Source organism: Cherax quadricarinatus, chromosome 95, assembly GCF_038502225.1.
Source record: "Cherax quadricarinatus isolate ZL_2023a chromosome 95, ASM3850222v1, whole genome shotgun sequence".
Lineage (NCBI taxonomy): Eukaryota > Metazoa > Arthropoda > Malacostraca > Decapoda > Parastacidae > Cherax > Cherax quadricarinatus.
In genome coordinates this window covers 3,229,560-3,373,738 of record NC_091386.1, presented here as the reverse complement: position 1 = coordinate 3,373,738, position 144,179 = coordinate 3,229,560, and the positions used below count along the sequence as shown (strand labels likewise).

Here is a 144,179-nt window from a genome sequence, read left to right as displayed (position 1 = left end):
AGTCCCTCAGCCTGGAGGCCATGTTATCAGTCCCTCAGTCTTGAAAACACTGAGGGACTGATTACCTCAAACATTGAGGGACTGATTACCTTATTGAGGGACTGATTACCTCAAACATTGAGGGACTGATTACCTCAAACACTGAGGGACTGATTACCTCAAACACTGAGAGACTGATTACCTCAAACACTGAGGGACTGATTACCTCAAACACTGAGGGACTGATTACCTCAAACACTGAGGGACTGATTACCTCAAACATTGAGGGACTGATTACCTCAAACATTGAGGGACTGATTACCTCAAACATTGAGGGACTGATTACCTCAAACATTGAGGGACTGATTACCTCAAACATTGAGGGACTGATTACCTCAAACACTGAGGGACTGATTACCTCAAACATTGAGGGACTGATTACCTCAAACATTGAGGGACTGATTACCTCAAACATTGAGGGACTGATTACCTCAAACACTGAGGGACTGATTACCTCAAACACTGAGAGACTGATTACCTCAAACACTGAGGGACTGATTACCTCAAACACTGAGGGACTGATTACCTCAAACACTGAGGGACTGATTACCTCAAACATTGAGGGACTGATTACCTCAAACATTGAGGGACTGATTACCTCAAACATTGAGGGACTGATTACCTCAAACATTGAGGGACTGATTACCTCAAACATTGAGGGACTGATTACCTCAAACACTGAGGGACTGATTACCTCAAACATTGAGGGACTGATTACCTCAAACATTGAGGGACTGATTACCTCAAACACTGAGGGACTGATTACCTCAAACATTGAGGGACTGATTACCTCAAACACTGAGGGACTGATTACCTCAAACACTGAGGGACTGATTACCTCAAACATTGAGGGACTGATTACCTCATACACTAAGGGACTGATTACCTCAAACATTGAGGGACTGATTACCTCAAACTGTGGGACTGATTACCTCAAACACTGAGGGACTGATTACCTCAAACACCTTCCAATGTCCAGCACTCTACATATGACTGACGAATCCAGTACGTGACAAAACACCCCCCTCCCCCCCCCAAACTCACACACACAGGTGACTGACGAAGGTAACCAGAGGCGAGACAAGACAGTCACACTTACTCTTCAGATGGACGGGAAATTTCTGCTTCCTGCGCGACATTCCGGGAGAGAGGGAGAGAGAGAGGAGGGTGGGAGGAGCTATGGCACAACACACCCGCACGTCACCACATCCTGGCACCAAGTGTACTGATGGTGCACTTGTCCGCCTCCAGACCCACGCACCTCCACCTCGTGCCATTGTTGCTACATCTAACATCCTTACTTCATTATCTTGTTTCCTCTCTACTTCCCCTCTTTACCCGACCTCATTTTCTCTATGCTTATATATTTACCCCTTAAAACTGAATATTTCCCATAATATTATGATGATTTACTAAATTTAAGGATGTTATTTTTGTACATGTGGCACATGCTCTTGCACGTGTTTGTGAAGGCTGAGAGGTTCCAATAATATTATCCCATGCGGAGGAAACTACGCTCTAAATATCCTCTACGTAAATGACACGCAAATACTCTTTAAAATGAAAAATATCATTCAAATATTATCTACCATCTATAATTTGCATCGTTCATAAATATCACGATATAGTACTTAAAAGACTAATACAAATCACACACGCGATAATGCGCGTGAATTTAATTTTTTTTTTCACCCTAAACTCAATAATATTTACCCTGACACGGATAATATCCGCCATATTACTATATTATACCACTTTAAATTAATTAAATAAATATTATCCACCTTTTACACACTAGTTCGTTAGTTATCCGCAAACAAAATAAATTGGCGCAGTTTACCCTGTCTGGGACAGAAACTATTAGGTTCGTGGAAGCTCTTTTAAGAGCACCGTGAAAGCTCTTTTAAGAGCACCGTGAAAGCTCTTTTAAGAGCACCGTGAAAGCTCTTTTAAGAGCACCTTGAAAGCTCTTTTAAGAGCACCGTGAAAGCTCTTTTAAGAGCACCGTGAAAGCTCTTTTAAGAGCACCGTGAAAGCTCTTTTAAGAGCACCTTGAAAGCTCTTTTAAGAGCACCTTGAAAGCTCTTTTAAGAGCACCTTGAAAGCTCTTTTAAGAGCACCGTGAAAGCTCTTTTAAGAGCACCTTGAAAGCTCTTTTAAGAGCACCGTGAAAGCTCTTTTAAGAGCACCTTGAAAGCTCTTTTAAGAGCACCGTGAAAGCTCTTTTAAGAGCACCGTGAAAGCTCTTTTAAGAGCACCTTGAAAGCTCTTTTAAGAGCACCTTGAAAGCTCTTTTAAGAGCACCGTGAAAGCTCTTTTAAGAGCACCTTGAAAGCTCTTTTAAGAGCACCGTGAAAGCTCTTTTAAAAGCACCGTGAAATCTCTTTTAAGAGCACCGTGAAAGCTCTTTTAAGAGCACCTTGAAAGCTCTTTTAAGAGCACCGTGAAAGCTCCTTTAAGAGCACCTTGAAAGCTCTTTTAAGAGCACCTTGCAAGCTCTTTTAAGAGCACATTGAAAGCTCTTTTAAGAGCACCGTGAAAGCTCTTTTAAGAGCACAGTGAAAGCTCTTTTAAGAGCACAGTGAAAGCTTTTTTAAGAGTACCGTGAAAGCTCTTTTAAGAGCACCGTGAAAGCTATTTTAAGAGCACCCTGAAAGCTCTTTTAAGAGCACCGTGAAAGCTCTTTTAAGAGCACCGTGAAAGCTCTTTTAAGAGCACCGTGAAAGCTCTTTTAAGAGCACCTTGAAAGCTCTTTTAAGAGCACCGTGAAAGCTCTTTTAAGAGCACCGTGAAAGCTCTTTTAAGAGCACCGTGAAAGCTCTTTTAAGAGCACCGTGAAAGCTCTTTTAAGAGCACCTTGAAAGCTCTTTTAAGAGCACCTTGAAAGCTCTTTTAAGAGCACCGTGAAAGCTCTTTTAAGAGCACCTTGAAAGCTCTTTTAAGAGCACCTCGAAAGCTCTTTTAAGAGCACCATGAAAGCTCTTTTAAGAGCACCGTGAAAGCTCTCTTAAGAGCACCGTGAAAGCTCTTTTAAGAGCACCTAGAAAGCTCTTTTAAGAGCACCGTGAAAGCTCTTTTAAGAGCACCATCAAAGCTCTTTTACGAGCACCTTGAAAGCTCTTTTAAGAGCACCATGAAAGCTCTTGAGCACCGTGAAAGCTCTTTAAAGAGCACTGTGAAAGCTCTTTTAAGAGCACCGTGAAAGCTCTTTTAAGAGCACCTTGAAAGCTCTTTTAAGAGCACCGTGAAAGCTCTCTTAAGAGCACCGTGAAAGCTCTTTTAAGAGCACCTTGAAAGCTCTTTTAAGAGCACCGTGAAAGCTCTTTTAAGAGCACCTTGAAAGCTCTTTTAAGAGCACCATGAAAGCTCTTGAGCACCCTGAAAGCTCTTTTAAGAGCACAGTGAAAGCTCTCTTAAGAGCACCGTGAAAGCCTCTTTTAAGAGAACCATGAAAGCTCTTTTAAGAGCACCGTGAAAGCTCTTTTAAGAGCACCGTGAAAGCTCTCTTATGAGCACCGTGAAAGCTCTTTTAAGAGCACCATCAAAGCTCTTTTAAGAGCACCGTGAAAGCTCTCTTAAGAGCACCGTGAAAGCTGTTTTAAGAGCACCGTGAAAGCTCTTTTAAGAGGACCTTGAAAGCTCTTTTAAAAGCACCGTGAAAGCTCTTTTAAGAGCACCTTGAAAGCTCTTTTAAGAGCACCATGAAAGCTCTTTTAAGAGCACCATGAAAGCTCTTGAGCACCCTGAAAGCTCTTTTAAAAGCACCGTGAAAGCTCTCTTAAGAGCACCGTGAAAGCTCTTTTAAGAGCACCGTGAAAGCTCTTTTAAGAGCACCGTGAAAGCTCTTTTAAGAGCACCTTGAAAGCTCTTTTAAGAGCACCGTGAAAGCTTTCTTAAGAGCACCGTGAAAGCTCTTTCAAGAGCACCATGAAAGCTCTTTTAAGAGCACATTGAAAGCTCTTTTAAGAGCACCATGAAAGCTCTTTTAAGAGCACCTTGAAAGCTCTTTTAAGAGCACCATGAAAGCTATTTTAAGAGCACCTTGAAAGCTCTTTTAAGAGCACCGTGAAAGCTCTTTTAAGAGCACCTTGAAAGCTCTTTTAAGAGCACCGTGAAAGCTCTTTTAAGAGCACCTTGAAAGCTCTTTTAAGAGCACCATGAAAGCTATTTTAAGAGCACCGTGAAAGCTCTCTTAAGAGCACCGTGAAAGCTCTTTTAAGAGCACCTTGAAAGCTCTTTTAAGAGCACCGTGAAAGCTCTTTTAAGAGCACCTTGAAAGCTCTTTTAAGAACACCATGAAAGCTCTTGAACACCCTGAAAGCTCTTTTAAGAGCACCGTGAAAGCTCTTTTAAGAGCACCGTGAAAGCTCTTTTAAGAGCACCGTGAAAGCTCTTTTAAGAGCACCTTGAAAGCTCTTTTAAGAGCACCGTGAAAGCTCTTTTAAGAGCACCTTGAAAGCTCTTTTAAGAGGACCATGAAAGCTCTCTTAAGATCACCGTGAAAGCTCTTTTAAGAGCACCGTGAAAGCTCTTTTAAGAGCACCTTGAAAGCTCTTTTAAGAGCACCGTGAAAGCTCTTTTAAGAGCACCCTGAAAGCTATTTTAAGAGCACCATGAAAGCTCTCTTAAGAGCACCGTGAAAGCTCTTTTAAGAGCACCGTGAAAGCTCTTTTAAGAGCACCGTGAAAGCTCTTTTAAGAGCATTTTGAAAGCTCTTTTAAGAGCACCTTGAAAGCTCTTTTAAGAGCACCTTGAAAGCTCTTTTTAAGAGCACCGTGAAAGCTCTTTTAAGAGCACCATGAAAGCTCTTGAGCACCCTGAAAGCTCTTTTAAAAGCACCGTGAAAGCTCTCTTAAGAGCACCGTGAAAGCTCTTTTAAGAGCACCGTGAAAGCTCTTTTAAGAGCATCGTGAAAGCTCTTTTAAGAGCACCGTGAAAGCTCTTTTATGAGCACCTTGAAAGCTCTTTTAAGAGCACCGTGAAAGCTCTCTTAAGAGCACCGTGAAAGCTCTTTTAAGAGCACCGTGAAAGCTCTTTTAAGAGTACCGTGAAAGCTCTTTTAAGAGCACCTTGAAAGCTCTTTTTAGAGCACCGTGAAAGCTCTTTTAAGAGCACCTTGAAAGCTCTTTGAAGAACACCACGAAAGCTCTTTTAAGAGCACCGTGAAAGCTCTTTTAAGAGCACCTTGAAAGCTCTTTTAAGAGCACCTTGAAAGCTCTTTTAAGAGCACCGTGAAAGCTCTTTTAAGAGCACCTTGAAAGCTCTTTTAAGAGCACCGTGAAAGCTCTTTTAAAAGCACCGTGAAATCTCTTTTAAGAGCACCGTGAAAGCTCTTTTAAGAGCACCTTGAAAGCTCTTTTAAGAGCACCGTGAAAGCTCCTTTAAGAGCACCTTGAAAGCTCTTTTAAGAGCACCTTGCAAGCTCTTTTAAGAGCACATTGAAAGCTCTTTTAAGAGCACCGTGAAAGCTCTTTTAAGAGCACAGTGAAAGCTCTTTTAAGAGCACAGTGAAAGCTTTTTTAAGAGTACCGTGAAAGCTCTTTTAAGAGCACCGTGAAAGCTATTTTAAGAGCACCCTGAAAGCTCTTTTAAGAGCACCGTGAAAGCTCTTTTAAGAGCACCGTGAAAGCTCTTTTAAGAGCACCGTGAAAGCTCTTTTAAGAGCACCTTGAAAGCTCTTTTAAGAGCACGGTGAAAGCTCTTTTAAGAGCACCGTGAAAGCTCTTTTAAGAGCACCGTGAAAGCTCTTTTAAGAGCACCGTGAAAGCTCTTTTAAGAGCACCTTGAAAGCTCTTTTAAGAGCACCTTGAAAGCTCTTTTAAGAGCACCGTGAAAGCTCTTTTAAGAGCACCTTGAAAGCTCTTTTAAGAGCACCTCGAAAGCTCTTTTAAGAGCACCATGAAAGCTCTTTTAAGAGCACCGTGAAAGCTCTCTTAAGAGCACCGTGAAAGCTCTTTTAAGAGCACCTAGAAAGCTCTTTTAAGAGCACCGTGAAAGCTCTTTTAAGAGCACCATCAAAGCTCTTTTACGAGCACCTTGAAAGCTCTTTTAAGAGCACCATGAAAGCTCTTGAGCACCGTGAAAGCTCTTTAAAGAGCACTGTGAAAGCTCTTTTAAGAGCACCGTGAAAGCTCTTTTAAGAGCACCTTGAAAGCTCTTTTAAGAGCACCGTGAAAGCTCTCTTAAGAGCACCGTGAAAGCTCTTTTAAGAGCACCTTGAAAGCTCTTTTAAGAGCACCGTGAAAGCTCTTTTAAGAGCACCTTGAAAGCTCTTTTAAGAGCACCATGAAAGCTCTTGAGCACCCTGAAAGCTCTTTTAAGAGCACAGTGAAAGCTCTCTTAAGAGCACCGTGAAAGCCTCTTTTAAGAGAACCATGAAAGCTCTTTTAAGAGCACCGTGAAAGCTCTTTTAAGAGCACCGTGAAAGCTCTCTTATGAGCACCGTGAAAGCTCTTTTAAGAGCACCATCAAAGCTCTTTTAAGAGCACCGTGAAAGCTCTCTTAAGAGCACCGTGAAAGCTGTTTTAAGAGCACCGTGAAAGCTCTTTTAAGAGGACCTTGAAAGCTCTTTTAAAAGCACCGTGAAAGCTCTTTTAAGAGCACCTTGAAAGCTCTTTTAAGAGCACCATGAAAGCTCTTTTAAGAGCACCATGAAAGCTCTTGAGCACCCTGAAAGCTCTTTTAAAAGCACCGTGAAAGCTCTCTTAAGAGCACCGTGAAAGCTCTTTTAAGAGCACCGTGAAAGCTCTTTTAAGAGCACCGTGAAAGCTCTTTTAAGAGCACCTTGAAAGCTCTTTTAAGAGCACCGTGAAAGCTTTCTTAAGAGCACCGTGAAAGCTCTTTCAAGAGCACCATGAAAGCTCTTTTAAGAGCACATTGAAAGCTCTTTTAAGAGCACCATGAAAGCTCTTTTAAGAGCACCTTGAAAGCTCTTTTAAGAGCACCATGAAAGCTATTTTAAGAGCACCTTGAAAGCTCTTTTAAGAGCACCGTGAAAGCTCTTTTAAGAGCACCTTGAAAGCTCTTTTAAGAGCACCGTGAAAGCTCTTTTAAGAGCACCTTGAAAGCTCTTTTAAGAGCACCATGAAAGCTATTTTAAGAGCACCGTGAAAGCTCTCTTAAGAGCACCGTGAAAGCTCTTTTAAGAGCACCTTGAAAGCTCTTTTAAGAGCACCGTGAAAGCTCTTTTAAGAGCACCTTGAAAGCTCTTTTAAGAACACCATGAAAGCTCTTGAACACCCTGAAAGCTCTTTTAAGAGCACCGTGAAAGCTCTTTTAAGAGCACCGTGAAAGCTCTTTTAAGAGCACCTTGAAAGCTCTTTTAAGAGCACCGTGAAAGCTCTTTTAAGAGCACCTTGAAAGCTCTTTTAAGAGGACCATGAAAGCTCTCTTAAGAGCACCGTGAAAGCTCTTTTAAGAGCACCGTGAAAGCTCTTTTAAGAGCACCTTGAAAGCTCTTTTAAGAGCACCGTGAAAGCTCTTTTAAGAGCACCCTGAAAGCTATTTTAAGAGCACCATGAAAGCTCTCTTAAGAGCACCGTGAAAGCTCTTTTAAGAGCACCGTGAAAGCTCTTTTAAGAGCACCGTGAAAGCTCTTTTAAGAGCATTTTGAAAGCTCTTTTAAGAGCACCTTGAAAGCTCTTTTAAGAGCACCTTGAAAGCTCTTTTTAAGAGCACCGTGAAAGCTCTTTTAAGAGCACCATGAAAGCTCTTGAGCACCCTGAAAGCTCTTTTAAAAGCACCGTGAAAGCTCTCTTAAGAGCACCGTGAAAGCTCTTTTAAGAGCACGGTGAAAGCTCTTTTAAGAGCATCGTGAAAGCTCTTTTAAGAGCACCGTGAAAGCTCTTTTATGAGCACCTTGAAAGCTCTTTTAAGAGCACCGTGAAAGCTCTCTTAAGAGCACCGTGAAAGCTCTTTTAAGAGCACCGTGAAAGCTCTTTTAAGAGTACCGTGAAAGCTCTTTTAAGAGCACCTTGAAAGCTCTTTTTAGAGCACCGTGAAAGCTCTTTTAAGAGCACCTTGAAAGCTCTTTGAAGAACACCACGAAAGCTCTTTTAAGAGCACCGTGAAAGCTCTCTTAAGAGCACCGTGAAAGCTCTTTTAAGAGCACCTTGAAAGCTCTTTTAAGAGCACCGTGAAAGCTCTTTTAAGAGCACCTTGAAAGCTCTTTTAAAAGCACCATGAAAGCTCTTGAGCACCCTGAAAGCTCTTTTAAGAGCACCGTGAAAGCTCTCTTAAGAGCACCGTGAAAGCTCTTTTAAGAGAACCATGAAAGCTCTTTTAAGAGCACCGTGAAAGCTCTTTTAAGAGCACCGTGAAAGCTCTCTTATGAGCACCGTGAAAGCTCTTTTAAGAGCACCATCAAAGCTCTTTTAAGAGCACCGTGAAAGCTCTCTTAAGAGCACCGTGAAAGCTGTTTTAAGAGCACCGTGAAAGCTCTTTTAAGAGGACCTTGAAAGCTCTTTTAAAAGCACCGTGAAAGCTCTTTTAAGAGCACCTTGAAAGCTCTTTTAAGAGCACCGTGAAAGCTCTTTTAAGAGCACCATGAAAGCTCTTGAGCACCCTGAAAGCTCTTTTAAAAGCACCGTGAAAGCTCTCTTAAGAGCACCGTGAAAGCTCTTTTAAGAGCATCGTGAAAGCTCTTTTAAGAGCACCGTGAAAGCTCTTTTAAGAGCACCTTGAAAGCTCTTTTAAGAGCACCGTGAAAGCTTTCTTAAGAGCACCGTGAAAGCTCTTTCAAGAGCACCGTGAAAGCTCTTTTAAGAGCACCGTGAAAGCTCTTTTAAGAGCACCGTGAAAGCTCTCTTAAGAGCACCGTGAAAGCTCTTTTAAGAGCACCGTGAAAGCTCTTCTAAGAGCACCGTGAAAGCTTTTTGAAGAGCACCTTGAAAGCTCTTTTAAGAGCACCGTGAAAGCTCTTTTAAGAGCACCTTGAAAGCTCTTTTAAGAGCACCATGAAAGCTCTTTTAAGAGCACCCTGAAAGCTATTTTAAGAGCACCATGAAAGCTATTTTAAGAGCACCGTGAAAGCTCTCTTAAGAGCACCGTGAAAGCTCTTTTAAGAGCACCTTGAAAGCTCTTTTAAGAGCACCGTGAAAGCTCTTTTAAGAGAACCTTGAAAGCTCTTTTAAGAACACCATGAAAGCTCTTGAACACCCTGAAAGCTCTTTTAAGAGCATCTTAAAGCTCTTTTAAGAGCACCGTGAAAGTTCTTTTAAGAGCACCTTGAAAGCTCTTTTAAGAGGACCATGAAAGCTCTCTTAAGAGCACCGTGAAAGCTCTTTTAAGAGCACCGTGAAAGCTCTTTTAAGAGCACCTTGAAAGCTCTTTTAAGAGCACCGTGAAAGCTCTTTTAAGAGCACCCTGAAAGCTATTTTAAGAGCACCATGAAAGCTCTCTTAAGAGCACCGTGAAAGCTCTTTTAAGAGCACCGTGAAAGCTCTTTTAAGAGCACCGTGAAAGCTCTTTTAAGAGCATTTTGAAAGCTCTTTTAAGAGCACCGTGAAAGCTCTTTTAAGAGCACCTTGAAAGCTCTTTTTAAGAGCACCGTGAAAGCTCTTTTAAGAGCACCATGAAAGCTCTTGAGCACCCTGAAAGCTCTTTTAAAAGCACCGTGAAAGCTCTCTTAAGAGCACCGTGAAAGCTATTTTAAGAGCACCCTGAAAGCTCTTTTAAGAGCACCGTGAAAGCTCTTTTAAGAGCACCGTGAAAGCTCTTTTATGAACACCTTGAAAGCTCTTTTAAGAGCACCGTGAAAGCTCTCTTAAGAGCACCTTGAAAGCTCTTTTAAGAGCACCGTGAAAGCTCTTTTAAGAGTACCGTGAAAGCTCTTTTAAGAGCACCTTGAAAGCTCTTTTTAGAGCACCGTGAAAGCTCTTTTAAGAGCACCTTGAAAGCTCTTTTAAGAACACCATGAAAGCTCTTTTAAGAGCACCGTGAAAGCTCTCTTAAGAGCACCGTGAAAGCTCTTTTAAGAGCACCTTGAAAGCTCTTTTAAAAGCACCATGAAAGCTCTTGAGCACCCTGAAAGCTCTTTTAAGAGCACCATGAAAGCCCATTTAAGAGCACCGTGAAAGCTCTTTTAAGAGCACCTTGAAAGCTCTTTTAAAAGCACCATGAAAGCTCTTGAGCACCCTGAAAGCTCTTTTAAGAGCACCGTGAAAGCTCTCTTAAGAGCACCGTGAAAGCTCTTTTAAGAGAACCATGAAAGCTCTTTTAAGAGCACCGTGAAAGCTCTTTTAAGAGCACCGTGAAAGCTCTCTTATGAGCACCGTGAAAGCTCTTTTAAGAGCACCATCAAAGCTCTTTTAAGAGCACCGTGAAAGCTCTCTTAAGAGCACCGTGAAAGCTGTTTTAAGAGCACCGTGAAAGCTCTTTTAAGAGGACCTTGAAAGCTCTTTTAAAAGCACCGTGAAAGCTCTTTTAAGAGCACCTTGAAAGCTCTTTTAAGAGCACCGTGAAAGCTCTTTTAAGAGCACCATGAAAGCTCTTGAGCACCCTGAAAGCTCTTTTAAAAGCACCGTGAAAGCTCTCTTAAGAGCACCGTGAAAGCTCTTTTAAGAGCACCGTGAAAGCTCTTTTAAGAGCACCGTGAAAGCTCTTTTAAGAGCACCTTGAAAGCTCTTTTAAGAGCACCGTGAAAGCTTTCTTAAGAGCACCGTGAAAGCTCTTTCAAGAGCACCGTGAAAGCTCTTTTAAGAGCACCGTGAAAGCTCTTTTAAGAGCACCGTGAAAGCTCTCTTAAGAGCACCGTGAAAGCTCTTTTAAGAGCACCGTGAAAGCTCTTCTAAGAGCACCGTGAAAGCTTTTTGAAGAGCACCTTGAAAGCTCTTTTAAGAGCACCGTGAAAGCTCTTTTAAGAGCACCTTGAAAGCTCTTTTAAGAGCACCATGAAAGCTCTTTTAAGAGCACCCTGAAAGCTATTTTAAGAGCACCATGAAAGCTATTTTAAGAGCACCGTGAAAGCTCTCTTAAGAGCACCGTGAAAGCTCTTTTAAGAGCACCTTGAAAGCTCTTTTAAGAGCACCGTGAAAGCTCTTTTAAGAGAACCTTGAAAGCTCTTTTAAGAACACCATGAAAGCTCTTGAACACCCTGAAAGCTCTTTTAAGAGCATCTTAAAGCTCTTTTAAGAGCACCGTGAAAGTTCTTTTAAGAGCACCTTGAAAGCTCTTTTAAGAGGACCATGAAAGCTCTCTTAAGAGCACCGTGAAAGCTCTTTTAAGAGCACCGTGAAAGCTCTTTTAAGAGCACCTTGAAAGCTCTTTTAAGAGCACCGTGAAAGCTCTTTTAAGAGCACCCTGAAAGCTATTTTAAGAGCACCATGAAAGCTCTCTTAAGAGCACCGTGAAAGCTCTTTTAAGAGCACCGTGAAAGCTCTTTTAAGAGCACCGTGAAAGCTCTTTTAAGAGCACCGTGAAAGCTCTTTTAAGAGCATTTTGAAAGCTCTTTTAAGAGCACCGTGAAAGCTCTTTTAAGAGCACCTTGAAAGCTCTTTTTAAGAGCACCGTGAAAGCTCTTTTAAGAGCACCATGAAAGCTCTTGAGCACCCTGAAAGCTCTTTTAAAAGCACCGTGAAAGCTCTCTTAAGAGCACCGTGAAAGCTATTTTAAGAGCACCCTGAAAGCTCTTTTAAGAGCACCGTGAAAGCTCTTTTAAGAGCACCGTGAAAGCTCTTTTATGAGCACCTTGAAAGCTCTTTTAAGAGCACCGTGAAAGCTCTCTTAAGAGCACCTTGAAAGCTCTTTTAAGAGCACCGTGAAAGCTCTTTTAAGAGTACCGTGAAAGCTCTTTTAAGAGCACCTTGAAAGCTCTTTTTAGAGCACCGTGAAAGCTCTTTTAAGAGCACCTTGAAAGCTCTTTTAAGAACACCATGAAAGCTCTTTTAAGAGCACCGTGAAAGCTCTCTTAAGAGCACCGTGAAAGCTCTTTTAAGAGCACCTTGAAAGCTCTTTTAAGAGCACCGTGAAAGCTCTTTTAAGAGCACCTTGAAAGCTCTTTTAAAAGCACCATGAAAGCTCTTGAGCACCCTGAAAGCTCTTTTAAGAGCACCATGAAAGCCCATTTAAGAGCACCGTGAAAGCTCTTTTAAGAGCACCTTGAAAGCTCTTTTAAGAGCACCGTGAAAGCTCTCTTAAGAGCACCGTGAAAGCTCTTTTAAGAGCACCTTGAAAGCTCTTTTTAGAGCACCGTGAAAGCTCTTTTAAGAGCACCTTGAAAGCTCTTTTAAGAGCACCATGAAAGCTCTTGAGCACCCTGAAAGCTCTTTTAAGAGCACCGTGAAAGCTCTCTTAAGAGCACTGTGAAAGCTCTTTTAAGAGCACCGTGAAAGCTCTTTTAAGAGCACCTTGAAAGCTCTTTTAAGAGCACTATGAAAGCTCTTGAGCACCCTGAAAGCTCTTTTAAGAGCACCGTGAAAGCTCTCTTAAGAGCACCGTGAAAGCTCTTTTTAGAGCACCTTGAAAGCTCTTTTAAGAGCACCGTGAAAGCTCTCTTAAGAGCACCGTGAAAGCTCTTTTAAGAGCACCGTGAAACCTCTTTTAAGAGCACCGTGAAAGCTCTCTTAAGAGCACCGTGAAAGCTCTTTTAAGAGCACCATGAAAGCTCTTTTAAGAGCACCATGAAAGCTCCTGAGCACTCTGAAAGCTCTTTTAAGAGCACCGTGAAAGCTCTCTTAAGAGCACCGTGAAAGCTCTTTTAAGAGCACCGTGAAAGCTCTTTTAAGAGCACCTTGAAAGATCTTTTAAGAGCAGCTTGAAAGCTCTTTTAAGAGCACCTTGAAAGCTCTCTTAAGAGCACCGTGAAAGCTCTTTTAAGAGCACAATGAAAGCTCTTGAGCACCCTGAAAGCTCTTTTAAGAGCATCGTGAAAGCTCTTTTAAGAGCACCGTGAAAGCTCTCTTAAGAGCACAGTAAAAGCTCTTTTAAGAGCACCGTGAAAGCTCTTTTAAGAGCACAGTGAAAGCTCACTTAAGAGCACCTTGAAAGCTCTTTTAAGAGCACCGTGAAAGCTCTTTTAAGAGCACCTTGAAAGCTCTTTTAAGAGCACCGTGAAAGCTCTCTTAAGAGCACCGTGAAAGCTCTCTTAAGAGCACCGTGAAAGCTCTTTTAAGAGCACCATGAAAGCTCTTTTAAGAGCACCGTGAAAGCTCTCTTAAGAGCACCGTGAAAGCTCTTTTAAGAGCACCTTGAAAGCTCTTTTAAGAGCAGCTTGAAAGCTCTCTTAAGAGCACCGTGAAAGCTCTTTTAAGAGCACCGTGAAAGTTCTTTTAAGAGCACCGTGAAAGTTCTTTTAAGAGCACCGTGAAAGCTCTCTTAAGAGCACCGTGAAAGCTCTTTTAAGAGCACCGTGAAAGCTCTTTTAAGAGCACCATGAAAGCTCTTTTAAGAGCACCATGAAAGCTCCTGAGCACTCTGAAAGCTCTTTTAAGAGCACCGTGAAAGCTCTCTTAAGAGCACCGTGAAAGCTCTTTTAAGAGCACCTTGAAAGCTCTTTTAAGAGCACCTTGAAAGCTCTTTTAAGAGCACCGTGAAAGTTCTTTTAAGAGCACCTTGAAAGCTCTTTTAAGAGCACCATGAAAGCTCTTGAACACCCTGAAAGCTCTTTTAAGAGCACCGTGAAAGCTCTTTTAAGAGCACCTTGAAAGCTCTTTTAAGAGCACCGTGAAAGCTCTTTTAAGAGCACCGTGAAAGCTCTTTTAAGAGCACCGTGAAAGCTCTTTTAAGAGCACCGTGAAAGCTCTTTTAAGAGCACCTTGAAAGCTCTTTTAAGAGCACCGTGAAAGCTCTTTTAAGAGCACCTTGAAAGCTCTTTTAAGAGCACCGTGAAAGCTCTTTTAAGAGCACCGTGAAAGCTCTTTTAAGAGCACCGCAAAAGCTCTTTTAAGAGTACCGTGAAAGCTCTTTTAAGAGCACCGTGAAAGCTCTTTTAAGAGCACCGCAAAAGCTCTTTTAAGAGCACTGTGAAAGCTCTTTTAAGAGCACCGTGAAAGCTCTTTTAAGAGCACCGCAAAAGCTCTTTTAAGAGCACTGTGAAAGCTCTTTTAAGAGCACCGTGAAAGCTCTTTTAAGAGCACCGCAAAAGCTCTTTTAAGAGCACTGTGAAAGCTCTTTTAAGAGCACCGTGAAAGCTCTTTTAAGAGCACCGTGAAAGCTCTTTTAAGAGCACCGTGAAAGCTCTTTTAAGAGCACCGTGAAAGCTCCTTCAAGAGCTAGATGAAAGCTCTTTAAAGTTCGGTGAAAACTAAGTTCTATAAAAATACTTTTATAGAGCTCTGTGAAAGCTCTTTTAGTTCATTGAAAGCTTTTAGAGCTCTGGGCCAGCTCATTTAGAGCTATTTTTATAATCATAACCAAGCGACAAACCCAAAAGGCTCATACATTTAGAGCTATGTGAAAACTATTTGAAGCTCTTTGAAAGCTCATTTAGAACTCTAAAAGAGTTTCTCAAACTCTTTTAGAGCTCCACGAAGTCACTAACAAATCTACATTTTCGTTAAGTTTACCTATAAAAAATATTTTATTATCTATAGAAAACGTTTTGAATTTTTAGAGGTAAACTATTTTAAAGTTTGCAGTTTTTTGCAAACGCAGTTTGCAGATGATGTTATCCATGTCGTCTCATCAATTCCGGTAACAGGAAAATACAAGTATGAGAGAGTCATAGAAAAAAAATGAATATTGAACTTCGTCGAACATCTAATTGGGAAAAGAAATGGAGAATTAAGACTAATCCTGACAAGGTCCTTGTTAGCACGATGGGATGTTTTGCATCAACCATCGAAGATAAAGGGGGTATCTCCATCAGAGGTACACCTGTAGCCATTAGAAACCCTAACAAGATCTTGGGATATGAAATAGACAGGTTGCTCCACTCAACATCTCATGTAACTAAAAAGATCAACATAGCCAAAGCCGGTCTTAGCAGTCTCTTTCGATTCAATCAAGCCCCTCCACATGTCAAAAACATCTATATAAAATGATAATAAGACCTATACTCGAATACCCTTGTGTCCCAATGTCATTAACAACAAAGACCAACATGCTACGGTTACAAAGGGTCCAGAATAGAGCTCTCCGCTTCATTATGGGCACCAGGAGGAGAGACGTGCAACAAGATATTACTGCCTTAAATGTACGCCTTGACACCCTGAAGAAGAAGCAACTCATGCAATGCAAGAACTCTACATGCCAGATAAAGAAAATCCTCTACAAGTTGAAAATACCACTGATTATATCATCAATACTCTTCCTCACAGGACTCAAAGAATGACTCTCCCACAGAGGGTCCGTCGTTTTATCCATAAAGATGATTACCATCGACGCATGATATTGAGCAACCTCCCTGATGAAGAAGATTGGGTAACAGTGTCTTCCATTGCAGACACTGCAAGGCTCCAGGCAGACACTGCAAGGCTCCAGGCGGACATTGCAGACACTGCAAGGTTCCAGGCAGACACTGCAAGGCTCCAGGCGGACATTGCAGACACTGCAAGGCTCCAGGCGGACATTGCAGACACTGCAAAGCTCCAGGCGGACATCAACCAAATCTTTCAGTGGGCTGCAGAAAACAATATGAAGTTCAACGATGAGAAATTTCAATTACTCAGATATGGTAAACACGAGGAAATTAAATCTTCATCAGATTACAAAACAAATTCTGGCCACAAAATAGATCGAAACACCAACGTCAAAGACCTGGGAGTGATCATGTCGGAGGATCTCACCTTCAAGGACCATAACATTGTATCAATCGCATCTGCTAGAAAAATGACAGGATGGATAATGAGAACCTTCAAAACTAGGGAGGCCAAGCCCATGATGACACTCTTCAGGTCACTTGTTCTATCTAGGCTGGAATATTGCTGCACACTAACAGCACCTTTCAAGGCAGGTGAAATTGCCGACCTAGAAAATGTACAGAGAACTTTCACGGCACGCATAACGGAGATAAAACACCTCAATTACTGGGAGCGCTTGAGGTTCCTAAACCTGTATTCCCTGGAACGCAGGCGGGAGAGATACATGATTATATACACCTGGAAAATCCTAGAGGGACTAGTACCGAACTTGCACACGAAAATCACTCACTACGAAAGCAAAAGACTTGGCAGACGATACAACATCCCCCCAATGAAAAGCAGGGGTGTCACTAGCACGTTAAGAGACCATACAATAAGTGTCAGGGGCCCGAGACTGTTCAACTGCCTCCCAGCACACAAGGGGGATTACCAACAGACCCCTGGCAGTCTTCAAGCACCTAAAGTCGATTCCAGACCAGCCGGGCTGTGGCTCGTATGTTGGTTTGCGTGCAGCCAGCAGCAACAGCCTGGTTGATCAGGCTCTGATCCACCAGGAGGCCTGGTCACACACCGGGCCGCGGGGGCGTTGACCCCCGGAACTCTCTCCAGGTAAACTCCAGGTAAACTCACCAGCATCAAGGAACCTTCCTTGAGGGGCGAGAGGAATTGAGAGAGGTCGGGGCCCAGTCCCTGTACTTGTGAATGGGTCATTACCTTTGTAACTTACTCAACTATCAAAACTTTGGGGCCCAGTCTCTGGACGTGTGAATGGTTCATTACCTTTGTAACTTACTCAACTATCAAAACTTTGGGGCCCAGTCCCTGGACGTGTGAATGGTTCATTACCTTCGTAACTTACTCAACTATCAAAACTTTGGGGCCCAGTCTCTGGACGTGTGAATGGTTCATTACCTTTGTAACTTACTCAACTATCAAAACTTTGGGGCCCAGTCTCTGGACGTGTGAATGGTTCATTACCTTTGTAACTTACTCAACTATCAAAACTTTGGGGCCCAGTCTCTGGACGTGTGAATGGTTCATTACCTTTGTAACTTACTCAACTATCAAAACTTTGGGGCCCAGTCTCTGGACGTGTGAATGGGTCATTACCTTTGTAACTTACTCAACTATCAAAACTTTGGGGCCCAGTCTCTGGACGTGTGAATGGGTCATTACCTTTGTAACTTACTCAACTATCAAAACTTTGGGGCCCAGTCTCTGGACTTGTGAATGGTTCATTACCTTTGTAACTTACTCAACTATCAAAACTTTGGGGCCCAGTCTCTGGACTTGTGAATGGTTCATTACCTTTGTAACTTACTCAACTATCAAAACTTTGGGGCCCAGTCTCTGGACTTGTGAATGGTTCATTACCTTTGTAACTTACTCAACTATCAAAACTTTGGGGCCCAGTCTCTGGACGTGTGAATGGTTCATTACCTTTGTAACTTACTCAACTATCAAAACTTTGGGGCCCAGTCTCTGGACGTGTGAATGGTTCATTACCTTTGTAACTTACTCAACTATCAAAACTTTGGGGCCCAGTCTCTGGACGTGTGAATGGTTCATTACCTTTGTAACTTACTCAACTATCAAAACTTTGGGGCCCAGTCTCTGGACGTGTGAATGGTTCATTACCTTTGTAACTTACTCAACTATCAAAACTTTGGGGCCCAGTCTCTGGACGTGTGAATGGTTCATTACCTTTGTAACTTACTCAACTATCAAAACTTTGGGGCCCAGTCTCTGGACGTGTGAATGGTTCATTACCTTTGTAACTTACTCAACTATCAAAACTTTGGGGCCCAGTCCCTGGACGTGTGAATGGGTCATTACCTTTGTAACTTACTCAACTATCAAAACTTTGGGGCCCAGTCCCTGGACGTGTGAATGGGTCATTACCTTTGTAACTTACTCAACTATCAAAACTTTGGGGCCCAGTCCCTGGACGTGTGAATGGGTCATTACCTTTGTAACTTACTCAACTATCAAAACTTTGGGGCCCAGTCCCTGGACGTGTGAATGGGTCATTACCTTCGTAACTTACTCAACTATCAAAACTTTGGGGCCCAGTCCCTGGACGTGTGAATGGGTCATTACCTTCGTAACTTACTCAACTATCAAAACTTTGGGGCCCAGTCCCTGGACGTGTGAATGGGTCATTACCTTCGTAACTTACTCAACTATCAAAACTTTGGGGCCCAGTCCCTGGACGTGTGAATGGGTCATTACCTTCGTAACTTACTCAACTATCAAAACTTTGGGGCCCAGTCCCTGGACGTGTGAATGGGTCATTACCTTTGTAACTTACTCAACTATCAAAACTTTGGGGCCCAGTCTCTGGACGTGTGAATGGGTCATTACCTTTGTAACTTACTCAACTATCAAAACTTTGGGGCCCAGTCCCTGGACGTGTGAATGGGTCATTACCTTCGTAACTTACTCAACTATCAAAACTTTGGGGCCCAGTCCCTGGACGTGTGAATGGGTCATTACCTTCGTAACTTACTCAACTATCAAAACTTTGGGGCCCAGTCCCTGGACGTGTGAATGGGTCATTACCTTCGTAACTTACTCAACTATCAAAACTTTGGGGCCCAGTCCCTGGACGTGTGAATGGGTCATTACCTTCGTAACTTACTCAACTATCAAAACTTTGGGGCCCAGTCCCTGGACGTGTGAATGGTTCATTACCTTTGTAACTTACTCAACTATCAAAACTGTAATTCTTCTCTACCGAACTTATTAAAGCCGTATAGCGTGAACTAGTTTAATGTTCACTTTTCTTATATTCATTTTAACTCACCTAATGACCATATGCACATTATTATTATTATTATAATCAAGGGGGAAGCGCTAAACCCGGTGGACTATACAGCGCCTGGGGGGGATGTGGAAGGCATTCAGGCTTAATTCGGGGAACTGGAGCACAGATCCAATTCCCTAAATCAAGAGCCCCTCACCAACATCAAGGAACCTTCCCTGAGGGGACCATATGCACAATTACATGTACTGTATTGTTTTTTGCCTTATTAATCTTAAGTTATCTCAAGTTTGCCTGAAATGTTCAGTTTATAAAGGGACTTTTGGCATGTTCACCCAACTATTACACTCCTCTGTACAAACATGTATCATGCTAAAATTATTATTGATGAAATTAAGACACATGTGCAACATCTGGGTAGCTTTATTGTAGACGTTTCGCCCTCCAGTGGCTTTATCTATACAAATTCCAGGACATAACTTGAAGACAGTAGAACTATGTACAGATGAGGTAATCAGTCCCTCAACCTTGGAGTTTGTGAGAAGATCACCATAGTCATGGAGGTTCTGGAACCTCCATGACTATGGTGCTTGTTGGTATTACCTGGAGTTTACCTGGAGGGAGTTCCGGGGGTCAACGCCCCCGCGGCCCGGTCTGTGACCAGGCCTCCTGGTGGATCAGAGCCTGATCAACCAGGCTGTTGCTGCTGGCTGCACGCAAACCAACGTACGAGACACAGCCCGGCTGGTCAAGAACCGACTTTAGGTGCTTGTCCAGTGTACCATTCTTGTACAAATTTATTATTGTTGTACCTCTGTAATATTTTTTTGACTACCGCCCACAGGATGGGTACGGGGTACATAATGAAGAAACAGTGGACCCCCGCATAACGATTACCTCCGAATGCAACCAATTGTGTAAGTGTAATTATGTAAGTGCGTTTGTACGTGTTATTAAACTAACTTAGGGGAGTCCCAGATTCACAAGATCACAGCTAGAAGCTAAAAGCAGAGATGAATCATATGGATGTTAGGAAATACTTCTTCAGCCTTAGAGTGGTCAAGAAGTGGAACAAGTCAGACAGTGAGGTGGTAGAGGAAGAACTAACACTGCTTTAAGAATAGGTATGGTATGAGGGGGCTAAAGTAGTTAGGAGTGAAACCTGTAGCAGCCAGCAGAGGCAGAGCCATGAGCTGAGACTCGACCCTTGCAACAACAATTAGGTCAGTACACTTTAAGATTATTATTATTATTATTATTATAATCAAGGGGGAAGCGCTAAACCCGGAGGATTATACAGCGCCTGGGGGGGGGGATGTGGAAGGCATTCAGGCTTAATGCGGGGAACTGGAGCACAGATCCAATTCCCTAAATCAAGAGCCCCTCACCAACATCAAGGAACCTTCCCTGAGGGGAGTACACTTTAAGAATGTGTATGTAATTGTACCTGAATAAGCGTACTGTCTGTCTTTGGTCGTTTCAGTGTAAAAATGTATATAGTACCTCTGATCCACCAGGAAGCCTGGTCACAGACCGGGCCGCGGGGGCGTTGACCCCCGGAACTCTCTCCAGGTAAACTCCAGTATATGTTCAAATATGGTACAGGTGGGTACATTAGGGTGCATTTCCTTAACCCTTTGAGGGTCGACAGGCCCTATCCGAGACTCGTTCTCAGGGTCGGCCAAATTTAAAAAAAAAAAAATTCTTATGAAAAGATTGAGAATCTTTTCCCGATCATAATGACACCAAAAATATGAAATTTGATGGAAAACTTACGGAATTATGCTCTCGCGAAGTTAGCGGTCTCGGCGATGTGTACGGATCGGCGATTTTGCCCACTTTGAGCCCCATTTTCAGCCAGTTCCACTGTACTGGTCGACAAAAAATATGAATATTTCGCTAGAACTCCATTTTTTCTATTGAATGAGTGCAAGAAACCACCCATTTACCAATTTCAACTATCCAGTACAGTGGTCAGAATTTAGCAATTTTTCCAATTTCACACAAATTTCAAAAGTTGCCAATTTCCGAATAGGGTCCAGAATAAACAAGAAATACATTCCTGGCACTAAAATGACATTTCCTCTGTTCATTAGTCACGTCTCAAGGCCCCTCTTACATTCTTTTGCTTTCCACTTTGAAATTTTATTCTCACAAAAAATAGAAGATTTACTGTTATGCAGACTACTGTATTAGTGTAAAAAATGGTATAAATAATATCAGCGCACTTGTGAAAGAATATTAGACTCACCAGTTGACATGTATTGGACACTTGGCATGATTTATTTACTTTTGAACTTTGGTAAAAATCGAACATTTCTGCTATTTTGAGCTCAATTTCAAGGTACTTTTCATTGTAAAACCAGTCAAAATCATCTCAATTTCTGTAATATGTCTTCCATTCTATAAAATGAGACCAAGAAAACTAGAATACAACAATAAATACCATACGAAAATACAGTGCAAAGTCGCTGTTTTATTCCAAAAAAACAGTCGAAGTTTTTTTTTCTCATTATGCACTTTGTGCTGCAGGATTTTTTTTATACCATGCACACTGACCACATAGACCCATTCTTTCATATGGAGGCCTACCAGCTTTCTCCCACTAGATTTGAGGGCGCTAGATGTTACAAAAAACGCGATTATAAAAGCTTAGAGATCTCCAGGTAATACTAGAAAGGACTGCCCTTCTAGCATCCAGCCTGTTACTGGGTTTTCGTAACAAGTAGTCAGTATCCTTGTCCAATTATCCATTAGAATTCAGTATGATTCAACAGTGCTTCAGGATTACAACTGGTAGGCTACTAACTAGAGAAATTAACATTTAATAAATTTATTAAGTCTAGAGGTATATTATCAAATTAAATTAAATTAATCACAGTAATCAAAATAATATCACTTCTCTCGAGTACAATATTATTGTGCTGAAAGCACATATCACATTTATAATTCTTAAGTACCGTCTGGTACATTAACATTTAATAAGATATTACAAATATGTACAAGTAAGTTTGTGTGTATGTGTGTAAGTGCTCTAAGTAGTTCGCTATGTCTCACGACTCGACTAGACTTAAACAAGTGACTGACAAAGTCTTCAAATAAATTAACTTCTTGACCAACTGGCAATCAGAACAGTCTGCTTGTACAATAAAAAGAATGCTAGGTCCAATAGCAATATAACAAGCAACTGTGACACAGAATCAGGAACAAGGAGATAATATAACGACACTAAATAGGGACCATCTGCAGATCCTCCACAAAAGTCACAAAACTCCCATACTACTGAATCTAAGTTCAGCATAAGAAAATCCCCGACTGTGATAATACACAGATACCAGTACAAGTTAGGTCAGAAGCTACAGCTCAGGACCTGAGTTGTTTAGAGTGTCTATGCGACACACAACCTCAGTACAACGTCGAAAATCACTAAGTCTATACAATGTTCTGTGAACTGAGTTCTACAGAACTAACAAGAATAATGAGACAGACAATCTGTCTAACCACCAAGAGAGTCTAGACCAGATTGAATACTTCAAGCGAGGTGAGGACAACCCCCCCTCGATCACGTGATAGCTCCGTGGACAGCTGCAGCTCAGAAACAGAAGCCGGCAGAGTAACGAGCAAAGAGCGATAATTACAGTAGTTAGACAATCAAGACTTGAACTGAGCACATAATATGTAACATCCTACCTAACAACAGGTAACTAAGTCAAATAATATTATAAAGCAATATATTCATGATTTAGCTATTATCGCAAATATAAGCAGTATAAAATTACAGTGGACCCCCGGTTAACGATATTTTTTCACTCCAGAAGTATGTTCAGGTGCCAGTACTGACCGAATTTGTTCCCATAAGGAATATTGTGAAGTAGATTAGTCCATTTCAGACCCCCAAACATACACGTACAAACGCACTTACATAAATACACTTACCTAATTGGTCGCATTCGGAGGTGATCGTTATGCGGGGGTCCACTGTATATGAAAAGGTATTTTTTTATTATTATTATCACACTGGCCGATTCCCACCAAGGCAGGGTGGCCCGAAAAAGAAAAACTTTCACCATCATTCACTCTATCACTGTCTTGCCAGAAGGGTGCTTTACACTACAGTTTTTAAACTGCAACATTAACACCCCTCCTTCAGAGTGCAGGCACTGTACTTCCCATCTCCAGGACTCAAGTCCGGCCTGCCGGTTTCCCTGAATCCCTTCATAAATGTTACTTTGCTCACACTCCAACAGCACGTCAAGTATTAAAAACCATTTGTCTACATTCACTCCTATCAAACACGCTCACGCATGCCTGCTGGAAGTCCAAGCCCCTCGCACACAAAACCTCCTTTACCCCCTCCCTCCAACCTTTCCTAGGCCGACCCCTACCCCGCCTTCCTTCCACTACAGACTGATACACTCTTGAAGTCATTCTGTTTCGCTCCATTCTCTCTACATGTCCGAACCACCTCAACAACCCTTCCTCAGCCCTCTGGACAACAGTTTTGGTAATCCCGCACCTCCTCCTAACTTCCAAACTATGAATTCTCTGCATTATATTCACACCACACATTGCCCTCAGACATGACATCTCCACTGCCTCCAGCCTTCTCCTCGCTGCAACATTCATCACCCACGCTTCACACCCATATAAGAGCGTTGGTAAAACTATACTCTCATACATTCCCCTCTTTGCCTCCAAGGACAAAGTTCTTTGTCTCCACAGACTCCTAAGTGCACCACTCACTCTTTTTCCCTCATCAATTCTATGATTCACCTCATCTTTCATAGACCCATCCGCTGACACGTCCACTCCCAAATATCTGAATACGTTCACCTCCTCCATACTCTCTCCCTCCAATCTGATATCCAATCTTTCATCACCTAATCTTTTTGTTATCCTCATAACCTTACTCTTTCCTGTATTCACCTTTAATTTTCTTCTTTTGCACACCCTACCAAATTCATCCACCAATCTCTGCAACTTCTCTTCAGAATCTCCCAAGAGCACAGTGTCATCAGCAAAGAGCAGCTGTGACAACTCCCACTTTGTGTGTGATTCTTTATCTTTTAACTCCACGCCTCTTGCCAAGACCCTCGCATTTACTTCTCTTACAACCCCATCTATAAATATATTAAACAACCACGGTGACATCACACATCCTTGTCTAAGGCCTACTTTTACTGGGAAAAAATTTCCCTCTTTCCTACATACTCTAACTTGAGCCTCACTATCCTCGTAAAAACTCTTCACTGCTTTCAGTAACCTACCTCCTACACCATACACTTGCAACATCTGCCACATTGCCCCCCTATCCACCCTGTCATACGCCTTTTCCAAATCCATAAATGCCACAAAGACCTCTTTAGCCTTATCTAAATACTGTTCACTTATATGTTTCACTGTAAACACCTGGTCCACACACCCCCTACCTTTCCTAAAGCCTCCTTGTTCATCTGCTATCCTATTCTCCATCTTACTCTTAATTCTTTCAATTATAACTCTACCATACACTTTACCAGGTATACTCAACAGACTTATCCCCCTATAATTTTTGCACTCTCTTTTATCCCCTTTGCCTTTATACAAAGGAACTATGCATGCTCTCTGCCAAACCCTAGGTACCTTACCCTCTTCCATACATTTATTAAATAATTGCACCAACCACTCCAAAACTATATCCCCACCTGCTTTTAACATTTCTATCTTTACACAAATAACCCGCACATAAAAGAGAGAAGCTTACGACGACTTTGTCAATGGTCCAAGTCGGACCGAAACGTCGTCGTAAGCTTCTCTCTTTTATGTGCGGGTTATTTGTGTATCGTTCCAGTCACGGTATTGTGCCTTTTTTTGTTATTTCTATCTTTATCCCATCAATCCCGGCTGCCTTACCCCCTTTCATTTTACCTACTGCCTCACGAACTTCCCCCACACTCACAACTGGCTCTTCCTCACTCCTACAAGATGTTATTCCTCCTTGCCCTATACACGAAATCACAGTTTCCCTATCTTCATCAACATTTAACAATTCCTCAAAATATTCCCTCCATCTTCCCAATACCTCTAACTCTCCATTTAATAACTCTCCTCTCCTATTTTTAACTGACAAATCCATTTGTTCTCTAGGCTTTCTTAACTTGTTAATCTCACTCCAAATCTTTTTCTTATTTTCAACAAAATTTGTTGATAACATCTCACCCACTCTCTCATTTGCTCTCTTTTTACATTGCTTCACCACTCTCTTAACCTCTCTCTTTTTCTCCATATACTCTTCCCTCCTTGCATCACTTCTTTGTAAAAACTTCTCATATGCTAACTTTTTCTCCCTTACTACTCTCTTTACATCATCATTCCACCAATCGCTCCTCTTCCCTCCTGCACCCACTTTCCTGTAACCACAAACTTCTGCTGAACACTCTAACACTACATTTTTAAACCTACCCCATACCTCTTCGACCCCATTGCCTATGCTCTCATTAGCCCATCTATCCTCCAATAGCTGTTTATATCTTACCCTAACTGCCTCCTCTTTTATTTTATAAACCTTCACCTCTCTCTTCCCTGATGCTTCTGTTCTCCTTGTATCCCATCTACCTTTTACTCTCAGTGTAGCTACAACTAGAAAGTGATCTGATATATCTGTGGCCCCTCTATAAACATGTACATCCTGAAGTCTACTCAACAGTCTTTTATCTACCAATACATAATCCAACAAACTACTGTCATTTTGCCCTACATCATATCTTGTATACTTATTTATCCTCTTTTTCTTAAAATATGTATTACCTATAACTAAACCCCTTTCTATACAAAGTTCAATCAAAGGGCTCCCATTATCATTTACACCTGGCACCCCAAACTTACCCACCACACCCTCTCTAAAAGTTTCTCCTACTTTAGCATTCAGGTCCCCTACCACAATTACTCTCTCACTTGGTTCAAAGGCTCCTATACATTCACTTAACATCTCCCAAAATCTCTCTCTCTCCTCTGCATTCCTCTCTTCTCCAGGTGCATACACGCTTATTATGACCCACTTCTCGCATCCAACCTTTACTTTAATCCACATAATTCTTGAATTTACACATTCATATTCTCTTTTCTCCTTCCATAACTGATCATTTAACATTACATTAAATAATATACATTATATTCATAATCATAATATACATTATATATATTGCAACCCATTCAGGCGTACTAGTACGTCAAAAACCCAGGGTCGTAAGCCGTACTAGTACGTCCGAAACCCTCAAAGGGTTAAGACACCTACTGTCTATGTTCAGATACCTAGCAGTAAAATAGGTACCTGGGTGTTAGTTGACTGGTGTGGGTCACATCCTGGGGACAAGACTGACCTAATTTGCCTCAAATGCTCTGTATAACCAGCGACTTTCTACGAAGTAGTATGTCATTGATGTCAGCTATGGTCTGTATACCTTGTACATGTACTTGTAGACATAAAGATTACAGTGTACCCCCGCATAACGATTACCTCCGAACGTGACCAATTATGTAAGTGTATTTATGCAAGTGCGTTTGTACGTGTATGTTTGGGGGTCTGAAATGGACTAATCTACTTCACAATATTCCTTATGGGAACAAATTCGGTCAGTACTGGCACCTGAACATACTTCTGGAGTGAAAAAATATCGTTAACCGGGGGTCCACTGTATTATTAGTATTATTATTAAAAATCCAATTCATCATTAAAAAACATTTATTAAAAATTTACTACAGATATTTACATTGTTTATTAGCAAAAGATGACCGAAAACTGCAGTGGGAGATCATCATATAACTAAGACCAGCTTCTGGAAAAACTTGTCCTGTTTCTTAGTGAATATTACCTAACCTACTGTTGGTCACTGTGTTATTACATTCAAGGGAGGGGAGGGGGTGTGCAAAACCCATCTGGTTCACACAGTGCCTGGAAGGAGGGCAATAGGAGGCACTCAGGCTTGATAGAAGGAAGCACAGGTTCAATTCCTTAGATCAAGTGCCCTTCACCAGCATCAAGGAACTCCCTTTGAGGGAAACATACAACACCATACACTATATGTATAGTGTTCACATTCTTATACTAAACATCAAGAACAGATATAATAATAATTTTAATAAGTACATTAAAATTTTTTTTATATTACTGTAGGAATATGAGAGTTTGGGGATACTCATCCAAACTTGATTATCATTATTATTAATTATTATTATTATTATTATTATTATTATTATTATTATTTTCTCAATGCACCAGCCGTATCCCACTGAGGTGGGGTTTACCTGGAGTTTACCTGGAGAGAGTTCCGGGGGTCAACGCCCCCGTGGCCCGGTCTGTGACCAGGCCTCCTGGTGGATCAGAGCCTGATCAACCAGGCTGTTGCTGCTGGCTGCACGCAAACCAACGTACGAGCCACAGCCCGGCTGGTCAGGAACTGACTTTAGGTGCTTGTCCAGTGCCAGCTTGAAGACTGCCAGGGGTCTGTTGGTAATCCCCCTTATGTGTGCTGGGAGGCAGTTGAACAGTCTCGGGCCCCTGACACTTATTGTATGGTCTCTTAACGTGCTAGTGACACCCCTGCTTTTCATTGGGGGGATGGTGCATCGTCTGCCAAGTCTTTTGCTTTCGTAGTGAGTGATTTTCGTGTGCAAGTTCGGTACTAGTCCCTCTAGGATTTTCCAGGTGTATATAATCATGTATCTCTCCCTCCTGCATTCCAGGGAATACAGGTTTAGGAACCTCAAGCGCTCCCAAAAGGAAAAACCAAAGTTTCGCCTTTTAAATTTAGTAATATGTACAGGAGAAGGGGTTACTAGCCCCTTGCTCCCGGTATTTTAGTCGCCTCTTACAACAAGCATGGCTTACGGAGGAAGAATTCTGTTCCACTTCCCCATGGAGGTAAGAGGAAATAGATAAGAACAAGAACTAGAAAGAAAATAGAAGAAAACCCAGAGGTGTGTGTGTATATATAGGCTTGTACATGTATGTGTAGTGTGACCTAAGTGTAAGTAGAAGTAGCAAGACGTACCTGAAATCTTGCATGTTTATGAAACAGAAAAAAGGACACTAGCAATCCTACCATCATGTAAAACAATTACAGGCTTTCATTTTACACTCACTTGGCAGGACAGTAGTACCTCCCTGGGTGGCTGCTGTCTACCAACCTACTACCACAGGATGGCAGTACCTCCCTGGGTGGCTGCTGTCTACCAACCTACTACCACAGGACGGCAGTACCTCCCTGGGCGGCTGCTGTCTACCAACCTACTACCACAGGACGGCAGTACCTCCCTGGGCGGCTGCTGTCTACCAACCTACTACCACTGGACGGCAGTACCTCCCTGGGCGGCTGCTGTCTACCAACCTACTACCACAGGATGGCAGTACCTCCCTGGGAGGCTGCTGTCTACCAACCTACTACCACAGGACGGCAGTACCTCCCTGGGTGGCTGCTGTCTACCAACCTACCACCACAGGACGGCAGTACCTCCCTGGGCGGCTGCTGTCTACCAACCTACTACCACAGGACGGCAATACCTCCCTGGGCGGCTGCTGTCTACCAACCTACTACCACAGGACGGCAGTACCTCCCTGGGCGGCTGCTGTCTACCAACCTACTACCACAGGATGGCAGTACCTCCCTGGGCAGCTGCTGTCTACCAACCTACTACCACAGGACGGCAGTACCTCCCTGGGCGGCTGCTGTCTACCAACCTACTACCACTGGACGGCAGTACCTCCCTGGGCGGCTGCTGTCTACCAACCTACTACCACAGGATGGCAGTACCTCCCTGGGAGGCTGCTGTCTACCAACCTACTACCACAGGACGGCAGTACCTCCCTGGGCGGCTGCTGTCTACCAACCTACTACCACAGGACGGCAGTACCTCCCTGGGTGGCTGCTGTCTACCAACCTACCACCACAGGACGGCAGTACCTCCCTGGGCGGCTGCTGTCTACCAACCTACTACCACAGGACGGCAATACCTCCCTGGGCGGCTGCTGTCTACCAACCTACTACCACAGGACGGCAGTACCTCCCTGGGCGGCTGCTGTCTACCAACCTACTACCACAGGATGGCAGTACCTCCCTGGGCGGCTGCTGTCTACCAACCTACTACCACAGGACGGCAGTACCTCCCTGGGCGGCTGATGTCTACCAACCTACTACCACAGGACGGCAGTACCTCCCTGGACGGCTGCTGTCTACCAACCTACTACCACAGGACGGCAGTACCTCCCTGGGCGGCTGCTGTCTACCAACCTACTACCTATACTATTATTATTATTATATTTACGGAGAAACACTACACTCATAGGTGTCACATAGCATCTGGGAATGAGAAGCAATCAGTTTTGATCCAAGGAATGAGAGGACATGTCCAATTCCTTGAATCAAGAGCCACTCTCCAGCATCAACAAACCTTCCTAGAGGAGCCACAAATACCTGAGGTGCCTGTAGAGTTAGTCAAGCCTAACTAGACAGGCATCAAGTTACACATCAAATTCTGTTACCTGCTTATTCTTAACCCAGACTCACACATAATTAATAAATACAATAAATACTCTTACAAATTGCACACACACACACACACACACACACACACACACACACACACACACACACACACACACACATGCACACACACACACACACATGCACACACACACACACACATGCACACACACACACGAAGATGCAATAGTTCACTTGTTGGCTTTGTGACATTTATCTTCACCTGGTGTAGGGCTCTTTATCCAGAAAATCAAAGCTACTCGTACCCTCCCATTACTCAGATCAAACCCGATTACATCCCATTCCCTGGGCATTGTATAAACAATATGGGTTCATCGCTATCAATATTTATTATTAAAACATCAGCCATTTCCCACCACGGTAGGGTGGCCCAAAAATATAATAATAATAATAATAATAATAATAATAATACAGCCTCTCCTCATTTAGCAAAGTACTTGTTTACCGATGCCTCGGACTTACGATGGGCTCTCTGACCAGTATTTATACCTAAATAATGTATGTTAGAGCTGATTTCCTCTATTTTGTTTATTTCAATATACAGTACACTACTGTAAAAACATTTAAAAATATCCAGAAATGTTATAAATGGTGCAAAGGTGACATGAAAACAATATCAAAGACTGGCTGGCATAAACCCACCACCATTATAGTATGCTCCTCACTTAGCAACGAATTCGTTTACTGACGTGGTCTTAGGAGCAGAACTTCGTCATTAAGTAAGGAGAGGCTGTATAGACATTATGGGATCAATGCTTTCTTATATACTATATAAATTAATAGTGTACATTAGCATTGTACATTTAAGTGATTGGTATAAAATACACAGCTGCATAAGATGTCTGGGTATCCCTGAGGAACAAAATCAATGTTTAAATTGGATACTATTTTTAAAGGTAAAAAAAAAAAATGAAAATTTTTTAATTTTCACAATAAATTAAGTAATACGGTATTATAAAAATTCCTGAGCTACACAATCATCAAACTCCTTAATTTTAATATTAAAGAAAATAACTTCCTTATGATCATTATTGTTAAATGAATACTATATTTTGGTGAAAAAAGTTAACAAAAACTGAACTGAAATGTACAGTACTCGAGATACAATTTCTTTCCTTAGTGTGTGTACATTAGTAAACGTTATGGTAATTAATTTCGTCATTTACGGCATATTCTAAAACAATATTGTACTCAAGTTTTTATAAACAACCACATCAAACAATTTACCACCATTTTTCATAAAAGATTTGATTTTGCAATAAACCACATGATAAAAGATGTTGGTTTATGTTCTCAATCATAGGTGGTGGACCACAGATGAAGGTTTTCAGTGATGATGTATCCAAGGAGTCAATGGCAGACTTCAGAACCTCTTGTGTTATGCGGCCGTCTGTTTAGCGAGAAAAAGTAAACTTAGTTTCGTATTTGTTTTTATTTTTAACATGTTAACTATGTCCCACGAAGGTAGAGTGACCCAAAAAAGAGGAAATACATTCACCGCCATTCATTAAATCTCTGTCTTGCCAGAAATGTTCTGACACCACAGTCTAGATTGCACTCTGAACTGCAACATCCTTACGTGCTCACACTGCAGTTTAGACTGCCCTCTGAACTGCAACATCCTTACATGCTCACACTGCAGTTTAGATTGCCCTCTGAACTGCAACATCCTTACGTGCTCACACTGCAGTTTAGATTGCCCTCTGAACTGCAACATCCTTACGTGCTCACACTGCAGTTTAGATTGCCCTCTGAACTGCAACATTCTTACGTGCTCACACTGCAGTTTAGACTGCCCTCTGAACTGCAACATTCTTACGTGCTCACACTGCAGTTTAGATTGCCCTCTGAACTGCAACATTCTTACGTGCTCACACTGCAGTTTAGATTGTCCTCTGAACTGCAACATTCTTACGTGCTCACACTGCAGTTTAGATTGTCCTCTGAACTGAAACATCCTTATCCCTCCTTCAGAGTGCAGGTACTATACTTGCACCTCCAGGACTTAAGTCTGGCTAATTAGTTTCCCTGAATTCCTTTATAAATGTTACTTTGTTCACACTCCATTAGCACATCAGCTCACAAACACCACTTGCCTCCACTCACTCACATTGTTATGGAAGTGTAAAACGGAAGAATGTTTCATGTTTTTTCATTTTGGAAGGATTGCTGTTCTTTTTCTTTTGTGTTTTCATGATTGTGAGCAAAGTAACATTTATGAAGGGGTTCAGGGAAACCGGCAGGCCGGACTTGAGTCCTGGAGATGGGAAGTACAGTGCCTGCACTCTGAAGGAGGGGTGTTAATGTTAGGATAGGATAGGATTTCGTTCGGATTTTTAACCCCGGAGGGTTAGCCACCCAGGATAACCCAAGAAAGTCAGTGCGTCATCGAGGACTGTCTAACTTATTTCCATTGGGGGCCTTAATCTTGTCCCCCAGGATGCGACCCACACCAGTCGACTAACACCCAGGTACCTATTTGCTGCTAGGTGAACAGGACAACAGGTGTAAGGAAACGTGTCGAAATGTTTCCACCCACCGGGAATCGAACCCGGGCCCTCCGTGTCTGAAGTGGGAGCTTTAGCCACCAGGCCACCGGGCCACCTAATGTTGCAGTTTAAAAACTGTAGTGTAAAGCACCCTTCTGGCAAGACAGTGATGGAGTGAATGATGGTGAAAGTTTTTCTTTTTCGGGCCGCCCTGCCTTGGTGGGAATCGGCCAGTGTGCTAATAAAAAAAAAAAAAATATAAGATGCAAAGTAAATCTTACAAATTCCTGCCTGAAGTGTACACAGTTTTACTTTCCTGTCATTCTTGTAATAGGTCTATTTTTCTATTTTTCTGTAATATTTCCTTTCCAATTTATAAGGCCTAATTTGGGACTATGGGGCAATGACCTCTGGAACAATTTAACAGTTAACTAAAGGAAGCGGCTAACATTAGGGGTTAATAAGTCAGGAGGAAATTGTAAATGGTGGGCATGGAAATGGAATGAAGAATTATATCAATTTTAGTGAAGTTTTTTTGATCCTGAGACCTTGATCACTTCAAATATTCAAAGTGATCAAGGTCCCAGGACAATCCAGACAATATAAGTCAAAGGTTTAACCCGTAAATGGTCCAAACGTATTACCTGGAGTTTACCTGGAGAGAGTTCCGGGGGTCAACGCCCCCGCGGCCCGGTCTGTGACCAGGCCTCCTTAGGTCAGTGTCCCAGGATGCGACCCACACCAGTCGACTAACACCCAGGTACCCATTTTACTGATGGGGAACATAGACAACAGGTGGAAAGAAACACGTCCAATGTTTCTACTCTGGCTGGGAATCGAACCCAGGCCCTCACCGTGTGAAGCCAGAGCGTTAACCACCAGGCCACCAGAGCCCCTAATATACGTAATATATACGTTTTTTCAACATTTGAAAGTATGTAAAAAAAGTAGATCTTCTTTTTGTTTTTTTACATTTGAAAATGTGTAAAAAAACTTTGATCTACTTTTTTTTTGTTATATTTGAATATATGTAAAAAAAACGTAGATCTACTTTCGTAGCACTACACATGTGAACGTAGATCTGCTTGGACCGTTTACGGGTTAACTGGAGTAAAGATGCAGGTTAAGCATGTCATGATATAAAGAACAAAACGATGCAATACCGTGTCTGGAACAATACACAAATAACCCGCACATGGGAAAAAGAAACTTATGATAAGGTTTTGGTTCGAACTGAATCATGTGAAAGTTATTTATGCATGATATAGATAAATGGCTGGACAACAACAAGCTCTCACATAATGTTAGCACTCAAAACCTGCTTTATGGTCTGATAACTCATGCCTTGTTTTGCTCCTTCCCAAGATCCCGATGGGTGACCGTTGAACACCGTTTCTCACAATAGACAACGATGAAGTGAGGTTAGCCAAAACTTCTATTGTTTGATTAAAAAAATATTATTGGTCACCAGCTGATTCAATTAACAAAAAAAATAGTCATTGACAGATCTAATTTAAAATATCTCATTACAAGATTTTAAGAGAAGACACATCAAAAAAGCGACTTAATGCTAGTAAAAGGCTCACGATCCATATATCTGGAGCAACCCTTTCCCTCTGTAGATCAAACCTGAACACCTCCCATAAGATAAGATAAGATTTCGTTCGGATTTTTAACCCCGGAGGGTTAGCCACCCAGGATAACCCAAGAAAGTCAGTGCGTCATCGAGGACTGTCTAACTTATTTCCATTGGGGTCCTTAATCTTGTCCCCCAGGATGCGACCCACACCAGTCGACTAACACCCAGGTACCTATTTGCTGCTAGGTGAACAGGACAACAGGTGTAAGGAAACGTGTCGAATGTTTCCACCCGCCGGGAATCGAACCCGGGCCCTCCGTGTGTGAAGCGGGAGCTTTAGCCACCAGGCCACCATTCCCTAGGCACTGTATGACTCCTACAGGCTTAGCACTTTCCTGTGAATATTATAACAACAGTAATGTAAAGAAGAGAGAATACGTACTTTTACTTGACATATCTGAATGTGAATCAACTTATTAAGGTTACAATTTAACTCACACTTAACAGGAGATGAGGCAGAGGCAGGTTGTTCTCTTGTTGTGAAGTATTGCACCGCAGTCTCTGGAGTACTTGACGAGATATTGTCTAATAAGGTCTGTAAGAAGAATACCAATGAGGTATGTTGCTAAGTAAGTAAGTAAGTTTATTCGGGTATACACAAATACAGTTACATAGATTATCATACATAGCAGCATATTTGTAGAGAACTTGGGATAACCCAGAAAAGTCAGACAGAGTGACTTATTTCCAAGGTTTTATTACGTATCATAATAATAGTCATTTTCTTTTACAACACTAGCTGTCTCCCACCAAGGTACGGTGGGGCCATAAAAAAAAGGACACACTTTCACCATCACTCATTCAACTGCTGTCATGCCATACGTGTGCTGACATCACAGGACCCCAATGGAAATAAGTCACTCTGTCTGACTTTTTTGGGTTATCCTAGGTTCTCTACACATATGCTGCTATGTATGATAATTCTATGTAACTGTATTTGTGTATACCTGAATAAACTTACTTACAGTTTGGAAGAAACTCCAAACTGCAACATTCCTACGTTTTCTTCAGAGTGTAGGCACTGCACTTTCCACCTCCAGGACTCAGGCCTACTGCTTTCCAAATCCCTAACAATTATAGGCAAATTTAAAAGTGATGACTATGAATTTTGCAGTGATACTTGAAAATGGCACTATAAGACTCGCATGCCACTTACACCCATACTGCGTGTGTCCAGTGAGGTGAATGTCCCTTCCTCGACTTTCCTATTCACCGGTATCCCTTAGCTCGTCGCCATTATCTACATATGAGATAAGGGCGAGTTTAACCGATCCAGGCTAAACAGCTTTTTAACTGTAACAAGCCAGAGGTTCATCTATAAACATATTAAGTTTGTGCTGATTTATTTGTCCACAGAGTGAAAATTTGTCTGTCATTCCCAGACACGTGTGCTAGCTGTGTTAAGTGCTGCGGGTTTCGAGTAATTAATGAGTGGTGCAATATTGGTAACTCTCGAGACGACTGTGGCCCCGTGAATGACCTTGAAAATCGCACTGCGACCCGCAGGCCACTACACCCACATTGCCTGTGTCTAGCGAGGTGAATATCCCTTCCTTGTCCCTTCTATTCACCGGTATCCTTTAGCCCATCGCCAGTGTGAAACTCCTGTCAGCTATGAGTATAGCTGATGGTGTTGACGTAGATGATGGTGAAGGCAGATTTGAAACATATTTTAGTAAACAGGCTCGGAAAAAAGAACGAGGCTTCCAGAGAAAGCTTGCTGAAAGCAATACAGTGGGCGCACACCCTCCCAAAGCTGTCAGGTTAGATTTCCCTGACAACACTGATCAAGAGACCAAGTTTAACTGGTTTTTCGAAGCTAGTGTAAACAATCATGAGAAAACGATCAAGTTTGTCCGCGATGAGGATAACTACGTCTTTGTGCCTAATGATTCAGCATTTATAGACAAACTTCTCACTCACGAATATGCCAACATCAAACTCCGAGCTGCCCCACCAAGGGCACCTAAAGTGCTTATTGTCATCTACAACGTCAACAAGCACTTGAATCCTCAATATCTGGCGTCAGAGCAAGTTGCAAGCCCTCGTCGACTTTCCAACGGTCTGATATTAGCTGAGTGGACTGGCCAGGGGACTCTGCCACGCTATATTCACTCCCGTGCAGCCCTCAACAGACGCTATTACATTGCATTGTACAGACCTCCTCAACGTCGATGTTATAAGTGTCAACGCTGGGGCCACATCGCCAGGAAATGCCCATCTAAGTCACACTGGTGTGCAGTGTGTGCCAATGCTCATCCTTCTGAACGGTGTTATGCTATGATCAAACAGCAACAGACTGTTGCTAAACAATGTATCAATTGTAAGACCTCAGGAGTCACAGCAGCTCATGCTGACTGCAGTGTGAGGGCTGATCGCATCGCAGCCAACCGCACTTCACCCTGTACCCCTCATAATGGCCCCCCAGGACTACCAGGTACCTCGGGTCTGAATACTGGCTCATGCCTGCCCTCGGACAATGGGGTTGAGCACCTCACCTGGGGAGCACGTCAACAGACCCCCATCACATCGGCTGTCAATACCAGCCTAGCTGAGTCAGCTGACAGTCAGCCAAATAGCTCAGCTGACCGGGACTTCACGTCTCCAGATGTTCCAAGTCTTGCTCCTGTGGTATACAACCTGATGTCGCGCATAAAAATACTGGAAACACAACAGTTACTCCTGAAACAACAACTTGAACAACACAAGGAAAGATGTGTAGAGTGTACCAATAACAAGATTGTCACAATTTGTGAAAGCAAGTGTAAGGCTGCTGAACAAGGTGGTGGTGGTGTTCTTAATCACAGTAATGACGAATATAATACTTGTGTTGATAACTGTAGTGAGCATCATAACGAAGGCTATGGTGTCAATGATGTTAGTAATAGTGATGACCGTAATATAAGTGGTGGTGAAGAGTGTGATGAGGGCTATGGTGTCTATAATGTTAGTAATAGTGATGAGCATAATTTAAGTGGTGGTGAAGAGTGTGATGAGAGCGGTGGTGTCTATAATGTTAGTAATAGTGATGAGCATAATTTAAGTGGTGGTGAAGAGTGTGATGAGAGTGGTGGTGTCTATAATGTTAGTAATAGTGATGAGCATAATATAAGTCGTGGTGCAGAGTGTGATGAGGTTAGTCACATAGACATTAATGTTGAATACAATACTGTTGACAAATGTAATGAACACAATGTGAATGACGGCACGGCAGCGGCAGCGGCAGCGGCAGCAACGGTATCCTGCCAGCTCTTCTTTTTCAAAAAACATCGCTCAACAAAACTTGTGATGGCCTAAAGTGAAAGTTCAACTACATGAACCCACGTAGACCACAACATGACCCAAGAATACTAAGAATGTAACCCAAATCTTGACAAAATTAGAAGATCTAAGGAAGACAGCCCTGCTAACCCAAACACTGCCTCCGCTGCCAGACAATCACTTAACCCAAGCTCCGAGAAAACAAGCCTTCTCCTCCATTGCTACACAGTATCTACTTCAGTGATACTATGAAAGGATATCGCAGAAGAATCAACACCAGTAATAAAAGAATAACAGCAAGGACCCTAGAACTCAACTTGTCTACCCAGCAGGACGCTAGTGTATCATCAACCCCTCTCTCCGCCGCCACCCAAGGAACAACAACAACAGCAACAACAAACATGGCTGACTCCCCCTCCAACTCCACTCCCTTCAAAGGATTCACCCATGATAACTCAGGTATGATTATTCCTGACAATATCAAGGACTACATCGTTGCTCTAGAAAATGAAATCAAAGATATCAAAGCAACACTCGAGCGACGAGAATCCAAGATAACCAACCTCGAGAATAAGATCCAAAACCTTGAAGAGAAGATTACATCGGGAAGTGTTGACACAGAAAATACTCTAAAAGCAGCTATAGCCAGTCACACTGAGCAAATAACAACAATAAATATGAAGGTTGAAGAAGCAATCAAGGACTGGAATCAGAACATGCACACTCGACTAAATGAATACCTTGATTTCCAAGACGACAAAACTGAACAAGATAAGTTGTCTGATGCAGTTATAATAAACAGTCCACACATTCCAAGTGACATAACACAAGCACAGTGCAAAGAAACTGCTATCAGGATAATACAGAACCACGTACAAGTCATCGTGCAAAACAATGAAATCAAAGAAACACGTTTGCTAGGAAAACCAGGAAGTAAACACAGTATAATGATCCGACTTCATTCATACGATAAAAGAAAGGACTTAATTAAATCAGCAATTACAATGAAAAATGGAGTGTACATAAATGAGTGTCTAACAAAAAAACGTCAAAACCTTCTGTTCAGGCTGAGAAAACTTAAACAGGAAAACAAAATACATCAGTGTTTCACGCGAGATGGGAAAATACTAGTAAGGAAAACATCAACAGGACAACAATATACTATCTCAAATGAACACGATTTCTCTACCTTCCTTAGAAAAGCTGACATTTTTGTAACAGATTAGATAAGTGCCCTTAATACATATATACGTGTGGTGCATATAGTGTACGTTACTATTATATTGTACATTATTATTTTTTATTATTTTTCATCACTAGCTAATGAAATACCTCCAATACTCTATACTTCTTTCTTACTACTATAAATTGCTCATAATTTTAAATTACAAGTCAAATCTTACTCCAAATTAATAATATTCATTATTCTTACCTGTCCATTTAATTTTGTTTATCACTACTTGTTTTTTAGTCACTTTTTATTGTGTATGCAATTAGTGTATATTCCAATTACTTTTTTGCAAGTACCAAAACTATCTTTTGCTAGCTAGTACCAACTACCTCATTTTTTTACTTTTACTGTGCAATAAACTGCTCAATTTATTTAATATTACAAATCAGATCTTACTCCTAAACCAATATTATTTCATAGTGACCACCTGTCCATTTAACTTTGTTTACCATTACTTAATTTTAGTCCCTCATATATTTTCTCCTTTATTTTAGCTTTATATAACTACCCTAGTTTATACATTCACAATTGTTAAAATAATCAAGGTGCTATTCTCAGGTGCTAAAGTAGAATAAGTTCACAACTTTGCCATTATATTCCAAAACTACCTTAGCTCATTATTTTACATTTGTTAAATAATTCAGGTGCTATTTTTTTAGCTTAAGACTATTTACTTTGTTTTATACTTAATTCTAACTATAGATTCACTACATATCTTATGATTACAAGCATTGATCCTGATACCAACCTCTTATTTAATGACTTAAATGATTCAAACAGTTACTGTAATTACTACACTGCAGAACAATCAAAGGCACTTCTCAGTGCCAACAACAACATAACTATTTTTAACTACAATATCAGATCTTTAAGCAAGCATTACGATGACCTCATAGCATTACTAAATTCCTTACATGCCAATATGTCCATCATTACACTAACTGAAACCTGGCTAAAGCCTGATAGTACAGATGTCTATGCCATTCCTGGTTACACAGCCATACACAACTGTAGGCCAGACCAACAAGGGGGTGGCACAGCCATATACTACTCAGACCAACTAGAATGTATCACTAATACTTGCACAAGGGATGAACATGGGGAATATATAATAGCCAAATTCAAATCCAAATACCTACAAAAACCTCTCACATTGATAAACATTTACAGAGTTCCACAGTCAAACATTAGCCAATTTAGTCAAAACCTAGGAAGTATGATAACTGATGCACGCATGAACAAAGATCACTTACTACTCTCAGGTGACTTCAATATAAATCTCCTGCAAGACCAGGACCCACACGTTACTGAATTCACAAACACAATGAGTAACTGTATGTTGCTACCAACAGTAACAAAACCTACAAGAGTTACAGAGACTAGTGTTTCCCTACTTGACCACATCTGGACCAACACCATATCCCCTTTAAAATCAGGCATAATTACAGATAATACCACAGACCACTACCCTACTTTTCTCATAACAACTCTAGGTAAATTACCCCAAGACACTACTAAAGTCACCTTCAGACTTCACAATGAGGCAGCCATTAATAACTTCACAACAGCAGTAGCAAACATTGACTGGCACACTGAGCTAGAAATCTATACAGATATAGACGAATGTATTAATAATTTTCTAAAAAAGACCCAATACCTCTATAACAAGCACTGCCCTAAAAAAACTAAACAGATGACAGCTAAGAGACTGAACAGTCCCTGGTTAACACCCAGCATTCTCAAATCCATAAATACAAAACACCAATATGAAAAACAGTACAGAATGGGTCACATAACCAGAGACCAAACAAAACGTTACTCGTCAATCCTAACCAGCCTGATAAGAAGGGCAAAAAAATTGTATTATGAGAACAGATTATCCAACTTACGAGGTGATATAAAAAAGACCTGGAAAACCCTATCAGAAATTCTAGGAACAAAAAAGATATCACGAAATAGCGAAATAAAATTAGCAAAATCAGATGAACCCCAACTCCCACCAACAGAAACAGCAAACAGACTCAATGACTTCTTCTCCACTATAGGACAAAACCTTGCCAATAAAATCCCAAGCTCAGATACCCCACCAAATGACTACCTCACTGGCAACTACCCGAACACACTGTTCCTAGCTCCGACTAACCCATACGAAGTCTCCCTTATTATCAACACGCTAAAAAACAAGGCAGGAGATTTAAATACCTTACCACCCTTTATATACAAAAAAGTGTCACAAGTGCTATCACCAATCATTGCAACACTCTTTAACAAATCCATTGAATCCTCCACCTTCCCCACAGTACTCAAAATAGCAAGGGTCACCCCGATCCACAAAGGAGGAGACCAAACAGAGTTGAATAACTATAGGCCAATATCCAACTTACACCCTCTCTCAAAAATCTTCGAAAAATTAATTCATAAACGAATCTACTCCTACCTTATCTCCCAAAACATACTCAACCCCTGCCAATTTGGATTCAGGCCAAATAAAAATACTAATGATGCTATTATACACATGCTAGAACATATATACACTGCAATAGAGAAAAAAGAAGTCCCACTGGGGATCTTCATTGACTTACGTAAAGCTTTTGATACAGTTAACCATGACTTGCTCCACGTAAAATTGTCACACTATGGTATAAGAGGGCACTCCCTCAACTACCTCAAGTCATACCTCAGCAACAGAAGCCAATATGTGTATGCAAATGGGGCAAACTCTTCTGCACAACCAATTACAGTTGGTGTCCCACAGGGAAGTGTCCTTGGCCCTCTTCTCTTTCTCCTATACATAAATGACCTACCAAATGCTTCGCAATTACTCAAACCCACACTATTTGCAGATGACACTACATACGTCTTCTCCCACCCGAGCCCAGTCACGCTAGCCAATACTGTAAATACAGAATTACAGAAAATATCTACCTGGATGAGGACTAACAAACTTACACTAAACATTGACAAAACCTACTTCATTCAGTTTGGTAACAGAGCTACAGATGTCCCTCTTAACATAATGATAAACGGATCACCTATCACAAAGCTAACAGAGGGAAAATTCTTAGGAATCCACCTTGATAATAGACTCAAATTTCATACACATATACAACAAATTTCTAAGAAAATTTCCAAGACTGTAGGCATACTATCGAAGATACGGTACTATGCTCCACAGTCAGCCCTCCTGGCCCTATATCACTCTCTTATTTACCCCTATCTCACCTATGGAATTTGTGCATGGGGCTCAACAACAAGTAACCATCTCAGACCACTAATTACCCAACAAAAGGCTGCAGTTAGAATGATAACAAATTCTCACTATAGGCAGCACACTCCACCAATATTCAATACACTAAACCTATTCACCATACAAAACATTCATACTTATTACTGCACCTATTACATACATAGAACACTTAACTCTGATATTAACCCTCCCCTCAAACATCTCCTTGCCAACCTCAACAGAACACATGACCATAACACAAGGCACAGATCACTCTTTGATGTTCCTCGTGTCCATCTCACACTATGCAAAAACTCAATGCACATAAAAGGCCCTAAAATCTGGAACTCATTACCTGTAAATATAAAAGAAACACTACCTGTTTATAAATTCAAGTCTCTTCTCAAAGATCACTTACTCACCCAAAACCAAATAAATACTGAATAACTGAACCTTATAAATTGTATATCTTAAATATTTCTCACAATTATATCACATAAATGTTAAACCTAAAACCCAATCTAACTTTATTATTTTTTAAATACACTACCTAACAGAATACTCCATTCTACTGAATGTACAACAATGCATACAACCATATGACCTGTCTTTGTAATACTCACTTGTGCTTTATAGTAATCTGTTTACATTAAAGTTTTATCACCGATGTCATCATTGCTTAGTTCATCTTAAGTTAATTTTAAGCCAGCCCGTAATGCTATGCATAGTATAAGTGGCTTTGGCATACTGCTCTTTTCTGTATTTTTTTGTACCTCTGTATGTGTGCACAAATTTTTAAATAAATAAATAAATAAATAAATGTTGGTAGTGGCGCTGGTGATGACAGTTGTAGTGTTGCGTGTAATGTTAGCGGAGGAGGGAATGTGAGTGGTGGTGGTGTCACCTATCATACATTCACACATAAACAGCGTCATGCTCTGGGTTTACGAAGACTCCCACGAGGCCTTACAACTGGAGGTGCACTTGCAAAACTCATGGACAAGGGTAGCACTGTTGACATTGATAAGGTCTGCTATTTATATGAACAATTTTTTCATTATGCTGAGAAACTCAAGATGATCCCAGGACTACTATAATGGATCAAAACTCGTATAAACTTTCTATATTAAGCTGGAATATTGCATCACTTAGAAAAAGGCTTCCTGAACTTCATCATAAAGTAACCACCGAACCCATTGATGTTGTGTGTCTACAAGAGTGCAGAGTCCCTGAAAAATCCCAACCCCCTAAATTACCATCATTTGTTGCATATAACCTCAAATCTACTAACTCTTGTGTTCTATATATTAAAAAATCACTTCCCCATCAACTTCTTGCACACAAGAAAACAGAGGGGCTACAATATCACGGTGTTAGGATTTATATAGGGAACTCTGCTCTCAACATATTTAACTTGTATGCTCCTGCTGATAAATTTAATTACTTGGAGCTCCCAACTTGTGCTCATTCTGAGCCTACTCTTATTATTGGCGATTACAATGCGAGACACAAAAGCATTGGAAACTCACAGTTTGGTAATCGTAATGGCAATCAACTGTTGTCACTCTTAAACAGTCACGATAATGTCCAAATTGTAGGTGACCTTGAACCCACACATATCTATGGAGGCGTCCTTGATCTGTGCCTGGGCTTCAACATTACTTCTGCCAGTTGTGAGTCTTCCATTGTAACAGATATAGCGTCTGATCATTTCCCTAGGCTAACCTCTCTAGATATTGGTAATACTATCCTTCCTGGTGGGATATTCAAACGGAAACGTTTTAATGTTCCCACAGATCAGCATGATGACTTTGTTGCACATGTGACTGACTGGTATAATTCCTATGAGTGTTCCTCTGTAGAGACCTTTAACAATGATCTTGTGAGCAGTATTCAGAACTACTTAGAGCCGCCACTGCAACCTCTTGGTACTCTAAACCCAACAAACTTCCGTAATAATCATACCTCCTTCAAAAACCATACTTATTACAATGATTCTAAACTTCGTACACTGAAACGTACTGCTCGCAGACTAGGCCTAGCCTATAGAAAACATCGTACCCCTGGAATGCTGAGGCTCTTCCAAACTGCCCTTGCTGCTGCCAGAGAGCGTATGACAGAGCTGCGGCAAACCGACTGGGAAAAATTTGTCAACGGTCTTAATGCTCACACCCCACTTAGCCGGGCATGGAGGGACATAAATAGAATTAAGGGTAAACGAACTGGGCAGATCGCGCACCCTCATCCCTTGCATAGGGCGAATGAGTTAGTCAGTGCTTGGGCTGCTACATCTAGCTATGACAATCTTCCCAGTACCACACAGGCAAAATTAAATGATAAATATGATGCAAGGGAGAGACTTGTTTGCTTTATGCTCAGTAAGGCAGATGATTGCAACATTCCTTTCACTAATTATGAACTTGATGCAGCGCTAACTAAGGGCAACTCCACGTCGCCTGGTGAGGATGGTATTACTTACAACATACTCAGATTGCTGTGTCGAGTACCAGGTAATCCATTACTTGAATTATATAACATGAGCTATGTAACTGGGGAGCTCCCTCAATCTTGGACCAACAGCCTCATCATTCCAATTCCTAAGCCCAATCAACAAAATGCATTTCGCCCAATATCTCTTACTAGCTGCTTGTGTAAAACATTTGAGAGAATGATTCTTAATCGTCTCATGTACAGAATCAAACAATTTTTGTCTCCCCGGTTACATGGTTTCATGCATGGAAGGAGCGTGCATCATTGCATAGCCACCTTTCTCACCCTGCACACTGACAGTTCCTACACTACCTTCCTTGACCTTAAATCCGCTTTCGATGTAGCCAACCGACATGTAATAATTAGTGAACTTGCCAGAATGGATGTTGGAGGATGGCTTCTCCGCTGGATTAAAGGCTACCTGTCCAACAGAAAATCGTCTGTGTTGTTCCAGGGACATAGAAGTGTAACTAAAGACTTTGAATTAGGAACCCCACAGGGAGGTGTGCTCAGTCCCACACTGTTCAATATTCTAATTAATGCATTACTTAATGCTATGCCTAGTCAGCCCCATAATTATGTGATTAGTTTTGCTGATGATATAATGATTCACACCACCGGATTCTCCAACACCCAAAACATTCTTAATCATGTACTAGCCTCGTGTCAGGACCTGGGGTTGATAATCTCTACTGATAAAACAAAGATACTCAATAGGCGTCCTCCTCGACAGAGAGGCACAGTTCGTCAGATCCAATTGCATGATGGGTCTCTTCTAGAATATGTAAGCAGATACAGGTATCTAGGCTTTGAGGTTCCACTACTTGGACCTGTTGTAACAAGACTTTGTCGCCAATACAAAGAACGACTAAGAGCACTTAGAGTTGTGGCAGGGCTTCACCCCAGGTATGGTGCTAATGTTAAAATTGTGAAAATGATGTATCTTGCTTATATTAGATCATTGGTTGATTATGCTGCGCCACTACTTGCTCTTGTGTCTGACTGGAAGCTTGGAGGGCTGGAAAAACTGCAGAACGAAGCAATGAGGATCATCCTAGGATGCCCTCGTACTGCCAAAATTTTAAATATGCAAAAAGAACTTGATATTCCAAGCATCAGAGATCGTGTTACTGAAAGAAATATCCTAATTGGGGTTAATATGCTCAGGCAAGCTCATTCAAACCCCTGCACAGAAGCCCTCCAAACTTTCCTCAGCACTGGTGAACACTCCTCCAGATGGATCGAAAAGACTGGAACCGACCTCCGCATGAATCAGATACATGATCTATGTCAAGTAAGGCAACAGCGGCACTTCTCCGCTCCATGGAATATTACCCCATTCCAAACTACCATTCCTCCATTTCCCCCCAAACTACTTCTTAAATCACAACCAAAACTTCGCCTTGAAGCCAAACATGAGGCCTTAAGCTGTATTGATAACTTAGTCACACAGCACACACTCTCGCAAATTATTTACGTTGATGGTTCTGTTCACCAATCCACTGGTGCAGCTGGTAGTGCTGCTGTTGTCGTACAGAGTGATGGCTCTCTTAAAGAAATTGGAGCACGCATCAATAATTGGGCCTCTACCCTTCAGACAGAACTGTTTGCCATACTCCTTGCACTGAAATGCATCTATGTATCAAAGATTGACAGTTTAATTGTAACTGATTCTCTGTCATCCATAAATGCTCTCAACTCATTAAGCATAAATTGTGGCATGCTTGTGTCAGAAGCCAGACACAGGTATGGTAGGATTGTGGACAGTGGAGTCAGAGTGCACATGCTGTGGATTCCATCTCACATTGGTCTTCAGATGCATGATAGAACTGATAAATTGGCTAAGCTGTATGCTTTCAAAGAGGGAGTAGATTACAATCTTGGCTTGTCAGGTAGTAGTTTGAGAACAATAATACGAAAAGAACTTCAGCTGAATTTTATGGACTTAAGGCTCAGGGAGATTGACACCAGTGAGTCCATCTATCATCATTCTATCATGCAGGAGGAGCCACATGTCTATGGTGCATCCAACAAAATAAGCAGACTCTTGGATGTCACTACCGCCCGGCTCCGGCTGGGTTACAAGTATCTTTGGCAGGTTAAATCACCACCACCAGATGTAGACCAAACGAAATGTAAACTTTGCCAGATGGATTATTGTCACACCCTGCGTCATTATGTACTGGAGTGCGATAAAATTAATGAATTTAGAAACAACTCACTCAGAAGTGTTCAAGAAATGGCTAAGTATTTTATCCACAGTGGTATATTACAGACCATTCTGGAGAAATACCCTGACTTTGCTAGCTGTAAATAAAGCATTACCACATGTGTGCATGTGTGTGTGTGTGTGTGTGTGTGTGTGTGTGTGTGTGTGTGTGTGTGTGTGTGTGTGTGTGTGTGTGTGTGTGTGTGAGTATGAGTGTGTGTGTGTATGAGTGTGAGTGTGTGTATGAGTGTGTGTGAGTATGAGTGTGTGTGCGTGTGTGTATGAGTTTGTGTGTGTGTGTGTGTGTGTGTGTTTATGTGTGTGTGTGTATGAATTTGTATGTGTGTGTGTGTGTGTGTGTGTGTGTGTGAGAGAGAGAGAGAGACTCAGCAATCAACATTTGCACCAATAACTCACTACAGTTGTGACCGGGTGTGGAAGTGTGAATTGCTCATTACTCTAAAATTTGTTCATGATTGCAGCCATGTATAAACGTAAGTAACCATTCTTACAGTATTCATTACCTTTGTAACTTGTGAGTTCATTACCTTTGTAACTTGTGAGTTCATTACCTTGTACCTAGTTCAGCCATCAAAACTTTGGAGCCCGGTCCCTGGATCCATTGTGTACCTCTGTAATCTGTAAATACCTTTGTAACTTGTAATGATTGTGACTAGACCTACCTGGAGTTCATTACCTTTGTAAATTGTGAGTTCATTACCTTTGTAAATTGTGAATTCATTGCCTCTGTAACTTGCTCAGCTATCAAAACTTTGAGGCCCAGTCCCTGGACCCATTATGTACCTCTGTAATCTTTTGACTACCGCCCACAGGATGGGTATGGGGTGCATAATAAACATATTAAACTATTAAACTAACAAGTCAGCCATCACTAATCCGGCAATCAGTTATCCGACTCCATCAGTAATCCGGCACTAACTTCGGCTAGGATAATCTCAAATTTCATCATTATACTGACTCAGAAATTGTGCAGATGGTTGTAAATCCACAGCAGCAAGCCAGTGGAGGAGAAAACGGTGATGATAATGAGAAAGATGTAGGAGAAAAAGTCTCTACTGATAGGTTATTTAAGTATATTCTAACCTAACCACTCTGTAATCCTGCAGACTCACTAATCCGGCACACTACAGGTCCCCACAGATGCCGGATTAGTGATGGCCGACCTTTACAACTATGATAAATTTCAATTCAAATTCAAATTCAAAGTTTATTCTCTTTAAGGATTACAATGCTGAGTTTACAGAATTTGGTTATTGTGTGGTTTACATGTAGTAAAATACTAATTACAGAGGGGGCCACTAGAACACCTAGCATGGCTAGGCATTTCGGGCAGACTTAGATTAATTCTTAAATTTAAAATATTACAAATTATGAGGTAAGTTGGTATTATGGCTAAGTGACTAAATACTAGTTTGTGAGTTTAGCAATGTGAATGCTTTTGTTTTGGCACTATACATAGTTTCAGTATTGGAGTATCACAGGCCAACTTATGACTAGCTAGGATTCATTATTTTAAGATTAAGATTGATATTTCTTTAGTGTTAAGTAGTCAGTAAGCAATTAAATTAAGTCGGCCCATAATGCCTAGGCATAATAGAGGCTCTGTTTGCACTGCAACCTGTAAATACTATAAATACATAATCTCAATGTACTACTTGCAAAGAAATAAATTTGAATTTGAAATTTAATTACAGAATAAAAAGCTGTGAAAAAGGTCATAAAATCATGAATTAAACTATGAATCACATAACTAGGAGCTCTTCTGTGTAAGAAAATATCAGCGTAAAACAATATCTGTGACACTACCATTTGAATATCTTGCTGGAAAACTAAATTTTATTATACATGTATTTTATTTTATGTCTTATTTTGAATGCATTAATAAAATAAAATAAAATACAGAATGCCTCTTTATTATAACCAGCATTTTTTTTTTTTTTTTCAACAAATTGGTCGTCTCCCACCGAGGCAGGGTGACCCAAAAAGAAAATACTTTCATCATCATTCAACACTTTCACCACACTCACACATTATCACTGCTTTTGCAGAGGTGCTCAGAATACAACAGTTTAGAAGCATATACGTATGAAGATACACAACATATCCCTCCAAACTGCCAATATCCCAAACCCCTCCTTTAAAGTGCAGGCATTGTACTTCCCATTTCCAGGACTCAAGTCCGACTATATGAAAATAACCGGTTTCCCTGAATCCCTTCACTAAATATTACCCTGCTCACACTCCAACAGATCGTCAGGTCCCAAGTATCATTCGTCTCCATTCACTCCTATCTAACACGCTCATGCACGCTTGCTGGAAGTCCAAGCCCCTCGCCCACAAAACCTCCTTTACCCCCTCTTTCCAACCCTTTCGAGGACGACCCCTACCCCTCTTTCCTTCCCCAATAGATTTATATGCTTTCCATGTCATTCTACTTTGATCCATTCTCTCTAAATGACCAAACCACCTCAACAACCCCTCTTCTGCCCTCTGACTAATGCTTTTATTAACTCCACACCTTCTCCTAATTTCCACACTCCAAATTTTCTGCATAATATTTACACCACACATTACCCTTAGACAGGACATCTCCACTGCCTCCAACCGTCTCCTCGCTGCTGCATTTACCACCCAAGCTTCACATCCATATAAGAGTGTTGGTACTACTATACTTTCATACATTCCCTTCTTTGCCTCCATAGATAACGTTTTTTGACTCCACATATACCTCAACGCACCACTCACCTTTTTTCCCTCATCAATTCTATGATTAACCTCATCCTTCATAAATCCATCCGCCGACACGTCAACTCCCAAGTATCTGAAAACATTCACTTCTTCCATACTCCTCCTCCCCAATTTGATATTACGAGCAACAAATCTTTACCTCTGAAAGAACAAATGTAAAAATATTATGTATTATAATGACACCTCGTTCTCCATGGGGAAGTGGAACAGAATTCTTCCTCCGTAAGCCATGCGTGTTGTAAGAGGCGACTAAAATGCCAGGAGGAATGGGCTAGTAACCCCTTCTCCCGTATAAATTAGTAAATTTAAAAGAGAAACTTTCGTTTTTCTTTTTGGGCCACCCCGCCTTGGTGGGATACGGCTGGTGTGTTGAAAGAAAGAAAGAATGACACCTCATTCATTCCTTTTTGATCTAAGGAACTGGAGCTACTCTTAACTTCCTTGGATCAAACTTGATTACTTCCCATTCGCAGGAGTAGTGTTTCCCATGAATATATTAATAATAATAAACACCTTATACAGATAGTTCTTTTAACACACAGGCCATTTACCACTGAGGTTGAGTAACCCAAGAAAAAGAAAAAATATTCACCATTATTCATTCAATTACTGTTTCAATGACTCTCCCTGTTAAAAAAACTTAATCAAACACCAGATTTATACTTACTTTATAGAGTAATTCTTCGTATGTCTTGGCTGAATACAACAGAAGAATTTTTCCAGGACGATATTTTTCCGGATTCTTTTTATGAATCTGGTGCAAGGTGTTGGCATGGAGGAACATTGATGCAAGAGGATTGATACCAACACCTCCACCCACCAGCAGCAGGTCATATGAAGCCTCACCAACCTCAGGTGAATAATAAAAGTCTCCCCCAGCACGAATCGCAACTTTGCTTTGTATTTTACACTGAAAATAATAAGAACATCCATCACTTACTGAAACACATTTAATTACCTATACTAATTAAAGAACAGGGTAATCCATACTAATTAAAGAGTAGGGTAATAGCAGCTAAAACCTTGTGTAGCTTTAAAATGAGACTGGATAAATATATGTGAGAATGGTTGGTTTGATTATTACTGTACCTAAGGTACTGAAGCTAATTCTTGGGTAGCTTTGAGAACAGGTTAACCAAGTTGGTGGGTGGGAATGGTCCCAGACTGGTCCTCCTGGTCCCAGACCAGGCCTTCTTGTTCAGCCTGATGAATCAGGATGTTGGGCAGGATAGCATACCCTTAAGTGCTTACTTAACTTCATACAAATATACCAGTTCACCACATACTGTCAGCAGACCAAGCATTGCCTCACCACAAACCACCATCAGCAGACCAAGCATTGCCTCACCACAAACCACCATCAGCAGACCAAGCATTGCCTCACCATAAACCACCATCAGCAGACCAAACATTGCCTCACCACAAACCACCATCAGCAGACCAAGCATTGCTTCACCACAAACCACCATCAGCAGACCAAACATTGTCTCACCACAAACCACCATCAGCAGACCAAGCATTGCCTCACCACAAACCACCATCAGCAGACCAAACATTGCCTCACCACAAACCACCATCAGCAGACCAAGCATTGCCTCACCACAAACCACCATCAGCAGACCAAGCATTGCCTCACCACAAACCACCATCAGCAGACCAAGCATTGCCTCACCACAAACCACCATCAGCAGACCAAGCATTGCCTCACCACAAACCACCATCAGCAGACCAAGCATTGCCTCACCACAAACCACCATCAGCAGACCAAACATTGCCTCACCACAAACCACCATCAGCAGACCAAACATTGCCTCACCACAAACCACCATCAGCAGACCAAGCATTGCCTCACCACAAACCACCATCAGCAGACCAAACATTGCCTCACCACAAACCACCATCAGCAGACGAAGCATTGCCTCACCACAAACCACCATCAGCAGACCAAGCATTGCCTCACCACAAACCACCATCAGCAGACCAAACATTGCTTCACCACAAACCACCATCAGCAGACCAAGCATTGCCTCACCACAAACCTTTAGTAGACTAAACACCACCCTACTGCAAAGTGTCAGTAGGCCAAGCACTATCCCACACCTAACGTTAGCTCACCACACAATTAGCGAGGGTGAAAACTCTACACAGCAAGAACTGCTGAACTGCTAGTCCAGGTAGAAAATAAGATAAGTAGATGGGTACATAATTCATCAACAACACTGCAACAGTATGATGAATGATTAGCTGAATGATTCAGGTAGGACCAACAGCTGCTCTCCCATTTTACATCTATCCACCCACCAAAGGGCCTCAGCTTCAGGGGCAGGCTTAAGTTCCTGGTGAGCAGAAACAAGATGTAAGAGAGATAAGATAAGATTTCGTTCGGACTTTTAACCCCGGAGGGTTAGCCACCCAGGATAACCTAAGAAAGTCAGTGCGTCATTGAGGACTGTCTAACTTATTTCCATTGGGATCCTTAATCTTGTCCCCCAGGATGCGACCCACACCAGTCGACTAACACCCAGGTACCTATTTGCTGCTAGGTGAACAGGACAACAGGTGTAAGGAAATATGTCAAAATGTTTCCACCCGCCGGGAATCGAACCCGGGCCCTCCGTGTGTGAAGCGGGAGCTTTAGCCACCAGGCCACCGGGCCACGTACATGGGTTGCCATGTATGAGAAATGTACAGGGCAGTGTTTATTGAAGCACTCACAATCCACAGCTAAGATGGCAAGAGAAATCCTCACCAATGTGATCTCAGCACCACAAAATAATGAACTGCTTTCAAAGAGGTATCAACTGACAGCTTTTTGGTTCACAAAATCATAATGACATGATTGCAAATAAACCATACCACGGCAGGGACTGAATTCATGGTGAGTGAGCCGTAAAACTGGCCAGCGTGTAAGCCACTGGGCCAGCTGGCTACAATAAGATTCGTCCAACTATACACAAATAACCCGCACATAAAAGAGAGAAGCTTACGACGACGTTTCGGTCCTACTTGGACCATTGACAAAGTCAATGGTCCAAGTCAATGGTCCATTGTCAATGGTCCAAGTCGGACCGAAACGTCGTTGTAAGCTTCTCTCTTTTATGTGCGGGTTATTTGTGTATCGTTCCAGTCACGGTATTGTGCCTTTTTGTTATTTATTTATTTATTTAATTATTCGTCCAACTAATTACGTATACACCATAGAGAGGTTAGCACAGGCCCCACTGTGACCACAAACGTACTATAAATATACCTAGTTGGATGAATCTTATTGTAGCCAGCTGGCTACAATAAGATTACATGCTGGTCTGGACTTTTACAACTCACTCGCCACGAGTTCAATCCCCGCCCGTGGTATGGTTTGACAGTTTTTTGTAATAGATTTACTGCCGCTATTGTGAAGCACGGCTGTGTCAGTAAGATCTGTTTGTGAGTTAATAAACCCAACTCTGTGGGCAAAATGTAGTCAATAAAGGATCATATTATATTACATTTGTGCATTTTTCAATGACACAGAGTAGTGTGGAGAAATATGTTTTTACAATTTTGTATAAACAAAGATTTCCAAGAGTTAAAACCAAGGGTAGAATGCATGGGTATGCTATCAACGGATTCTTCAAACTTGGAAATACAGTGGACCCCCGGTTAACGATATTTTTTCACTCCATAAGTATGTTCAGGTGCCAGTACTGACCGAATTTATTCCCATAAGGAATATTGTGAAGTAGATTAGTCCATTTCAGACCCCCAAACATACACGTACAAACGCACTTACATAAATACACTTACATAATTGGTCGCATTCGGAGGTAATCGTTATGTGGGGGTCCACTGTATTGAGAGTTTAGCGTCACATTCATGAAAGACTCAAGTGGGAGTTAATAACCCAGAAAGTCAAGGAAGACAAGCAGTGCAGCTTATTTCCACTATTAATAACAAGGTCCCTCTTTTACCCTTTATTTACAATTAACACAATTTTTATATAAAAAATTAAAAATCAATGAGCACATTGCATAAAATAGTTAAAGGAAAATGCTTCACCAACCAGCTTAAATAATGGATGTTAGATATACTATATCAGTTGACTGTAACTAGGTTAAAGTTGGATAAATTCTCATAGTGAAAGAATATAGGGAAGTACAGTACTGGTTTGGAAATATAGTTGTAAATGAGTGAAACATGCTGCAAAGCAGTGTAAATATAGTGGACCCCCGGTTAACGATATTTTTCACTCCAGAAGTATGTTCAGGTGCCAGTACTGACCGAATTTGTTCCCATAAGGAATATTGTGAAGTAGATTAGTCCATTTCAGACCCCCAAACATACACGTACAAACGCACTTGCATAAATACACTTACATAATTGGTCGCATTCGGAGGTGATCGTTATGCGGGGGTCCACTGTATACCCAAAATGTTCTATATAACCACTGGCTTTATGCATGCACAACCAAATGTCACCCGTCCCTGTACAAACATTGTGTCGTGTGGAGATTAATCTTACTTACTCTCACCTAAGTAACTGTATGCACAAAATTACTCATACTGTTACTGCCTTATTAATCTTAAGTTAGTCTTAAGTTTGCCCAAAATGCTTTGAATACATAGGGGCTGTTGGCATGTACATCCAACTGTCATTCTCCTTTATACACTGTAACATGCTGAAATAATTATTATTATTATTATTATTTGACTCTGACTGGGTAGCTTAAAATATAGGTTGGACTAATACCCTTTATTTATTTAATGTCTTTGCAAACAGTACATTGTTTTTTAAGAGTGAATGGTTGGGCTAGCAGGCCTACTGGAGTGTGACTACATATATTTGTGTGATAACCAGAGATTAAAGCACTTCTCTTCCAATGTAACTCTGCATGACCCCCACACAGGTCTAGCCTTTCTTTTTTAAAGATAATAATATTAAAAACAATAATGATAATGATAATATATGTTGAAACTGGAGATTAATACCTGTTTGTGTACCCAGTAAGCAGGCGGCCACCTGGAGAACTTGACACCAAGCTGCAAGGTTCCGGTCTCAGACAATAATATTGGGCTTGAGTACATGGAGAAACCTCCCACCGTTTCCATGCCCGGGATGAACATATCTACCCTAAAGAAATAGTAATCAAAAACAGTAAATTAGGACACATTCAAACCACAGTAGGGGTAGAGATTGAACTCGCAGCTAGTGAGTTGCAAAACTCTAGACCGGCGCGTTAACCACTGGGCCAGTGGCTAACGTACCGGTCTAGTGTTTTATGTCTCACTTGCAGCGAGTTCAATCCTCATCCATACTGTGGTTTGTCTGCAATCATGTCATTACGATTTCGTGAGTAGGATACATTTAAATTACTTCCAATAGTAAAAATGCAATGATCAGAATTTTTTTTATCAGGAGGCAATCATTACACATAACATATGATGGCGAGTAAGTTTCTCAGTATGAAAAACTGTGCTTTTTAACTTCAGCAGTAATACTCTTACCTCTTTCATTGAAATGCAGCACGTACAGCAGTAGCCCGGAACCTAACCTGCTGTATCAGCGGGGCCCTCCTGTACTATGCTATACTGAATCATCTGATATATTATTCTACAATGTACTACTTTTCCATCAAGTAACGATGACTATATTTACATTTCTTCAGTATTTTTTTTATCAGTTTATCCATCAAATTTTTAATATACCCTCTCTGCCTAATTCTGTTATTGTTATATTCAGGAGAAAGTGCTAAACCACAGGGATCATACACTGCCTGGGGAAACGTGAGGCAATCAGGTTTGAGTCAAGGAAGGGTGGACAAGTTCAGTTCCTTGGATCAAGAGCCTCTCACCAGCATCAAGGTACCTCCCTTGAGGGGGAGCTGTCTAATTCTAGCTGTTATTTTTATGCTGGTTGACATTCCCCCAGACATGTCTTTCTTCCTGTCTTACTATTCACTTTACCTCATCATCTTCGACTTCCCTAATACTTTAACCCTTTGACTGTCGCGGCCGTATATATACGTTTGTGAGGTACCGTGTTTGACGTATATATACTCATAAATTCTAGTGGCTTCAAATCAGGCAGGAGAAAGCTAGTAGGCCCACATGTGAGAGAATGGGTCTGTGTGGTCAGTGTGCACCACATAAAAAAAATCCTGGAGCACGCAGTGCATAATGAGAAAAAAAAAACTCCGACCGTTTTTTTTAATTAAAATGCCGACTTTGTGGTCTATTTTCGTATAGTATTTGTGGTTGTATTCTCGTTTTCATGGTCTCATTTGATAGAATGGGAACTATATTATAGAAATGGAGGTGATTTTGATTAATTTTACTATAAAAAGAACCTGGAAATGGAGCACAAAGTACAGGAAATGTTTGATTTTTGCTGATGTTCAAAAGTAAACAAATGATGTCATTGTCCAATAAATGTCCAAATAGCCATTCTAATACGCAGTCATGAATGGGTTGATGTAATTTTTACAATTATTACAGTATTGCAGTAGTCTGCATAACAGTAAATCTTCTATTTTTTGTTTGAATAAAATTTCAAAATAAAAAGCAAGAGTAATATCACAGGGACCTGGAGACATGACTGATGAACAAAGAAAATCTTATTTTAGAGCCAGGAATGTCTGCATTGTTCATTCTGGACCTTATTTTGAAATTGTCGTATTTTTTAATTTTCGTGAAATTGGCAAAATTGCAAATTTCTGACCATGTTATTGGGTAGTTGAAATCGGTAAATGGGCAGTTTCTTGTGCTCAATCGATAGAAAAAATAGACTTCTGAAGAAATAGTTATGAGTTTGGTTGACTGGAATAACGGAATTAGCCGAAAATAGGGCTCAAAGTGGGCAAAATTGCCGATTTTCAAATATCGCCGAAGTCGCTAACTTCGCGAGAGTGTAATTCCGTCAGTTTTCCATCAAATTTCGTTTTTTTGGTGTCTTTACAATCAGGAAAAGATTCTCTATTATTTCATAAGAAAAAATAATTTTTTTTTTTCGAATATTTTGCGACACCAGGAGCAACTTCAGGATTGGGCCCTTCGACAGTCAAAGGGTTAAAAACAAAAAAGATATTCTAGAAAGTAGAGGAGGTAATCGCAACACCTGTTCTTGTGGACTCAAATTAAGTTGTAATAAACAACTGTCAATGACTAAACAGAAGGGTGAACGTGGGGCTGAAACCGCGATCCACAAATTGACAGGCCGGTAGAGTGTCGGACTGTCAATTTGTGGACTGCAGTACAAGCCCCTCATCCACCCTTCCATTTATTCATCTGTTTTTATATTTACCATTGCCCAGCTCTGAAGGTGAAGTCCGGATTATCCACCTGAAGTGTGAGTCCACGCACTGTAGGAGATTCCTCTCTTATGTCTATTACAACCGCCTGAGCTATAACGGGGAGACGAGTGTTCTGTGCAGTGATCTTCAGGTGCTTGCCGGATCCTTCCTCCCTTACAACAGGACCAGTATTTACTTCTTCCTTTGGAGTTGCAGTCGACAGGATCCTGAAGTAAGTTTATTTATGTACAGGTGCACATAAATACAGTTACATTATATTACATACATAGTAACATATGTGTAGATTATCCAGGATAACTCAAGGCAATATATATAATAATACGTATATGGTAATACGTATACATATACAGTGGTCCCTCGTTTATTGTCGTTAATCCGTTCCTGGAAGTGCGACGATTATCAAAATAGACTATTTTCGAATCAATTTTCCCCATAAGAAATAATGTAAATATAATTAATCCGTTCCTGACACCCAGAAGTATTAAAACAAAAAATTTTTTTCCATCAACACCTCAGGTACCAAGTCCTTTTCTGGGGTTACTTCTCTTCTCTGTTTTTTAATGCCACTAGGACCAGCTTGAGAGTCACTGGAGTCCTGTCTCACAAAAAAACTGTCCAGAGAGCTCTGTTTCTGGCATCTCTTTAAAACTTTCCTAAAATTTGCCAAGACTGTCACTGTACAAGTTGCCGATATGGCTTGCAACATCCTTCTCAGGGTGATGTTTCTCCATAAATCTTTCCATCCTACCCCACATTTCAAAATCTCCTTAATTTCTGAAGAAGGCACCTTCTTCCATCTCTCTTCCTCCTCCTCTCCAGCAAGATTCTGAGCTGCGATCTGTTGCTGTTCCTGCTGAAGCTCTTGCAGCTCCTCAGCTCTTCGTTGTGGTCCTTCACCAACTCTTCCACATCCTCCAAACTCACATCCAACCCCATGGAACTCCCCAATGCCACAACAGATTTCACAACTGACATTGGCTCATCAGGGTCAGCCACAAACTCTTCAAAATCCCTCTTGTGGACACAATCTGGCCACAATTTTCTCAAAGCAACAACAGCTTCCTTGATATGGTTGATATGGAAGATATGGTTGTATGGGGTTTGTTATACATCCTGGCCAGTTTGGCTACACGTACGCCACTTTCATATTGTTCAATGATGTTTTTCTTAAATTCAATCGTATTTCTCACCTTCTTGGCACTAGGAGCTTTCTTTGGAGCCATGGTAGCTTATTTAGCACTTGTAAGCACTAAAATGAATGGAATATTAAGAAATATTTTGTATGAACAAGTGAGGGGACCGTCACTCACTGGTAAACAATGGCACACTGGCTGGGAAGGGAGGCCAAGGCGGCTCAGAGCCGTGAGTACGCTTCCAGGACGAATGACGATTAGCGAGTCAACCGACCATTTGCAAGCCAATGTTTGGACGAAAATAACGCGACGATTTCCGAAAAGGATGACTATCGAGCCCAACGATTATCAAGGGACCACTGTATACGTAATAATTTGTATAACTGTATCCCTTCAAGGGAGGTTCCTTGATGCTGGTGATGGGCTCTTGATCTAGGGAATTGGAACTGTGCTCCAGTTCCCTGAATTGACCCTGAATACCTTCCATTCCCCCACAGGCCCTGTATAACCCCTACAAGTTTAGTGCTCCCTCATGATTATAGTAGCAATAATAATAATGTGTAACGGTATTTAAGTGTACCGGTTGCCATTACAGTACATACATCATTTTCAGACATTACTATATTTAAATTTTGTTGAACATGTAATTATCAATAAATTTTTAATATGAATAATAGGCTGAGGCTACCAAACCAGCATACAGGTATACAAACGTAAATTGCAACTAAGCAGGCAGACAACTTAACCCTTTCAGGGTCCATCCCGTAGATCTACGGCTTTACGGTGAGTGTCGAAACCGTAGATCTACGCCATGAGCTCAGCTCACTCTGATAAACCGTGAGTGGTACATTTGGGCCTAGATATGAGAGAATACATCTATGTGGTATGTGTGCACCACATAAAACAGATCCTGCAGCACACTGTGTATAATGAGAGAAAAAACTGAAATCATGATTTTTCGATTAAAACAGCGACTTTGCAGTGTTTTTTCGTATGTTTTTCATAGTTGTATTTGCGATTTCTTGGTCTCATTTGATAGAATGGAAGACATATTACAGAAATAGAGATGATTTTGATTGGTTTTAGCATTGGAAATGGCTTGAAACTGAGCTCAAAGTAGCGGAAATGTTAAATTTTTGCCGATATTCAAGAGTAAACGAACGATCTCACACGTCTAATACACACCAGCTGGTGGGTCTAATATACATTCACAAATATGGTGATGATATTTATACAATTATTACAGTATTGCATAACAGTAAATCTTCTATTTTTTGGTGTGAATAAAAATTCATTATGTGAATAAAAAATCAAAATGGAATTTATTTGTAAAGCCTCAAAACATAACTAATGAACAGAGGAAATGTTAGTTTAGTGCCAGGAATGCCTACATTGTTCATTCTGGACCCTATTTTGAAATTGGAATATTTTGAACTTTGTGTTAAATTGGCCAAATTAACAATTTCCGATCACTTTATTTTGTAGTTGAAACAGTTGACTTGGCGATTTCTTGTGCTCGATCGATAGAATAGAAGTAATACTAGTGAAATAGCTAAGAATTTGGTTGATTGGAATAATGTAATTGGCCTAAAATGGGAGTCAAAGTCGGCAAAATCGCCGATTCGTAAATATCGCTGACACATCAAAATTCGCGAGAGCATAATTTCGTCAATTTTCCACCAAATTTCATACTTTTTGTTTTATTACCTTCACAAAAAGATTCTCTACGATTTCATAAGAAAAAATAAAAAATTTTTTTTTTGAAAATTCTTGGACACTGGTGCGTGACTCCAGATTTGGGCCTTGGACCCTGAAAGGGTTAAAAATGTATGTTTGTACCATAAATTGTACTACCTCATATTAATAACAGAGTAAAATATTGAATACATATTTGTATTCTAAAACTCTTCATCTGTCTAAACTTAAGTAGTCTATAAGAACAGTGGTACCTCGAGTTACGAACCTAATTCATTCCAGACGGCTGTTCAAGTGCCGATACCGAACGAATTTGTTCCCATAAGGAATAATGTAAATTAGATTAGTCCGTTTGAGACCCCCAAAAATACACTTACATAATTGTTCGAGTTGGGAGTTGCTCGAAACTCGAGGTACCACTGTACAGTGGACCCCCGCATAACGATTACCTCCGAATGTGACCAATTATGTAAGTGTATTTATGTAAGTGCGTTTGTACGTGTATGTTTGGGGGTCTGAAATGGACTAATCTACTTCACAATATTTCTTATGGGAACAAATTCGGTCAGTACTGGCACCTGAACATACTTCTGGAGTGAAAAAATATCGTTAACTGGGGGTCCACTGTATTAGGTTAAGTCTGCCCAAAATGCCTTGGCGTGATAGTGGCTTTCTTTGTTCCAATCAAATTATGAAACGTAAACACACATCGTAACCTTAGCAAAGAAATAAAAATTTATTTAATTATATGAAGAGCACTTCCAAGCAGTCATTTACTTTTTTAATCATGGGGAAGTGCTAAACTTGTAGGGGTCATATAGCACCTGAAGTATGGGAGGCATTCAGGTTTGATCCAAGGAAGGGGAGGTAAAGTCAAGTTCCTAGGGGACATGGCAAGGAATCAGGTTTGATCCAAAGTGCTAAACCTGTAGGGATTATATCACCTGTGGGGGGTTGGAAGGCATTTAGGCTTAATTCAGAGAACTGCAGAATAGATCCAATTCCCAAGATCAAGAGCTCCTCACCAGCATCAAGGAACCTCCCATGAGGGTATCTGATTTTACTTCAGTCAGAAGCAAGGGCTAAATTCGTAGGGGTCACACAGCGACTGGGGAACAGGAGGCAATTCAGGTTCAATACAACGAAGTTGAGGATAAATCCACTTTTGTGGATCAAGAGCCCATCACCGGCATCAAGGAACCTCCCTGGAACCAGATTTTTACATCATCATCATCATTATAATCAGAATCATGTTATGATGTATAACATTGTGACTCACCTCACTACTGGAGTCATCATCATCATCATGATACATAACATTATAATGACTCACCTCACTACTGTAGGTGTCATCATCATCATCATTATCATGATACATAACATTATAATGACTCGCCTCACTACTGTAGGTGTCCTCATCATTATCATCATGGTACATAACATTATAATGACTCACCTCACTACTGTAGGTGTCCTCATCATTATCATCATGGTACATAACATTATAATGACTCACTTCACTACTGTAGGTGTCATCATCATCATCATTATCATGATACATAACATTATAATGACTCACCTCACTACTGTAGGTGTCCTCATCATCATCATCATCATGATACATAACATTATAATGACTCACCTCACTACTGTAGGTGTCATCATCATCATCATCATCATGATACATAACATTATAATGACTCACCTCACTACTGTAGGTGTCCTCATCATCATCATCATCATGATACATAACATTATAATGACTCACCTCACTACTGTAGGTGTCCTCATCATCATCATCATCATGATACATAACATTATAATGACTCACCTCACTACTGTAGGTGTCATCATCATCATTATCATGATACATAACATTATAATGACTCACCTCACTACTGTAGGTGTCCTCATCATCATCATCATGATACATAACATTATAATGACTCACCTCACTACTGTAGGTGTCCTCATCATCCTCATCATCATCGTCATCATCATCATCACAACACTGGACCAGCTGGACCATCAGCTGACACAATGTAAACAACAACTCTCATATACTGTTAAAATAACTTGATTATGTTTATTATTATTATTATTATTACTGTATTATTATTATTATTATTATTATTATTATTATTATTATTATTATTATTATTATTATTACTGTATTATTATTATTATTATTATTATTATTATTATTATTATTATTATTATTATTACTGTATTATTATTATTATTATTATTATTATTATTATTATTATTATTATTATTATTATTATTATTATTATTATTATTATTATTATTATTACTGTATTATTATTATTATTATTATTATTATTATTATTATTATTATTATTATTATTATTATTATTATTATTATTATTATTACTGTATTATTATTATTATTATTATTATTATTATTATTATTATTATTATTATTACTGTATTACTATTATTATTATTATTATTATTATTATTATTATTATTATTATTATTATTATTATTATTATTATTATTATTATTATAATTATTATTATTATTATTATTATTATTATTATTATTATTATTATTATTATTATTATTATTATTATTATAATTATTATTATTATTATTATTATTATTATTATTATTATTATTATTATTATTATTATTATTATTATTATTATTATTATTATTATTATTATTATTATTATTGTATTGTATTGTATTGTATTGTATTGTATTGTATTGTATTGTATTGTATTGTATTGTACTGTATTGTGTTGTATTGTATTGTATTGTACTGTATTGTATTGTATTGTATTGTATTGTACTGTATTGTATTGTACTGTATTGTATTGTATTGTATTGTATTGTACTGTATTGTATTGTATTGTATTGTACTGTATTGTATTGTATTGTATTGTATTGTACTGTATTGTATTGTATTGTACTGTATTGTATTGTATTGTATTGTACTGTATTGTATTGTACTGTATTGTATTGTATTGTACTGTATTGTATTGTATTGTATTGTATTGTATTGTACTGTATTGTATTGTATTGTACTGTATTGTATTGTATTGTATTGTACTGTATTGTATTGTATTGTATTGTACTGTATTGTATTGTATTGTACTGTATTGTATTGTATTGTACTGTATTGTATTGTATTGTATTGTACTGTATTGTATTGTATTGTATTGTATTGGATTGTACTGTATTGTATTGTATTGTACTGTATTGTATTGTATTGTATTGTACTGTATTGTATTGTATTGTATTGTATTGTACTGTATTGTATTGTATTGTACTGTATTGTATTGTATTGTATTGTACTGTATTGTATTGTATTATATTGTATTGTACTGTATTGTATTGTATTGTATTGTACTGTATTGTATTGTATTGTACTGTATTGTATTGTATTGTACTGTATTGTATTGTATTGTACTGTATTGTATTGTATTGTAAGTAAGTAAGTAAGTAAGTAAATTTATTCAGGTATACACAATACAGTTACATAGAATTATCATACATAGCAGCATATGTGTAGAGAACCTGGGATAACCCAAAAAAGTCAGACAGAGTGACTTATTTCCATTGGGGTCCTTTTACCTTATTATTATAATATAAAGGTTATAATATTTTCTTATTATTCTATAATGAAGATAACATCTTATTATCATACTAAAAAGACTATCTACTACACGAGGGTCATTAAGACTATCTACAATACGAGGGTCATTACGACTATCTACAATACGAGGGTCATTACTAGGGATTGTATTGTATTGTATTGTATTGTATTGTACTGTATTGTATTGTATTGTACTGTATTGTATTGTATTGTATTGTATTGTACTGTATTGTATTGTATTGCATTGTATTGTATTGTACTGTATTGTATTCTATTGTATTGTACTGTATTGCATTGTACTGTATTGTATTGTATTGTACTGTATTGTATTGTATTGTACTGTATTGTATTGTATTGCATAGTATTGTATTGTACTGTATTGTATTCTATTGTATTGTACTGTATTGTATTATTTTGTATTGTATTGCACTGCATTGTATTGTATTGTATTGTATTCTATTGTATTGTATTGTATTGTACAGTATTGTATTGTACTGTATTGTATTGTACTGTATTGTATTGTACTGCATTGTATTCTGTTGTATTGTACTGTATTGTATTCTGTTGTATTGTATTGTACTGCATTGTATTGTATTGTACTGCATTGTATTGTATTGTATTGTACTGTATTGTATTGCATTGTATTGTATTGTACTGTATTGTATTGTACTGTATTGTATAGTATTGTATTGTACTGTATTGTATTGTACTGTATTGTATTGTACTGTATTGTATTGTATTGTATTGTACTGTATTGTATTGTATTGTATTGTACTGTATTGCATTGTATTGTATTGTACTGTATTGTATTGCATTGTATTGTATTGTACTGTATTGTATTGTATTGCACTGTATTGTATTCTATTGTATTGTATTGTACTGCATTGTATTGTATTGTATTGTACTGTATTGTATTCTGTTGTATTGTATTGTACTGCATTGTATTGTATTGTATTGTACTGTATTGTATTGTATTGCATTGTATTGTATTGTACTGTATTGTATTGTATTGTATTGTACTGTATTGTATTGTATTGTATTGTACTGCATTGTATTGTATTGTGCTGTATTGTATTGTATTGCATTGTATTGTATTGTACTGTATTGTATTCTATTGTATTGTATTGTACTGCATTGTATTGTATTGCATTATACTGTATTGTATTCTGTTGTATTGTACTGCATTGTATTGTATTGTACTGCATTATATTGTATTGTGCTGTATTGCATTCTATTGTATTGTATTGTACTGTATTGTATTGCATTGTATTGTATTGTATTGTGCTGTATTGCATTCTATTATATTGTATTGTACTGTATTGTATTGTATTGTACTGTTTTGCATTGTATTGTACTGTATTGTATTGTATTGTATTGTACTGTATTGCATTGTATTGTATTGTATTGTATTGTACTGTATTGTATTGCATTGTATTGTACTGTATTGTATTGTATTGTACTGTATTGTATTGTACTGTATTGTATTCTATTGTATTGTACTGTATTGTATTGTATTGTATTGTACTGTATTGCATTGTATTGTATTGTATTGTACTGTATTGTATTGTATTGTTCTGTATTGTATTGTATTGTACTGTATTGTATTGTATTGTACTGTATTGTATTGCATTGTGTTGTACTGTATTATATTGTACTGTATTGTATTGTATTGTATTGTATTGTACTGTATTGTATTGTATTGTATTGTACTGTATTGTATTGTATTGTACTGTATTGTATTGTATTGTACTGTATTGTATTGCATTGTACTGTATTGTATTGCATTGTATTGTACTGTATTGTATTGTATTGTACTGTATTGTATTGTATTGTATTGTATTGTATTGTACTGTATTGTATTGCATTGTATTGTACTGTATTGTATTGTATTGTACTGTATTGTATTGTATTGTACTGTATTGTATTGCATTGTATTGTACTGTATTGTATTGTATTGTACTGTATTGTATTGTATTGTATTGTATTGTATTGTACTGTATTGTATTGTACTGTATTGTATTGCATTGTATTGTACTGTATTGTATTGTATTGTACTGTATTGTATTGTATTGTACTGTATTGTATTGTATTGTACTGTATTGTATTGTATTGTACTGTATTGTATTGTATTGTACTGTATTGTATTGTATTGTATTGTACTGTATTGTATTGTATTGTATTGTACTGTATTGTATTGTACTGTACTGTACTGTATTGTATTGCATTGTATTGCATTGTATTGTATTGTATTGTACTGCACTGTATTGCATTGTATTGTATTGTATTGTATTGTACTGTACTGTATTGTATTGTATTGTATTGTATTGCATTGTATTGTATTGTATTGTACTGTACTGTATTGCATTGTATTGTATTGTACTGTATTGTATTGTATTGTATTGTATTGTACTTTATTGTATTGTATTGTATTGTACTGTACTGTATTGTATTGTATTGTATTGTATTGCATTGTATTGTATTGTATTGTATTGTATTGCATTGTATTGTACTGTATTGTATTGTATTGCATTGTATTGTATTGTATTGTACTGTATTGCATTGTATTGTATTGTATTGTATTGCATTGTATTGTATTGTATTGCATTGTATTTTATTGCATTGTATTGTATTGTACTGTATTGTATTGTATTGTATTGTACTGTATTGTATTGTATTATACTGTATTGTATTGCATTGTATTGTATTTTATTGTATTGTATTTTATTGTATTGTGTTGTATTGTACTGTATTGTATTGTATTGTATTTTATTGTATTGTATTTTATTGTATTGTATTGTATTGTACTGTATTGTATTGTATTGTATTGTACTGTACTGTATTGTATTGTATTTTATTGTATTGTATTGTACTGTATTGTATTGTATTGTATTGTAATGTATTGTATTGTATTGTATTTTATTGTATTGTACTGTACTGTATTGTATTGTATTGTATTTTATTGTATTGTATTTTATTGTAATGTATTGTGCTGTATTGTATTGTATTGTACTGTACTGTATTGTATTGTACTGTACTGTATTGTATTGTATTTTATTGTATTGTATTGTATTGTATTGTATTGTACTGTACTGTATTGTATTGTATTGTATTTTATTGTATTGTATTTTATTGTAATGTATTGTGCTGTATTGTATTGTATTGTATTGTACTGTACTGTATTGTATTGTATTGTATTTTTTTGTATTGTATTTTATTGCATTATATTGTATTGCATTATATTGTATTGTATTGTATTGTATAATGAGGACAATAAGTAAGTCTGAGCGCCTTATTTACATTATCCTGGAAGATAATTTACTCTACTTATTATTACTTTACTTATGTTAATCTGTGCATAAAATAATTTCCTTATTTACTTATTTATTTACTTATTTCTTAAATAATTTAACAATTTATTTAAATGTTCCTTCAGACACTTGACTTCGGCTTAATAATCATAACATATCTCTAACAAACTTAAAACTTAACTAATGTTTTATAAAAATGAACAAATTTTAAATATAATAGACACATAAATAATTATTATATATGTTTATGTGAGAGAATATATTAAGTTTATTAGTTAAATAAATAATAAGAGAGGAATGAGACACAGTGAAGTCTGACGTGTGAAAGCAAAACAAGAATTATATCTCCCACCGTCAGTATTTTTCACCTATTTTACCCTATTTTTCTTGTTTTTTTTCTCCCATTCTGTCTTCCCCCCTATTGTTTAATATCCCCGTGTTGGTTTAATGGGTTTATCTTTATTTTTAACTTGATAATATAGCTGTGAGAGGTAGATATAAGGGGGGTTTTTGGAGTCCGTTTCTACACCCATAAATTGTGTCATATGTAATAAACAGTTTTTTTTAATGGTTTTTAAGGTCAATAGGCGTTATTAATACACCTTTAAAGGCAGGTGAAGGTGCTGACCTTGAAAATGTACAGTGAACGTCATATATAAGGTACAACACCTCGATGATTCTTGTTAATTTCTGTTATATATTAAATTTATCAATCACCTTTAAATGAGGTCAAAGTTAATACTATTTTCTAGAAAAATAGATGTGATGTCAGCAGGTATAGGCCTATTAGTATACTCAGTGTAATATCCAGTGTATTGTTTAGTAATTATGTACCTTAATGGCGATAATATTAATTATGTACCTTAATGGCGATAATATTAATTATGTACCTTAATGGCGATAATATTAATTATGTACCTTAATGGCGATAATATTAATTATGTACCTTAATGGCGATAGTACTCTTTATTAATTAGGGTTCAGGAGCTGTTACTCAACTCACATCTCTTTAATCTGATGGATTACTTGAAAACTGAAATGTTAGTGGGGAACCTCATAGGTGTGGTAACCTTAGACTTGACTCACGAAATCGTAATGACATGATGCAAACAAACCATAATACGGGTGGAGATAGAACCCGCGGCCAGAGTTCTTTCCCCGCCCGTGTTATGGTAACCTTAGACCTGCAAAAGGTCTTCAATACTGTCAACAACAATATATTATGTAATAAACTTCAAGCTATCGGTATCGGTTCTGTCGACTGGTTTAAGTCCTACCTTAGCAACAGGAGACAAATTGTCAAAATCAACAAAACGGAATCAGAACCCTTGCCGATAACGTGGAGTTCCCCAAGGTAGTATTCTGGGTCCATTATTATTATTATATTATGTGGAGTTCCCCAAGGTAGTATTCTGGGTCCATTATTATTATTATATTATGTGGAGTTCCCCAAGGTAGTATTCTGGGTCCATTATTATTATTATATTATGTGGAGTTCCCCAAGGTAGTATTCTGGGTCCATTATTATTATTATATTATGTGGAGTTCCCCAAGGTAGTATTCTGGGTCCATTATTATTATTATATTATGTGGAGTTCCCCAAGGTAGTATTCTGGGTCCATTATTATTATTATATTATGTGGAGTTCCCCAAGGTAGTATTCTGGGTCCATTATTATTATTATATTATGTGGAGTTCCCCAAGGTAGTATTCTGGGTCCATTATTATTATTATATTACGTGGAGTTCCCCAAGGTAGTATTCTGGGTCCATTATTATTATTATATTACGTGGAGTTCCCCAAGGTAGTATTCTGGGTCCCTTATTATTATTATATTATGTCAATGACATGGTTTAGCACTTCCCCTTGATTATAATAATAATATCATTGACATGCCTATCAGTGTCAAGTACAAACTCCTACTGTATAACAGTGCTCTGTTAGTGTCAGGTAAAGACCCACAAGATATTGCTAATGTTTTAACACTGGAACTGGAGTCCTGCGGCAAATGGTTAGTAGACGACGAACTATTATTACACCTCGGGAAAACTGAAGTCGTTCTCTTTGGCACGAAACATAAACTGAGAAGGGTAAATAATTTTAATGTCCAGTGTAATGGGGAGCCCCTCACTTTGGTTTTATCAGTAAAATATCTGGGAATCCCCTTTGACCCATGCAGTGTCTACCTCCTGAGGTGCAGTGTCTACCTACTGAGGTACAGTGTCTGCCTACTGAGGTACAGTGTCTGCCTACTGAGGTACAGTGTCTACCTACTGAGGTACAGTGTCTACCTACTGAGGTGCAGTGTCTACCTACTGAGGCACAGTGTCTACCTACTGAGGTACAGTGTCTACCTACTGAGGTGCAGTGTCTACCTACTGAGGTGCAGTGTCTACCTACTGAGGTACAGTGTCTGCCTACTGAGGTACAGTGTCTGCCTACTGAGGTACAGTGTCTACCTACTGAGGTACAGTGTCTACCTACTGAGGTGCAGTGTCTACCTACTGAGGTGCAGTGTCTACCCTACAGTGTCTACCTACTGAGGCACAATGTCTACCTACTGAGGTGCAGTGTCTACCTACTGAGGTGCAGTGTCTACCTACTGAGGTGCAGTGTCTACCTACTGAGGTACAGTGTCTACCTACTGAGGTACAGTGTCTACCTGCTGAGGTACAGTGTCTACCTACTGCACAGTCTACCTGCTGCAGTGTCTACCTACTGAGGTGCAGTGTCTACCTACTGAGGTACAGTGTCTACCTACTGAGGTGCAGTGTCTACCTACTGAGGCACAGTGTCTACCTACTGCACAGGTCTACCTACTGAGTGCAGTGTCTACCTACTGAGGCACAGTGTCTACCTACTGAGGCACAGTGTCTACCTACTGAGGTGCAGTGTCTGCCTACTGAGGTGCAGTGTCTACCTACTGAGGTGCAGTGTCTACCTACTGAGGTGCAGTGTCTACCTACTGAGGTGCAGTGTCTACCTACTGAGGTGCAGTGTCTACCTACTGAGGTGCAGTGTCTGCCTACTGAGGCACAGTGTCTACCTACTGAGGCACAGTGTCTACCTACTGAGGTGCAGTGTCTGCCTACTGAGGCACAGTGTCTACCTACTGAGGTGCAGTGTCTGCCTACTGAGGCACAGTGTCTACCTACTAAGGCACAGTGTCTACCTACTGAGGTGCAGTGTCTGCCTACTGAGGTGCAGTGTCTACCTACTGAGGCACACTGTCTACCTACTGAGGTACAGTGTCTATCTACTGAGGTGCAGTGTCTACCTACTGAGGTGCAGTGTCTACCTACTGAGGCGCAGTGTCTACCTACTGAGGCACAGTGTCTACCTGCTGAGGCACAGTGTCTACCTGCTGAGGTGCAGTGTCTACCTACTGAGGTGCAGTGTCTACCTACTGAGGCGCAGTGTCTACCTACTGAGGCACAGTGTCTACCTGCTGAGGCACAGTGTCTACCTGCTGAGGCACAGTGTCTACCTACTGAGGTGCAGTGTTTACCTGCTGAGGCACAGTGTCTACCTACTGAGGCACAGTGTCTACCTGCTGAGGTACAGTGTCTACCTACTGAGGTGCAGTGTCTACCTACTGAGGTGCAGTGTCTACCTACTGAGGTGCAGTGTCTACCTACTGAGGTGCAGTGTCTACCTACTGAGGTGCAGTGTCTACCTACTGAGGTGCAGTGTCTACCTACTGAGGCACAGTGTCTGCCTACTGAGGCACAGTGTCTACCTACTGAGGTACAGTGTCTGCCTACTGAGGCACAGTGTCTACCTACTGAGGCACAGTGTCTACCTACTGAGGTGCAGTGTCTACCTACTGAGGTGCAGTGTCTACCTACTGAGGCACAGTGTCTACCTACTGAGGTGCAGTGTCTACCTACTGAGGTGCAGTGTCTACCTACTGAGGCACAGTGTCTACCTACTGAGGTGCAGTGTCTACCTACTGAGGTACAGTGTCTACCTGCTGAGGTACAGTGTCTACCTACTGAGGTACAGTGTCTGCCTGCTGAGGTACAGTGTCTACCTGCTGAGGTACAGTGTCTACCTTCTGAGGTACAGTGTCTACCTACTGAGGCACAGTGTCTACCTGCTGAAGCACAGTGTCTACCTGCTGAGGCACAGTGTCTACCTACTGAGGCACAGTGTCTACCTACTGAGGCACAGTGTCTACCTACTGAGTCAGTGTCTACCTACTGAGGCACAGTGTCTACCTACTGAGGCACAGTGTCTACCTACTGAGGCACAGTGTCTACCTACTGAGGCACAGTGTCTACCTACTGACACAGTGTCTACCTACAGTGTCTACCTACTGAGGCACAGTGTCTACCTACTGAGGCACAGTGTCTACCTACTGAGGCACAGTGTCTACCTACTGAGGCACAGTGTCTACCTACTGAGGCACAGTGTCTACCTACTGAGGCACAGTGTCTACCTACTGAGGCACAGTGTCTACCTACTGAGGCACAGTGTCTACCTACTGAGGCACAGTGTCTACCTACTGAGGCACAGTGTCTACCTACTGAGGCACAGTGTCTACCTACTGAGGCACAGTGTCTACCTACTGAGGCACAGTGTCTACCTACTGAGGCACAGTGTCTACCTACTGAGGCTCGCAGGACCCTATGTCTAGCTTGCTCTTCATGGTACTCTGCCTTGACAAAAAAACTGAAAGATAGACTGCAAATCACCCAGAACAAAATCGTAAGATTCATCCTGGGTCTGGGACCAAGAGGACATGTAGTCCAGGATGAATTACAGCAGTTGGATATGCTGAATGTTGAAGACAGTAAAACAACTGAAGCTAAATCATGTTTATAAAATTGCTCACAAACAATGTCCAGAATATCTTGCTGTCAATTTTATCAAGGTTGGGAACCAAAGCAATCATAGTACTAGGGGGAGAGAGCACAACTTTGTAGTAGCCACAGTCAGTAGCCAGGCTTCAAACACCTTTTATTGTACAGCAGTAAAGGAATGGAACAGACTACCCGCACATGTCAAAGCCAGTCATAGCATGAACCAGTTCAAGAAGAGTGCCCAGAGGTGTCTGATGAATGTAGCTATAGAAAGGGAGGGGAATGATTTTCTATTTTTTAGCTAACATACGTGTAAATTTACCTTATTCCTAGTAACGACCCTCATATTGTAGATAGTCTTAATGACCCTCGTGTAGTTGATAGTCTTTTTAGTATGATAATAAGATGTTATCTTCTTTATAGAATAATAAGAAAATATTATAACCTTTATATTATAATAATAAGGTAAAAGGACCCCAATGGAAATAAGTCACTCTGACTTTTTTGGGTTATCCCAGGTTCTTTACACATATGCTGCTATGTATGATAATCTATGTAGTAACTGTATTTGTGTATACCTGAATAAACTTACTTACTTACTGGTTACTGGGGATGCTTGAAGTTCCTCAACTTGTATTCCCTGGAACACTGGCAACAGAGATATATGATAATATACACTTGGAAAATACTAGAGGGATTAGTACCAAACTTACACATGGAAATCACTGCCTATGAAAGCAAAAGACTCGGCAGGAGATGCAGCATTCCCCCAATGATAAACGGGCGCCATGAGTACACTCACAGATAATACAATAAGTGTCAGGGGGCCCAAGACTGTTGAACTGCTTCCCAGCATACATAAGAGGGATTACCAATAGACCCCTGATTGTCTTCAAGAAGGCGTTGGACAGGCACCTAAAGTCAGTACTTCACCAACCAGGCTGTGGTTCGTACGTCGGCTTGCGTGCGGCCAGCAGTATCAGCCTGGTCGATCAGACCCTAATCCACCATGAGGCCAGGTCACAGACCAGGCCGTGGGGGTGTTGACCCCCAAAACCCTCTCCAGGTATACTTGTGAAGGTACACAGGTCTTAATACATGTGAAGGTACGCAGGTGTTATTAATACATGTATATTGTGTGTTGATTTAACTTAAGATAGGCTAACTCAGAGTTTATGTGACATTGACGTCAAGATTAAGGGTGTGCGTAAGGACCTGGTGAGTGGCTCTTGATCCAGGGAATGGGACTTATCTTCCCCCGTGGCCTGGTGGCTAAAGCTCTCGCTTCACACAGCGAGGGTCTGGGTTCAATTCCCGGCGAGGGTAGAAACATTGGACATGTTTCCATACACCATCAGTAAAATGGGTACCTGGGTGTTAGTGGACTGGTGTGGGTTGCATCCTGGGTGTTAGTGGAATGGTGTGGGTCACATCCTGGGGACAAAACTGACCTAATTTGCGGGAAATGCTCAGCATAACAAGCGACTTTCTATATATGTAGTAGTATGTCATTGATGTCAGCTATGCTCTGTATACCATAGCTGTCTTTTTTTTTTCAACTAACTGGCCACCGAGACAGGTGACCTCAAAGGAAAAACGAAAGTTTCTCTTTTGAAATTTAGTAATGTATACAGGAGAGGGGGTTACTAGCCCCTTGCTCCCAGCATTTTAGTCACCTCTTATGACACACTTGGCATACGGAGGAAGAATTCTGTTCCACTTCTCCATTTAGATCTTTTTGTGCAAGACAGGTATACAATACCGACAAGATGAACGTTAAGACACTTGTGCAACATCAACAGATGTTGCACAAGTGTCTTAACTTTCATTTAGATCTTTTTGTTGTCAGCAAAAAATGAAAGATGTCTGTTTACCTTATATGAAATTGCTTTATTCTATTGGGATTTTTTATATAACATACAAAAGGTCACCAGTTTATAAATGCACCAAATTACAAACAGGACACTACATCTGCTGCGCTACAATATAACCAACTTGTCTGAAAGGTGATAATCTAGGAAAGTATACCAGTGAAAAAAAACACCAGGATGCAGTACACATGTGCTGAAACACTTGTGTGACAGTAATTGTCATGTGCTGTTACCTAAGCAGGTGCACTGGAGGTGTATTGTACTAGTGAACAGTTACTGCTGTAGGTGAAATACGTGTTTTTCCAATACAGTGTGTGCTTGCTTGTCTGTGCTGGTGTGCATACATTCCTATCTCCAGGACTTGAATCCTGGAGATGGGATGTACAGTGTCTGCTCTCCGAAGGAGGGATGTTAATGTTGCAGTTTTATAACTGTAGTCTAAAGCACCCCTCTGGCAAGACAGTGATGGAGTGAATGTTGATGAAAGTTTTTCTTTTTTTGGGCCGCCCTGCCTTGGTGGGAGACGGCCGATGTGTTAATAAAAAAATAATTAAATGTGTGTGTACTTAATTTTTTTTTCATTTACACAAGAAGACAGTGATGGAGTGAATGATGAAAGTGTTTCTTCTTTTTTCGGTCACCCCGCCTTGGTGGGAAATGGCCAATGTTTAACCCTTAAATGGTCCAAACGTATATACAGTGGACCCCCGGCTTACGATATTATTTCATTCCAGAAGTATGTTCAGGTGCCATTACTGAACGAATTTGTTCCCATAAGGAATATTGTGAATTAGATTAGTCCATTTCAGACCCCCAAACATACACGTACAAACGCACTCACATAAATACACCTACATAATTGGTCGCATTGGGAGCTGATCGTAAAGCAGGGGTCCACTGTATACGTTTTCTCGCGTAGCGCCCCAAATATTTTGAGAATTTTTTTTTTTTATAGGAAAAAAGAGTATGTGGTACCCAGGCATCCCCAATTTATTTTATATGGCGCACACTGAGTATACACACCCATTCTCTCATGTCTAGGCGACTCAGGCCTATCGTGCCAATGTTGAATGAATGACAAAGGAAACATATACAGTGGACCCCCGGTATTCGATATTAATCCGTTCCTGAGAGCTCATCGAATACCGATAATATCGAGAACCGAATCAATTTTCCTCATAAGAAATAATGAAAATCAAATTAATCCGTGCAAGACACCCAAAAATATGAAAAAAAAAAATTTTACTACATGAAATATTAAGTTTAATGCAATAGAATAATTACAATAACAGTAAAATAATTGACACTTACCTTTAACCCTTTGACTGTCGAAGGGCCAAATCCTGAAGTTGCTTCTGGTGTCGCAAAATATTCGAAAAAAAAAATTATTTTTTCTTATGAAATGATAGAGAATCTTTTCCCGATTGTAAAGACACCAAAAAAACGAAATTTGATGGAAAACTGACGGAATTACGCTCTCGCGAAGTTAGCGACTTCGGCGATATTTAAAAATCGGCAATTTCGCCCACTTTGAGCCCTATTTTCGGCTAATTCCGTTATTCCAGTCAACCAAACTCATAACTATTTCTTCAGAACTCTATTTTTTCTATCGATTGAGTACAAGAAACTGCCCATTTACCGATTCAACTACCCAATAACATGGTCAGAAATTTGCAATTTGGCCAATTTCACGAAAATTAAAAAATACGACAATTTCAAAATAAGGTCCAGAATGAACAATGCAGACATTCCTGGCTCTAAAATAACATTTTCTTTGTTCATCAGTCATGTCTCCAGGTCCCTGTGATATTACTCTTGCTTTTTATTTTGAAATTTTATTCAAACAAAAAATAGAAGATTTACTGTTATGCAGACTACTGCAATACTGTAATAATTGTAAAAATTACATCAACCCATTCATGACTGCGTATTAGAATGGCTATTTGGACATTTATTGGACAATGACATCATTTGTTCACTTTTGAACATCGGCAAAAATCAAACATTTCCTGTACTTTGTGCTCCATTTCCAGGTTCTTTTTATAGTAAAATTAATCAAAATCACCTCCATTTCTATAATATAGTTTCCATTCTATCAAATGAGACCAAGAAAACGAGAATACAACCACAAATACTATACGAAAATAGACCACAAAGTCGGCATTTTAATTAAAAAAAACGGTCGGAGTTTTTTTTTTCTCATTATGCACTGCGTGCTCCTGGATTTTTTTTATGTGGTGCACACTGACCACACAGACCCATTCTCTCACATGTGGGCCTACTAGCTTTCTCCTGCCTGATTTGAAGCCGCTAGAATTTATGAGTATATATACGTCAAACACGGTACCTCGCAAACGTATATATACGGCCGCGACAGTCAAAGGGTTAATGAAGATCTGGTGATGATTGATGGGATGGGAGGAGGGGAGAGGTGTTAGTGTTTAGAAGGGGAATCCCCTTCCATTAGGACTTGAGGTAGCAAGTCCTTTTCTGGGGTTACTTCCCTTCTTTTAATGCCACTAGGACCAGCTTGAGAGTCACTGGACCTCTGTCGCACAACAAATCTGTCCATAGGCTCTGTACCTCCCGTTCCTTTACGATTTGTCTAAAATGGGCCACAACATTGTCATTGTAATAGCTGTGTTAGGGTGATTTTCATCCATAAAGGTTTGCACTTCAACCCACTGTGCACACATTTCCTTAATTTTTGAAGTAGGCACAATGTATTCCACAACTGGTATAGGCTTCTCAGGGTTAGCCCCAAACCCTTCAAAATCTTTCTTAATTTCCATACTAATTCTCACCCTTTTTACCACAGGGTTGGCACTAGAAGCTTTCTTGGGGCCCATGGTGACTTATTTTGCAGAAACAAGCACCAAACACAGTGATATTATGGATAATATGGAATGTACCGAATGTATCCTTAGATGCACGCACACTGGCTGGCTTGTAAACACTGGCACACACGGGGCAGTTCAGGCCACACGTGGACAGGTCTCGTATGAATCGTATCGAATACCGGGTTTTCAATCGAATACCGAGGAAAATTTTTTGCGATATAATGCATCGAATACCGGATTTATCGAATACCGATGCCATCGAATACCGGGGGTCCACTGTATATACATTTGGGGCGCTACACAAGAACGTATTATATGTTTGGACCATTTAAGGGTTAAAAAAAAAAAGAAAAATACATGAGAAGATTAGCATTCATAGTGTTCATCTTTTTTGTGATTTATCATATATGAAAAGAATAAGTGCCACTTTGAAACAGCGAAGAAACATGCAGGTGTGGGGTCAGTCAGATCTATGAAGCGCAGTACTGCTTAATTGCACATCATTGAATTGATGTGAAATTATACCATTTATTCATTAGCTAACTTTCTTATTGTGCATATAATTGTTGTTAAGTAAAGGGTGTGATGAAAGAGAAAAAGGTAGCTTATGAGAGGCTTTTACAAAGCAGAAGTGTTATAAGAAAAGCAGAGTATATGGAGAGTAAAAGAAAGGTAAAGAGAGTGGTGAGAGAGTGCAAAAGGAGAGCAGATGATAGAGTGGGAGAGGCACTGTCAAGAAATTTTAATGAAAATAAGAAAAAATTTTGGAGTGAGTTAAACAAGTTAAGAAAGCCTAGGGAAAGTATGGATTTGTCAGTTAAAAACAGAGTAGGGGAGTTAGTAGATGGGGAGATGGAGGTATTGGGTAGATGGTGAGAATATTTTGAGGAACTTTTAAATGTTGAGGAAGGAAGGGAGGCGGTAATTTCATGCACTGGCCAGGGAGGTGTACCATCTTTCAGGAGTGAAGAAGAGCAGAATGTAAGTGTGGTGGAGGTACGTGAGGCATTACGTAGAATGAAAGGGGGTAAAGCAGCTGGAACTGATGGGATCATGACAGAAATGTTAAAAGCAGGGGGGGATATAGTGTTGGAGCGGTTGGTACTTTTGTTTAATAAATGTATGAAAGAGGGGAAGGCACCTAGGGATTGGCGGAGAGCATGTATAGTCCCTTTATATAAAGGGAAAGGGGACAAAAGAGATTGTAAAAATTATAGAGGAATAAGTTTATTGAGTATACCAGGAAAAGTGTATGGTAGGGTTATAATTGAAAGAATTAGAGGTAAGACAGAATGTAGGATTGCGGATGAGCAAGGAGGTTTCAGAGTGGGTAGGGGATGTGTAGATCAAGTGTTTACATTGAAGCATATATGTGAACAGTATTTAGATAAAGGTAGGGAAGTTTTTATTGCATTTATGGATTTAGAAAAGGCATATGATAGAGTGGATAGGGGAGCAATGTGGCAGATGTTGCAAGTACAGTGGACCCCCGGTTAACGATGTTTTTTCACTCCATAAGTATGTTCAGGTGCCAGTACTGACCGAATTTATTCCCATAAGGAATATTGTGAAGTAGATTAGTCCATTTCAGACCCCCAAACATACACGTACAAACGCACTTACATAAATACACTTACATAATTGGTCGCATTCGGAGGTAATCGTTATGCGGGGGTCCACTGTATATGGAATAGGTGGTAAGTTACTAAATGCTGTAAAGAGTTTTTATGAGGATAGTGAGGCTCAGGTTAGGGTGTGTAGAAGAGAGGGAGACTACTTCCCGGTAAAAGTAGGTCTTAGACAAGGATGTGTAATGTCACCATGGTTGTTTAATATATTTATAGATGGGGTTGTAAAAGAAGTAAATGCTAGGGTGTTCGGAAGAGGGGTAGGATTAAATTATGGGGAATCATAGTAGTACCAACACTCTTATATGGGTGTGAAGCTTGGGTGGTAAATGCAGCAGCGAGGAGACGGTTGGAGGCAGTGGAGATGTCCTGTCTAAGGGCAATGTGTGGTGTAAATATTATGCAGAAAATTCGGAGTGTGGAAATTAGGAAAAGGTGTGGAGTTAATAAAAGTATTAGTCAGAGGGCAGAAGAGGGGTTGTTGAGGTGGTTTGGTCATTTAGAGAGAATGGATCAAAGTAGAATGACATGGAAAGCATATAAATCTATAGGGGAAGGAAGGCGGGGTAGGGGTCGTCCTCTAAAGGGTTGGAGAGAGGGGGTAAAGGAGGTTTTGTGGTTAAGGGGCTTGGACTTCCAGCAAGCGTGCGTGAGCGTGTTAGATAGGAGTGAATGGAGACGAATGGTACTTGGGACATGACAACCTGTTGGAGTGTGAGCAGGGTAATATTTAGTGAAGGGATTCAGGGAAACTGGTTATTTTCATATAGTCGGACTTGAGTCCTGGAAATGGGAAGTACAATGCCTGCACTTTAAAGGAGGGGTTTGGGATATTGGCAGTTTGGAGGGATATGTTATGTATCTTTATACGTATATGCTTCTAAACTGTTATATTCTGAGCACCTCTGCAAAAACAGTGATTATGTGTGAGTGTGGTGAAAGTGTTGAATGATGATGAAAGCATTTTCTTTTTGGGGATTTTCTTTCTTTTTTGGGTCACCCTGCCTCGGTGGGAGACGGGTGACTTGTTTAAAAAAAAAAAAAAAAAAAAAACTAAACCATACCATGGGTGGGGCTTAAACCCGCGGTCATAGAGTTGTGAAACTCCAGACGGCTCTCTGACCACTGGTTCAAGCCCCACCTGTGGTATGATTTGTTTGCAATTGTATCACTACAATTTTGCGAGTCTTGTAGCTAACTACATGAGAAATCCTACTTAATAGTCTGTCTAATTAATAATAATAATGATAATAATTTTTATTTTGATATGATACGTAGTTGTAGAAAAGAATATAATAATTGGGTGTGCATGTAGTCGTTAATCATTAGGATTAGTTTGCTTGAAATGCATTGCATACTAGTGGCTTTCTTTTGCAGCTAACAACGTTTATTACATGTAAACTGCATTTAGGTGAAGAGGTCAGAAGGCAGGTCAGGTGAGGAGGTTAGAAGAGAGGTCAGTTTGAGGGGATCAGGAGGTAGGTCAAGTGAGGAGAAGGTCAAAAGACAGGTTTCCAAATGACTCATTTGTATGTTGAAACATCAGGAATGCAACATGTTTTGCTGACATTGTATGCAGTTCTGACAACCTTAATGATTTTATATTACACAAATAACCCGCACATAGAAGAGAGAAGCTTACGACGACGTTTCGGTCCGACTTGGACCATTGACAAAGTTACACTAACCAGAAGTCGAGTAGGACGGCTATATATATTAGTTTTATTGGACATGCAAATATGAGCCTTTATCATTACTTAATACAAAATTAAGTGAGGATACGTAGATAAAATACTGTACATTTTGATTTCAGTACGTATATGCTGAAAGAATGTAAATTGTAACTGGGGGCAATTTGAGGTTAGTAGCAGTGTATTATGTGTATAACTTATTTGTGCTAGGGAGGTGCCTTGATGTTGCTGAATAGCTCTTGATCCATGGAATTGGAGTTACCCTTCTCTCCCTAGAAACAGTTGCTTTTCGTGCTCCAGGTGCTGCATGACCCCTTAGAATTTTACATTCCCCTTAATTATATAATAAAAATTATATATCCCAGGGACTTGCAGCACTGTACACTTGACTTTATATACAAAGAAAGAAAGCAGTCAGCAGGATTCAGTCCCACATGAGGGAAGTGGGATAGCTCCCCAGTGTGATGCTTTAGACCACTCAGCCACAGATGCCACAAGAAGCTAGGTACACCTACCATCCGACTTACGGCCGAGTTCGGTTCCGAGAAACCGGTTGTAAGTCGAAATGGTCGTAAGTCAAACTTTACTACTGAATATCAACAAAACATTTTTGTAACGATTTTATTTTATTGTTTTATTTTTGTATTTCATGTTTTACTTTACTTTTTATGCTGTTAGTACTGTATTTTATACTGTAAGGTTTAGGATAAACACTGTGTACAACACAAATAGTTGTTTATTTCCCAGAAATTTGGCACAAAAAACACGGTCATAAGTCGAGTGGTCATAAGTCGAGTGGTCGTAAGTCGAGCAGGTCGTAAGTCGAGTGGTTGTAAGTCGAGCAGGTCGTAAGTCAGATGGTAGGTGTAGCCTGATTACAAGCCATGTTTCTTCCTAGCCCCGGTGCACACCAGTGAGCCTCAGGCATGGTTTCCAGCTGACTGTGATCTCTCTCTCTATATATGTACTTCTGTTTCTGTGTGGTTAATTGATGCCTATTTATATAAATACTGACTGACATTACTAGTGCAAGTTTCCTAAGTTTGCAGATAATCAAGTTTTATATTACTGTTAACCTGTGCATTTTGACGCTTTCGATCTTAATGCCTTTTTTTTTTTTTCCAGATATTGAGAATTAGCATTTTTGAAAGTTAAAAATTTCGTTTTTTTGTTTTTCTTTTTTTTTCCTTAGAGGTTGAAGATGTCCTAGGATTAGAGGCAAGAGATCGCGCAGGATGGCAGGGAACATGAAGCATGTTGTCAACATGGCTAACTCCATAGTAGGAGTGTCCATCCTCTCCATGCCTTACTGCTTCAAGGAGGTATGTTAGTACAGTTGACCCCCGGTTAATGATATTATTTCATTCCAGAAGTATGTTCAGGTGCCAGTACTGACCGAATTTGTTCCCATAAGGAATATTGTGAATTAGATTAGTCCATTTCAGACCCCCAAACATTCACGTACAAACGCACTTACATAAATACACTTGCATAATTGGTCGCATTGGGAGGTGATCATTAAGCAGGGGTCCACTGTACAGTAAACCCTCTATAAAATGGGGTTATGTAACGGACTTCTGAAATAACAGACACAGTCCACTGGGTGAATTGTACTCATTTATTACAATATACATACTTGTAAAGTAAAAGGACTCAAGTGCAACTAATGTGACAGAGCGAAACGTTGCCACAATAAAATGTCACATTAGTTGCACTTGTGTCCTTTTACTTTACATATTGTCGGTAATTCTACCAACTTTATTACAATATACATACTTGTCAGTTATGTGTACAGTACTAAATTAAATATACAATAGCATTACTTTAGTACTTCTTCCAGGATTTTTTTATTGTTATTTTGATTTAACAGACACTCGGAGTATCTCGCATCAGTCAGTTATATTGATGCTTTACTGGAAGAAGGCAGGGTGTGCTGGACTTTAATAATCACTGGATAATTGCATAATTTTTTTATGATCCTTATTGTTTGAGCATTCTTTTTGTGCATTATTCCTTCAGATGCTCTCAATAAAAATTAGCCAAACTCCAAATGAGCAATCACTAGATAACTGTGTTGTAGCATATTTTTTAATTGATTTCAAATTCGAGTCATCATATTTGTGTTAATGTGCCAGTATTACTGTTATTATTAACCTAAAACCCAATCTAACTTTATTATTTTTTAAATACACTACCTAACAGAATACTCCATACGACTGAATGTACAACAATGCAAGCAACCATATGACCTGTCTTTGTAATACTCATTTGTGCTTTATAGTTATCTGTTTACAATAATGTATTATCACTGATTTCACCATTGCTTAGTTAATTTTAAGCCAGCCCGAAATGCTATGCATAGTATAAGTGGCTTTGGCATGCTGCTCTTATCTGTATTTTTTTGTACCTCTGTATGTATGCTCAAATTGTAAATAAATAAATAAATAAATAAATAAATCTTGGTTTATAATTAAGGCTGTTTTTGTATAATTGTGTGTACATTAAGATACTGAAAATGATATTTCCCACTGTTTGATTTGTAATATTCTCCATCCTTTCCCATATCAGTTCTAAATTTTTCTGCTCTTTTTGGGGATGAGGACCTACATTGGACTCCAGTGGAAGTAAGCCACACTGCTTGTCTTTCCTAGGTTGTCATGGCTTATTAACCGTCTATTGTTACTAATCCAAATTAAGTCTTTATCTTGTCCTTCTTTACATATCATTAGTGTGATTCTCATATACATTAAAGTGGTGTATGTATATTAACGACTTAGTTTTCTGGTACCCCCAGACAGGCTTGGTGTTGGGGATTTTGTTGGTACTGCTGAGTGGACTTGTCACCAAGAAGACATGTATGTTTCTCATCCGATCGGCAATCATGGCGCGCAGAAGAAGTTATGAATTTCTTGGTGGGTATTGAGCTATCTTGTGGCCATGTTTATGGTTACATGTCTTAACTTCAAACTAGCATAAAAAGCTCATAATTACATTGCTATACAGTGGACCCCCGCATAACGATCAGTTCCCAACTCGACCAATTATGTAAGTGTATTTTTGTAAGTGTTTTTGTAGGTGTATTTTTGGGGGTCTGAAACGGACTAATCTAATTCACAATATCTCTCATGGGAACAAATTCGGTCTATAACGGCACCCAGACAGACTTCTGGATTGAAATAATATCGTTATGCGGGGGTCCACTGTATAATCTTTCTCTGTACAGTGGAACCTGGGTTTTCGTATGCCCTAGTTTGTATGTAAAACTATAGTCATTCTTTATAAAACGTATTTTTTGTTAATATTTTTGGGTGTCTGGAACGGATTAATTTGATTTACATTATTTCTTATGGGAAATATTGCTTCAGTTTTCGTATGATTCGGTTTATCGTCAGACTTCTTCGATCGGTTTAATAACGAAAACCGAAGTACCACTGTATACTTGAAGACATACTCATGGGTTAGTAAGTAGACATCTGTAGTAGAATGCAGTATTATTGAGTCGTAAATACATTTGCTTCTTTTGCAACTAGTTTGAGCTTTTATATTTTGGCTAAAAACAAAATGAGCTTCGAGAAGATGAAAGAAAGTTTTCAACTGTTGTGATTTTTTTTAAGTCTACAACTGTCTTAATTTGCTAGATACAAGTAATTCCTCTAACCTGGTATTTTTGTTATTTGATAATTTTATGATTTCGTGTATCACACTATCTTCCTCTTAATATGTTTATGATCAAAATTTCGATTGAGCAATAATTTATATGGTTGGTTAATGGGTCTGTAAGCATATCAGCTACATGAAGGGGGTCATTAAGGCTGCATATTACTTGTTCACTGCCATAAAAAAATGGGGATTTGAGTAAACTATCAGTATACACATTCACTGAGAGATATACAACTCTCAGTGTATATATTCTATGTGGACTAGTTGGTGATGCTGTTTTTTCGAGGCATTGGTCTATTATGAGCGGCATCCTGATGGCAGGATAGTATGAAAATGAAAATGTTTATTTCCTGAAAAAGCTTACAGTGTGTGGTTTACATTTTTTTTTTTCAACAAGTCGGCCGTCTCCCACCGAGGCAGGGTGACCCAAAAAGAAAGAAAATCCCCAAAAAGAAAATACTTTCATCATCATCCAACACTTTCACCTCACTCACACACAATCACTGTTTTTACAGAGGTGCTCAGAATACAGCAGTTTACATATTATAAAATATTAATTACAAGGAAGGCCTCTAGCATGCCTAGGCATTTTGGGCAGACTAATCCTAATTCTTCTTTCTTTCAACACACCGGCCGCATCCCACCAAGGCAGGGTGGCCCAAAAAGAAAAACGAAAGTTTCTCTTAAATTTAGTAATTTATACGGGAGAAGGGGTTACTAGCCCCTTGCTCCCGGCATTTTAGTCGCCTCTTACAACACGCATGGCTTACGGAGGAAGAATTCTGTTCCACTTCCCCATGGAGATAAGAGGAAATAAACAAGAACAAGAACTTGAAAGAAAATAGAAGAATACCTAGAGGGGTGTGTATATATATGCTTGTACATGTATGTGTAGTGTGACCTAAGTGTAAGTAGAAGTAGCAAGACGTACCTGAAATTTTGCATGTTTATGAGACAGACAAAAGACACCAGCAATCCTACCATCATGTAAAACAATTACAGGTTTTCGTTGTACACTCACTTGGCAGGACGGTAGTACCTCCCCGGGCGGTTGCTGTTTAACAACCTACTACCTAATTCTTACTCTAAATTGACACAGGTTATGGAGCAGTACATTTTAATATCCCTTATTGCATATTAGGTAACTGAAGATAACTAAGATAGGGTTGGCCTTTGTAATGCGCTGAGGAAGGACCACAGCTCGTAGCTCATAAAGTCAGTGGTGAGGAAAAATCAAGACTATTTTGCATGTGATAGGGCTTAATTGTAGTCGGCATTTTCCAATAACGTTCAAAATTTCCCTTGTTTTATAAAAAGTATGACATGTTCAGTCCCTTACATACTATGCACAATACAGTAAAGGCACTTCAGAGGTCAGCACCACTGAGGTCAGCACCACAGAGGTCAGCACCACTGAATGGGTCATCTTATGATGAAAATACACATCATGTGATTTTCCTTGACTAATAAATTAATAACACCTGTCAAAGATATCGGAAATGTTGTTTGATGTAATGTTTATAGAAATGGTAGTCAACAGTGGCAAACTCAAAAACTCACCCCAAAATAATTTTAGATTTTTAAAAGGTTTCTGTTGCTGGAAATATGCACGATGTAATTAGATTTCTGTTATTTATCTTAAAATTATTTTGGGGTGAGTTTGCCACTGCTGATTCTACCATTTATTAATCAAGGAAAATCACAAGATTTTCTTTGAAGTGTTAGTTTTACTGTAACTATCAAGCTATGGTCTTAATTTTCATTTCCTTAAGAGAAACTCCCAGTATTATATGCAGTAGTACACTATATATATTTTTTAAATATAGCCTCTCCTCACTTAACAACAAAGTTCCATTCCTAAGACCACGTCAGTAAACGAATTTGTCGCTAAGTGAGGAGCATACTATAATGGTGGTGGATTTGTGTCAAGTATTTTTTATATTGTTTTAATGTCACCTTTGGACCATTTATAACTTTTCTGGTATATTTTTTAAATGTTTATACAGTAGTATACTGTATATTGTAATAAACAGAATAGAGAAAATCAGCTCTAATATACATTATTTAAATATACAAACTGGTCAGACAGCCCGTTGTAAGTCTGAGACGTCAGTAAACGAGTACGTCGCTAAGTGAGGAGAGGCTGTACTCCAGTAAGAATTTTAAAGAATTTACTTGACGGAATTTATTCTTAAAGACCCTTCATAATCATACAAATGAGCAATAATTACAAGTCATTCTGTACTAGAGTTCAGTATATGCAGGTAGGTTCTATAGAATTATGGCATTAGTGAAGGCCATATTACTGTTGTATTATTGAAAAGTGTAAATCATGTGTGGGTTATTTAGTGCAAGGAAGGATGGAGGCTTAGTTCTCTGTCAATGGCAAGATAGAAACCCTGCTCTTAAAACCAGTCTACCAAAGAGAAGGTCTAGTACACTCAGCATTTGTGAAGTGCTTTAGAACTGGTAATGCCATAATAATACATAATACTATGCATGATATGTTTACTTCCGTGGCAGGTAAAGTTGGTGAGGAGGTACACTACGTGTAAGCATGGAGTTGACAATTTGATTACTGTAAGACACCCTTCATAACCTGTTTCATTCTTTAAGGTTGATAAAATATTGTAATGTTTTGTAATCTTCTTCTTTCAACGTACCAGCCGTATCCCACCAAGGCGGGGCGGCCCAAAAGGAAAAACTAAAGTTTCTCCTTTCAAATTTAGTAATATATACTGGAGAAGGAGTTACTAGCTTCTTGCTCCCGGCATTTTAGTCGCCTCTTACGACAGACATGGAATGTTTTGTAATCTCTGAAATCTGTTATGGCAATCACAGTGATCTCAGGCTGAGTAGTGATTAGCGGAGGAAGGTTTGAACGTGTCCCATTCCTTGTTTTGAATGGTCATTTTGAGTTTAGCATTGGATGAAATCCAATATGTGAAATTATTATAAATTCTGTTATGCCTGCATCATTCCCAGAAAATAACAACCTATATTGATTTAATTTTTACTATTTTCAGCATTCCATGTATTTGGAGTGAGTGGAAAGCTGTTTGTAGAGCTGTGCATGATTCTCTTTCTGATCGGGATCTGCATATCCTTCCATGTTGTGATGGGTGACTTGGCACCAGCAATTATTGCCCGATTAATGGATATTGAGAATTCTCCATCTCTGCGTTGCACTCTCCTCATTGGTGAGCTTCATCTTAATGTTTTCAACTATGTTAAAGTTAACTAACAATGAATACACCATGATCTTTTCACATATGCATTAACCCTTTCAGGGTTTTGGCCGTCCTAGTATGGCTTATGCATCAGAGTTTTTGACGTACAGTGGACCCCCACATACTGTTGGCATCACATAACGTTAAACCCACATACCGATACATTTTATCGCTAAGATTTTGCCTCACATACCGCTAAAAAACCCGCTCAACACTATTTGTCCGAGACGCGTCTAATGTGCGGCCTGAGCCAGCCTCACATGTTCCGCCAGTGGCATTGTTTACAAGCCAGCCTCCACGGTAACATCCAAGCATACAATCGTAACATTTCGTATTATTACAGTGTTTTTGGTGATTTTATCTGCAAAATAAGTGACCATGGGCCCCAAGAAAGCTTCTAGTGCCAACCCTGTGGTAAAAAAGGGTGAGAAATATTATCGAAATACTGTGGTACCATGGTCAACTGCTGATGCTGCTCCTGCTGTAGCACTGTCAGCTGCTGCTGCTGCTGTAGCACCGTCAGCTGCTGCTGCTGCTGTACCACCGTCAGCTGCTGCTGCTGCTGTAGTACCGTCTGCTGCTGCTGTAACATCGTCTGCTGCTGCTGTAGCATCGTCTGCTGCTGCTGTAGCATCGTCTGCTGCTGCTGTAGCACTGTCAGCTGCTGCACTGTCAGCTGCTGCTGCTGCTGTAGCACTGTCAGCTGCTGCTGCTGCTGTACCACCATCAGCTGCTGCTGCTGCTGTTGTAGTACCGTCTGCTGCTTCTGTAGCATTGTCTGCTGCTGCTGTAGCACTGTCAGCTGCTGCTGCTGCTGCTGTAGCACCGTTGTTAGTGTGGCTTATTGAGAATACCAAGAAACAATTAACCCCAGAGGGTTAGCCACCCAGGATAACCCAAAAAAGTCAGTGTCATCGAAGACTGTCTAACTTATTTCCATTGGGGTCCTTAATCTTGTCTCCCAGGATGCAACCCACACCAGTCGACTAACACCCAGGTGAACAGGGAAAAACGCCTGGAACTAGTGCTCATATTGGTGAATTTAAAGCCAGCAAAGGTTGGTTTGAGAGATTTAAGAATTGTAGTGGCATACACAGTGTGATAAGGCCTGTTCTGGAAGAAAATGCCAAACAGGACATACAGTACTCAGGAGGAAAAGGCACTCCCAGGACACAGTGTCTCATCAGTCATTGCTGCATCTTCAATAAAGGTAAGTGTCATTTATTCTTCATTTAGTAGAGTAGTACATGCACAATATATACTGTGCATGTACTACTCTACTATTGTGCATGTATCCTTCTCTTTGTGTGTAGGAAAATGTATATTTCATGTGGTAAAATTTTTTTTTTTCATACTTTTGGGTGTCTTGCACGGATTAATTTGATTTCCATTATTTCTTATGGGGAAAATTCATTCGCAAAACGATAATTTCGCATAACAATGAGCTCTCATGAACGGATTAATATCGTTATGCGGGGGTCCACTGTACTAGTACTCCTAAATCCTAGCACTCTCAAATCTAGTGTAAGGAAAGCTGGTAGGCCTACATATGAAAGAATGGGTCTATGTGGCCAGTATGCATGGTATAAAAAAAATCCTGCAGCACACAGTGCGTAATGAAAAAAAAAAAAACTTTGACTGTGTTCTTGGATTAAAACAGCGACTTTGCACTGTATTTTTGTATGGTATTTATTGTTGTATTCTAGTTTTCGTGGTCTCATTTTATAGAATGGAAGACATATTACAGAAATTGAGATGATTTTGGCTGGTTTTACAAAGAAAAATACCTTGAAATTGAGCTCAAAGTAGCAGAAATATTCGATTTTTAGCAAAGTTCAAAAGTAAACAAATCATGCTATGCGTCCAATACACGTCAACTGGTGAATCTAATATTCTTTCACAAATGCGCTGATATTATTTATACCAATTATACACTAATGCAGTAGTCTGCATAACAGTAAATCTTCTATTTTTTTGTGAGAATAAAAATTCGTAGTGGAAAGCAAAAGAATGTAAGAGGGGCCTTGAGACGTGACTAATGAACAGAGGAAATGTCATTTTAGTGCCAGGAATGTCTTTCTTGTTTATTCTGGACCCTATTCGGAAATTGGCAACTTTTGAAATTTGTGTGAAATTGGCAAAATTGCTAAATTCTGACCACTGTACTGGATAGTTGAAATTGGTAAATGGGTGGTTTCTTGTACTAATTCGATAGAAAAAATGGAGTTCTAGCAAAATAGTTATGATTTTTGTCAACAAGTATGTACACTGGAATTGGCCGAAAATAGGGCTCAACGTGGGCAAAATCACCGATGAGTAAACATCATCGAGACCGCTAACTTCACGAGAGCATAATTCCATAAGTTTTCCATCAAATTTCATACTTTTGGTGTCATTATGATCAGGAAAAGATTATCTTTTCACAAGAATTTTTTTTTTTTTTTTTTTTTTTTTTTTTTTTTAATTTTGGCTGACCCTGAGAACAAGTCTCTGAGAGGGCCTGTCGACTCTGAAAGGGTTAATACTATGCTTAACAATTCACAAATGAATGAAATTATTTACAAATGTTATCTCTCAGCCCACAGTAGGATTCAAACCTGTACACTCATCATTAAAGTACGCAATAGTTTATCCTAGGGTCTGGATAAAGTACGCAATAGTTTATCCTAGGGTCTGGATGTGTGCATAAAATACTGCGTACTTTGATGCAGAGTGTGCAGGTTTGAATCTTGCTGTTGACTGAGAGAGAATGTTTGTGAATACAGTGGACCCCCGGTTAACGAACTTTTTTCATTCCAGTAGTATGTTCAGGTGCCAGTACTGACCGAATTTTTTCCCATAAGGAATATTGTGAAGTAGATTAGTCCATTTCAGACCCCCAAACATACACGTACAAACGCACTTACATAAATACACTTACATAATTGGTCGCATTCGGAGGTAATCGTTATGCGGGGGTCCACTGTATTAATACTATATTGATATAAATATTGACTGAATGTTATTATGGTGTATTCTCTCATATAAGAGTACTGTGCAGTGATGTTATTCATTGCACTTTTCTTATTTTTGATTTGTTGATGAAGAATAAAAGTCACAGTACCGTGGCTGGAACATTTCACAGATGACCCATTCTTAGGAGAGAAATCTTAAGACATTTCAGTTTGTTCTGAACTGTTGTCAAGTTACAACTGTTGTGACTTTCCAACAGTTCAAGGTGGGCCAGGACATCATCATAAGCTTCCTATCCTAAGTGCAGGTTATTTGTGAATTATTTCACTTTGTTGCCTTTCTACATACAAGTTGACTAAATATTGAACATGTATTCTGTATCAGTGATATATTAACCCAGTTGGGTTTGCAAGTACACCTACCATCCGACTTACGACCACTCGACTTACGACCGTGTTTTTTATGCCAAATTTCTGGGAAATAAACAACTATTTGTATTGTACACAGTGTTTATCCTAAACCTTACAGTATAAAATACAGTACTAACAGCATAAAAAGTAAAGTAAAACATGAAATACCAAAATAAAACAATAAAATAAAGTCATTACAAAAATGTTTTGTTGATATTCAGTAGTAAAGTTCGACTTACGACCATTTCGACTTACGACCGGTTTCTCGGAACCGAACTCGGTCGTAAGTTGGATGGTAGGTGTAATATTCTTAGCTCTTAAATGAGGCTCTTTGTTAGCTTTTGTGATCTTTGTCATATTTGCTCTTATAATGAAAAAGAGTAATTTTGTTTTTCAGGTGTTACCGTACTGGTCGTGTTACCTTTGTGTTTACTGCGGAATCTAGACAGTCTAGCGTCCATGTCTGCCTGTTCAATAGGATTCTACTTCTTTCTTATCCTGGTTGTAAGTTTGCTTTTTATTTATGGTAAAAAAATTGTTCTTTCAGTAAAAATAATGTGAAAATGATAGTTTTTTACTTCAATATTTGTAAAGATTTGTGACCAGATAGTGGAAAAACTTTTCATGTGTGATGGCTGAAGTAAACTTGAATTTACAAGTCTTTTGTTAGTTGTATTGCTCGTGTTATTTAGAATGTTAATATGAAATGTATATGTCAGAGTATCTTTTTTTTTTTTTTTTTAACAAGTCGGCCGTCTCCCACCGAGGCAGGGTGACCCAAAAAGAAAGAAAATCCCCAAAAAGAAAATACTTTCATCATCATTCAACACTTTCACCACACTCACACATAATCACTGGTTTTGCAGAGGTGCTCAGAACACAACAGTTTAGAAGCATATACGTATAAAGATACACAACATATCCCTCCAAACTGCTAATATCCCGACACCCTTCCTTTAGAGTGCAGGCATTGTACTTCCCATTTCCAGGACTCAAGTCCTGCTATGTAAAAATAACTGGTTTCTCTGAATCCCTTCACTAAATATTACTCTGCTCGCTCACACTCTAACAGATCATCAGGTCTCAAATACCATTCGTCTCCATTCACTCCTATCGAACACGCTCATGCACGCCAAGAGTATCATAGCTACAATAATTCATAACCAACTGACAATTCAGGGAGAAAACTTGATATAATTTTGGCTCCTCACTTTTCCTGACCTTGGCTGTCTCTTCAACTTTCCCAATAGTAGCTGTCTCCTCATTTCTCTTGGCCCTGTCTGTCTCCTCACCCCCTGATGTATCTCCTTATCTCTTCCAATCATAGCTGTTTCTTCATCTCTCTCTCTCCCTTGACCCTGGCTGTCTTCTCACCTCTTTTGACCCTGGTCATCCCACCTTTCCTAACCCTGGCCGTTGCACCACAACTGTCTCTTCTCCTCTTTTAACTCTGGCTGTCTCTTACCTTTTCATTTAACCTTTCATCTCACTTTCTCACTTTCTTTTACTTGATATTGTAAAGGTCCAGGATGAATTGTAATGCCATCTAATGTATGTTGTGAAATTTAAATAGTTTTATGTATAGGTTGTTTAATGATAGATTCTGCATGTTTTGTTGTAGTTTGAATTTTATTGTTTTTAATACACTAGCAGTCTCTTATCAAGGCAGGGTGACCCATAAAAGAAACACTTTCACCATCATTCACTCTATCACTGTCTTTCCCCTGGCAGGACATTGATAGATTGACTAGTTAATGGCTAAAGTGACTAGTTAATGGTCCAGGTTGGACCAAAGTATCCTCATAATTTTCAGTCTCCTATGTGTGGGTCGTGTGTATATATTTAGATTCTTGTAAGGTGCTTTTTTTGAAATTCATTATGAAATTTGGCAGATCTTGTGGCATGCCTTTCCCAAATTAATGGACGGGTCTTGGTACCACATGGCTGAGCTGTTTCGACCGTCAGGGGCACTTCAAGTTCTTCCCATCTGCATGTTGGGTCTTTCCTGTCAGAGGTGAGCTATGTTACACTGTCATACTCTTTGTTCATACCTTCCAGGGAGGTGTCTTGATGCTGTTGAAAGACACTTGTGCTAATTAATGACTTGGAGTGATCTTCTTTCGACAAACCGGCGGTATCCCACCAAGGCAGGGTGGCCCAAAAAGAAAAAAAAGTTTCTCTTCAGAACTTTAGTAATGTACACCTACCATCCGACTTACGACCTGCTCAACTTACGACCACTCGACTTACGACCATATTTTTTATGCCAAATTTCTGGGAATTAAACAACTATTTGTGTTGTACACAGTGTTTATCCTAAACCTTACAGTATAAATACAGTACTAACAACATAAAAAGTAAAGTAAAACATGAAATACCAAAATAAAACAAGAAAATAAAGTCATTACAAAAATGTTTTGTTGATATTCAGTAGTAAAGTTCGACTTACGACCATTTCGACTTACGACCGGTTTCTCGGAACCGAACTCGGTCGTAAGTCGGATGGTAGGTGTATATAGGAGAAGGGGTTACTAGCCCCTTGCTTCCAGCATTTTAGTCACCTCTTACGACACGCATGGCTTAAAGAGGAAGAATTCTGTTCCACTTCTACATGGAGAATTGGATTGATATCTGGATGAAACCTGAGTACAGAAAGCTCTCTCATAGTTATCCATAAAATATTGTTAGGCACTTCCCCATGGAAAATAAAATTAAATATAAGAATAAATTTGAGGTATTAATTAGTATATTACTTTGCCTTTTTTTTCATTGAGAGAGACCAGTTAACTCAGTACCAGGACATAATTATTTTAATTCTTCTGTATTGCCACATCATTATTTGTTTTGTCTTTCAGCAATGTGTTTGAGATATACGACTCCATACCTGACCCTGACGTGCCCAAGATGAGATCAGTGGTGAACCATGCTGTCAATCTCTGCTGTGCTCTCTACATATCTGTTGGCTTTTTGGGATACGTGGCATTTGTTGATCAAGACTTGGCGGGTAGGCTTTTTTTTTTATACATTGTGTATGAATTTAGCTCCCAATATCTTCAAAACCATTGTCAACAAATATTCTTTGAACTGGCCTTGTCTATCATTCTTTTAACTTGTGTACCTGGCTTCATTTCTTCTTCTTATTCTTTTTAGTAATCTTTACAGGAAAAGGGGTTACTAGCCCATTGTTCCCGGCATTTTAGTTGACTTTTACAACACGCATGGCTTACAGAGGAAAGATTCTTATTCCACTTCCCCATGGATATAAAAGGAAAAGTAATAAGACCAAGAACTATTAAGATAAAATCAAAGAAAACTCAGATGAGTGTGTATAAATAAACGTGTAGATGTATGTGTAGTGTGACCTAAGTGTAAGTAGAAGTAGCAAGACATACCTGTAATCTTGCATATTTATGAGACAGACAAAAGACACCAGCAATCCTACCATCATGTAAAACAATTACAGGCTTTTGTTTTACATTCTTTTGGCAGGACGGTAGTACCTCCCTGGGTGGTTGCTGTCTACCAACCTACTACCATAAAATTAGGAAAAGGTGTGGAGTTAATAAAAGTATTAGTCAGAGGGCAGAAGAGGGGTTGTTGAGGTGGTTTGGTCATTTAGAGAGAATGGATCAAAGTAGAATGACATGGAAAGCATATAAATCTATAGGGGAAGGAAGGTGAGGTAGGGGTCGTCCTCGAAAGGGTTGGAGAGAGGGGGTAAAGGAGGTTTTGTGGGCAAGGGGCTTGGACTTCCATCAAGCGTGCGTGAGCGTGTTAGATAGGAGTGAATGGAGACGAATGGTACTTGGGACCTGACGATCTGTTGGAGTGTGAGCAGGGTAATATTTAGTGAAGGGATTCAGGGAAACCGGTTATTTTCATATAGTCGGACTTGAGTCCTGGAAATGGGAAGTACAATGCCTGCACTTTAAAGGAGGGGTTTGGGATATTGGCAGTTTGGAGGGATATGTTGTGTATCTTTATATGTGTATGCTTCTAAACTGTTGTATTCTGAGCACCTCTGCAAAACCAGTGATTATGTGTGAGTGTGGTGAAAGTGTTGAATGATGAAAGTATTTTCTTTTTGGGGATTTTCTTTCTTTTTTTGGGTCACCCTGCCTCGGTGGGAGACGACCAACTTGTTGAAAAAAAAAAAAACTGGCTTCATCCTTAATATATCACTAATTAGATTTTTTGGTATTGAATTACTAATTACCTCCATTATAATAAAAACTAAGTATTCTTATTCTCATACACAGTGGAACCTTGGAACTCAAACTTAATTCGTTCCAGAAGGCTGTTCGAGTGCCGATCTGTTCAAGTGCCGAAAGAATTTTTCCTAACCAATTTTCTTTATGGTTGGCTGTTATCACTAATCTTCCTAGGCCCCATGGTGACTTATTTATGCAAATAATATAAAAGAATCGCCAAAAAATGCAAAGTAACAAAATAGTTTACAACGAAGTTCTGGCCGGTCGTGTTTGTTTGGTCGAGTGCCGAGCAAATGGTCAACTGCCGAGCAATTTTTTTTTACTGAATAAAGCCTTCGAATACCGAATTGTTCGAGTAGGGAGCTGTTTGAGTACCGAGGTTCCACTATACATGTACTAGTAATCGTAATTTAGTTTTAAGGTTGCCCAAAATGCCTTGCATAATAAGGAGCTTTTAATAAAGTACATGTAGTTTATATATGTCAATTACCCTAATTGTATAATATACTGTACTTCACTTTATAGAAATAAACTTTGTTTATTTGTTTGATGTAGGTAATTTGATGTGGTTTGATTTGCTATATTTGTATGTCCCCTCAAGGAAGGTTCCTTGATGTTGGTGAGGGGCTCTTGTTTTAGGGAATTGGATCTGGGCTCCAGTTCCCCGAATTAAGCCTGAATGCCTTCCACATCCCCCCCCAGGCGCTGTATAATCCTCCGTATGTAGCGTTTCCCCCTTGATTATAATAATAATATACGTATTTGTATGTCATGAAGGTTTATCTAACATATGTTTTACCACCAGCTTAGTAAACTGCTATTTCACCTCTTTAATCATATTTACTCTACTTAAATACAGAAATTGTATATGCTAAATTGTCACTTAAATTTCCTTTTTCGTTTATGAGTCATTATCTCTGTACCTGGAGATAATGACAGTTGCCCTGAGTTACAGATGTGGAACATAGGAGCCAGTTAGTTTTCCAACCATTGAGCAGTAATACAAATGTGGGTAAAACATACCTTATTTCGCGGCTTATGAGACTTGTTTTAGTTTTAATGGTTCGGCATCGGATGTAACTGGGAGAGCTACAGCCCACCCCACACCCCAAACATATAGCTCCCGTCACTGATTTTCAGTTTATAGGACTCAGGATGGTTTTTGGAGACATTTTATGGAAAAAAGGATGTCTAATAAGCTGCGAAATATGGTATTTCATTTCCACACCAATGATTCATTTGTAAGTTGTAACACCACCAACTCATCTTGTCTGTATATTGGGGTCCTCTTGTATATACAGTGGTCCCTCGTTTTTCGTAATTAATCCATTCCTGGAGGAGCTACTATAAACGAAATTTACGATTTGCGAATCAATTTTCCCCATAAGAAATAATGTAAATACAATTAATCGGTTCCTGACACCCAGAAGTATTATTATTTTATATTATTATCACACTGGCCGATTCCCACCAAGGCAGGGTGGCCCGAAAAAGAAAAACTTTCACCATCATTCACTCCATCACTGTCTTGCCAGAAGGGTGCTTTACACTACAGTTTTTAAACTGCAACATTAACACCCCTCCTTCAGAGTGCAGGCACTGTACTTCCCATCTCCAGGACTCAAGTCTGGCCTGCCGGTTTCCCTGAACCCCTTCATAAATGTTACTTTGCTCACACTCCAACAGCACGTCAAGTATTAAAAACCATTTGTCTCCATTCACTCCTATCAAACACGCTCACGCATGCCTGCTGGAAGTCCAAGCCCCTCGCACACAAAACCTCCTTTACCCCCTCCCTCCAACCTTTCCTAGGCCGACCCCTACCCCGCCTTCCTTCCACTACAGACTGATACACTCTTGAAGTTATTCTGTTTCGCTACATTCTCTCCACATGTCCGAACCACCTCAACAACCCTTCCTCAGCCCTCTGGACAACAGTTTTGGTAATCCCGCACCTCCTCCTAACTTCCAAACTACGAATTCTCTGCATTATATTCACACCACACATTGCCCTCAGACATGACATCTCCACTGCCTCCAGCCTTCTCCTCGCTGCAACATTCATCACCCATGCTTCACACCCATATAAGAGCGTTGGTAAAACTATACTCTCATACATTCCCCTCTTTGCCTCCAAGGACAAAGTTCTTTGTCTCCAGAGACTCCTAAGTGCACCACTCACCCTTTTCCCCTCATCAATTCTATGATTCACCTCATCTTTCATAGACCCATCCGCTGACACGTCCACTCCCAAATATCTGAATACATTCACCTCCTCCATACTCTCTCCCTCCAATCTGATATCCAATCTTTCATCACCTAATCTTTTTGTTATCCTCATAACCTTACTCTTTCCTGTATTCACTTTCAATTTTCTTCTTTTGCACACCCTACCAAATTCATCCACCAATCTCTGCAACTTCTCTTCAGAATCTCCCAAGAGCACAGTGTCATCAGCAAAGAGCAACTGTGACAACTCCCACTTTATGTGTGATTCTTTATCTTTTAACTCCACGCCTCTTGCCAAGACCCTCGCATTTACTTCTCTTACAACCCCGTCTATAAATATATTAAACAACCACGGTGACATCACACATCCTTGTCTAAGGCCTACTTTTACTGGGAAATAATTTCCCTCTTTCCTACATACTCTAACTTGAGCCTCACTATCCTCGTAAAAACTCTTCACTGCTTTCAGTAACCTACCTCCTACACCATACACCTGCAACATCTGCCACATTGCCCCCCTATCCACCCTGTCATACGCCTTTTCCAAATCCATAAATGCCACGAAGACCTCTTTAGCCTTATCTAAATACTGTTCACTTATATGTTTCACTGTAAACACCTGGTCCACACACCCCCTACCTTTCCTAAAGCCTCCTTGTTCATCTGCTATCCTATTCTCCATCTTACTTTTAATTCTTTCAATAATAACTCTACCATACACTTTGCCAGGTATACTCAACAGACTTATCCCCCTATAATTTTTGCACTCTCTTTTATCCCCTTTGCCTTTATACAAAGGAACTATGCATGCTCTCTGCCAGTCCCTAGGTACCTTACCCTCTTCCATACATTTATTAAATAATTGCACCAACCACTCCAAAACTATATCCCCACCTGCTTTTAACATTTCTATCTTTATCCCATCAATCCCAGCTGCCTTACCCCCTTTCATTTTACCTACTGCCTCACGAACTTCCCCCACACTCACAACTGGCTCTTCCTCACTCCTACAAGATGTTGTTCCTCCTTGCCCTATACACGAAATCACAGCTTCCCTATCTTCATCAACATTTAACAATTCCTCAAAATATTCCCTCCATCTTCCCAATACCTCTAACTCTCCATTTAATAACTCTCCTCTCCTATTTTTAACTGACAAATCCATTTGTTCTCTAGGCTTTCTTAACTTGTTAATCTCACTCCAAAACTTTTTCTTATTTTCAACAAAATTTGTTGATAACATCTCACCCACTCTCTCATTTGCTCTCTTTTTACATTGCTTCACCACTCTCTTAACCTCTCTCTTTTTCTCCATATACTCTTCCCTCCTTACATCACTTCTACTTTGTAAAAACTTCTCATATGCTAACTTTTTCTCCCTTACTACTCTCTTCACATTATCATTCCACCAGAAGCATTAAAACAAAATTTTTTTTACATGAAATATGCATGTAGTACATAAACAATACAATGGGAAATGATGAATGAAACATTAACAGCATAACACTTACCTTTATTGGAGATTCTTCTTAGTGTATGGGAGACTGGAGGAGGAGAGAGATTGGATTGTTTACAGTTTGGAAGGAGAATCCCCTTCCAGCAACACCTCAGGTACCAATTGCTTCTCTGGGGTTGCTTCTCTTCTCTGTTTCTTAATGCCACTAGGACCACCTTGAGAGTCACTGGAGTCCTGTCTCGCAAAGTAACTGTGGAGAGAGCTCTGTTTCTGGCGTCTCTTTAACACTTCCCTAAAATGGCCCAAGCCTTTGTCACTGTACATATTTCTCACCTTCTTTACCACAGCCTTGGCACTAAGAGCTTTCTTTGGAGCCATGGTAGCTTATTTAGTAATTGCAAGCACTAAAATGAGTGGAATATTATGAAATATTTCGTAGGAGCACTTGAGGGGACCCACTCACTGGTAAACAATGCCAGACTGGCTGGGTAAGGAGGCCGCCCCGGCTCACACCGTGCGTACGCATCCCGGACGAACTACTATTCGCGAGTCAACCTATGAAAAGCGAGTCCATGTTTATGCGAAAATACCCCTATGATTGGCGAAATTTACGATTGCCGAGAACTACGAAAAGCGAGGGACCACTGTACAGTCAGCTCTCTTACAGAGTTCCTCTATATAATGCTATTTTTTGTAAATGCAGTTGAAAAGTATATGCAAAATTGGGCCACCCAGCCTCGGTGGAGAAATGGCTGGTGTGTTAAAAAAACAATATGCAAAATTGAGTCGCACATGAGAAGGCTTTTGCAGTACATGCTATTTGCTTTTGTATACATTGTTTCAGCTACATTTTGTATACATTGTTTCAATTACAGTGGACCCCCAACATTCGATGGCATCAACATTCGATAAATCCAACATTCGATGGCATCAACATTCGATAAATCCAACATTAGATGCATTTTAACGCAAAAATTTCGCCTCGACATTCGATCGAAAACCCGCTATTCAGTACGATTCGTATGAGACATGTCCACATGTGGCCTGAACTGCCCCGTGTGTGCCAGTGTTTACAAGCCAGCCAGTGTGCGCACATCTGAGGATACATTCGGTACATTCCATATTATCCATATTATGACTGTTTTTGGTGCTTGTTTCTGCAAAATAAGTCACCATGGGCCCCAAGAAAGCTTCTAGTGCCAACCCTGTGGTAAAAAGGGTGAGAATTAGTATGGAAATTAAGTAAGATTTTGAAGGGTTTGGAATCCATTGTGCCTACTTCAAAGATTAAGGAAATGTGTACACAGTGGGTTGCACTGCAAACCTTTATGGATGAAAATCACCCTAACACAGCTATTGCAAGCTGTGCTGGTGGCTATTACAATGACAATGTTGTGGTCCATTTTAGACAAATCTTAAAGGAATGGGAGGTACAGAGCTCTATGGACAGATATGTTGTGCGACAGAGGTCCAGTGACTCTCAAGCTGGTCCTAGTGGCATTAACCCTTTGAGGGTCGACAGGCCCTCTCCGAAACTCGTTCTCAGGGTCGGCCAAATCTAAAAAAAAAAAAAAATTATTTTCTCTTATGAAAAGATAGAGAATCTTTTCCCGATCATAAAGACATCAAAAGTTTGAAATTTGATAGAAAACTTACGGAATTATGCTCTCGCAAAGTTAGTGGTCTCGGCGATGTTTACGCATCGGCGATTTTGCCCACTTTGAGCCCCATTTTCGGCCAATTTCACTGTACTAGTCGACAAAAAACATGAATATTTCGCTAGAACTCCATTTTTTCTATCGAATGGGTGCAAGAAACCGCTCATTTATGAAATTCAACTATCCAGTACAGTGGTCAGAATTTAGCAATTTTGCTAATTTCACACAAATTTCAAAAGATGCCAATTTCCGAATAGGGTCCAGAATAAACAAGAAAGACATTCCTGGCACTAAAATGACATTTCCTCTAGTCATTAGTCACGTCTCAAGGCCCCTCTTATATTCTTTTGCTTTCCACTTTGAATTTTTATTTTCACAAAAAATATAAGATTTACTGTTATGCAGACTACTGCATTAGTGTAAAAAATGGTATAAATATTATTGGTGCACTTGTGAAAGAATATTAGACTCACCAGTTGACGTGTATTGCACGCTTGGCACGATTTGTTTACTTTTGAAGTTTGGTAAAAATCGAACATTTCTGCTACTTTGAGCTCAATTTCAAGGCACCTTTCTTTGTAAAACCAGTCAAAATCATCTCAATTTCTGTAATATGTCTTCCATTCTATAAAATGAGACCAAGAAAACTAGAATACAACAATAAATACCATACGAAAATACACTGCAAAGTCGCTGATTTATTAAAAAAAAATGGTCAAAGTTTTTTTTTTCTCATTAAGCACTGTGTGCTGCAGGATTTTTTTTAGACTGTGCACACTGACCACATAGACCCATTCTTTCATATGTAGGCCTACCAGCTTTCTCCCACTAGATTTGAGGCCGCTAGAATTTATGAGTACTAGTACGTCAAAAACCCCTACGCGTAAGACGTACTAGTACGACGAAAACCCTCAAAGGGTTAAAAGAAACCATACCCCGGCCGGGATTGAACCCGCGGTCAGAGAGTCTCAAAACTCCAGCCCGTTGCGTTAGCCACTAGACCAGCTAGCCACAATAAGATTCGTCCAACTAGGTATATTTCTACACCATAGGAAGGTTAGCACAGGCACCACTGTGACCACAAATGCAAGTTTTTACAGACGAATCTCCAGCTAGCGTGGCCGTGACGAACTCTAGCTCAAGTCCCTTCACTGCCGTCAACATGACTCACGAAATCCCGGCCGGGGTATGGTTTGTTTGCAATCGTGTCATTACGATTTCATGAGGCATTAAAAGAAGAAGGGAAGTAACCCCGGAAAAGGACTCGACACCTCAAGTCCTAATGGAAGGGGATTCCCCTTCTAAACACTAAAACCATCCACACTCTCCCCTCCTCCCATCCCATCAATCATCACCAGATCTTCATTAAAGGTAAGTGTTAATTATTCTATTGTTATTAATCTGTTGTTATTGTTGTTATTGTAATTCTATTGCATTAAACTTAATATTTCATGTGGTAAAAAATTTTTTTTCATACTTTTGGGTGTCTTGCATGGATTAATTTGATTTCCATTATTTCTTATGGGGAAAATTAATTCGACTTTCGATACTTTTGACATTCGATGAGCTCCCAGGAACGGATTAATATCGAATGTCGGGGGTCCACTGTACATTTTGTATACATTGTTTCAGTTACATTTTATATACATTGTTTCAATTATATTTGCAAAACATGACACTAAATAAACTAGCTTCATTAGTGAGCTTAGTACAGTAATTTTGTTTTTATGACATGTACACTCTTACCCTGATGCAAAGTTCGTATTTTTGTTCCTCCTTGGAAACCTGAACTTTAGACTTGTGAATTATGCTAGTGAGGATGTTCATATTTCAGGTAACCTCATCCTGAGTTTCCCAAGTTCTCACCTGACAGAAGGTATTAAAGTCTTCTTCACGGTCTCCCTGGCGATAAGTTTTCCGCTGATGATCTTTCCCTGCCGGACCTCGATCCACTCGCTCCTCTATCGTAGGGTAAGAGTTAACCTTCGTATTCTTGCTCGTGTGGAATGTTTTAAAAAAATTTTTTTTTTTTTTTTTTTTTCAACAAGTCGGCCGTCTCCCACCGAGGCAGGGTGACCCAAAAAAGAAAGAAAATCCCCAAAAAGAAAATACTTTCATCATCATTCAACACTTTCACCACACTCGCACATTATCACTGTTTTTGCAGAGGTGCTCAGAATACAACAGTTTAGAAGCATATACGTATAAAGATACATAACATATCCCTCCAAACTGCCAATATCCCAAACCCCTCCTTTAAAGTGCAGGCATTGTACGTACTTCCAATTTCCAGGACTCAAGTCCGACTATATGAAAATAACCGGTTTCCCTGAATCCCTTCACTAAATATTACCCTGCTCACACTCCAACAGATCGTCAGGTCCCAAGTACCATTCGTCTCCATTCACTCCTATCTAACACGCTTACGCACGCTTGCTGGAAGTCCAAGCCCCTTGCCCACAAAACCTCTAATTCTTTCAATTATAACCCTACCATACACTTTTCCTGGTATACTCAGTAAACTTATTCCTCTATAATTTTTACAGTCTCTTTTGTCCCCTTTCCCTTTATATAAAGGGACTATACATGCTCTCTGCCAATCCCTAGGTACCTTCCCTCTTTCATACATTTATTAAACCAAAGTACCAACCACTCCAACACTATATCCCCCCCTGCTTTTAACATTTCTGTCATGATCCCATCAGTTCCAGCTGCTTTACCCCCTTTCATTCTACGTAATACCTCACGTACCTCCCCCTCACTTACATTCTGCTCTTCTTCACTCCTAAAAGATGGTATACCTCCCTGGCCAGTGCATGATATTACTGCCTCTCTTTCTTCCTTAACATTTAAAAGTTCCTCAAAATATTCTCGCCATCTACCTAATACCTCCATCTCCCCATCTACTAACTCCCCTACTCTGTTTTTAACTGACAAATCCATACCTTCCCTAGGCTTTCTTAACTTGTTTAACTCACTCCATAAATTAATAGTACAGTGTATGACAGTATATGACTTGAGTCCTGGAAATGGGAAGTACAATGCCTGCACTTTAAAGGAGGGGTTCGGGATATTGGCAGTTTGGAGGGATATGTTGTGTATCTTTATACGTATATGCTTCTAAACTGTTGTAGTATGAGCACCTCTGCAAAAACAGTGATAATGTGTGAGTGTGGTGAAAGTGTTGAATGATGATGAAAGTATTTTCTTGTTGGGGATTTCCTTTTTTTTTGGGTCACCCTGCCTCGGTGGGAGACGGCCGACTTGTTGAAAAACAAAATAAATAAAAAATGAATTGCCAAATTTAGATGCTGAGTAAACCTTTATTTTGGCAACATTTTTCTTTAGGCAGAGTTTTATCAGGTCAACTGATAACTATATCATGTACTTTATCAAGTTGGTAAAGCTCTGAATATAACAAAAGTTACAAACAATTCTCTTCTTGTTTCTTATCTTTATCTGAATTAGCTTATGCATTGAAATATAAGTCTGAGATTCACTTATAGTTATAATTGTTTTTGTAACTTCGCAAGCAAAGTAACAATGGAAGATAATTCCTAAGTACATGTACTTTGACTGCAGGAGATTGTCATTTAACAGGAGTTGTGCGTTTGTGGCCAGGCATGAGGTGTTTGTTATTTTTTTGTATTTAACGGAGGCTGCCAAGTGTTAATAGGCAAAAATAGGGATAGGCATTGTAAGGGAGACCTGAAATTGTGGAATAAATTAAACATGAATCTTATCAAGGAGAGAGAAACTTGTGATAACGTTTCATTCCAGCTTGGACCATTAAATGTTTTTTTTCTTTTATGCAGTATACAAATACGTAATGTAATTTTTTTTTTCCGATGCACCGGCCATATCCCACTGAGGCAGGGGAACCTAAAAAGAGAAACAAAAGTTTTTCTTTTTACATTTAGTAATTCATACAGGAGGTGCTACTAGCCTCTTGCTTCGGGCATTTTAGTCACCTCGTACGATATGCATGGCTTATGGAGTAAAAATTTTTGTTCATTTCCCCACGGAGAATAATGTTGTTTACATGTAATAAAACATTGTTGGGCACAAAAGAAAGTCATAAGTACTGTAGATGCCATAATCTTTTCATACTCTTAAAGCAACTCCCTCTCCCTCTCCAGGTAAGTAAGTTTATTCAGACCCCAGAGGGTTTCTGGGGTCGATGCCTCCACGGCCCAGGCTGTGACCAGGCCTTGCATTATTCATATTAATAACTTTCTTTTTATCTGCCACTTATCCTTGTAGAATTATCCCACATACACTTAATAGTTTTGTGATTATTAGCTTCTTAATTAGAGAGAGACAGTAGCAAGACTGTCATTGTTGTTTGAATGTGGGAAGTACCAGTATGTGCATGAAGAAGGCAATCTTAACAATGCAGAATAAGCCACATGGGGTTAGAAATCTAACTGTAGATCTTTTACACTCTTGTATGAGAGTGCAAAATATGTAGAGCTAAAGATTTCCATTCCTATGTAGCTTGTCCTGCATTGGCACCATATGTAGTTAATATATTTTTTTACAAGCTTTTATACATAATTACTAAATTTTTGAGGGCATTTTTTTTTTTATATTACTATGCTCTTACTTAGTATCAGTAGCTCAACCTGTGAAGCAAACAGCTGTGAGCTGCCTTCAGTTACCTTCTTTCCTATAACAATAAAAGAATGTTTTAGTGTAGTTATCCACACCTTAGGAGAAGGTGTGGAGTTAATAAGTATTAGTCAGAGGGCAGAAGAGGGGTTGTTGAGGTGGTTTTGGTCATTTAGAGAGAATGGATCAAAGTAGAATGACATGGAAAGCATATAAATCTATAGGGGAAGGAAGGCGAGGTAGGGGTCGTCCTCGAAAGGGTTGGAGAGAGGGGGTAAAGGAGGTTTTGTGGGCGAGGGGCTTGGACTTCCAGCAAGCATGCATGAGCGTGTTAGATAGGAGTGAATGGAGACGAATGGTACTTGGGACCTGACGATCTGTTGGAGTGTGAGCAGGGTAATATTTAGTGAAGGGATTCAGGGAAACTGGTTATTTTCATATAGTCGGACTTGAGTCCTGGAAATGGGAAGTACAATGCCTGCACTTTAAAGGAGGGGTTTGGGATATTGGCAGTTTGGAGGGATATGTTGTGTATCTTTATACGTATATGCTTCTAAACTGTTGTATTCTGAGCACCTCTGCAAAAACAGTGATTATGTGTGAGTGTGGTGAAAGTGTTGAATGATGATGAAAGCATTTTCTTTTTGGGGATTTTCTTTCTTTTTTGGGTCACCCTGCCTCGGTGGGAGATGGCCAACTTGTTGAAAAAAAAAAAAATGCAATTTTTCTTTTCACCATGTAATACTCGAGTCGATACATTTCAGCTGCCCATGCAAATTGGTGCTTGTAGCAGTGCTTCACAAGAGGTAACCTAATTTGCATGATTTTATGCTCGTTTCTTCAGAGTGCAGCACTGCAATACTTATAGTCGGCTGGTACAGCTCAAGTATGAGAAAAAAGTTGAAATGTCATCACCTTTCTCACATAGATTGATTTGTTGCCAGATGTGCCTTGTGTGTCACCCCTAGATGGATCTCTTGTAAGAAATTACAATGTAAATGTCAAGAGAACAGAAATACCTGATCACTTTCACTCATTTACACACACACACACATTCATCTTTGGAGGAGATTGTGTGTAAATGCTTGCAGCACCTAAATTATTTTATTAAAATATCAGTCATCAAGGGAGGGTGACCCCACTGTCATTCTTTTTTCTATCAAAAGGACATTCTCTCAAGGTGTGATGATGCTAGAAAAGGGCTTTTGATCTAGGGAATTCAAGCTACCCTTTCTTTCCTAAGATCAAGCTTTATTGCCTTTGATTCCCCAGGCATTGCATAACCCCTACTGGTGCAGTGCTTCCCCTCGATTATAATAACATCAAAGGATGAGTAGAGCTAGACTTACTCATAAATAACACACACTTAGGACACTTATGATGCCTTTTGGTCCATTGTGGATCATTGTCAAGTCATAAATCCTTCCATCCTATCTTGTGGCCATCTCTGCTGTTTCTCACTCACTTGTCACTTGACAGTTGTCTAAAACAGACTGAAACGTCATTATGTGTCGCCTCTCCTAAGTGCACGCTATTTATGATTTGTTCCAGCCATGATATTGTGACTATTCTCGAGATAGACTCTATGACTGAAATGTACATGTGGTCTTAGGCAATTGGTTACATATTATTTTTGGTGTCGTTATTTTATTTTTAAAGTTAATTTCATGTTGTATATGACTCTTTGTCATATATTTTTCTGTTTTGTTGAAGCATAACTGATATTTCCATATCTTGCTTTTGTCTTTTGTAAACAAACCTTGGGTAGTGTGTAGCCGAGAACGACGGTATTGTGTTGTCAGACAAGTCTGAAGAAGACACAACAGAAGTTATAAACCAAGATATGGTAATATTTTTCACTTCCATTTTGGCTTAGAAAGTTTGCTTTTGTTTCTCCTGAGTTAAAGAATGATTTAAGGAATTAGAGCTACCATTCTCCTTCTTGGATTAAACATGATATCCAGCTACTCCCAGGAGCTCTATGACCCTTTTTAGGTTTGGTGCTTCCCAGATTTTTTTTTAACTCTGGCTGACTCATCAAGGTAGGGTAACCTGAGAAAGTACACACATTCACTCTAACTTATTCAAAAGATGCCCTGCCAGAAGTACACAGATATCACAATTCAAATGACTCTCCAGACTACAACATCCCCACCTATTGTTCAGCGTATAGGCACTTTACTTCCCACCTCCAGGACTCCAGTCTGGCTAGCTAACTGGTTTCCCTGAATTCCTTCATCTTGCTCACACTTCAGCAAGTCAAGCCATAAAAACCCTTAGTCTCCATTCATTCCAATTGAACATGCTCAAACAAGCCTGCTAGAAGCTTAAGCCTCTAGCACCTGAAGCCACCTCAACCCCCTCCCTCCAACCCTTCCTGGGATGACCCCCCTAACCCTTCTTCCTTCCACCCAAAATTCACACACTGTATTAGTCACCGTATTTCGCTCCATCCTTTCTACATGCCCAAACCTCTAGTACACAATAGCTACTTAAGTCTAGACAAGAGTGGTTAACTTTTTAATAAATCTTTATTTTATCTTAATAATAATGCAAGATAGTCGAGGTGGAGGTTTATAAGAAGTTGTAAGATCACTGAGTATTTACAAGTGTTAGTTTCCCTGCACTCTGCTTCCAACTTGCAAACTCCATTCTAAATCTGAGGTGTGTAAGCACTGTGTTGCAGAGTTATTTTGATTGCACTTGTTTGATCTGTTTTATATTGTTAAACCTGTGTGAAATGATTATAATAATAATCCTATTTATGGGGTAAATTTGTGTATAATAATAATTCTGTTTATGGGGGAGTGTTTTCAAATACAATTGAAAAGATGCATCAAAAATGGAATAGCACATGAAAATACCTTCAAAATATGCACTGTTCAATTTTGGATGTACTTCTGTTATATTTACAAAACTTTGGACTAGACAGTTGGGCCCTGCTGATACAGCAGGTTAGGTTCTGGGTTACTGTACAGGAGGGCCCTGCTGATACAGCAGGTTAGGTTCTGGGCTACTGTACAGGAGGGCCCTGCTGATACAGCAGGTTAGGTTCTGGGCTACTGTACAGGAGGGCCCTGCTGATACAGCAGGTTAGGTTCTGGGTTACTGTACAGGAGGGTCCTGCTGATACAGCAGGTTAGGTTCTGGGTTACTGTACAGGAGGGTCCTCCTGATACAGCAGGTTAGGTTCTGGGCTACTGTACAGGAGGGCCCTCCTGATACAGCAGGTTAGGTTCTGGGCTACTGTACAGGAGGGCCCTCCTGATACAGCAGGTTAGGTTCTGGGCTACTGTACAGGAGGGCCCTGCTGATACAGCAGGTTAGGTTCTGGGCTACTGTACAGGAGGGCCCTGCTGATACAGTAGGTTAGGTTCTGGGCTACTGTACAAGACGGCAATGCTTATACAGTAGGTTAGGTTATGGGTTACAGTACAGGAGGGCAATGCTTATACAGCAGGTTAGGTTCTGGGCTACTGTACAGGAGGGCCCTGCTGATACAGCAGGTTAGGTTCTGGGGTACTGCTGTGCAGGAGGACCCTGCTGATACAGCAGGTTAGGTTCTGGGCTACTGTACTGGAGGATCCTGCTGATACAGCAGGTTAAGTTCTGAGCTACTGTACAGGAGGACCCTGCTGATACAGCAGGTTAGATTCTGGACTACTGTACAGGAGGACCCTGCTGATACAGCAGGTTAGGTTCTGGACTACTGTACAGGAGGACCCTGCTGATACAGCAGGTTAGATTCTGGGGTACTGCTGTACAGGAGGTCCCTGCTGATACAGCAGGTTAGGTTCTGGACTACTGCTGTACAGGAGGACCCTGCTGATACAGCAGGTTAGGTTCTGGGGTACTGCTGTACAAGAGGACCCTGCTGATACAGCAGGTTAGGTTCTGGACTACTGCTGTACAGGAGGACCCTGCTGATACAGCAGGTTAGGTTCTGGGCTGTTGCTGTACAGGAGGGCCCTTAATGGAAATAAATGGTATAAAATACCGACACAATGGAATTTTTTTTTTTTCAACAAGTCGGCCGTCTCCCACCGAGGCAGGGTGACCCAAAAAAGAAAGAAAATCCCTAAAAAGAAAATACTTTCATCATCATTCAACACTTTCACCTCACTCACACATTATCACTGTTTTTGCAGAGGTGCTCAGAATACAACAGTTTAGAAGCATATACGTATAAAGATACACAATATATCCCTCCAAACTGCCAATATCCCAAACCCCTCCTTTAGAGGGGTTTGGGACTCAAGTCTGGCTATATAAAAATAACCAGTTTCCCTGAATCCCTTCACTAAATATTACCCTGCTCACACTCCAACAGTTCGTCAGGTCCCAAATACCATTCATCCCCATTCACTCCTATCTAACACGCTCATGCATGCTTGCTGGAAGTCCAAGCCCTTCGCCCACAAAACCTCCTTTACCCCCTCCCTCCAGCCTTTTCGAGGACAACCCCTACCCTGCCTTGCTTCCCCTACAGATTTATATGGTCTTCATGTCATTCTACTTTCATCCATTCTCTCTAAATGACCAAACCACCTCAACAACCCCTCTTCAGCCCTCTGACTAATACTTTTATTAACTCCACACCTTCTCCTAATCTCCACACTCCGAATTTTCGGCATAATATTTATACCACACATTGCCCTTAGACAGGACGTCTAAATATAAATATAAACACTAAAACAGTATAATGTGATCCTTTATTGACAACATTTCGCCCACGCAGTGGGCTTTATCAGGTCACACTGCGTGGGCAAAACGTTGTCAATAAAGGATTACATTATTCTGCTTTAGTATTTATTTTTTCAGGAGGGCCCTGCTAATACAGCAGGTCAGGTTCTGGGCTACTGTTTTAAAGTGAATATTGCTGTAAAGTGAATATTGCTGTAAAGTGAATATTGCTGTAAAGTGAATATTGCTGTAAAGTGAATATTGCTGTAAAGTGAATATTGCTGTAAAGTGAATATTGCTGTAAAGTGAATATTGCTGTAAAGTGAATATTGCTGTAAAGTGAAACAGCCTTTTTTCACTTTCATGTTCATGTAAAAGCCTGATAACATGTTTACACTATCATATTAAGTGAGCAATAGAGCTAGGCCTAAAACATTCATGTTCAGTACACACATTACCTACCTTAAAATATTTTCATCCTTAGTTTATATATAGTGAGTGGTGCATATATTTGTTGTAGGAAGTCTGAATAAGTGAAGAATAAGTACAGTGGACCCCCGGTTAACGATATTTTTTCACTCCAGAAGTATGTTCAGGTGCCAGTACTGACCGAATTTGTTCCCATAAGGAATATTGTGGAGTCGATTAGTCCATTTCAGACCCCCAAACATACACGTACAAACGCACTTACATAAATACACTTACATAATTGGTCGCATTCGGAGGTAATCGTTATGCGGGGCTCCACTGTATAACCGAAAACCACTATTAGCGCAATTCTATAAGGTGAAGCACTGTAAAGCAGTGCATGGCTTTATAGATTAGCTTTATAACAAAGCTGTAGTGAGACAGATGGTTTGTTTAAAACAAATATATACAATAATTTGAAACCCCATTGTATGCCAAGCATTTCAGGCCAACTTATTACATAGTTTTTCTAATTGGTCTGGTACAAGGTATTCAGTTAAATTACAGTACATGTATCTATTTACTACAAGTACATGTACAAGGTCTACAGACCATAGCTGACATAGAAAGCTATGATCAGAATTATGTTAAATAGAAAGCACCCAGGTACTTTCCTGTATACAGTGGACCCCCGCATAACGATCACCTCCGAATGCGACCAATTATGTAAGTGTATTTATGTAAGTGCATTTGTACGTGTATGTTTGCGGGTCTGAAATGGACTAATGTACTTCACAATATTCCTTATGGGAACAAATTCGGTCAGTACTGGCACCTGAACATACTTCTGGAGTGAAAAAATATCGTTAACCGGGGGTCCACTGTATTTAATATATAACAATACACAATTTACAGATGTACTACAATAAACATTGAAAAAGGTGGAAGTAAATGTGCAGTTTGTTCCATAGGTTTTATCTACATTATTTCAGGAATCTGTTATGTTGAGGTTTTTTATACCGTGGGTTTGTTATTTTTGTGTATTGATTAATGATGGTATTGAATTTTGCTCTTTCCAGAATAATCCATCCAGTTTTGATTTGGTCGGCAATTACATGCCGGAGTCACGCTTCAAGGGCATCACTATTGGTATTCTGGCTTCCAGTCTGGTAGTTGGCATCCTTATCCCAAATATTGGTGAGTATCTGTTATGTTATCTACATCATACAAGTAACATTCTCCATTATTGGCATCCTTTTTCCAAATATTGGTGAGTCTTTCTCTTGTGTTATGTGCAAACTACAGGTAACATTCTCCAGCATCCCATGTGATAATGACACTAAGCTGGAAACCACGGAACGGGTGAAATTTGAACCCATGGTGAGCAAATCGTAATGCTCACTTTGTAACACGCCACATATAAGTCCTTACACCCCACCCCCATCCTCCACACACATACACATGATGCAGAATAACCACTGTGAAAAAATAGTGAAATTCCAAGCATTTTTGTGATTTCTCACATTATCAAGGAACTATAAAAATAAAAGATTAACAGGAAGGCATATAAGAATGAGACTGCACCTTGCAGCCACCTCAACTAAACCTGACTTTTGTGATGATGTAGGTAGGTAGTCAAGAATCCATGGAACACGGCTTATATTGTACCCAAAAGTGAATACAGTGGACCCTCAACCAATGAAGGCATCGTCTAATGATAAAATTGACTAATGAAGCGTTTTTGTGTAAAAAATTTGGCCCAACCAACAGTGAAAAACTCGACTAACAAACATTCGTCCCGAACGCATCCGTCTGTCAGTCTGGCCTGAGTGCCTCAGCTCAGCTAGTGTGCCATTGTTTACAAGCCAGAGTGGACGGTTGCATGCATACATTCGATAAATTTTGTATTATTTCATTGTTTTTAGTGCATTTAAATCTGTAGGGGAAGGAAGGTGGGGTAGGGGTCGTCCTCGAAAAGGTTGGAAGGAAGGGGTAAGGGAGGTTTTGTGGGCGAAGGGCTTGGACTTCCAGCAGGTGTGCGTGAGCGTGTTCGATAGGAATGAATGGAGACGAATGGTATTTGGGACCTGACGATCTGTTGGAGTGTGAGCAGAGTAATATTTAGTGAAGAGATTCAGAGAAACCAGTTATTTTTATATAACCAGACTTGAGTCCTGGAAATGGGAAGTACAATTCCTGTACTCTAAAGGAGGGGTTCGGGATATTGGCAGTTTGGAGGGATATTTGTTTATCTTTATACGTATATGCTTCTAAGCTGTTGTGTTCTGATCACCTCTGCAAAAACAGTGATTATGTGTGAGTGAGGTGAAAGAGTTGAATGATGATGAAAGTATTTTCTTTTTGGGAATTTTCTCTCTTTTTAGGTCATCCCTGTCTTGGTGGGAGACGGCCGACTTGTTAAAAAAAAAAAACTGCTACATAAGCCACCGTGGGCCCAAAGAAAGCTTAGATCTAGTGCCAACCCTGTGGTAAAAAGGGTGAGAAATACTATCGAAATACTATCGTACCACGGTCAGCTGCTGCTGCACCACCGTCAGCTGCTGCTGTACCATGGTCATCTGCTGCTGCACCACCATCAGCTGTTGCTGCTGCTGCACCACCATCAGCTGCTGCTGTACCACAGTCAGCTGCTGCTGCACCACCGTCAGCTGTTGCTGCACCACCATCAGCTGTTGCTGCACCACTGTCAGCTGTTCCTGTACCACAGTCAGCTGCTGCTGCTGCACCACCATCAGCTGTTGCTGCTGCTGCACCATGGTCAGCTGTTGCTGCACCACCATCAGCTGCTGCTGCACCACCATCAGCTGTTGCTGCACCACTGTCAGCTGTTCCTGCACCACCATCAGCTGCTGCTGTACCACAGTCAGCTGCTGCTGCACCACTGTCAGCTGCTGCTGTACCACAGTTAGCTGCTGCTGCTGCTGTACCACGGTTTACTGCTTCTGCACCACCGTCAGCTGTTGCTGCACCACTGTCAGCTGCTGCTGCACCACCAACAACTGCTGCTGCACCACCATCAGCTGCACTACTCGAAGATGTGGAGAGACTGTTGTTGGTGTGGCTTAACGAGAAGCAATTACTGAGAAACAATTAACCCCAGAGGATTAGCCACCCAGGATAACCCAAGAAAGTCGGTGCATCATCGAGGACTAACTTATTTCCATTGGGGTCCTTAATCTTGTCCCCAGGATGCGACCCACACCAGTCGACTAACAACCAGGTGAACAGGAAAAAATGCCTGGAACTAGTGTTCATATTGGTGAATTTAAGACCAGCAAAGGTTTGAGAGATTTAAGAATTGTAGTGGCATACACAGTGTGATAAGCCATGGCGAAGCTGAAAAATTCATCCCTTAACAAGTGTTCAATTGTGACGAAACAGGCGTGTTCTGGAAGAAAATGCCAAACAGGGCCTACATTACTCAGGAGGAAAAGGCACTCCCAGGATACAAGTCTATGAAAGACAGGCTAACTCTCATGTTTTGTTGTAGTGCTAGTGGGGATTGCAAAGTGAAACCTTTACTAGTGTATCACTCTGAAAATCCCAGTGTTCAAGAAAAACAGTGTCTCATCACTCATCAATACTCTTCAAGCAAGTGTCATTTATTCTTCATGTAGTATTTACTGTGCATGTATCCTTGTTTTTCTGTGTACGAAAATGTACATGTGAATTTTTTTTTTTTTTCATACTTTTGGGCATCTCAAACGGATTAATTGGATTTCCATTATTTCTCATCGGGAAAATTAATTCGACTAACGACAAGCTCTCTGGAACGGATTAATATGGTTGGTTGAGGGTCCACTATACTAATGGACTACACCTCACCTTCTGACAGTATGTAAGTTTCCATACTGTCGCTTCAGCTTCATGTTATTCCAGACAATGGAACAAAAGTCTTCTCCAGACTGAGAAACTGACCACCTCAAGACTACGTCTTCAAGGGTGATGGACTGATGACATCGTCTTCACATCTCTACTGCTTCTCCTCACTCTTCTGTACTTTGTACTTAACTGAAGAAGCCTGCTGTGTAGGTGAAATGTTTCAGAATAAAGATAGCCAACTGTTGTGCGTGTGTGCATGCGTGCACGCACGCACACACACACACACACACACACACACACACACACACACACACACACACACACACACACACACACACACACACACACACACACACACACACACACACGTACGTACGTATGTACAAACAGATCCTCATATGCCACTGTAATATCACATTGTTATCTGTCATGTGCTTCTTTGGGATTACAGGTACTCCTCACTTAACGACTGAGTTCCATTTCTAAGAGTAGGTCGGTAAGTGAATTGGTTGTTAAACAAGGAACTGCCCCTTACTGATACTTCAGGCATACAACACTGGTAGTGGATTTATGTCAATCATCTTTGATATTGTTTTAATGTCACCTTTGCACTATTTATAACATTTTTATATAAAAATAGGACTAGGTATTAAAAACAATAAAAAAATAAAATACAGGAAAGGAAATATTACAGGATTAAAAACTGTTAAGAAATACATAAGAGAGGGAAAGTATGTATAAACTGAATGTAAATAAATGTTTGTAAAATTTATCTGTCATCTTGTTCATGGGACACAAAAGATGAGTAATTCTGTCCATGTGCAAAAAATTTAATAGGCTTCTATATTTCAGTCATTTGAGAGGATAGTAGTACCTCTCTGAATGACTGCTGTCTACCATCCCACTGTTTGTGTGTTATAGATACGAATGAGTGGAGACAAATGGTTTTTATAACTTGACATGCTGTTGGAGTGTGAGCAAAGTAACATTTATGAAGGGGTTCAGGGAAACCGGCAGGCCGGACTTGAGTCCTGGAGATGGGAAGTACAGTGCCTGCACTCTGAAGGAGGGGTGTTAATGTTGCAGTTTAAAAACTGTAGTGTAAACCACCCTTCTGGCAAGACAGTGATGGAGTGAATGATGGTGAAAGTTTTTCTTTTTCGGGCCACCCTGCCTTGGTAGGAATCGGCCAGTGTGATAATAAATAAATAAAAAAGCTTGACATGCTGTTGGAGTGTGAGCAAAGTAACATTTATGAAGGGCTTCAGGGAAACTGGTTAACCGGACTAAGTCCTGGAGGTGGGAAGTGCACTGCATGCACTCTGAAGGATGGGCGGAGATATAAGAACATAAGAACATAAGAACGAAGGAACACTGCAGAAGGCCTACTGGCCCATGCGAGGCAGGTCCAAGTCTCCTACCGGCTTAAGCCAATGCACCCAACCTAGTCAGGTCAGGTCACATTGACTTAAGGGAGGAACACGGCAACCGACCTGGTAGCACAAGCTATCAGGTCTAACTCACACCCACCCACATCTACTCATGTATTTATCCAACCTATTTTTAAAGCTACACAACGTTCTGGCCTCTATAACGGTACTTGGGAGTTTGTTCCACTCATCCACAACTCTATTACCAAACCAGTACTTTCCTATATCCTTCCTGAATCTGAATTTTTCCAACTTAAAACCAATGCTGCGAGTCCTGTCTAGGCTAGATATTTTCAGCACACTATTTACATCCCCTTTATTTATTCCTGTCTTCCATTTATACACCTCAATCATATCCCCCCTAATTCTACGTCTTTCTAGAGAGTGCAGTTTCAGGGCCCTTAGTCTATCCTCATAGGGAAGGTTTCTGATACATGGGATCAACTTTGTCATCCTCCTTTGTACATTTTCCAGAGAATTTATATCCCTTCTGTAATACGGTGACCAAAACTGTGCAGCATAATCTAAATGAGGCCTAACCAAGGATGTATAGAGTTGAAGAACAACCTGAGGACTCCTATTATTTATGCTTCTTGATATGAAGCCAAGGATTCTATTAGCTTTATTGCAGTCGGCATGCCTTCGGCAAGACAGTGATGGAGTAAATGATGATGAAAGTGTTTCTTCTTTTTTGGTTTACTCTGCCTCAGTGGGAAATGGCTGATTATTTAATTAAAAAAAAAATCATGGGAAAAGTGCTAAACCCATAAGGGTCACACAACACTTTGGGTAAGTGGAGGTAACTAATCAGGTTTGATCCAAGGAAGGGGAAGTCAAGTCCAGTTCCTTAAATCAAGAGATTCTCACTAGTATTCCCATATATACACCTGTATCCCTATATGCACAAACAAGATTCCCCCTCCCTCCCACATACACATGGGAGACATGATAATAGCATACAAAATGCTTAGGGAAATAGATGGGGTAAACAGTGACAAGCTGTTTGAGAGTTGAGAAATGGGTACTTAAGGGCACAGATGGAAGCTAGACACAGATGAGTCACAGGGATGACGGAAAGTATTTCAGCAGTCTCAGAGTGGTTGAGAAGTGGAATGATCTTGATGAAGTCTTCAGGGCAGGGTTCATACATAGTTTTAAGATCAGGTATGATAGAGGCCACAAGGTTACAAAGGAGTGAATGTAGCAAGAAAAATCACAGAACAGGTGGGACTTGAACCCATGGCAAATGAATCTTAAAACTCAAAGGCCAGTGTGTTACCACAGTGGTGGCCCATGCTAGGCCCATGCTAACCTTCCTACATAGCTGGATGAATCTTATTGTAGCCAGCTGGTCCAGTAGTTTATGCACTGGCCTGTGAGTTGTAGGACTTTCTTGCCATGGGTTCAAATCCCCACCCATTCCCTGATTTGTTTGCAATTGCAATTTCACGAATCATGAGGCAAGAGGTGTAAGTTAAGAGGTAGGGCCAGAACCTGAGGCCTTACTCCTTCAGCCACAAGTAGGTGCGTACATTTGTCCACCCCCCCCCCCACACACACACACACACACACACACAACACAGCAATCAGAGAAGAGGCGGGGCCAGGAGCTGTGACTCGACCCCTGCAACCACAAATAGGTGAGTACAAATAGGTGAGTACACACACACACACACACACACACACACACACACACACACACACACACACACACACACACACACACACACAACACAGCAATCAGCGAAGAGGCGGGGCCAGGAGCTGTGACTCGACCCCTGCAACCACAAATAGGTGAGTACAAATAGGTGAGTACACACACACACACACACACACACACACAACACAGCAATCAGCGAAGAGGCGGGGCCAGGAGCTGTGACTCGACCCCTGCAACCACAAATAGGTGAGTACAAATAGGTGAGTACACACACACACACACACACACACACACACACACACACACACACACACACACACACACATGTAGACAGCCTGTACTGTCAGAGCACACAGCCTAGCCGTCTGCTCTGACTAGTTCATATTTCGCGGCATTCAGTGCTGCCCTCTGTAGGCCTACCTAGGTCAGTGGGAAGCACAGCCCACCCTCTCTCATTCCTAGGCTGACCGACTTGACGTACACAAGTGCTCCCCCTCCACGGACTGGCTTGCGGTCACTCCCTCACACTGCCCGTTGTGTACTCACTCCTACCCAATTAAAGCCAAACTAGTCCACGGCCGTATCATTGCTACCTACGCTACCTCCATCGGCACTAACCGTTGTTCAGCAGAAGAATAGAAATAACAGTGGTGACAGCGGAGTCAACGGCATTGTGAGCCTCTTCAGGGTGGAGGGGTCAACACCATCGGTCGACGCCAGTCAACATCATCCGTCGTCATCCAACGCACCTGCTAGCCTAAAGAGTTATCTGTTACTCCCAGCGTCTTGACGGGACCTGAGATAGATCTTCGTCCTAGATTTTTCCCACAAAATCTGGACATAGGCGTCACGGCGTCATCTCCAGCCTTAGCAGTCACGTGTTCACCTCATCACCCTCTCTACAGCCCTTCAACACTCTCCAGCACCATTCTCCTGCCTCCTACAGCGTCCCTACGCCCTTCTCAGCTACAAGAAGTAGAGGTGAGGTCGTTTAGTGTGTTGGCTTCGTGTGGCTCCACGAGTGACCACGAGGCAGCTCTGGGGTTGGTTTATACCCTAATCAGCGTGTAAACACACCAGCCTCCTCTACAGCCTTCTCTGCTACGCAACGACGTCCATCTCGCCGTCCATGTGTGTTGTGTTCTTCTCAGTTTCCTCCAAGAAGTTCTACCTGGCTTAACCACGTGGGAACCCAGTTGGCTTAGCCTCTAAGCCAGCTCAGTTCAGCGTCTACAGCAACTCGTGACTCATCATAGTGTCTACAACTACTCAGCGTCTACGTATCTCCAGCCAGTGCAGTTTTTTTTTTGTGTTGCCCAGTTTAATTTTTTTTTTCCTTTCCCTTGCTGTTATATTCCCAGTTCATCACCAGTTCTGTTTTCCCCAGTGATTTGTTACAGTAAAACTGTAAAACTTACAGTAAAATTGTTTTTAGCACGTTCGAGTAGTGCAGTAAATGTTTTGTTCTCGGTGTGCTGAAGCCGCAGTCAGTGAGCGCGCCCAGACACGCTTGACAGTGTAAACAACCAACACACAGCTGTGGTGCTGAAGCCGCAGTCAGTGAGCGCGCCCAGACACGCTTGCCAGTGTAAACAACCAACACACAGCTGTGGTGCTGAAGCCGCAGTCAGTCAGCGCGCCCAGACACGCTTGCCAGTGTAAACAACCAACACACAGCTGTGGTGCTGAAGCCGCAGTCAGTCAGCGCGCCCAGACACGCTTGCCAGTGTAAACAACCAACACACAGCTGTGGTGCTGAAGCCGCAGTCAGTCAGCGCGCCCAGACACGCTTGCCAGTGTAAACAACCAACACACAGCTGTGGTGCTGAAGCCGCAGTCAGTCAGCGCGCCCAGACACGCTTGCCAGTGTAAACAACCAACACACAGCTGTGGTGCTGAAGCCGCAGTCAGTCAGCGCGCCCAGACACGCTTGCCAGTGTAAACAACCAACACACAGCTGTGGTGCTGAAGCCGCAGTCAGTCAGCGCGCCCAGACACGCTTGCCAGTGTAAACAACCAACACAGCTGTGGTTCACGCCGGGTATCCACGTTCTTCTAATATCTTATACCTCCACAGAGTTACCCCGGTCCTTCCTGTTCTTCCCAAGTCCATTCTGATAATTTTTTCTACGACATTGAAGCCCCATAGCAGTATACAAATGCTACGAGGCGTGTAGTGTCACTAGAGCATCACTGAAAGTTGTGATGAATGGTTCATCACTGAAAGTTCCAGGACCTGCAGCACCCGTACCTTCGTTCATCTCCTGCACTCAAAGTTAAGTAAACAGTGACTTACCTAGCATTTCCTAATATTTTGTGACATTATTTAACTGTCCTGCACCAATACAGTTACAGTTACTGAAGCCATACTTCAGTAAATTGTTCAGTGTCATCAGTGCACATTTTGCCACTTACCTACAGCTTCTTAAATTTTGTAAATTTATTTTTGCACTCCTACGTTTTAAATTCCAGTATTTTATTCTGCTTCTTGCACCTCAGTTATTGATTTAAATTGTTCAGTGTTAACCATTTATACAATTTACCTCTCACATACAGTTTACATGTAATCCCTGTGTGCTGTTATTTTGTTAGTTGCACCTGCAAGTTAGCCACAGATTGTTGACACCCCTGCACTGTTTTGTTTGTTAGTGTTTTCCTTTAATAAGTGTAATCTTCAAGTACTTAAATATTAGTTTATTCTACCTGCAGTGATACAATCTGTGCCTAGCCCATTAAACTTTTCTTCTGTTTCCCCATTTATTTGCTCTACATATATTCTATGTTTTATCTGTGAATATTCACCTATGTGCATTGCATTTTGCTATTTTGTATACTCAAGTCATTGAGTGTATTTTTGAGAACCTGCTTATTTACCATTAATTACCAAAATTCCTTGTGAAGTTAATTAATTTTGACCTTGAGATTGTGCAAAAATTTTTTTTTTTTTTTGCCAGTGTACACCCTGCTAACACCAGCTAACCTTTGCCATATTCTTGAATTTAATAATTTGCATTTTTATTAATTTTATTTTGTGTGCAATATAGCAATTCTGGATACAGTGTATTTTTTTTTCTGTGATTTTTGGCACTATTCCATACTCTGATATCTTTTCTGTGCCAACAACCCTTTTTTTTGCGTTTCAATTTGCAACTGCTAGCACCCGCAATCTTTTTAAACTGTGCTTGCAGCACAGTTTAGTGTTGTGTAGTACCTGATTTATTTTGATTTTTGTGCAATTTTTGCTACCAGTGTTTACAGTTCAACTCCTTTTCATAAATTTTGTTGCCAGATTCCTGGTGAAATTATTGACTATCCTTAGCTTCATTTTGTGCACTTCCCTGTAGTACATTCACTTGCATACATCTCTTATTTTGTGTTCAGAGTGTACCACTATTTCCCTTTTATTGTTGTTTTGCTCAAATTATTTTTATCACTAAGCAGTTTACCTAGTACTGTGGTGCTGAGTTCTCTTTGACTCTGTTTTGAATTGTAGCCAGTGCATACCATTTCTTGCTCTGACCTTTTTACCCTCTTCGTGACCTGCTTGCATTTGAACAGTTGACGTCATGACTAAGACACGCAGTGGGCATGCCGTTAGTCCAGATTCTGCTGGTGCTAGCAATGGTGCCTCAGCCAGCGTGAACACGCGGCAGGGCATCGAAGCCCCCGTGACGTTTGGTCTAGTTGTGGCGCAAGCCTCGACCACCAATGGGCCGGCTCATCGTCCATACCCGACCCTTATTTTTGACGGTAGTTTAAATAGTTTAGAGCCATGGCTGCAGTCAGTCGAGACGACTGTTCAGGCCCAATTTGATAGTCCCACGGACGCACAGTATATTTGTGCTGCTGTTGCAGCAGTGGATCTCAGCCAGGAGGATATAGGTGCCTTTGTGCGGCTCAAGCGCGTTTGTAAGATGCAGTCTTGGCGTGAACTTAAGGATGAATTTAGGCGTTATTTTCGGTGTAGTTGCCAACGCCATTACATTGACATCGTTACCAGCGTTTTGGCCGAACGTCAATACCGGCACGAAAGCCCCCTGGCTTGCATTTGCCGGTTCGAGCAAGCCGCCACGGACTTTACTGATGCCATCAGCTCCACTAAGTGGGTGGATGGTGACGGCCGTATTGATGCTAAAGACATCATCCCCATGCTGGCTGTTGGCATCATGCGGAGGGATGCCGCCCCTAACCTCTGGGTTGCCATTGATGCGCTAGGACTCGGCCCTCAGCACGACGTCCTGGGTGCATATGATGCCATCGACTCGCTCAAGCCGCCTTCCGAGCAAGGCAAGGTTTGCCGCTTTGCGGATGATCCCCTACCCATCCTTTCGGCGCCGTCCACAGTGACCCCGCGGTCGCAGCCGGAAGTCACTTTTGCTGCTGCTGTCAGACAGCCAGCCCACAAAGTTTCTAACCCCAGTCCCACTAACACGCGCCTAAGTAAAAATATTGACCACAGTAACAACAGTCAGTCTCATACAAAAAGGCAGTCATCGACTTCCTGGACCAGGGCGAAACGTCGCCAGCAGACACCACCCCCAACCTCACCCGCTAAGCGTGTAGTGACTTGTTTCAACTGTGGCAAACGAGGGCACTACCGATCGGAGTGTTACAAACCTAAGTCCCCGCAAAGTAACCATAACAGTCCCCATGCTCAGTATCCCAGTAACCATAACCGTCCCCATGTTCAGTATCAAGGTAACCGTCACCGTCCCCATGCTCAGCTTCGCGAGGGAGTCTGTGTTTACCACAATACTTCCAGTCATACCTCCCATGAGTGTAACAAGCTGCGAAGTATACTGTCAGCTGAGTGGAGCAAGCAGTCGTCGCGCAATGCACGTGCTCGTAGAAGCCCTTCCACTAGTTCGGGGGAAGAGGCGCGTCCGCAAAACCAGCGAAAGACATAGTAACCCTTTCGGAGTAGCTGTATTCCGTCCCTGTCTGCAATGCATTCGCCGCCCTGGGCAGTGATACGCTTGCCGACAGTGAGGAAACAGAGTGTCTTGACGTTGTTGCCGAGACTCGTACCGTACCTTCCAGGTCGAGCCTCGTCAACAAGTGTCGAGCCTCGAGCAGCTGTGACTCCGGGGATCTCGTCGGCCTGTCATGCCTTCATGTTCGGTATGACAACCCGTGTGGACCGCTCATCGAGTCCACTGTCCACCATAAGCCTGTTCAGCTTTTCCTAGATACAGGTTCGGTGGTTAACATTGTCCGCTCCACTTTTTTCCGAGACATTGGCCTTCACGCGGCCATGTTGACAGAGCCGTCTGCCATTCAGACCTTGAGAGGAGTCTCAGGTAATCCGCTGACGGTTCGTGGTCGTACAACGTTAGAATTTGCGGTCCAGGGTCACAAGCTGTCCGCAAAATTCTTAGTCGTAGATGGTATTGTTTTCCATGGTCACCTGCTCATAGGGTTCAAAACCATGGCAGATCTTAGGATCCGCTTAGATCCAGCTGAGTGGAAAGCGGAATTCAACGGAGTGGATGTGCCCTTCTGGGGCGTGCGCTTAGGATCCACTACGTGCTACTCTGTCTCAGAGTATGCACAGTGCTTAGAATCGTTGGAAACCGGTGGTTTCCATAGCACATTCTCCCCGGGGTCGGTCTCTTGTCCTGATCGACCTCGTAGTAGAGCTCGTTGCCCATCACCTCCTGGCCATCAGCGCGTAGTTACCAGTGAAACCCAGTCTGGGGACGCCCAGTCTAACCTTCACTCTAACTCTGACGCTGTTGTAGAGACCAGCAGTTGTCAAGCCGCAGTATCCCTGTCGGCAGGCGACTGTCTGACTCGTGTCATGGCATCAGCGAGCAGAGTTACTGCTTGTACAAAGTATGACGTCACTTTGTCAGCTAACTCACTCACTCCTGTTACGGTGTACGTGAGCAGAGCTTTTGAAGGAGACCATGTGCTGGTTGACAACGACACATGCCGAGTCAAGGGCCTCTCCCTTGAACCATCCTTGCACACAGTGCAACGTGGTAAGTTGCAAGTCCTTGTTGTCAACATGCATAGTCGAGAATTTCCCCTGCGGAAGAATACCTCACTTGTCGACCTTGTCAGATTCCCTCTCCCGGTGAGAGTGGAGGGTGAAGCCCCAGCTGACTTCCTCGTGAGAGCAGTTCTCCCAGGTGAGTCTGCTGCTGACTCTTCCAACACCCGGCCAGTGCAGGAAGATGATCTAGCTTTGACAGACTATCCTGAAGAGGTCCCAAAACTTCTCCAGGTTCTCAATCGTGCACGTTCTGCAGTTGCACTAGATGGTGAGTCGATGGGTTTGACCCCACTGATCTCTCACCGTATTCCACTTGACAAAGGTACTAAACCCATTTATGTACCTGCGTATCGCCTGCCACATGCGCAAAGAGTCTTCGCCGAAGAACTCATTACACGGATGCTCTGTGATGGAGTTATTGAGGAGTCCACTTCCCCGTGGAATGCTCCCCTTATTCTGGTTCCCAAGAAAGACGGAACCTGGCGCCCTGTTATCGATTACAGGAAACTGAATGCATGTACCATCCCAGACCGCTTTCCATTGCCAGTTCTGAACGACCTGTTGCAGAACATCGGCGATAATAAGGTCTTTTCAACTCTTGATCTTCTTCAAGGGTTCTGGCAGATCCCCCTCGATGATGAGAGCAGAGAGTTGACAGCTTTCTCTACTCCAACTGGTTATTACCAGTTCAGGAGGATGCCTTTCGGCTTGCGCGGAAGCCCAATCACATTTAGTCGTTTGATGACGACAATTTTCCGTACCCTCCTAGGTGGCACGCTCATGGTCTACCTGGATGATCTCATAGTCATGTCGCAAGATGTCCCGTCACATCTTGAGAAACTTGACAGGGTATTGGACAGGCTAGCTCAGGCAAATCTTAAGGTGAAGCTCTCCAAATGTCATTTCCTCCGGAAGGAAATAAAATTTCTGGGTCACGTAGTGACTCAGAATGGCATAAAGACGGACGAGTCTAAAATCTCGGCCGTGCAGAAATTCCCCAGACCCATGACGGCGGATGCAGTCCGGTCCTTCATAGGCCTGGCAGGTTTCTACCGCACCTTTATCGCAGGTTTCTCCACCATTGCTGCACCCCTGACACGCTTACTCAAGAAGGATGCCCCTTTTGAGTGGACGTGTGATCAGGAACGAGCTTTTGTCATTCTTAAGAACAAGTTAACATCGGCCCCAACCCTTAGATTCCCTGATTTCACCAAGGCATTTACCTTGACGACTGATGCCAGCAAAGTTGGCATCGGTGCAGTCTTGTCACAGGAATCTAATGGTAAGCAACAGCCTATTGCCTATGCTAGCCGTGTTCTTACTAAAGCGGAAGTCAGTTATTCAGTGACAGAGCTAGAAGCTTTAGCCATTGTATAGGCCCTGAGTCATTTTCGGGATGTCATCTATCATTATCCTATCAAGATTTATACAGATCATTTACCCTTATTGGCCCTTTTTGCGAATGAGAACCTCTCGGGAAAGCATGCTCGGTGGTCGCTCACGTTCAATGACTACAACCCTGAAATTTGTTATGTCCCAGGTAAGCAAAATGTTGTAGCTGATGCCCTGTCGAGACATATAGCATTCGTGAGTGTCAGCAATTCGTTCTCTGTTGAGGGTCTTGAGAGAGCCCAACGACAGGACCCTGTGTGGTCTCCAGTCCTTCGTTTCCTGACCAAGGAGGACGTTGACTTACAGGTCAAGTCTCCCGTTCCACTGAAGGATTTAGTGGTCAACCAAGGAGTACTGTGCCGTGTTGCACAGCTGGTGGACCCCGGCAGAACCGTATACCAACTGGTGATACCAGAGTCCATGATACCAGCTACTCTTAGGTTGATCCACAATGTCCCAGGTGTAGCGCACCCCGGGAAGGACCGCAGTATCAAACAGGCACGAATGAAATATTTCTGGCCTAAGATGGCAGCGGACATTGCCAAGCATGTGCACCAGTGTGTTGTTTGCCTACAGCACAAGGGTACCATTACAGGTCCTAACCCCATTCTAAAGTATCCCATTACAAAGGAGCCCTGGGAGAGAACTTCTGTCGACCTGTTGACGAACTTCTCGACCTCGGAGAAGGGAAATAAGCACCTGCTTGTAATGGTAGATAACTTGACACGGTACAGTGAATTAGTACCCATTCCTGATAAAACCGCTGAAACGGTCGCTAGTGCTTTCCGTGAGCATGTTGTTCTTCGTCATACTTGCCCACGTGTCCTTCTGTCAGACAATGGGTCTGAGTTTATAAATGGCATAATGCAGGATCTTTGCTCCAGATTCAACATTCATCAAGCGCCAGTAGCTCCACGCCACCCTGCGAGTAATGGTCTTGCTGAACGTACAAATCGCAAAGTCCTGGAGGTGCTCAGAGTAACTGTTAACCCAAGTTGTACTACATGGGATGAGGCTATCCCAGATGTTCAGTGTACATTAAATTCCTCCCTCAACAGCTCGATCGGTGAGACACCTCATTTTGCTTTGTATGGCTATGACAAGCGCTTACCATATGAAATTCTGTTTACTCCACCTAGACCTACTTACGATACTGATAACCCCAGTGTAGTAAAGATGAGGACAACGCAGCTTGTCTTCCAGCGGGTACGAGAGAACCTTATGAAAGCTACTGATAGGTTCACGTCTGAGCGCAATGCCCGCGCCAAGGAAAACAAAGTGGAACCAGGTTGCAAAGTTATGTTGCTCAACATAGTGCAGACCCCAGGTATGCACAAACTTGTCCCAAAGTTTGTGGGTCCTTACCGTGTCCTACGACAGCTCCGTGGCAATAAGTTCGAGGTGAGGGAGATTGCTACGGGAACTATCAAGGAAGCCCACCTTGATCACATGAAGTATGTGGACCATATGCAGGCCGAAGCAGAGCTGGAGGCGCGTGCGTTGCAACGCCACGAACAGACTAATGTTAGGGACAAACCGTCTATCCCTTCTCCCACTACTACTGGTACGGAAGACGGCCCAGTAAGGCTCCATACTTATGGCCTGCGACCCAGGACAACAGTACATTTCTGTGACATTGACGTACCTACTGACTTGTCTGACTCCTATGCTAGTTATGCTAATTGTTTGCTTGCAGAAATGGGTATAAATGCACACACATTGTATAGCTAGTCGATAATAGTCAGGGTGGACAACATCATGTAATTATGTAAATACTTTTAGAAGGGTACCCAGAGTGTAATGAATTCCATGGATATAGTATTATTGTACGTATGTGCACCAGTGTTTTATAACAAAAGGAAAAAAAAGCCTGTATTACGGTCAGGGCAGTGCTGCCCTCTGAGTTACATGTCACACCTTAGGAAATGCTACTGTCAGTCATTGTTTGCAGATGTGAGCGTGCAACAACGTTCGTAGACGAGTGGTCAACTGATGTTCAGCCCTGCGGACAACCTGTATATAGAAGATTTTAGTTCCAGTGCTGACGTCTCCGGGCTCTCTACTCGATGAAACAGCGCGGGCAAACCAGTTTTCTCTTCCCCTGGATGGGAGAGTTTTTTTTTTTTTTGCCTGTTGCATTTTTTTGTCCATTTTTGATTTACTAGTGAGCGAAAGCCAGTCCCTCTCTGGGGTAGCTAGTGTAATTCCTTTATACCTATGGGCCCACCAGTATTGTCCCGTCGGGACGACGCGAGGTGCGTGGCCGAGCAAATGTAGACAGCCTGTACTGTCAGAGCACACAGCCTAGCCGTCTGCTCTGACTAGTTCATATTTCGCGGCATTCAGTGCTGCCCTCTGTAGGCCTACCTAGGTCAGTGGGAAGCACAGCCCACCCTCTCTCATTCCTAGGCTGACCGACTTGACAGACACAAGTGCTCCCCCTCCACGGACTGGCTTGCGGTCACTCCCTCACACTGCCCGTTGTGTACTCACTCCTACCCAATTAAAGCCAAACTAGTCCACGGCCGTATCATTGCTACCTACGCTACCTCCATTGGCACTAACCGTTGTTCAGCAGAAGAATAGAAATAACACACACACACACACACACACACACACACACACACACACACACACACACACACACACACACACACACACACACACACACACACACACACACACACACACACACACACAGAGTATACCCTCCAAACACACCAATATCCCACATACTAACATACACTCCTTCAAAATTTTCATAAATGATCACTTTCAGAGTTTGTGCTGGGGCTGCTGGGATCAACGATGGGCATGTTGATCGCACTCTTCCTCCCTTCACTGCTCTTCATTAGAGTTCACTCCAAGGCTTCAGCAGAAAGACTTCTGGCACAGGTTAGCCACAGAGATTTCTGTACCAGTAAGTAAAAAAAAATCACATACGTTTCTGGAAAAAATATAATTGAGTTTGATTTGTTGTGCTTGTGTTATTGTAGTGATTTGTTTAAGAAGAAAAATTTATTTCAAGAAAGTGGATTACAGTATATAATTGACATTGGAATACCTATAATTGACATATGTAAACTACTTTATAGAAAGTTGTGCAAGAATGGTATACAGTACTGACAAGATGAAATAAAGACATGTGTGCAACATCTGGGTATCTTTATTGTAGACGTTTCGCCCTCCAGTGGCTTTATCAATACAAATTCTAGGACATAATTGGAAGACAGTAGAACTAGATACAAAAGATGAGGTAATCCGTCCCTCAGTCTTGGAGTTAGTGTTCACAGCATCGTGGTGGATTCTCCTCCACCACGATGCTGTGAACACTAACTCCAAGGCTGTGGGACTGATTACCTCATCTTTTGTATATAGTTCTACTGCTACTGTCTTCAAGTTATGTCCTAGAATCTGTATTGAAAAAGCCACTGGATGGCGAAACGTCTACAATAAAGATACCCAGATGTTGCACATGTGTCTCAATTTCAACTTTATAGAAAGCCCCTTCTTATGCAAAGCATTTTGGGGAGCCTTAAAACTGACACCATTACAGCTGCACTTTAAAGGAGGGGTTTGGGATGTTGACTGTTTAGAGTGACATCTAAACTGTCGTATCTCAGTGCCTCTGCAAAGACAGTGATTATGTGTGATTGATGGTGTAAGTGTTTCTTTTTTTGGGTCATCCTGTCTCAGTGGGAGACAGTCGACATGTTGAATATAAAAAAAGAATATATTCATATTCGACTTATGATATTTTCAACTTACGATGGGTTCTTGAGAATGTAACCCCATTGTAAATGGAAGAGCATCATTACCTATCTTGCAGCAGCAGTGGTGATGAGATTCCTACCATTATTACATGAGCAGGGCTACATCACACCAATTCCAGGATCTGCTTTCTTTACCTATTAAAAATTGTTTTGACCTGTAATACTTTTGAATTAATGTTGGTAGAATTACTGACAATGTTAAGTAAAAGGACATAAGTGCAACTAATGTGACATTTTCTTGTGGCAACGTTTCGCTCTCCAGGAGCTTTATCAAGCCAGCTTGGTAAAGCTCGAGGAGAGTGAAACTTTGTCAATAAAATATCACATTAGTTGCACAAATAACCCGCACATAAAAGAGAGAAGCTTACGACGACGTTTCGGTCCGACTTGGACCATTGACAAAGTCACATTAGTTGCACTTGTGTCCTTTTACTTAACATATAATACTTTTATTTATTTCTTAACATATTCCAGGGCATCATGCTAGTGGGAATAGTGCTGATAGTTACTGGGACATACCTCACCTTATCCCACATCAATCAGGTCCAGACTGAGCAGCAGGCTCAGGCCATCCCAGACTTGGCGAAAAATGCCATTGATCCAAACCTACGAAATATTGAAAGTAAGTTACACGCTACACTATTTTGTTTTTTGACTCCAGCTATTCTTTTTTGCATAGGCTTGATGAATTAGTGTTTATTAATTATTTCATTTACTAATTATTTGGTTTAGGTAATATAAGATACTTTATATCAGCATGATATAGTGTTTGTACAAAGGTGAATGACATATAGGTGTACAGTGGAACCTCAAATATCGAACTTTCTTCGGTCCAGAAGGCTGTTCGAGTGCCACTACCGAACGAATTTATTCCCATCAGGAATAATGTAAATTAGATTAGACCATTTAAGACCCTCAAAAATACACTTATAAAATACACTTACATAATTGGTTGAGTTGGGAGCAGTTCGATTTTTGAGGTTCCACTGTACATGCAGAAAGCCCATGGTGATGCAGAGCATTTCGGGCAAACTTAAGACTAACTTAAGATTAATAAGGTAATGACAAATTGAGTGGTTATATATATAGTCTCTTAGGTGGTTGTAAATATAAATTTAGGAGTTACAGTGAGTACAAGAGAGCAAGTCAACAGGTGAATGAAAATACACACAACAGTATAAGTCTTTATTATAATGTCTCATTTTAAAACCTCTCTTGACGTGACTTAGTACAGCGGACCCCTGGTATTCGATATTAATCCGTTCCTGAGAGCTCATCGAATACTGATAATATCGAGAACCGAATCAATTTTCCTCATAAGAAATAATGGAAATCAAATTAATCCGTGCAAGACACCCAAAAGTATGAAAAAAAAATTTACTACATGAAATATTAAGTTTAATGCAATAGAATAATTACAATAACAATAAAATAATTGACACTTACCTTTAATGAAGATCTGGTGATGATTGATGGGATGGGAGGTGGAGAGAGGTGTTAGTGTTTAGAAGGGGAATCCCCTTCCATTAGGACTTGAGGTAGCAAGTCCTTTTCTGGGGTTACTTCCCTTCTTTTAATGCCACTAGTACCAGGTTGAGAGTCACTGGACCTCTGTCGCACAACAAATCTGTCCATAGAGCTCTGTACCTCCCGTTCCTTTACAATTTGTCTAAAATGGGCCACAACATTGTCATTGTAATAGTCACCAGCAAGGCTTGCAATAGCTGTGTTAGGGTGATTTTCATCCATAAAGGTTTGCACTTCAACCCACTGTGCACACATTTCCTTAATTTTTGAAGTAGGCACAATGGAGTCCACAACTGGCATAGGCTTCTCAGGGTTAGCCCCAAACCCTTCAAAATCTTTATTAATTTCCATACTAATTCTCACCCTTTTTACCACAGGGTTGGCACTAGAAACTTTCTTGGGGCCCATGGTGACTTATTTTGCAGAAACAAGCACAAAACACAGTGATAATATGGAATGTACCGAACGTATCCTTAGATGCGTGCACACTGGCTGGCTTGTAAACACTGGCACACACGGGGCAGTTCAGGCCACACGTGTACAGGTCTCGTACGAATCGTATCGAATACCGGGTTTTCAATCGAATACCAAGGAAATTTTTTTGCGATATAATGCATCGAATACCGGATTTATCAAATACCGATGCCATCGAATACCGGGGGTCCACTGTACTGTATGACCCCTTAAGGTTTAGCATTTAACCCTTTCAGGGTCCAGAGGCCAAATTTCAAAGTGTGCACCAGGGTCCAAGAATTTTCAAAAAAAATTTTTATTTTTTCTTATGAAATGGTAGAGAATTTTTTTCTGAAGGTAATAAAACAAAAAGTACGAAATTTGATGGAAAATTGACGAAATTATGCTCTTGCGAATTTTGAAGGTTCAGGGATATTTACGAATTGGCGATTTTGCTGACTTTGACTCCCATTTTAGGCCAATTACATTATTCCAGTTGACCAAATTCTTAGCTATTTCACTAGTATTACTTCTATTCTATCGATTGAGGACAAGAAATCACCAAGTCAACTGTTTCAACTACAAAATAAAGTGATCGGAAATTAGTAATTTGGCCAATTTAACACAAAGTTCAAAATATTCCAATTTCAAAATAGGGTCCAGAATAAACAATGTAGGTATTCCTGGCACTAAACTAACATTTCCTCTGTTTATCAGTTATGTTTTGAGGCTTTACAAATGAATTCCATTTTGGTTTTTTATTCACATAATGAATTTTTATTCAAACCCAAAAATAGAACATTTACTGTTATGCAATATTGTAATAATTGTATAAATATCATCACCACATTTGTGAATGTATATTAGACCCACCAGCTGGCGTGTATTAGACGTGTGAGGTCGTTTGTTTACTCTTGAACATCAGCAAAAATTTAACATTTCCTCTACTTTGAGCTCAGTTTCAAGCCATTTCCAGAACTAAAACCAATCAAAATTCTCTCTGTTTCTGTAATATGTCTTCCATTCTATCAAATGAGACCAAGAAATAGCAAATACAACTATAAAAAACATATGCAAAAACACTGCAAAGTCACTGTTTTAATCGAAAACCACGGTCTCAGTTGTTTTCTCTCATTATACACTATGTGCTGCAGGATTTGTTTTATGTGGTGCACACATACCACATAGATGTATTCTCTCATATCTAGGCCAAAATTTACCACTCACAGCTTATCAGAGTGAGCTGAGCTCATGGCGTAGATCTAAGGTTTGGACCCTGAACGTAAAGCCGTAGTTCTACGGCACAGACCCTGAAAGGGTTAAATTTATTATATTAATCTTAACATACCAGAGCCTTGTCATTTCTGTTTTTTAATCCATTTGAAGTTCACTTCCACTACATCATTGTTCCTCTCAATCCACTACATTATTGTTCCTCTCAATCCACTACATCATTGTTCCTCAATCCACTACATCATTGTTCCTCAGTCCACTACATCATTGTTCCTCTCAATCCACTACATCATTGCTCCTCTCAATCCACTACATCATTGCTCCTCCTCTTCCACCTCACCATTCTTCCACTGAAGAAATACTTTCTAATAACCCTGTACCTCGTGCAGGTCTGTTAATTTCCAACAGTACCTCTATGTTCTTGTTGCCATACATACCTAGTACAGAGCTTATACCTGTCTACACCCATGTTATGTTCTATGCCTTCATCAAATTTCCCTATGCTTTTTCACTCCTGTGTGTGTGTGTGTGTGTGTGTATTTGTGTTTGTGTTTTAAAAATGTTTAGAACACCCCCTTTGTCCTGTGCTACACCAACCACAATCCTTTCATCATATTTCTAGCTATATTAAAATTGCTCTCAATACAGACATTATTATTGCTTTGATAGTTGTATTATTTTAGTTAATGTTTGTCTTTATCTTCCGTGGACAGATAATGTGGTTGACGAGAGCAAAATTGACAAGGTGGTTGCAGTACGTGGGGACTCTGCTACACGACGAGAGCCTGTTGCCCCAGAACCTCCGCCTGAGGAAATTGAGAGCAAAAATGAAGAAATTGCCAATCACGTTTTGAAAAGCAAAGATGCTGAAGATCTGAAGGAAGCTAAAATTGAAAAAGAGATTGCACCAGATTTAGATAAAATAGAGGTGAAAAAAGAGATAGATGTTCAGCAGAAATTGGAAAATGTTAGAGATGAGAAAAATGAGGGAGATACTTTACACCCAGATGCCATTAAAAAGGAAGAGAAAGTCAATAAAGAAGAAGGTAATGAAAATAAAGTGGAAGTTGATAAAAAACAGGCTGAGTTACTAGAAAAAATTGAAGTACAATACAAGGAACAGCAGAAGATTCTGGCTGAACAGAAGCAAATTCTACAAGAACTGAAAGACCAGAAGGCAAAACAGGAGCCAAAGTTAAATATACAGAAAGAGGAACGTAGAATTAGTGTAGATGATGTGCAACCTGTTGCCAAGAACCAAGTTATTAACATTGGGAATTTACAACCCCAAGCTCTTAATTTAGTCGAGCCTGCGGCTGTAATTCCCGTTGGTGTAAATCATGCTGTTGTTAGTTCCGGGGACCTACTTGATGCTCCTGTGAATCCCAAAGCCGTAAACCCTACTGCTGGTAAACCTGCACGCTTGCCTAGTAATGATGCAGGACAGGTAAACAATGTGATAGCTTCTCCAGTGCAAGGCAAAAAGGCTCCAGTACTAAATATGGACATTCCTCAGCAAGGTTTGAACCAGAGAGCAGACCAGCCAATAGCTAATCAAAATTCCCTTCCAAATTATCCCATTAGTGGGAATCGTGTATTCAATGTAGGTTCTCTCATGGGTAATGCTAATAATCAACCAGGTAATGTAGATAACCAAGCCCAACCAGCTGTTGTCCTGAGTCATAATATTGGACAATCCATTGGTGTTGCTAGAAGTGATCCTAAAGAGAAACTAGCACCTGAAAACCTACAAGTGCTACCAGGTGAGTCTCAGGCAAACTTGGAGGTATCTGTACATCAGCTTCAGAAGAAAGTCCCTGTTCAGGAAGTTCAGTCACAGGATAAACCTAAAGTGCCTGTGGGCCAACTGGAGAATGTGCAACATATAGATGAATCATTGCTACTGAAGAGAGGAGACACTGCTCAAGCAAGTGACATTAAGAAAGCTGTTCTCCCTGTTGATAATCAACAAGTCAACATAGAATTGATTGGAAGAGTAAATAATGAGTTACCAAAGTCAAAGGAAATAGAGAAAATACCACTAGCTATTAATAAACCAAATAATTTACCATCTCAAAATGAGGTTGAGAATCAGGAGAATGCAAATAACAATAAAATTAAAGAAGACAAAAAGAAAACGGATCACGACGAGGAAAGACGAAAACGTCAAGCCGACGATAAGTATGCATTCAATCTCCCTGAGGTTGATCTTCTTAAAGAGATCAAACCAAGAGATACAGATGTAGTTTATGACACCCGTCACCTCCTGTGGAGCAGTCGATCAAGAAGGAAAAGAAGAAGGAATGACAGGGGAAGGGATGACTATTATTGGGATGAAACTTAAGGTAATTTATTCTTTCTGTATTCTAAACTTCTTAAGTTATTCACTCTCAAAAAAAAAAATCATACAGTTTTAGTTAACCTTTTTTTTGGGACTGAAAATTTAATTTGCAGTACATGTAATAATAGAGCCTATAACTTTTTAAATTAAAATAGAATCATTATAATAAGTAGAGTATACAGATTTAATATATTTTCATTTTGACCATACAGACATGTCATTTTTGGAGTAGATATTTCCTTGTGTAGCTCGTCATTCCATTATATTTAGAATTTAAGAGTACGAAGTTTATTTTGACATGATACATGGTTGTACAGAGGAATATAATAGTTGGGTGTACGTGCCAAAAGCCCCTTTGTATGCAGAGCATTTCAGGCAAACTTAAAAATTAACTTAAGATTAGGAAGGCAATAATAGTTCATATGGTCATTAGATAAGTTACAGTGAATACGAGAGATTTGAATTTTCTCTTTGGTAATGTTACATGGCTTTGATAAGACCAGTAATGCATTATGTTAGTCATTCAATTTGGAATGTCCTGGAAAATGTTAGTTATCTTAGTTTGTAACTAACAATCTTATAGTTGTCTGATTGTCAGGTGGGTAATACCTGAGCAGTCATTTACGTTGATACTTTTTGATAATCAGGCTGTTGATAATAAATGGTTTTAACATTGATATTTAGAATATGTACTATACTGTAAAAATATTAAATGAATTACCATTATTTTTGTAAATGCTGTAGTGTGAAAAGGTGAATATGGTGTAGTATAATGACTGGGGGTCGCATATGTAATGCTGTACATCATCGATCACCTGCTGCGACCAGGGATAAGTTACACTGAATTTTCAAAAACCCAGGATAGTTGCAGTATTCTTGTGGTTCCTGTTATTTGCTCATTGCTTTTCTGCATTATTTGTTCAGGTGATCTGTATGCAAGAGACTGCTGGATGGCGCTAAGCGCCCAATAAGCGATCTGGAGATAATTGATGATCTGTTGCTTATCTTTTTTATTTTTTTCCTCTGCAAAAGTTAGTGCTGAGGAAAGTTATGCTGTACTGTTAACACAGTTCTGTCAAAAAATAAATAAATTTTTATTCATTACCCCTAGAGAAGTACAGTGGACCCCCGCCTTACGATATTAATTCATTCCAGAAGTCTGTTCGGGTGCCGTTACCGAACGAATTTGTTCCCATAAGGAATATTGTAAATTAGATTAGTCTGTTTCAGACCCCCAAAAATACACATACAAAAGCACTTACAAAAATACACTTACATAATTGTTCGAGTTGGGAGCTGATCGTAAGGCGGGGGTCCACTGTATACAGGTATACCTTACTAATACGGCGGGTTAGGTTCCAGACCACCACCATGAAGCGAATATCACCGTAAAGTGAATTACAGCCTTTTTTCACTTCCGGTGCATATAAAAAAAACTAAAAACATGTTTACGCTATCATTTATTAAGCATGCGGTAGTGATAGGCCTAAAAAAAATACGCAGAAGAAAAAATAATATAAGAAATGCTCACTTCAATTTGAAGTTAGCTGATGCATGCTGATACCAACTTTATTACAAAAAATAACAAGCATGAATATACTAATTGAAAGTCGTAGTATTAGCGAAACATTGTAAAGCGAGCACCATATTAGCGAGGTATACCTACACTTCTAGAAAGTCTTAACCATTATACCCGGGTATGTTGTACCTACTGAAGACTGATATTCAAATATAATCAGAATTTATTGTTGATATTGAGGAACATATAAAGTAATTCATTGAAGTGAATTGTCTTAAGACATTTCTGTATCCCGACTCACATCCATGAATACTTCACTTGGGTTAATGAAATTATAGTCCAGTACAGTGGACCCCGCATAACGATTACCTCCGAATGTGACCAATTATGTAAGTGTATTTATGTAAGTGCGTTTGTACGTGTATGTTTGGGGGTCTGAAATGGACTAATCTACTTCACAATATTTCTTATGGGAACAAATTCGGTCAGTACTGGCACCTGAACATACTTCTGGAGTGAAGAAATATCGTTAACCGGGGGTCCACTGTAGTTGTAGATGAGAATGAGAAAAAAAAAAATGATTTAGAAAGCCTCTGTTCAGTCACATTATATTAGTAGTTTTGTGCATTATTTTCAGTACGTACTTGACATTTTAGTCAGTTTGAGACACACAGACTTTAACTCTTTCAGGGTCCGTCCCGTAGATCTACAGCTTTACGTTCAGGGTCCAAACCGTAGATCTACGTCATGAGCTCAGCTCACTCTGATAAACTGTGAGTGGTACATTTGGGCCTAGATATGAGAGAATACATCTATGTGGTATGTGTGCACCACATAAAACAGATCCTGCAGCACACTGTGTATAATGAGAGAAAAAAACTGAAATCATGATTTTTCGATTAAAACAGCGACTTTGCAGTGTTTTTTCGTATGTTTTTTATAGTTGTATTTGCGATTTCTTAGTCTCATTTGATAGAATGGAAGACATATTACAGAAATAGAGATGATTTTGATTGGTTTTAGCACTGGAAATGGCTTGAAACTGAGCTCAAAGTAGCAGAAATGTTAAATTTTTGCCGATATTCAAGAGTAAACAAACGACCTTACACGTCTAATACACATCAGCTGGTGGGTCTAATATACATTCACAAATATGGTGATGATATTTATACAATTATTACAGTATTGCATAACAGTAAATGTTCTATTTTTTGGTGTGAATAAAAATTCATTATGTGAATAAAAAATCAAAATGGAATTTATTTGTAAAGCCTCAAAACATAACTAATGAACAGAGGAAATGTTAGTTTAGTTCCAGGAATACCTACATTGTTTATTCTGGACCCTATTTTGAAATTGGAATATTTTGAACTTTGTGTTAAATTGGCCAAATTAACACTTTCCAATCACTTGAATTTGTAGTTGAAACAGTTGACTTGGTGATTTCTTGTGCTCAATCGATAGAATAGAAGTAATACTAGTGAAATAGCTAAGCATTTGGTTGACTGGAATAATGTAATTGGCCTAAAATGGGAATCAAAGTCGGCAAAATCGCCGATTCGTAAATATCGCTGACACATCAAAATTTGCGAGAGCATAATTTCGTCAATTTTCCATCAAATTTCGTACTTTTTGTTTTATTACCTTCACAAAAAGATTCTCTACCATTTCATAAGAAAAAATAACAAATTTTTGAAAATTCTTGGACACTGGGGCACCACTTCAAATTTGGGCCTTGGACCCTGAAGGGGTTAAGAGCAAAAAAGACTAGTTTTCTTTTAGCAGTCAGTTTTGGTTAATTCCCAATACCAGAATATTTGTGATTAAACTTTCAGTTACAGGATATGTTAGATTTTTGTAGACCTCAAAGTACATTTAAATATTTGGTTTTCTTTTTTTTTTTTTTAATCCAAGCTTATTTGAATTTGTATTAAGTTTGTAAGAAAATATTTTTTGTTGGTTTATCTTTGGTAGTTTCAAGTTTAACTTTAAACTTGTTTGGATATTTGAGCTAGGCATTGTGTACTCCATCAATGTAAATGTTACTTTGTTATTAGCAGGGGCGTATATTCTGGGTGTGCTAGGTGAGTGCCGCACACCCAGCGAAGATGCTAAATTCATCATAAATATTAAGCTCCATAATATAATCGTGGATCATGATGGGGAACTTATTTTTCTGTCTCATTATGAAATATTGTGGTAGTTGTTCTGAGTAATACTTATGCCAGAGTAGTAGGTTCGCACAGTGGCGCAGTGCACATCCAGTGACAATATCTACCGTACAGCACTATGGTTATTAGGTCTACTGCTAACTTAATTCCACTCTTGATGGCATCAGTAGCATCATTGGGTGACTGCTTTGGTTCTTTAATCTAAGGAACAGTTGGGGCTACCCATATAAAAATCTTTTCTACACTTTGAGTTAGTATAACTTTGGAGTTGCAAAGGCACCGGTTTGGTCCCCAGCACTCCTTACACAATGTTTTACTTAGACGATAAGATGAGATTGTTATTTCTAAGGAACAGTATTCCAGACTTGAGATTAAAACACTTCATTCATGATCTTATACATGATACTCACTGTTAGTTTTCCTGTATGGAAGAGTAGGTAAACTCTGTGAATTTAATTTCTCTTCACAACTTAAACTACATTCGTGTGCGTAGTGCTCCGAACATAGATCTACGTTTTATTTTACATGCTTTCAAATGTAAAAAAGAATGTAGATCTACGTTTGGAGCGCTACACATATGAACGTAGATCCACATTTGGACAGTTTGAGAGTTAATGCAATGACTCTGTGAGGATTATATTTACACCCGACTCTTCATCAAAATTCAGCACTAGCTGTGTGGCATGTTTGGAGGACTGTATGATAGTCCTTGTAGTGAAGTATGTAAACAGTCTTATTGCTGAATTTTCTTTACAATATTCTAAACTTGAGATGTATTGGATATCCGCATCTGCGGAACATCCGCACAATTTCTTACATCCGCATCTTACTGTAAATAAATATCTGCATCTGCAAAATAAGTAAGGCATTCTCATACACATCTGCATCTTCGGATGTCTAAATTTTCACATCCAACACATCTCTAATGCCTAGTACTGCCTAGTAGAGATGTATCGGATATCTGCATCTGCAGAACATCCTCACAATTTCTTACATCCACATCCATGATATAATCATGGATCATGATGGGAAACTAATTTTTCTTCCCCTGTTACGAAATATTGTGACAGTTGTTATGAGTAATACTTATGCCAGAGTAGTAGGTTCGCACGGTGGCACAGTGCACACCCAGTGACAATATCTACCATACACCACTATGTATTTACTTATTTTGCGAATGCGTCAACATCCGCAAAATAAGTAAATAAGACATCCTCATACACTTCCACATCTGCGGATATCTAAATTTTCACATCCAATACATCTCTATTCTAAACAGGTTGATGGATACAAATGGCCTATTTCTGGGCTTGTTTGACCCCCTAGGCTTGTATAACCTTCCCCAAGGCTTGTATGGCCCTCACTGGGTTTGCCTGTTCCCTTCTGGGCTTGTATATCTTGCCCCCTCAGCTTGTATGGCCCTCACTGGTTATGTATAGCCCCCTCCCAACTTGTATTCCCCTTGTCTGGGCTTGTATGGTTGTTATCTGGGTTTGTATGACTCTCTTCTGGATTTGTACATCCCTTTCTCAGCTTTTATGACCTTCTTTGGGTTTGATGAAAAATTAGACACATGTGCAACATCTGGGTATCTTTATTGAAGACATTTTGTCATCCAGTGGCTTTATCTATACAAATTGAAGGACATAAATGGAAGACAGAAGAACTATATACAAAAGATGAGGTAATAAGTCCCTCAGCCTTGGAGTTGGTGTGAAGAGCACCATAGTCATGAAGGTTCTGGAGCACAGGCAAAAAAGCTGGTGCTTATATACTGGGTTTGTTTATAGTCTGTTTGGCCTTCTCTGGGTTTGTATAGGCCCTTTCTAGGTCTGTATAGCCCTCTCTGGGTCTGTATGGCCCTCTCTGGGTCTGTTTGGCCCCTCTCTGGGTTTGTCACTCTGCCTAGAGTCCTTCAACAAAGGGATATTATTTTACCAATGTTTGTCGTGGATTTTGCACAAGACGTTGAAAGTGTCACTCATGGCCTCAGTTTCTCCTTAAACAATTTGTCTTGTTTTGCTCGTGCCATGATATGTATTCATGACTCAAGAAATCGTAATGACACGATTGCAAATAAACCATACCCCCGGCCGGGATTGAACCCGCGGTCATGAGTCGCGACGGGCTGGAGTTTTGAGACTCATGACCGCGGGTTCAATCCCGGCCGGGGGTATGGTTTATATGTATTCATGTATAAGTGGCAAGTCTTTCCCCGATCAAGTTGCCTCAGTAATGGCCCAGGACTGATTGAAACAACTGAATATTTGTCTCAAATTTGTGGGTCCAGGACTGATTGAAACAGTTGAAAATTTGCCTCTGATTTGTGGACTAGATATGAATTGTTCCCTCCATGGTATTGTGACTTTATTCTTCCAATTTGGCTAGGTTTTTTGTGTAAGTATTTATTGTTTATAAGTGAAGTGGAAGTGGAACAGAATTCTTCTTCCGTAAGCCATGCGTATCGTAAGAGGCGATTAAAATGCTGGGAGTAAGGGGCTAGTAACCCCTTCTCCTGTATAATATACTAAATTTAAAAAGAGAAACTTGTTTTTCTTTTTTGGGCCACCCTGCCTTGGCAGGATACAGCCAGTTTGTTGAAAGAAGTGTGGTTAGATAAGAGTTGCCTGAATGGGAGCTGACAGATGAGAACACGTATTGAGTAAAGCGATGTAGTAGATTGCTTGTGAAATTTACATTTCACTAGGTTATGAACATTTGGGTATGAGCCAATTTTGCTTGACTCATGGACATTTGGGTAACACATTATCAGATGTGTTATAGGCATGTTGCACATATGATAGATGTATCACACATGATATAGACATGTCATGTATCTGTGGCATATGTGACTTACAGCATGAGGAGTCTAACAGATTACACATATCATAGACTCATCACATCATAGACACATCACATACCTTACATGTGTTACACATGCCACATAGATATGTGTGGTCTCGGAGTGTCGGAAGATCATTTATCTGTATTTTATACCGTTTGCTTTATTATCGTCTAGTCATTTAGTTACTAATTAATAAGAACAAAATTATTACACAAAATACCATTGGATATTAAAATTCTTAAGTGTATTGAGATTTGCGGTAACATAAATACAATTTTTAAATAAATGTTATGTAAAGATTTACAGCAAATACAATAATGTAACAGTTATTTTATTAGTAATATCATGGAATATCGGTGAGTATATCTGAGTAATAATGAGCATATACACACACCAAGAGTTGTGTGCATCTCAGTATAGTGTATGAGGTGTATCTCTCAGTATATCTCTTGGTATATAAACTGAGAGGTGTATGTCTCTATGAATATACTCCGAGAGGTACTGTATATCTGTGTATATATGCTGAGAGTTACCTTTAATAAGTATTTAAGCAGAGTAGTATTCTTGACTTACGGTGTATAGGTAACATGCAGCCTTAATAACCCTTACATAGCCAATCATTGTGATGATCAAATGGTATACAATACCAACAGGTTGGTAGGTAAGACACATAGGCAACATTTAGGCAACTTTATTCCGAAACGTTTAGCCAATCATTTTTGAATGTAAACAATTCAAGATTAAATTAGGATATTTTATAATCCTATGGCAGATAGACCTCAGCATGTGTTGCAAAATTAAACTTTTTAAATAAACTTAACATTACAGTGGTACCCCGAGTTTCATACTTAATTCGTTCCAGAAGGCTGTTCATGTGCTGTTACCAAATGAATTTGTTCCCATAAGGAATAATATAAATTAGATTAGTCCATTTCAAACCCCCAAATTTACATTTACGAAAGCACTTATGATAATATACTTACATAATTGTTCGAGTTGGGAGCTGTACGAAACTCGGGGTGCCACTGTATTTCGTACTGTTTTCACATTTTTTGGGTCTGAGACCCTCTCTGATATATATCCTGTAAGAGGGGCTTGGACTTCCAGCAAGCTTGCATGAGCGTGTTAGATAGGAGTGAATGGAGACGAATGGTACTTGGGACCTGACGATCTGTTGGAGTGTGAGCAGGGTAATATTTAGTGAAGGGATTCTGGGAAACCGGTTATTTTCATATAGTCGGACTTGAGTCGTGGAAATGGGAAGTACAATGCCTGCACTTTAAAGGAGGGGTTTGGGATATTGGCAGTTTGGAGGGATATGTTGTGTATCTTTATACGTATATGCTTCTAAACTGTTGTATTCTGAGCACCTCTGCAAAAACAGTGATAATGTGTGAGTGAGGTGAAAGTGTTGAATGATGATGAAAGTATTTTCTTTTTGGGGATTTTCTTTCTTTTTTGGGTCACCATGCCTCGGTGGGAGACGGCCGACTTGTTGAAAAAAAAAAAAAAAAATTTTAACTCGTTATAGAAATGGTAAAATCTATCATGAAGGTCCTCTATATAGTATGACTTTTTGTACATGTAATTGAATAGGTGCAAACAAAATTGATGTAGAAAAGCTTCGAGTACAGTACGTACTATTCAATTTTGCCAGCAGTTTTTAAATGCATTTGCAAAAACAAAAAAAGGCACTATATAGTAGCTAAGAGAGCTCACTGATTACAAAAAATAAAATTACAGGTATACGTATTATATAATAATAATAATACGTACTTAATGACCTATTTTATTCATTCTAGAGTAAATGTCATGTTTCTGTTATTAATATTGTGTATTATGTCATATTAGATGAATTGTGATAGATAAATAAACCATAGAGTTGATATTAGCATCATTTTGAAGGACTATCTTGTCCTATCTCCAAACTCTGCCACCGCCACAATTCCTAACATATGTAATGACATACGTAATAATAATAAGTGAATGATGGTGAAAGTTTTTTTTTTCGGGCCACCCTGCCTTGGTGGGAATCGGCCAGTGTGATAATAAAAAAAATAAATAAATAATTATTTCCATATGATCTGTAGTTTTTTACAAAATTTGATGACATTTAATAATACACATGGACAGCTCCTGGTTATGCATGGCACTTCAGGCATTCAAAGAGAATTGGAATAATTGTCAAAGATTTTTTTTTTTTTTTCAACAAGTCAGCCGTCTCCCACCGAGGCAGGTGTTAGATAGGAGTGAATGGAGACAAATGGTATTTGGGACCTGACGATCTGTTGGGGTGTGAGCAGGGTAATATTTAGTGAAGGGATTCAGGGAAACCGGTTATTTTATATAACCGGACTTGAGTCCTGGAAATGGGAAGTACAATGCCTGCACTCTAAAGGAGGGGTTTGAGATATTGGCAGTTTGGAGAGATATATTGTGTATCTTTATACGTTTATACTTCTAAACTGTTGTATTCTGGGCACCTCTGCAAAAACAATTATCAAAGATATTTAATGTATTTCAGTGTGAAATATTTTATCAGTTCTCGTTATTAATGTAATTCATGATAAATTTAAATCTATTGATCACATTAAATCATGAAACCAGTACTAGTTATAAGTTAATTACATTATCAGTTTAAATTGTGATCAGTTTAACATGCGATAGATTATACTCATGTTGATTGTGACATTTTTTTTTTTATATACATGGTAAACTAGGTTCTGTCAATAAGTTGTTTTCCATAGATTTAATAACCAGTTGATAAGTGGGAAGTTTTTTTTCTTTAACACCAGCTGTCTCCCACTGAGGTGGACTGACTCCTCTTTCCCCTCTCCCCCCCCCCAGAAAAGGACCCCCATTCACCATCGTTCATTCAGTCACTTTCTTGCCAGATGATTGTTGATACCACAGTTCAGATAACCCTCCACACTGTAACATTCCCATGCCTTGTTCAGAGTGCAACACTGTAGTATTTCACAACTCCAAGACTCAAGTCCAGCTAACTGGGTTTCCTGAATCCCTTCATAAATAGTACCTTGTTCTTATTAGTGTGTGATGCTCCTGACTCTTAATTGGATACCTGTGTTTACTGTGGTACAGTTGTCCCCCGAACCTGCGGGGAATACGTTCCAAGACCTACTGTGGATACCAAGCTCATAGGAATTGTGCAGCACGTTGGAAATTCAAAATGGAAGGCAATCAAGCTTAAAGGAAGTGGAGGGTAGCTCCACTTCCACAAATTAAGAGCCCTTCACTAGCATCAAGGCACTTTCTTGTAGGGTGGGATGTTTAAGGTAGAAGACTACTAAATTTGAAGTATATATTCCTAGGAAGCTAGAAGATGATTTATCCATGATAGATGGCGCGAATGCTCTTCTTTAGTGCTAATAAAACTATAAATACATCAAAATGTAAATAAATATAAACAAAATGGACGTAAAATCTGTACCTTATCACTCACCATCTCACTGGTTCACTCAACATTCACCATCTCACTGGTCCACTCAACATTCACCATCTCATTGGTTCACTCAACATTCACCATCTCACTGGTTCACTCAACATTCACCATCTCACTGGTTCACTCAACATTCACCATCTCACTGGTTCACTCAACATTCACCATCTCACTGGTTCACTCAACATTCACCATCTCACTGGTTCACTCAACATTCACCATCTCACTGGTTCACTCAACATTCACCATCATCATCATTAACTTCAAAGTATTCACTGTGTAAGTTGTCTTCATAATATATGTCAATATACTGGTCAGAATCAGTGTCTGATTCATAATCACATTCAAAATTTGAATCACTGGTGTCACTGTCATCACAATAGTTGTCTAGAGTGTCTTCCTCATCCAAGTTGAACTCTAGAATTTGTTCTTCTATATCCTCTTCATATTTCTCATCTGGTTCTTATTTAAGTTCATCTCTTGAATCGTCTTCAGATTCCTCGTCTGAGGTGAGGAAGAAATCATTGTGAATGTTGCAGGCAGCTCTTCTATGTCATCTTCATATTTCTCATCTGATTCTTGTATGAGTTCGTCTCTGGACTCAGAATTTTCTTCTCGTTTTCCTTTATCAGCATCATCCCACTTCCATTTCTTTCTTTTCACTCCACCACCATTCATTAGTTTTGTTCATTGTTTTCCTATTCAATATTTATTTTGTGGATCCATTGTTGAGATATATACTAACATCATAAACTCGCAATCAGCTATACCATCAGGTCAGAGTTTCAAGGATAAGTAGTTCTTGGGGGATATACAGATTGCATTGCAACTGCAATATGAAAGAATACGAGTCTCTTTGAGTTCAATATCAACACCTCAGACATAGTGACTTCGTTCCAGTATGTCAAACTTTACTCAAGACAAATTTAGCTTGCTTGGTAGCGAGGGAGATGTACGACGTGTTCCCTTGTATGTACCTGTAACAACACTGACGTGAGTAGCATCATGGGCCAGCAGTAATAGCCAGGTTGCTCAGTCTCTGATCTGCTGTAAGGCCAAGTAATGGACCGGACCATAGGGGGCATTGACCCCTGAAACACCCTCCTGGTATACTCCAGGTATAACATCACAAGCTCTGTCACAAATGTTTCATTTGTATAGCTTTTTGGTATTGAACTAATCAGTATAATCAACTTGAGTTCTGAAGATGGGAAGTAGAGTGCCTGCAATATGAATAATAATAATCTTTATTTCTGCAAGTACATGTATGAAGTATACAGGCCTAGCTGACATCAGTAACATACTATATAGAAAGCCCCTGGTTATTTAAAGCATTTCAGGCAAATTAGGTCAATTTTGTCCCCACACTAGTCATCTAACACTCAGGTACCTATTTTACTGCTAGGTGAAGAGACAGTAGGTGTCCTAAGGATACACATCCTGGTGTTTCCATGCATACCGGGGATTGAACCACAGACCTCAGTGTGTGAGCTGAGTTCACTACCAACCCAGCTACAGGGCACAGAATGGGTGTGGTTTAGAGGTTCACTTGAACTGTGATGTTCATACACTGAATATATAGCTAGGGAATGAGTGATGGTAAATGTGTTTCCTTGTTTGGGTCACCCTGCCTCAGTGGGAGACAACCATCTCTTAAAAAAAATTTACAATGGGAGGTAAATTTTTTTGACAAATACTGTACAGCACTAGCAAAGAGGTATAGTATATATTACTGAGCTGAGCTGTGACTTTTTTGAGACTATGCTTGTGTAATAACTGGTTTAGTTAGGCCAGATTCATTGGGGAAATTTAGTTATATTCACTCATTATTTCATACATTTTTCCCTGTGATGTTAGTACAGTTCTGGTAGGACAGCAAGACCTCATTTTTTTTGGGTTCTTGCCTCTGTGGGAGATGGCCAGTGTATATTAAAGACAAAAGAACAATAGTTTTTGTTGTCTTAGTCCGAATAAAAGTCCTTTATTTTTTGTGTGAGGCGTTTGTTTACATACGTATTCTTGGTATGGGTGATTGAGTCGGGTCTTTTCTCTATAAGGAGGGATGAAATCGGAGTAAAACTGTTTGTTTACATCCTGGTTTGCTTAACATGAATGTATGACTCTTGGCTCATCTTTAATCACATGAAGAATAGACAAGTAGTTTGATCCACAGTTTCTGGGATCTTGTAATGTTGAACAGTGAATGAACCCAGCCATACAGCAGTTCCTGGCATCTCAGCCTCTTAGATGAGACAGGAGAGTATAGCATCCTGGTTAGACAAGTACATGAGTGGGTGTGGGTGGGTGTGAGTTGAACTTGCTTAGCCTGGGTCAGTACAGGTACTCCTCACTTAATGACCAAGTTCCGTTCCTAAGAGTAGGTAGGTAAGAGAATTTGTTGTTAAGCGAGGAGCCACCCATTACTGATATTTCAAGCATACTGTACTGGTAGTGGGTTTGTGTCATCCATCTTTAAATATTGTTATAATGTCATCCTTGCATCATTTATAACATTTTCAGTATATCAGAAATAGAACTAGGCATTAAAAACGATAAAAAAGTAAAATACACGTACGGTACACTGGTCAGAGAGCTGATTGTAAGTCCGAGCAGTTGTTAAGTGAGGGGTACCTGTAGTCCTGCAGCAGTGCTCCTTCCTGAAGTGGGTATGACTTGAACCTGCCTAGCAT

The 144,179-nt window shown here is 40.2% G+C and overlaps 3 protein-coding genes across 7 annotated transcripts in view; 1 reads left to right on the top strand and 2 right to left on the bottom strand.

The window, feature by feature from the left end:
• Positions 1–1,279, bottom strand: part of LOC128703900 (zinc finger protein 433-like) — a 118,955-nt gene extending 117,676 nt beyond the window's left edge. For 2 of the 4 annotated variants that reach the window (XM_070104886.1, XM_070104885.1), the window contains exon 1: positions 1,139–1,253. Coding sequence is in view for 1 of the 4 variants with exons in the window: in XM_070104883.1 (XP_069960984.1) it covers positions 1,139–1,178 (40 nt within the window). In the remaining 3 variants the exon portion in view is untranslated. Of the gene's footprint in view, positions 1–1,138 lie in introns of all 4 variants that reach the window. The other 2 variants (XM_070104883.1, XM_070104884.1) reach the window with 2 other exon arrangements.
• A 25,023-nt stretch (positions 1,280–26,302) lies between these two features.
• LOC128703971 (oxidoreductase NAD-binding domain-containing protein 1-like) lies at positions 26,303–60,182 on the bottom strand. The gene is made up of 6 exons (XM_070104882.1): positions 60,148–60,182; positions 55,731–55,946; positions 53,420–53,561; positions 49,120–49,362; positions 33,705–33,801; positions 26,303–30,528 (listed from the first exon to the last, which is right to left on the bottom strand). The coding sequence occupies exons 1-6, from the start codon at positions 60,180–60,182 to the stop codon at positions 30,362–30,364; spliced, it is 900 nt and encodes a 299-aa protein (XP_069960983.1). The 3' UTR covers positions 26,303–30,361.
• A 5,619-nt stretch (positions 60,183–65,801) lies between these two features.
• Positions 65,802–137,302, top strand: LOC128703970 (putative sodium-coupled neutral amino acid transporter 10). Of its 2 annotated transcripts, XM_070104881.1 has the most exons (13): positions 65,802–65,854; positions 79,529–79,658; positions 81,131–81,248; positions 85,023–85,196; positions 88,986–89,092; positions 90,481–90,602; positions 91,444–91,592; positions 99,977–100,113; positions 108,924–109,041; positions 124,947–125,062; positions 126,415–126,562; positions 129,867–131,498; positions 133,704–137,302. In XM_070104881.1, the coding sequence occupies exons 2-12, from the start codon at positions 79,572–79,574 to the stop codon at positions 131,495–131,497; spliced, it is 2,907 nt and encodes a 968-aa protein (XP_069960982.1). In that variant the 5' UTR covers positions 65,802–65,854; positions 79,529–79,571; the 3' UTR covers position 131,498; positions 133,704–137,302. The 2 variants fall into 2 exon arrangements, with proteins under 2 accessions (XP_069960982.1, XP_069960981.1); XM_070104880.1 differs by having other exon boundaries at positions 129,867–137,302.
• The last annotated feature ends 6,877 nt before the right edge of the window (positions 137,303–144,179 follow it).

Excerpts from the sequence above, each read along its gene's own strand:
- LOC128703970 (XM_070104881.1), top strand. The coding sequence starts at position 79,572 with ATGGCAGGGAACATGAAGCATGTTGTCAACATGGCTAACTCCATAGTA. Across the intron at positions 89,093-90,480 it reads ACTTCTTTCTTATCCTGGTT|ATCTTGTGGCATGCCTTTCC; the intron begins GTAAGTTTGCTT and ends GAAATTTGGCAG. Across the intron at positions 125,063-126,414 it reads CAGAAAGACTTCTGGCACAG|GGCATCATGCTAGTGGGAAT; the intron begins GTTAGCCACAGA and ends AACATATTCCAG.
- LOC128703971 (XM_070104882.1), bottom strand. The coding sequence starts at position 60,182 with ATGATGATGATGATGAGGACACCTACAGTAGTGAG. Across the intron at positions 49,363-53,419 it reads CTTACTGGGTACACAAACAG|TGTAAAATACAAAGCAAAGT; the intron begins GTATTAATCTCC and ends TATTATTTTCAG. Across the intron at positions 30,529-33,704 it reads TGCCTCATCTCCTGTTAAGT|ACGGCCGCATAACACAAGAG; the intron begins GTGAGTTAAATT and ends CTCGCTAAACAG.